This window comes from Saccostrea cucullata, unplaced genomic scaffold, assembly GCF_032062105.1.
Source record: "Saccostrea cucullata isolate Sc308-1 unplaced genomic scaffold, CSIRO_AGI_Scuc_v1 ctg923, whole genome shotgun sequence".
NCBI lineage: Eukaryota > Metazoa > Mollusca > Bivalvia > Ostreida > Ostreidae > Saccostrea > Saccostrea cuccullata.
The window spans coordinates 482,360-616,104 of NW_026936399.1; the positions used below are offsets into that span (position 1 = coordinate 482,360).

Below are 133,745 nucleotides of genomic sequence, written 5' to 3' on the forward strand. Positions count from 1 at the left end.
GCTTGCTCCAGATTGGGAACCTGACCCAAGTGATTAAGTTAAAATCTTTGGTGAAAGTCCATTCCCAAGTAACTATTAGCTTTAATATGATGACTAAACTTGCTTGGTTAATTATGCATCTAAGGATGGACATGCACTCATTACTAGACTTTCTCGAGACACTGGATTTGATTAACACTATTTTGAATGTTCAACAAGAATTTTAAGCGCAGTTACGATGAGGCTGTCCGAAGGCTTAAATTGCCTTAAAAATAGCGGTATACATTTTATTTTGAGCTAGATTTTAATTTCAATATGATAGATTTAGACAAGTCTGATGATGACCAAAACTTGCATGGATGATATATCTAAGGATGCACACTTCTGGACTTGCTTCGGAAGCTGAATCTGACCTACATTTTTCAGATGAGTGAACAGGTGAATGTTTTTGGTACAGTTCTCATTTCCAAGTAACTATGAGCCCTATGATGACCAAACTTGCATGGATGATACATCTAAGAATGCACTCTTTAGATGCTCAGATCTGACCTACATTTTCCGGATGAGTGAATAGGTTAATGTTTTGGTTCATGTCCCATTTCCAAGTAACTTTAATGAGCCCTATGATGACCAATCTTGCACTAAGGTTGCGCACTGATAGACTTAAATTGCTTTGGATGCTGGATCCACCATACATTTTCTAGATAATGGACCAGGTAAAAGTTATGGGTGCAACTTTAACATCAAGAAATTATCGGGCCTATATTAACCAAATTTGCATAAATGATACTTCAAGGGATGAACAATATCTCAACTCACTTCAGATGCTTGAATTGAATTACATTTTCTTGATGGGTGCCTAGTTTTAAGTTTTTAGATAGGTCTATTTCCAAGCAACTGCAAGCCCTATAAATTGCATAAATTTTGCATTTTGCAAACTTCTAGAATATTAGTTAATTTAGGTCTTAAATGCCTTAATTGCTTAAAGACAATTAACTTTCGTAGAGGTGAACTCTGTAATCCCTGATTACCTATGTTTTCATCTCTTTCCCAATTCTCTATCAAAGTGTCGTCTTTGTTCATTTGCTTGTTTGCCTTTTTTGTCCCCCGCTTGAAAAGTGGGGATATTAATTTGGGTTTGTCTGTTTGTCTGTCCGTCCGTCCGTCTTTCTGTCTGTCTGTTTGTTTCCACACGATATCTCGAACACCCTTTGAGCTTTTGCAATGAAATTTAGCATAGCAACTCCCTATGGACTAAAGAAGAACCCTATTGATTTTGAGGTCAAAAGGTCAAAGGTCAAGGTCATAAATAAGCAAATTCTGTCTGTTATAACACTTTCGTTTCCACACGATATCTCTAGAACCATTTGAGCTATTGCAATGAAATTTTACATAACAACTCCCTGTGGCCTAAGGAAGACCCCTATTGATTTTGAGGTCAAAAGGTCAAAGTTCAAGGTCATAAATTTATACATTCTGTCTGTGTGTAACACTATCATTTCCAGGCGATATTTCAAGAAGATTTTGAGCTTATGCAATGTAATTTTATACCAAAACTCCCTAGGACCTCTGTCACCCCTCTCAAAGTCCCCCGCCCCATTTGTTTTATTAGTATTTATAGTATTACATGTTGCTATTTTTAGCACAGGGGCATGAGGAGAGTTATTGCGTATAAAACAGGTTCCCGGCGGACTTTATGTTCTTATTACATCTATTAGAACTGTTTAATAAAGGCTAAATAAATCAAACACCATGGATTGTGTAAAATTTTGACAATACCGAACACGAATTTATACATGTATGTGACTTCACTTCTGCATATTATACTTAAAACCATTTAAAGCGATTCCGTGGTCTAGTGGTATGTTTCTCGCTTCCAGTGTGAGAGGTCCCGAGTTCAAGTCCTGGACGGACCCCCCTGTTTTTTAGCTCACCTGAGCCGAAGGCTCAAGTGAGCTTTTCTGATCACATCTTGTCCGTCGTCCGTCCGTCTGTCTGTCTAGCTGTCCGTCTGTCTGTCCATCTGTAAACTTTTCACATTTTCGACTTCTTCTCAAGAACCACTGGGCCAATTTTGACCAAACTTGGTACAAAGCATCCTTGGGTGAAGGGAAATTTAAATTGTTAAAATGAAGGGACATATCCCCTCGCAAGGGGAGATAATCAAGAAAAGGCAAAAATAGGGTTGGGTCATTAAAACATCTTCTTCTCAAGAACCACTGGGCCAGTAAAGCTGAATCTTATGTGGAAGCATCTTGGGGTAGTGTAGATTCTAAATTGTTCAAATCATGACCCTCGGGGGAAGGGCGGGGCCACAATAGGGGAATCAAAGTTTTAGATAGAAATATATAGGAAAAATCTTTGAAAATCTTCTTCTCAAGAACCACTGGGCCAGAAAAGCTGAAACTTATGTGGAAGCATCCTGGTATAGTGTAGATTCTAAATTGTTCACATCATGCGGGGCCATTATAGGGAATCAAAGTTTTACATAGAAATATATAGGAAAAATCTTTGAAAATCTTCTTCTCAGGAACCACTGGGCCAAAAAAGCTGAAACATATGTGCCCATGGAAGGATCATGGGGTAGTGTAGATTTCAAAATGTCTAAATTATGATCAGTGGGGTAGGGTGGGGATGCATTAAGTATAACAAGGGGGAAATCTGGTAAAGAACAGAATGGTCAATGCTTCTCAGGTGAGCGATGTGGCCCATGGGCCTCTTGTTTTTTTTTAGAAATACTTTTTTTTACTAAATAATAGTATTCAGCACGGGAAATGAAAATTTACAAGGTCTGGCTTGTACAAACTCATAAAATCATCATTACAGTGTGATAAATATTCCATGTAAAAGGAATCTTCTATACACATAATTAAGAATAAGCAATCAAATCTTTATATCCATATTGACATATTTTATTTGCTTCAGTATACATGTATACATTTAATAATTCTACAAATTCAGTCAGGGAGATCCGATCCCCCCCCCCCCTCCCCGAACTGCGCATGGTTTACTTTTTCCCTAAACGGGGGACACAATTCTCTGAATTAGCTTGTTTCACCTTATTCCTTCTTCCCAATTTCTCAGGACTTCATTATGAAGTTGGAGTAATGACTTGGAGAAGAAAAGGCATATTGGATTTAAACAGCATGCCAACAACGCTGGAATGCATTTCTTTGTTCTCTCTTTGGGGAGACTTCACCGTTGGAGATGGAGTAATAAGGACTTGGAGGAGGCTGGGCATCTTGGATTGGAACAGCATGGCAACGACGCTGGAATAGAGGTATCTCTAAGTCTTTAAGGAAAAGCAGAGGTGAGTTGGTTTCATTATCATTTTTGCACTCTTACTAATTAGTACTAACATTTCCCTCCCCTTCCCCTCTCAACACATTTTTTGTAGTAGTTCTTTCCATTTGTTTTTTGTTCTGTTGTTTTTTCTTTGTCTAATCTTCTCTGTTCTCTCTTTGCCTGGATGTCATCGTTGGAGATGGTGCACTTGGACGCTGCTGGCTCTTCATCGTTGGAGGAGGCTGGGCATATTGGATTGGAACAGCATGCCAACAACGCTGGAACAGAGGTATTGCTTAGTTGTTAAGGAGAAGCAGAGGTGAGTTGGTTTCATTATCATTTTTGCACTCTTACTAATTAGTACTAACATTTCCCTCCCCTTCCCCTCTCAACACATTTTTTGTAGTAGTTCTTTCCATTTGTTTTTTTGTTCTGTTGTTTTTTCTTTGTCTAATCTTCTCTGTTCTCTCTTTGCCGGGATGTCATCGTTGGAGATGGTGCACATGGAGGCTGCTGGCTCTTCATCGTTGGAGGAGGCTGGGCATATTGGATTGGAACAGCATGCCAACAACGCTGGAATGGAGGTATTACTTAGTTGTTAAGGAAAAGCAGAGGTGAGTTGGTTTCATTATCATTTTTGCACTCTTACTAATTAGTACTAACATTTCCCTCCCCTCCCCCACTCTCAACACATTTTTTGTAGTAGTTCTTTCCTTTTGTTTTTTGTTCCGTTGTTTTTTCTTTGTCTAATCTTCTCTGTTTTTTGCTCTGTTGTTTTTTCTTTGTCTAATCTTCTCTGTTCTCTCTTTGCCGGGATGTCATCGTTGGAGATGGTGCATTTGGACGCTGCTGGCTCTTCATCGTTGGAGGAAGCTGGGCATATTGGATTGGAACAGCATGCCAACAACGCTGGAACAGAGGTATTGCTTAGTTGTTAAGGAAAAGCAGAGGTGAGTTGGTTTCATTATCATTTTTGCACTCTTACTAATTAATAGAGATTGTTCTATCTGACGTATCCGTATCCGTATACGTATCCGTATCCGTATCGAGGTATGAGAGGCATCTCGATCCCGATGTCTAAACCATCTGGTTACATTTCCATCGTTTCAAGTTTGGTTTTTAACCTTATTCACTAAGAAATAATATGTAGTGTGATTTTTTTTAATAAAAACATATAAGTTGCTGTACACGTCTTATGCATCATGTCTTTTTGGGTGGAGGGGGTATAAAAGTTTAAAAATAAAATTAGAAAAACAGGTATGATTTTTTTTTGATTTAAATGTGTAGAAAATATTTATAGATCGACCTCTCTCTCTCTCTCTCTCTCTCTCTCTCTCTCTCTCTCTCTCTCTCTCTCTCTCTCTCTCTCTCTCTCTCTCTCTCTCTCAATTTAAGGGTATTCATTCTTCATTCTTGAAATAACATTTACAAGAACACGACATATCTCTCTTTTCTCAAACTTGTAAATTTTAAATACATGTAGTTGTACATTAACTGGGAAAGATTTAATCAAAGTGCAAAACAAATGTATATGGGGGATTCACTGAAAATGTCCATCCTCATTTCCTTTTTTATCATCTTCTATGCCATTCATTATCACGTATTTGATGGTCATAGTTCTCCAGAAAAATTTTGGATATCTGGTAATTCGGGGACAGTTTGAATACACTCCCTAAACTGTAGGTCGATAACCGTATCATGGGCGTCGGAAGAAAATAGGAAGGGGAGCTAGTTGAAAGGGGGTGCTAAACCAACAAAAAAAGATAAACCCCAATTTTAATTGCCTATATATAATGTCTATCTTTGCAAGAAAGAGGGGGAGGGCTAAGACGCCTCTACCCCCCCCCCTCCTCCCGGTTCCGACGCCTATGCGTATCCAGGGTTTCAAGGAGCTTGAGAAATGACTATGTACAAGATCTGAAAGTGTTGCGTTTAAACGCTGTATATTTTAGACTTGATTGATTAAACACTTGTCGATAAAGGGGGAGGAAAATAAATGTTAGGTTATGATGTATCTTCCTCTCTTAAACTATTCTTTTTGCATATTAACTTCTTTTCATGAAAGTTACATGATGGAGTTTTTAGTAAACAAAGCAAGCTCTGAAAAACTCACCCTTAAATGCTATTGTGTGTGTCGGGGGGGGCTTATCGCCCCCCCCCCCTCCACCCCCCACTTTATTTGCAAAGATGGACATAATATATATTGAAGCGTAGGATAAGCCCCTTACCCACTCTCAACAGGCATGTTGTATTGCAGTTAACTTAGGCGTCGGAACCGGGGGCTAGGGTGCGTAGACATTTAGACATTGAACATCGCTTAGGTTAAGCCCCCTCCCCCCCCCCCCCCCCCCCCCACACTTTCCACTAACACGTTTTAGTTTAGGTTAAATAAATGTGTAAAGTGGTGTTGTTTGGAAAAAAATTGCGAGTGAAACTAACACCCCCCCGCCCCCCCCCCCCCCCCCCCCCCCCCCGAAATAGGATTTTCGTGTTTAGACGGACATTTCCTTTTTTGCCTGTCATTTTTTTTTTGTTTTTTTTGTTTTTCTTTTTGAAGGAATAAAAAATTTTTCTTAAATATACCCCCCCCCCCAATTACAAATTACAATTTGCTTCGAACCCCCACCCCCCCACACACACTCACACACAATAGTATTTAAGGATTTTGGACAATGAACAAAAAAAATCCTTTTTTCTGCTTTTTCAGGGCAGAATTTTTCTCTCTTTCAATTAGCCCCACTCCCTACTTTCAATTTCCTTCCGACGCCAATGTGAGGGGAGGTGAAAAGGAGGGAGTTGAACTGGCTATTCAAAGCATATACTCAGAACTTGTAACGGTCCTGACGCGAATTATGAAATCAATTTGAAACTCTCTCTAAAACGGAAACATAGTTTTATTGATCGCGTTGATGATAAGGTATTTTGTATTTCAGTTTGTGTGTGTGTGTGTGTGGGAGGGGGGGGGGGGAAGGTATCTATTATGTTATCAGTTACGTGTAATGGTATAGTGAAAATACAGAATGAATAAATAAAATATCCTGATATTATGAGAGAGGAAAAGGAGAAAGGGGATTTTTTAACAAAAATTTGGAAACAAAATGAAATTAATTTTAAACTTGGTTTCATTTTCTTTTTTTTTTTAATCAATATTTTTCTTCGAAATGATAGAGGTTTACAGCAGTTTAGTATTTTTATAGAAAAAAAATTACCATTTGTTATTTTTCAATGCAAGACTGTGGCTTATTTAAGTTACCACAAACAGAGATGGAATTGTATTAAATGGTTTAAACATCGGGATCGAGATGCCTTTCATATCTCGATACGGATACGGATACGTATACGGATACGGATACGTCAGATAGAACAATCTCTAGTACTAACATTTCCCTCCCCTCCCCCACTCTCAACACATTTTTTATAGTAGTTCTTTCCTTTTGTTTTTTGTTCTGTTGTTTTTTCTTTGTCTTATCTTCTCTGTTTTTTGCTCTGTTGTTTTTTCTTTGTCTAATCTTCTCTGTTCTCTCTTTGCCGGGATGTCATCGTTGGAGATGGTGCATTTGGACGCTGCTGGCTCTTCATCGTTGGAGGAAGCTGGGCATATTGGATTGGAACAGCATGCCAACAACGCTGGAACAGAGGTATTGCTTAGTTGTTAAGGAAAAGCAGAGGTGAGTTGGTTTCATTTTCATTTTTGCACTCTTACTAATTAGTACTAACATTTCCCTCACCTTCCCCTCTCAACACATTTTTTGTAGTAGTTCTTTCCTTTTGTTTTTTGTTTTTTCTTTGTCTAATCTTCTCTGTTTTTTGCTCTGTTGTTTTTTCTTTGTCTAATCTTCTCTGTTCTCTCTTTGTCGGGATGTCATCGTTGGAGATGGTGCATTTGGACGCTGCTGGCTCTTCATCGTTGGAGAAGGCTGGGCATATTGGATTGGAACAGCATGCCAACAACGCTGGAACAGAGGTATTGCTTAGTTGTTAAGGAAAAGCAGAGGTGAGTTGGTTTCATTATCATTTTTGCACTCTTACTAATTAGTACTAACATTTCCCTCCCCTTCCCCTCTCAACACATTTTTTGTAGTAGTTTTTTCCTTTTGTTTTTTGTTCTGTTGTTTTTTCTTTGTCTAATCTTCTCTGTTTTTTGCTCTGTTGTTTTTTCTTTGTCTAATCTTCTCTGTTCTCTCTTTGTCGGGATGTCATCGTTGGAGATGGTGCAGATGGAGTCTGCTAGCTCTTCATCGTTGGAGGAGGCTGGGCATATTGGATTGGAACAGCATGCCAACAACGCTGGAACAGAGGTATTGCTTAGTTGTTAAGGAGAAGCAGAGGTGAGTTGGTTTCATTATCATTTTTGCACTCTTACTAATTAGTACTAACATTTCCCTCCCCTTCCCCTCTCAACACATTTTTTGTAGTAGTTCTTTCCTTTTGTTTTTTGTTCTGTTGTTTTTTCTTTGTCTAATCTTGTCTGTTCTCTCTTTGCCGGGATGTCATCGTTGGAGTTGGTGCACCTGGACGCTGCTGGCTCTTCATCGTTGGAGGAGGCTGGGCATATTGGATTGGAACAGCATGCCAACGACGCTGGAACAGAGGTATTGCTTAGTTGTTAAGGAAAAGCAGAGGTGAGTTGGTTTCATTATCATTTTTGCACTCTTACTAATTAGTACTAACATTTCCCTCCCCTTCCCCTCTCAACACATTTTTTGTAGTAGTTCTTTCCTTTTGTTTTTTGTTCTGTTGTTTTTTCTTTGTCTAATCTTCTCTGTTCTCTCTTTGTCGGGATGTCATCGTTGGAGGTAGTGCACATGGAGGCTCCTGGCTCTTCATCGTTGGAGGAGGCTGGGCATATTGGATTGGAACAGCATGCCAACAACGCTGGAACAGAGGTATTGCTTAGTTGTTGTGTAAAAGCAGAGGTGAGTTGGTTTCATTATCATTTTTGCACTCTTACTAATTAGTACTAACATTTCCCTCCCCTCCCCACTCTCAACACATTTTTTGTAGTAGTTCTTTCCTTTTGTTTTTTGTTCTGTTGTTTTTTCTTTGTCTAATCTTCTCTGTTCTCTCTTTGCCGGGATGTCATCGTTGGAGATAGTGCACATGGACGCTGCTGGCTCTTCATCGTTGGAGGAGGCTGGGCAATTTGGATTGGAACAGCATGCCAACAACGCTGGAACGGAGGTTTTTTTGTATTTCTTTGATGTTAGGTCTCTTTGTTATTTTGGCTCTTACTTTTTGGTTTATATTTTGTTTCCTTTGTTTGTTGTTATTTGTTCATTAGGTTTTTATTATAATTGTTATTTGTTTATTGAGTTGTTATTACAGTTTTTTGTTTGTGAGGGTTGTAAAAGTTAATTTTCATGTTTTATTTGTTAATTGTTACATTATGTTTTTAATGTTTTTATTAGTTGACATTGTTATGAGTTTCAGTTATTTGTTATTGAGGCAGTCATGAGTTTTACCTGTTAGGAGCTTAAGTTATTTGCTGTTGTTGTGATTTTTTATTATTTGTTATTGTTATGAGTGTTTGTTAGTTGTTATTGTTATGAGCTTTAATTAGTTGTTATGAGTTGAGTTATTTGTTATAGTGATGTGTTTTAGTTATTTGCTTTAGTTGAGATTTTTAATTATTTGTTATAATAGTTATGAATTTTTGTTAATTATTGTTGTTGTGATTTTTATTTGTTATTGCATTTATTATTCCTAAGAATATGTCTAATGTTCATTGTTGCATTGTGCATTAGCATCAACAACATTAGACATGTTGGATAATGAGGAAACAGTGTGTTTCACCCAAAGCACCTGTGTTAATGAGGGCCTTATTACAGTAAAACTCATTTATAACGAAGTCACTGGGACTAATGACATTACTTCGCTATATCCATAATTTGTTATAGCGGTGTAATGATTTTAGTAAAATTTATATAGCTAGGGATTCAAGATAATTTCACTATATCTGTGAATTCACAATATCTGTGTTTGTACCAAACGAGTTTTACTCAGTATCTATTATTTCAGCTCTATTTTAAAATTTTGTTAGTATTTTATAGTTGGACAATTCACTAAAGAAGAAGAGAAATAAGCCAAATTCTAAACCATCATCGATAAGGTAAGATAGAAAATACTGAATTGATAATAATTGAAAAATACAGTAAAACTTGGTTAAAACGAAGTCACGTGGACCTATAAAATTACTTCACTATATCCATAATTCGTTATATCCGTATAAGGAATTCGTTAAATTTATTAAGCCCTGAGATCCAAGATAATTTCGCTATAATCGTGAATTGGCAATATCCTTGTTCGTACTAAACAAGTTTTGCTGTATATAGAAAAATAAAATGAAGTATTATTGTTAGTTTACAGATTTATTTTGTTCCATTTCAAATCAATAATATATACAGTAGGGATGTCAACGAATATTTGAGTACTCGACTATCGTTCGATCATTATAACCCACTATCGACTAAAATTTCTTTAGTCGGTTATTCGTTAAAAATGTGTTTCATCAAAGTAATATTAAATTCAAGGCAATCAACTTAGATTTGCCCATTTCATTAATTTAAAGATCAATATTTTCGTATGTAAAATTAAGGCTATGGTTAAACTGTTCAAAGGAAATCATTGACCCAACTGGACATGGTGGAAACAGCAGCTGCACCCAACTGGACTTGGTGGATACAGAAGATGGACCCAACAGGACATGGTGGATACAACTGGAGGAGACTTGCCTGATGATGTTGACCTTCCAAACAAGACATATCAGAGGAGATAACTGACACTGATCAGGTACATATATATGAGATAATCATGATTAAAGATCATCTAATTAACCATGTCAAGTTTACTAGCTGACTTTTTATTTTTAGCCTGGCCTATTTTAAGCTCTACTGGTCAGAGACAATAAGAAAGCTTGTGATAGTAAACAAGGACATGACGTGGTGGAAACAGCTGGAGGAGGCAGGGCCAATGGATGCTAATCTTCCAAGATGTGGAAACAGCAGATGTTCTCAACAAGATACGTGTAACAGCAGATGCACCTAAGCGGACACTGATAGAAACAACTGGATGCATGATGCATAGCCAGTACATGCTGATCTACAAAGATGTGGAAACAGCAAATGCACCCAACAGTACATGGTGAAAACAGTAGATGCACCCAAAAGGACCTGATAGAGACAACTGGAGGATGAATTAAGCCAAAGGGTGCTGATCTGACATTTATCAGGTATGTGACATTATCATAATCCAAGATCACTTTATTAACAAAGTCAAACTAACTAGCTGGCTAAAATTTTAGTTGGTCTTATATTTTAAAGTCAGCAATAGCTGAATTTTGTTATGGTGTTTAGCAAGATAAACCAACTCTTTACACCAATATTGAATTTTTGCTTAATAATTTAAAGCTTATGTCAAACCGCTGTTAAGACAACATTACAATTGTTAAAAAATGTTAAATGAGGATTTTCCTTAAAAACTTCAATGATATATATTTTCTCCATTTATTTTCTTCTGACTCTTACTGCAGCTGCAGCCAACTTGCAGAACTTTGTGGAAACAACTGGAATAGACAAGCTTGATGAACCTCTTTTAAGATGGGAAAACAGCAAAATACCTCAAAAAGGACTAAGTGAAATAAATCTGGAGGAGGCAAGGCCATTATGAATCTTGAGGCAAACTTGATGGACTATGATTTTCCAGTATGTGAAAACACCAGCTACACCCAAAAGGAATTGGTGGAAACAATAAACACAGACAAGCCTGATGGACAATGATCTTCAAAATGTGGAAACAGCATATGTCCCCAACAAGACTTGGTGGAAACACTTCTGGAAGATAATGCCTGATGGATGTTGACTTTTCCACCCAGACATACCACAGTGGATAGCTGACACTGATCAGGTATATGACATTATCATATTCGAAATCATCTTATTGTTTATAATAAACAAGGTCAAGTTAACTAGTAGACCAAATTTTTAGTCCAGGACTCTTTTTTTTTTTTGTAGTCGGCAATATATATATATACAGCGAAACTCATTTAGTATGAACACGGTTATTGCGAATTTATGGATATAGCGAAGTCATGTTGGATCCTAAGCTATATAAATGTAATGATTTTCTTGTATGGTTATAACAAATTACAGATATAAAGAAGTAATTTCCCCGGTCCCAGTGACTTTGTTATAACCAAGTTTTACTGTAGCTGGCTTTTGTAATGATGTTCAGCCAAATATGCTGACTTTTAATTCATACAATATTAAAATTTTCCCTAGAAATTTATATATAATGTATACTCTAAACCACCGCTGACACATTTTTCTCAAACTCTTGTTCAAACGAAGTAAAATTAAGTGTAGATTTTTATAAACAAACATTGGTTAAATATAATTATATTTTCTCCCATCTTCTTCTGATTTTTGACTCAAAATTTCTAGGGATGTCAACGAATAGTCGACTATTCGACTATCAGTAGTATGGACTGACTATCGAATAAGGAATCAACATGCGAATATTAAATAAATACAAGAAAAGGAGGCGATAATGAAATTCTCATCTCAAAATTGAAAAAGCGTCCTTCCTCAAATTATGTAGTGTACAACCTCAGACAAATAAGAGCTGAAACACAGTCACAGTACATGCATGTATATAAATAATTTTCCACATTGTACATATGGAAAAACAGTAATTACATACCACGATAATTATTTCTCAAACACTAGCTGACCTTTTTTGTTATAGTAGTAAATTATGCAATGCTATACTGGACTATGAAAATTATTTAAATGACTTGTACCAATTATATTTATAACATCTAGGAATTTCAAATAATAACACACAACATTTGCATAGCCCTGGAGTTTTTAAACTTTTAAAACAATATTACCAGAGGTGTGGATAGTGTGTGTTTACAGTAATTACTTCCCCTCTTTCAATTTATTTCCATTTTCCAATTTATTTTAATTCATAATTCAAAAGTTTTAAATATATTTTACTTTGAGAATTTAGAGACATCTTTGTGGGCATTTTCAATTACTCCTGCCTGATTTTCATAACCTGAGGATTGGATTACCTTAAATTTTTTATTCAAACCTGACAATTACCTCTTGCCTTGTTCATTTACAGAAAATCAAAGAAACTTTTAGAAGGAACATCCTTGAGATCATATGTGTGGATGAAGAAGCAGGACTTAATTAATGCAGGATTAATCCACATCTTCAAAGCACTGATGTAAATGCATACTAGTAACAATGTTTTTTTCAAAGACTATTTATCTGCAGCTTTCGATGCGATTGATCACAATATTCTTATCAATCGCCTAGAATTTTCGTTTGGCATAACCGGTGCGGCCTTGTCATGGATACGATCATACCTAAGCGCTCGACACCAACGCATTGCTATAGGTTCATCTGAGTCTAGAGACTTTCATCTACGATTTGGTGTTCCCCAGGGATCGGTCCTTGGACCACAGCTTTACAGCCTGTTTACTAAACCAATTTGTGATATATGCCAAAAACACAACATGAGTTTCCAGTGTTATGCAGATGATACTCAGCTGTATATGGCAATAACACCTACTAGCAACTGGATAGACGTAGCATCTCATTTGCAAATTTGCCTTTCCGATATAAGTTTTTGGATGCGCTCTAACTTTCAAAATTTAAATCAAGAAAAAACAGAGCTTATCATCTTTGCCCCAAAACACAGAATTCATCATTTTAATGAAGTTAGCATCAATTTTGAAAGAAATAAAATTAAAGTCTCATCATGTGTGAAAAATTTAGGTGTTTTCTTTGATTCTGTGCTGAACATGGATCACCAAATTCGAAACATTGCCAAGTCATGTTACCATCAACTGCAAAATTTTGGACGCATTCGACCTTTTATATCAGAGAGTGCTTGTAAGACCTTGGTATGCTCACTTGTAACCTCTCGTCTAGATAAAGGCAATGCCTTCCTATATGGTATATGCACCAGTTCCTTAACAAAACTTCAATGGATTCAAAATACGGTCGCCAGGATAATGAAACATGACCATATAACACCTGTGTTAGTCAACCTACATTGGCTCCCCGTAGAACATCGAATCCAGTACAAGCTGCTTCTACAGACTTTTAAAGCTTTAAACGGAACATCGCCACTATATATACAAGAACTGGTTCAGGTTTATACGCCTAGTAAATCTCTATGTCCAGAGAACTCCATGTTCCTTGTTCCGTCGCGCATGCGGACTAAATCATACGGCGACAGGCGATTCGACGTGGCTAGTGCAACATTGTGGAACAGTCTTCCTCAAAACTTGAGATTGGAAAGAAATTTTTAAAAATTATGAAAAACTTGTTTATTTACTACTGAATACCCAGATTATTCTTAAGAAGCTACTTTAATTGTTTTTTAATTTTAATTTTAGATTATCTTATAACATGGGACATTACAGCAATTTACCTGTATAAATATTTCTTGTCTTTTTAAAAGTTTATTTATGTATATTCTTATGGCTTTAATTTGTAGTCTTTTTAAAAGTTTATTATGTATATTCTTGTGGCTTTGACATGTACTTTTAGTCCTATAGTGCTTGTAATTTTTATGTTTTTTATGCTTATATAATTATCTATGCTTATATTTTAATGTACAGCACTTTAGAGTAATTTTATATTATATTGAGCGCTTTATAAATTGTGTATAATAATAATAATAATACTATTTTAAAAATATAATTTTTTGTAAAGGGTGTCCGAATTATGTCAGGGTATGGGGTCGCCCATTCGGACACGTGGGTTCTCTACGGGTACTCCGTCTTCCTCCCACACTGACCCCCCGCTTTTCTCTTTTTTCTTGACTTAGCTATCCACCTTGTTTAGATGAAGTAGTTGAAGGCTAGTTGTAAGTAGGCTTTATCGATACCCTGGGGCATTACTGGCTGGAACTTAAGTTCCTTCGCCGCCACGGTTGCCAGGCTGGCCCGGGGAGGAGAAGCTGAAAGGGACTAGTTGGAGGCTGCTTTGTCTTTAATTATCTTTTTATTGTTATGCCAATGAGATGATAGTTCATTATTGTAATTGTCTAGATGAAGTTAAATATGTTGCAGATGTAATGATTGTTAAATATGACATAAGTATTCATAGAATGTGTAAATTCTGTCAGCTGTTGTAGAAAGAATAATTTGTATACATAGTCACCTTTTTGTTATTAGCTTATAGTGAAATTGAATGCTCTAGAAACTGATGTGACTAAATATGAAGTGAAAGAAATGAATATAAAATTGTAAAATTGCATTTGAAAACATAAAATAGTGAATTCCCTCTAAAAATGTTAAATTGTGATTTGTTATTGTTAAATCAATGATTTAAAATGTTAAATTGTGATTTTTTTTAAATGTAATTTTGAATTGTTGATGTGAAATTGTGAATTGTAGTGTGGTATTTTGAATTGGAAATGTGAAATTATTATAATCTCATTGGCAAGTTTTGTGCCAAAAAAAATATAACGAAACAAACAAAAAAAAGAAACAAAAAAGAAACAAAAAAAAAAAAAAAAAAAAAAAAAAAAAAAAAAAAAAAAATAAGAAAAAAAAAAAAAAAAAAAAAAAAAAAGAAAAAAAAAACAAAACAAAAAAAAAAAAAATTAAAAAAAAGGCACAAAAAATTTAAAAAAGCAGAAGGAAAAAAGAAGTTTTGGTGTGTAACTGTATTATGGAGTGCTTAAAAAAAAAAAACTTTTTAAAAATCATTGTAAAAAAAAAAAAAAAAACAAAACAAAAACAAAAAAACGAAAAAATGTGAGAGAGAAAAAAAAACTGAAAAAAGGCACAAAACTTTTAATGCTGCCTGCCTGATTTAACATGTTTGCATGTTTTTTCAGGCAGAAGGTTCCAAGCCCTTAAAAGCAGAGGAGAAGTTTTGGCGTGTACATTACTGACTGTATTATGGAGTGCTAATTTAATGAACACTCAACTGATCAAACTTTTTAAAATTCATTGTAAAATATCAGTTCATCCGGTATGTAAAATGCATCAATTATCTCATCAAATAATTTCTAGCAATGGTATCTTCAATAATCTTGCAGTGTTTTGCTGAAATGAATGCAAAATCGTTATTTTCATATACTTATGAATTTGTTGCTCTCTTCAAATGAATATTAATATTTTTAAGTTGATGCCTAAAAACTGAAAAAACTTTAATTTTCATATTCAAACTGGTTTTAGTTGTTCTTTTCCACAGTAATTTTGAAAAACTTTTTGTTGATGAGTGAAAATGTTAGTTTGCATGTTTCATTTCCAATTAACTATGAGCCCTATAATGAGCAAACTTGCATTTGGAGTTCATGCACACTAATGGACTTTCTGTACATTTTAGATATACTGTCTATTACCAAAAAAATGCAAAAAAAACTTGCACAAATGTTCACCTCAAATTTACTGCTGGATTTTAATAACATTTTCATGAAGGGAAATAATTATGTAAAGTAAATAATAGGAGTGACTTTTTAGAAAGATTTTTCACAGAAATTTCTATTTTTAGTAACTATGACAACACCTTTTCTCAAAATCAAAATTGTAAATAGACATGTCTTAGTATAGTGTACTTGTGTATCTAGTGTTGTTAAAATTGGACCAAAACTGTAGTAGGACTGTAATGTTTTGAAAAATTCTTTACAAAAAAAAAGACATTGTCAGACAGATTGACATACAGACGGAAGGTGATCATGAATACCAGACACCTTGCTATTTTCATAAGCTCTTCTGGTCCCTAGCCAGTAGAGCTTTAAATTCATTCAGACATCAATTTAATTTAATTTTTAATGCATCTTTTTTTCTTTTTTTAAACAAGAAATCGCCATATTTAGAAGTTCCATAGATTTATATATTAATTGAATGATGAAACTTTGATGTGTTTATGCAATTTTGTGTTGCCATGGCAACAAAAAGTTGGGGAAAAATAGAATGAAGTATTTGTAAGTATAAAAATTTGTTTACTTTAACAAAATTGATTAACAGTTTGTAGAAATATATCTGATTAAGTTAAATTAATTGGTATTGCATCAGAATTTTTCCAAGCAACTCAGGCTGGGAATATTTGATTGGGGTAAACATGTCAGCACATATTGTTCTTGACTTATTTCTTTTCTTATATAAATATATTTTATTATATAAAAAAATAAATCTAAATTTCTTTCTTTTAAGCCATTAGTTTATTTTTCATCAAAACAACATTTTCCCTGAAAATTTTAAGTTACCTGGTTAAAAAAAAACTGAAGAATCATTGTTTTTGTTTTTTTCTTTTTTGTAAATTTTGTTTCCATGCAACAAAAATTTGAGTTAAAAAAAAAATTATTATTTCAAAAACACAACATTTGCTATATGCATGCCAAATTTCAAACAAATTGGTCATCAAAATTTTAAGATATTTGCATTTAAGTAAACCGATGTGATAATTTTGTTGATGTTCCAAAACAACTCAGTACTAAGGTTACAGCTCACCTAAAACAAGTCAGCACACAAAGGGTTAAGATTATAGGGCCATAAAACTTAGATGAGCTCACTTTTGATCTCAGTCTCACTGTTCCACTATACAATGTATATTCCTTTGGAAAAAGTGAGACTGGCCCCCAGGCCAGAAGTCAAGTTTGAGGACTCTGCTTAACAGAAATCAAAAAATGCATGTTTAACAAAACATTTGGCAATATTATGGAGTTTTAAGGGTTTTTACTGTTCATCTTATAAAGTAATGCAGCAATATTTCAAAAAATAAAATCTTTCGTTTCATTTACATATCATATGCATAAATGATAGTCCTAATGGACCGAAAGTCCAAGGGTTACTACAAGCTAAGCTAGAGAAAATTCGACCTAATCATCTGAAAAAACAGACATTTAAAAATGGCAAAGAATAATTTCTTTGCTCAGATCTCGATATTGAATAACCTACTGTATTGTAGAAATTAACCTGCAGTTGTTGTTTAGTGCAGCCTTGCACGTTGTGTAATTGAATGGCCGGGAGAGGGGAGTTTTAACAGTCATACTCAGCTAGGTTACTTAGTTAAGTTAAAAGATAAATATGTAACAATTTTTTCAAATCTCTGATGTTCGGAAAAGTGAGTTTAGCCTTACTGTATTCTTTTTTGAAAATTATTAGATAAAAAATTCAAAAATTTGTAGATTACTGCTTGTTGCCTTTCTTTTGCATTTCAGTAATTACATGTTTCATAATTTAATAGTAAACTTACATGATTGTTTATGTTACTAAAGCATTTCCCCATAAAATATAAACTACCAAATTTGGGACTCATTTGATTTACACATCCTTGCACTTTCAGAGAGTGCCATAAAGTTTATCCCTACCACTGAAGAAAAGTAGAAATTTTGTTTTTTATTAAAAAAATATTAAAAACTATAAAATAATCCAAAAAAATTCAGGGATGTGGCATCAGTGTTTTACAAACACTTCTTGTTTCATTTTGCTTATAGCATTAAATGAACATTAGACAACAGACATAATTAATTAAATGTCCATCTCTACAGTGATGTAGTTTTAGATTTTCCGGGATATCTGAATTCCATGTAAAACATTCATCCCCCTCATTATTTGGCCAACCTACGTACTCCAAGCAATGATTTGAATAAATTTGAATCTGCAGTACCATACAGGGATAATATAATCTATCACTGCTTTGGTGTTCTTGAGAAAATTGATTTTTCATAAGATGTGTTATGCCCGTCAAAACTACATTATTACAGAAGGAGGATGTACATTTCATGGGCGTCGGAAGCAAATTTAAAGTGGGAGGGGGGCTAATCGAAAGTGGGGGTCCTAAACCAACAAAAAAAGGTAAATCCCAATTTTAATGCCTATATAATGTCTATTTTTGCAAAAAAGGGGGGTAAGCCCCCCTAGCCCAGTTATTTGAAGGAGGGGTCATAAGTATTTTACAAACATCTCTTGTTTTATATAATATTCATTGTCCTATTTTTTTTTCATTTTATTCACAGATTCCTGTCTTATTTAAATAAAAAAAAATGATTCAGAAGTGAAGTTGCACATCACAGCATGGTTTATGCCTTAAAGATCATGCACATGAGGGTGCGGCCTACATGAAGTAATATGGTCACAGTCCTGATATTTGGTTTGTGAACAGATGAAGGACCTTTTGACATTTCTGGAGTCAACACCTTTCTAGTTCCTCCATAATTGCAGCTGGAGAAGAGATAAACGATCTTTGCTTCGAGGTATGGAAATAATTCATGTTGTACTAGTATATTATTGAGACAAACGTTACAAATTTTAAAAAGCTCTATATTTTTATGGTATAAACCCATTAAAAAGGGTGAGAGGGTTCAGACTTCTTGCGAATATGGACAGGGTAAAGTGATTGTCATGGTTCTGGTGTATAAGAGTGGCACTCTATTGAAAATTTAGTATAAAAAGTATAAATTATGTTTTGACCAATATACTTCGAGACCTTAGGATGTATCTCAGCTGACAAGGATGATGATCCCAAACTTTGCAGTGTCCAATGTATAAAATTGCATCAAAATCAATTTGTAAATAAATACCTGAAAAATTCAGAAACTAGGTAATGATATGCTTTCTTAGACTCCAAGGTACACCAACTTACAAGACCTTGACCCAGCACTCGAGGTCGCTGAGCAGTGAGGGATCTTTTACTGCAGAGTCTGGGATGCCAATGCCTGCTCTGACACAGGGCTTGGGGTTTTAAGGTATCATTCAAAGAACCTGCAACTTTCAATTCACAGTGCCTAGTGCTTAGCAAAGGAACACTTGCTATCTATTTTTATCAATTTTGATCAGTTGCTTCTGCAGAGTCTGGGATGCCAATGCCTGCTCTGACACAGGACTTGGGGTTTTAAGGTATCATTCAAAGAACCTGCAACTTTCAATTCACAGTGCCTAGTGCTTAGCAAAGGAACACTTGCTATCTATTTTTATCAACTTCGATCAGTTGCTTCCAGGGATTAAACCCAGGACCTTCTGATCAGGGAGCAATCCCTTTATCAACTGAGTTACTGTAATGGTACAACTTACAAGGCTGATAGGTTGTAAACTTCAACATGTGAAATGATGAGCTGAATGCTATAGAACAAGGTTATTCATAAAATTCACAAAATTGTTCATGGTGACCAAACTTTTAGTTGACACACTTCAAGGCCCAAAGACGCATCAACTGACAAGTTTTGAAGATCATGGCATCATAATGTCCAAGATATGCATTAAAATTAATCTAAAGGTTAAAACCTGCAAAATTTAAACAAGAGGCCCATGGGCCACATCGCTCACCTGAATTGCTTTAACCATGCTGTTCTTTACCAGATTTCCCCCTTGTAATACCTATTGTGACCCCACCCTGCCCCACGGGTCAATGACCATCAAATTTGGACAATTTATAAAATTTACTCTTCTCCATGATGCTTTCACATAAGTTTCAGCTTTTCCGGCCCAGTAGTTCCTGAGAAGCAGATTTTTAAAGTTTTTTCCGTATACATTTCCATGTAAAACTTGGATTCCAAATTATGGCCCTGCCCTATGGCTGGGGGTAATGAATTGAAGAATTTAGATTCTACACTCCCCAAGGATGCTTTCACATAAGTTTTAGTCTTTCTGGCCCAGAGCTTTATGAGAAGAAGGTTTTTTAAGTTTTTTCCAATATATTTCTATGTGAAATTTTGATTCCTTATTGTAGCCCCACCCAACACCCGGGGGTCATGATTTGAACAATTTAGAATCTACACTACCCCAGGATACTCCTGGACATAAGCAGTCAAACTGTTGGCATGAATGTAATGACCATTGAGTCCTCCACCAAAATTGTGAAATTCATGGTCCCAGGGTCGGGGTTTTAGTGCTAGGACGGGGCTCTATTGATTACAAGTGAAAATGCATTAATTCTTTGAAAATCTTCTTCTCTGCACCTGGGTATTAAATAAACTAACTAAGTATATGGTTCTGATGAAGAAGAATGCCTATTCCAAAATTGTGAATTTTATGGCCTAAGGGTTAGCGGTAAATTCTGATGTTAGGGCAGGGCTCTATTGATTATACGGAGAAAATTTATTAATTCTTTGAAAATCTTCTTCTCTGCTCCTGAGTATTATACAAACTAAGTAATATATAGTTCTAATGAGGAAGAATGCCTCTTCTAAAATTGTGAATTTTATGGCCCCAGGGTCAGGGGTTCTGGTGCTAGGGTGGGGTTCTATTGATTATATAATGAAAATACATTAAATCTTTGAAAATTTTCTTCTCGGCTCCTGGGTATTTAGCAGATGAACTACCGGTACCTATATAGCTATGATGAGCAAGGGCCAATTCTTCCTGAATTGTGAATTTCGAGGCCCCTGGGTCAGGGGTACCATAGAGGGGGGGGGGCTCTATTTATATACTGAAAATGAATTAATTGTTTGACATCTGCTCCTTGGTATTAATCAAACATTTTTGATAAGGAAGGGTGCCTTTTCCAAAATTGTGAATGTGTGGACCATGGGTAAGGTGTTTGTGGCAGTGGCACTATACTGATTATTGCTGAATTTTACCGATTAGTTGAAATGCATTTTTTTGTTCCCCTACTCTGTCTATGGGTATTAACTAACCAAACTAAACATGCTAAATGTATGGTTATGATTAGCAATGGTGCCTCTTTCAAAATTGTGAATGCCATGATGTCTAATTTAAAACATGAACCAAATTCAATCGTTGGAAAGTTGTTGCGTTATGCTCAGGTGACCTATAAGGCCCATGGGCCTCTTGTTTTTTTTTTCTTCCAAACAGATGACTATTTTTGTGTTTATAAATAATCATTACAATATATTTTATAATATTTCGTCAGATTTAAGACTAACACACTACTAGGAAGGGGGAGGGTGTCCCTCTCTTTGCACCACTCAATGAGTTTGTATACATTATTAATCAGATGATTTTATAGAACCAAACACATCCCAGAAGGTATGTTCAAAGCATATTTTGTTGAGATACATATAGTTTATTCTATGCATTCTCATTAAACAAAGTGAAGTTAAGAAAAAAGGCTTCCGTGCCTTTGGCCCAACAATCACACAGAAACAGAACATGTGAAAAATCTAGTCATCATGCATGTAGCAATGTTTTTGAAAGGGACACACAGAAAAATAATTGGCACTTTTATCTGAAAACCCTGGGGAAGGGTGTGGTATGGTCATTACTTTTTCACAAGACAATTCAATCCATAGTGATGGGTTTTGAATTACAGTAAAACATGTTCGAGAAAAAGCGGGAAGGGGGAGTCCCCTCCGATACTATGTGCCCAGTCTTTACGCTTCTTTATAAAACTAAAAAAAAAAACTTTCGGGTTCTATTCCCTCTGCACCTTTCGGTGCGCCGATTTGGGAATCCATACCCCCCTCTACCAGAATGTACAGAGTTATTAAATGTATATACTGAAGCACATGGAGACTTTGATTTTTTGACCCCCCCCCCCCCCACACACACACACACACACTAACAATTAAACCACAACCACCAACACAAGATATGGTTGTTTTTTTGGCTTGTCGAAGAATTTTTGGTCTGGAATATTTTGATTGGGGTGCACCTCGCATCCTTTGGGAATAATTCCCGAGATCTGGGCCTGCCCTCCATATACATGTATGCAAAGAGCATGAAGAGCGAAGCTTTGTGTGTTTAGATCCCCGTTCTTTTCTGTATTAAACTTAAATCTTATTTGTAAACAGCTTAAGAGTCTGTTTGAAGGCAAAATATGCATGCATATTACAAAACTCAGTTGGTTAAGGATCTCTTTAGCTTTGAGCGAAATGACATTCCACCCTTATAGCACCCTCTTTTGTCTTAATATGCAACCTTGCATAATTTACAAATCACGAAAGTACATTTCATAAGTTGACAAATCGCAAATCTACAAATTACACATGATCATTGACATAACTTGAATTTACATTTTTACATTCTCAAGTTATGTTGGATAATTCACAATTAACAAATTATGAAAATTAAGTTTTACAATTTACAAATTCAGGTTTACATGTGTACATTTTAAGAATTACAGAGTTGGAATTTTAAACCCGTTGGCTTTCCATTCAGTTCAAGGATAATTGCGCACTTCAGCAAAAAAGTTTGTGATCTTTTGCAGATAAATGATTATACTTTTAGCAGCAACAAAACATAAACCAAAGCACTCTCTTTCAAAAGATCTACAGCTTTGTAAAGTGATGTTCTTTTTTTTATAAAAATTTCGAAATATTCATCACAATTTTGCTTTTGTATAAGGCAAAATAAGTTTATTCTGTGAAACAAAATGGTTACTTAATACCCATATGCAGCGTAAGGGAACCAAAAAAAATATTTTTCAACTATATCAGTCATAATCAGCAATAATCATAGCTGCAGATCTGTAGCTCGCTGATCTGAAAAAAATGGGATGGATGACAAGAGAGGTATAGTGTCATCCACTGAAAAAAAGTGTATATTTATTGCACACATACAGCCCTACATTATTGTTTATTTATTTCTTCTGCCATACACTAGTACTTTGTCCATCCTTTTGTCTGTCTGTCTGTCTCTGTGAATATCATAATGTGTGTCAATTTCCCTCTTTCTCTCTCTCTCTTTCTCTCTCTCTCTCTCAAAAGATAACATATTAATGGGTAAATCATATTTTTTTTAATTTTTAAAACACAGCAAAATATGAATATATTTAACATTCAAAATATATTTCAATGCTATTTCATGAAATCCTTAAAATCAATAAATATACAAAGATTTGATCTTTTCCGGTAATAATTAAAAAATATACAGCTTTGTTATTTTGATAAAATATGCTCCACGGAGCAAACACCTTTTGCGAATGTTTAATTTACATAGATTTTTTAATGAAATTAAAAAATCAACAGTTGTAGCGCAAAAAGAATAATGAAATTTTACCTTTGACTTTCTAACATTCAAAATATATTTCAAAGTCATCCTTAAAATCTATGTATCTGGATATCTTTAAAACTGAGATGTTTGCAATGTTCAATCATGTCATTGTCAAAATATTTTGTTCCACAGACCAAAATAAAAGTTCCTGAGTTAATGTCAGAGGGTGACACATTTTTGGTGAGAAAAGCCAAATCCATTCTACCCTCACAGACTTTGTCTCCATACCTGTAGGACCTCCCATTTCCTGTTTCCTAAAAATAATAAAAACAGCTTGGAACACTACGCAGCATATTATTTATCAAAGATCTGGGTGATAAAGAGTGTGTCTTTGTAAACAGAATGCAAATGGTAATTTTGATATGCTGCAAGAGTGAATGAAATGTAGAGACAGACAAATGCAATATTAAGTTTTCTGATCAAGTACATGTAATATAAAAACATGCATGTCACTAGAAACTTGCTTTTGTAAGGCAAGGGTAGGAAGTTTTTCTTGTTCATAATTACATAATCATGTGTATTGTGTTAGGTTACTAGAATTTTCTGAGAAGCACTGACTTTTACAGTTGATGGTTTACTTTGACATTTAAACCTAGCTGTGTTATATAAGGAGGTACAGAATTGATATAATCAAGGAGAAAATTTAAATGTTGGTTAGAGTCATGATATTAGGGGGTAGTAGGGACACTAATATTATATAGCAACACAAAAGATGATTGGAGGTAGAATAACATGACCTCAATTATCTTACTCAAGAGATAGCATCTCCCTTTTATTCTCATTTTCTAAAGGAATCGAATAAAATTCCACAAAAAAAACTTGACAGAATTTGATCAATGTGGGAAGGGACGGGTTGATGGTAAAATCTTGCCATTTTTTCCCTTGACAATTTGAAATGACCCATTAGTATCAATTTATGAGGCTAAAATATATTAACAATATAAAGGAGCTTCTGCAGAATTTCCTGGTGTAAAGTAAACCATCAATTGTAAAAGTCATCACTTCTTGCAAAACTCCATTATCCTGCTATCCTATTACACTAAAAAATGTTAAAGCAGAAAAATTTGTATACTGGTATTTTATTTATCCTTCAAGTATCAAAAAAATAGAAATTAGTAACTAAAATTTAATTTCAGTGAATATTTTTTTTGTGAGGAAATTCAATAAAATGTATAATGTTACAACAGATGAACCCTCTCTAAAATCTGGTTAAATGCCTTTCAAAATAGGTCTTATGACAATGTACATGTAACAAGATCTGAGTTCATGCTTCAATAAATAATTCAAGATTTTTTTTTTTTTTACATTTTAAAACTACTGGTGCAAGAATTTTAACAGAGTGTGTTATCATGGAAATATGTTTCACATTCATTGAAACAATCTCCAAGAGTTTGTTTGCATTTGTATGCACTGATCTGCAAGCATTTTTGTTGCCAGTTTGATCAAAGCAGGATCAAAAGTTAATAATCATATGAAGAAATCTGACAATCTAACTTTTTTCTCATTTTTCTCTTCAAACAAAATACAGGGTAAAAATAACAAAATGCTTGACAATGTGGTTAAAGAATTGGATTATATTATAAACAACAGTTCAACCTACCTGACTTAATATGTAGGTGACTGAAAAATTCCAGAATGATGACCATTCATTTAGTTCAGACTTCATAAGAATTTCCTCATATGATTTACAAGCATAATAGAGCTGAATCAGTGTATCATCTTCTTCATTTCCCAGAATGCATTGGATAACTTGACTCATGGGAGCAATGCCTGTTCCAGCAGCTAAAAGAAGCAACTTCCTGTACTGCAAAATGAGATCAAAATGAAAAGTGTTTGAGAAACATGTAATGCACCATCTCTCCCATGTGGTAAAATTTAAATACGGAACAGCTTTAAATTAAGAATGAATGTAATAATTGTAAAAGCACTTGCTCATCCTTTAGTCAGATGCAGATTTTTAAGTTTAATCTCTACAAGACCTTGATATCATTTAGGGTAATATAATCAAGAGATGCTTGATCTTTGAGCTTGTAACTTTGAAATCAATAGGGAACATTTACTATTAAGATTGAGCCAGTGTGCTTAGTTTGATGTGTTTACATGTATTATATGTGTTTTTTCTTTCTCTCCCATATCATTTTCTGATTATGTATATCATATACTTGTACCTCTGACCTGAAGTTATATGCTGTAAATATTTTTCATTGTCCTCAAGTACCATGTATTTTATGGTTTTGGGTGAATAAATGAACTTGAACTTGATGTCTTTCAAGCAAAGGGTTTGTTTGATGGTTGTGAAGCAAAGAATTCTCAAGATATTGAGTGGTCAATATGTTCCTGTGCTCATTTTGACATTTAACCCCTGACCTTGCGAACCTCATAAGTAATAGGGGTCAGCTAGTCTTGAAATATATCCAGAGTGCTAAGTTTGTTTTTTGTCAAGCAAAGGATTATCAAGATATTGAATGATCCATATACTGTAGAAGTACTTTTTTCCGCGTTTATTAATTTACGCTATGTACGCGGTCAAAAATTTTCTGCGGAAATTTGTCCAAGCGTACTTAATACAAATGTAAGGCATATAGTGACAGTCTGGAAAATCCGCGTAATTTTCTACCTGTGGATTAAACAGAAATTGAGATTCCGCAGAATTATGACCCCGTGGAAAAAAGTACGTTTACAGTATTCTATTTCCAATTTGATCTTCACTCTTTGAACCATGCCAACTCAAAATAGGTGCACACTGCACATACTATGGCAAAAACTTTTATAGGTATATGTCATCTCTTAGTCAGCAAACACTCAAAATTCCAAAATTGTTTGACTATCTTGGGAATCATTACCTTGTTAGGAGAATACTGCAGATTTCCAAATGGCCCTCTAACCTCAATACCCGTACCGACACTCCATTGTCTGACACACTGACTCATTTTTCCATGGTCATAAATCTGATTTAGAATAACAATACTTCTATAATCAAAGGTTAGAAATAATTATCCATGTACTTACTGAAAGCATCTGATAAACACGGTTATTTTGTGTCTCTCATTTTCAATCAACTTTCAAAAAATAATTGAATTTCAACAATGTTTCTTTAATGTTTCATGCATTGATTTAGAAATGAGCTTTGGCTAATATGGGCCCATTTCAACTTTTTTTATGTCTAGCATCCATATATTTATTATATAAAATGTTACCTTGATGAGGAGATCAAAATGTCCCAAGCAACAGACATCAGTTATAGGGGTATACTGTCGACTAACTGCTGAACCATTGTTTGTATCCCTAGAATAGAAACATCAGGAATCAGATAAATACTGGTAATATCAAGAATTGTTTTTAATACCAGGTAATGACAAATTAACGGGGTAATAATTGATACAGAACAAATTATATTTTTGTTTCCTTAATGAATCAACTTGTATATAACAGATATACATGTATTACCAACAGATTTTTTTTCAGAGATGAAAGAGAAAATGTTTACCTAACAATGATATGCTGTCCTACTTTGAGTCCCAAGGATGAAAATTCTGACAACTTCAGTCGATAGCGAAAACAATTGTTTGTTTCTTGTCTGATTTCTGTGATACAGAACTTCCTATACTCAGAATCAGACAGCAAATGATCATCAGACTGAAATGTATAAAAACCACATTAACTTTACACTGATTGTTTCCAATACTAAACAAAGTTCTCTTTATATAAGTGCTTAAAAAAATTTTTGTTTGCGAATTGCCACACAAACTTATTGTCTTCTTCATGAATTAAAATTGTAGAATTTACATGCATTACCAGATTTTCTTCATTTCTCTGTTTTTCTTTTATTTTTCTGCATTCTTTTCTCCATATTTTTAAATCCTGTTCGTAGATATCAAACACACATGGCACACATCCTGACCCACAACAGTCTGTGTCCTCAGGCTTTAGAGGGGGACAAGGCAATGGGACGATGGATTCTTCACTTGGACTGTTATCAGAATTTGTTGAATCACATTTATGTTCATCAGCTGGCTCAATATTTTTATCACTTTTATTAATATATACTGCATTCATAATAGTGACACTGTTTTTTTCAAGTCTTGAGTTTTCCATGCAGCAATGCTAACTGTATTAACATAATTAAAAAAGGTATATTTGGGAGGGGAGGGGTCACAACAAGTTTATGTACCTGTGTATCTATCTTCAGATAATGGAAAAATAATGCATGAAAAAAGAATCAATTATATACAGTCTAGACGAACTCCAAAAACGGCGTGAACTCCAAAAAAGAAGTCTTTGGCTCCGTCATGCATTGCGGCAAAATGCTTCCGATGTAAACAAACGATGGATTGTCGTTCGTTTCTCCACAAATACGACTGAATAATGGCTGTATTTAGTAAACTGTGACTGGATTTCAATTTTTGTTGAATAAATAATTTTACCCATTAAATTATTAAGTGGTTATTGACTTATTTATCGCTCTGTATTCTTGCATAATAGTGATTTGGGATAAACGTACGACACCGGGATTCAATAAAGTCGGTAAGAATTAATTTTCTAACTTAATTTATTGTCCCCTTGATTTAAATTTTATGCCATTCCTACTATAAAGATGCTTAAATTTTACTTCTAAGACACTTATATATCGTATTTTTTTAAATGAAAAACCGCACAATTTTGGCGGCGGAGCAGAGATATTAACAGGTTCGATTTGAGAAGACTTTTTAACCGTAATTTTAAAAGAATGATTTTTTTTAAGTTCTTAAACTCATAGATTATAATTCTAAAAATGTTTTCATGATTATATCTATTCATATGTGAAAACATTAGGTACATAGCAATGGTGATAACTAACGCTCTCAATATTCAGATGTCATACAGGATTATATGACGAAATAATATTACAAATAGGTAAAAAATTCAGTCAATTTTTAACAGTTACAACATATATATTACATTGTTTAATTTTACATATTTTTCCCTTTTATTATATATTTAATTCCCAAACGTTTATTTTTCTATGTATTTGATCTAACTTGAAACGTGAACTTTCTTCAAAAAAGCCTCGGAGGAAATGTGGAAACTGAATGGATTCTCATGTAACTGTCACCTGATCGACTCTTATTTATGATTAAAATCATCAATTAATTACTTTTTTAATTATTGGTAAGATGTATTTACAATGCAGTTGCTCATTGGTGATCTAAACAGGCTGAAATTCATTCGTACACGATAGACATGAAAAACAGAGGAAATTCGAACTGAAAATTCGCCAGCGTTCCTTACTTACAAAATAAACTTCTAAAATCAGTAAAAGTAGTTCTAAAATGACTGACTTAGTCACTACAAACAAATTATCAGCCACAGAGATGTTTTCATAAGATTACGACTGTTTAATTTGTATTTTGTATCCTACTTGTACGATGTCTGGCTGAACCTCGAAGTTGGTCAACTTTGACTTGAAATTAAAAACTAATTTGCACATGAAATCAAAATTCTAACAAATACGTTCTCTAAAACCATTTATTATTAATCATTTCTGAGAACTTACATTATTGTAAGGTAATCCAATTTTTTGCAAAAACACTTTTTATAAGAGCCCACTTTTCACGATTTTTCACCGTTTTTTATATAACTGCGCATGCGTTGGACTCGTTTTTTGGAGTCTTTTCTGGACTGAAATTCTCACTTCCGTTAACGCCGTTTTTGGAGTTCGTCTAGACTGATATAAGTAACAACAACTGTCCCTGTCTCCCTGACTTTCAGCTATTTCTGTGATGAGTTCTGATCAACTTTCTGGGGCTTTGTCATGCTCATTGGCATGTCCATCATTAAGCATGTCCACCAAGAATGCCCCTCCCTCACAGTACATTTGTTTGACTGGGTCGGTTTGGGTTTTCCTTGCTCTTCACTTTCAGTTTTGTTGATATTGTTTGGCTCATCTTCTTCATCACGTTTCCTTTTACAAGATGAATTCACAGAACTATTCATTGTCACATAACTCTAAATGAAATAAAGTCTTATTTGGAATATATATTTTAAAAAAGTTAAGTTAGGGAATCAAATCAATATGGTCCGCCCGATGAGTAGTCAACAGTTCAACAAAATGCAGCAAGACAGGTCAGCAGGTGCAGTCAGACTACTTCCAAACGGAGCAACATATCAATTGGAATCTTTCACAGTAACACTTGAACTTTCTACTTTTCTTCTCAGCACTGTCAGTAAAGGCTTAAATAAATCAGAGGCATAAATATGTCCCTGTAATCCCTGTCAACTCGACAACTGTCAAGGATATTATCCCTACTCAAAACGAGAAATCAAGATGGCACGATAAATGCTAAAACTTCATGATATTCTTTCCGAAATGTCTGCACAGCTTGAGGTTTTTTTTATGGTAATCAAAAATGTCTTTATATTTAATAATTTGCAAACAGATTAACATTTAAATATTTTTGAGTTCATATGTATATTAAAGAGAAAATAATCAACCAAAAAGCATTTTCATCTTTCTTTAATTCCCGGAAATTGTACTAAAAAAATAGTATCTCCCAAATTGTAAACAAGCGTGGAGTGTGGGGTACTCAAATTTACTGCCTTTATTGTTAATTGCCATGGTCTGTCCAGTTTCCCATCCCTTCTAGTCAAGCGAAATACACGTTAAAAGGTATCCAGGCAACATCATTCATCTTTTGTTTTAACAGTGTAAAACGGCACATTAGATTCGCTGCAGTGCAGAGAAAATTCGAATTCACGTTAGGGATAATGATAGGGTTTTATCAGGATTTTAGAATCTAAAATAGGCCTATTTGTGACAGATTCGTTGTTTGTGTAGTCTAAGATCAAACAAGTTGTGTTTGTGAAACTGATAGCAGCTTATGGCAAGGGTTGAGCCTTCTCAAATGATATTTCAAACACAAAGGTCAAGATCAAAAAGTCAAAATTGTTAGTATAAAAAGGAGTGTCTTGTCAAAAGAAATAAACCTATTCCTATGAAATATGGAAGTCCAGGTTCTAACTGATCCAAAGTGATGGACAAAGTAAAAGTTTTTTTAAAAAGTAGGTCAAACTCTAAGGTCAAGGTCAAAAGGTGAAAAATATTTATACCCATTGAATGGTCTTGTCACAGTAAATACACATGTCAAGTATGAAAGCCCTAGCCCAAATTGTTGCCAGGTTATGGTCAATGGTAAAGTTTAGTAAATTTATGTAAAAGTGGGTCAAACTCCAAATTCAAGGTCATGAGGTCAAATTTGGTTGTACCCCAAAAAAGGTCGTGTCACAAGGAATACACGTCTGAAATATGAAAGCCATAGCCCTGCCCACTCAAGAGATATGGACAAGTTTTAAGTTTTTTCAGACAAACAGACAGATGGACAGACAGGACAAAAACTACTCTGTACAGGGAAATTTTCACCCCTTTCCCCCTACCCTCATTAGGGTGAATTTAAAATGGGAAGAATTCATAGTATACAATACAGTTTCATACCATAACTATGACTGGGCGAATTTAAAATAAGGCAAAATTGTTTGCAAGTGTGAAAGGGGGAACATAAGATGGTGCGAAAATAACCCTGTATACAGTATTTATATCCCCAAATCTTCAATTATGAGGGCATTGAAAAAAGGAAACATAGCAATCAGAAGCTGGAAAATCTCTCATCAGAATTAAATTTGGAGAAGTTAATCTTTGTCATATTGATAAATATATTCCAGTGAAGTTTAACTGTGTTGTTTTTTGTGGTATGAAGAATCCAACATATACTGTTCTCAAAGGAAATGTAAAAGTTTGACACGAATCTTAATACTATTAAGATGTCACAAAAAGAAGAAAAAAAATCTCACTGAATTTCTTTCAGATGAAGCTACTAACAACAAATATAGAACAATGGAGGACCCTAAATAAGCTGTTGTCTTCAAGGAGAAGAATGTTGATTAAACATTTTCTACACAACAAACCAAAATATTTGTCAAAGATGTTCCAGAAATTTACTGATCTCCCAAAGCAAGGGGAGATAACTTCAATAAGTCACAGAGTAAGTATTAGTGTGCAATACTTATACATGTATTTGTTCAATATTGAATAATTTCTTACATAGTATTTCTAGCTAAATACCATGGATATGTCATTATGTTTTGAAAGTACCAACAACTTATTCTTTTAGTATATTACCCTTGATATCTAGAATTTTTGGACATCTTGTATTTTTTCTTGATACAGGCAAGTTCAAAATGATGAGGCTTGACTGTATTTTGTTTTTGATATGCATACAGTATTAGAAATTTGTTGTCTGAAATATGAAACCACTACTTTTGCTTTATTTTCAAATTATGCATTGATCATCATAATCATCAGAAAAAAATATAAATTGTTGCAGCATAAATAAAATTTTGGTTTTATATATAGCCACTGATTTGCTACATGATGTGGGGGGGTGTTAAAAAACTTATTTTAATCAGATTCCTCATATTTCAGCTCTTTTTAGCCAATGGTATCTACCATCCTAGCTCACAAGGTGTATTCACCCTCATGCCTCAAGGTCTGAGAGCTCTACAGAAGTTAATCAAGATCATAGACCAAGAAATGGAAGCCATTGGAGCAGAGAAAATTCAGATGCCATCTTTGGTACCAAAACGCCTTTGGAAAACTACTGGTATGTATTTTGATTTTGTTAATTTTACAGTCTAGCTGAAATTCAATGTTCTGAATTAGCTAATCTCAATACAATAGTCAATTGTATCCAATTTTTACATAGAAATATATAGGAAAAATCTTGAAAAATCTTCTTCTCAAGAACCAGTGGGCCAGTGAAGCTGAAAATTATATGGAAGCATCTTGGGGTAGTGAAGAATCTTAATTGTGAAAATCATGACCCCCGATATTGTAGATGCCACAGTAGATATAAGAAAAGGGGAAATCTGGTAAAGAACTGCATCACAAAAGGTACTCAGGTGAGAGATGTGGCCCATGGGCCTCTTGTTGCATTTAATTATGTATTCTTTTTTCTTGATAGGGAGATGGGATGCAATGGGAGCAGAATTATTCAGATTGGAGGATAGACACAGAAAAGGATATTGCCTTGGTCCTGTAAGAGAAAATCTTGAATGATATGTATGAGAGGCTATGTTTACACTGTGCCTCATACATGATTACATGTCAATGCAAAAAACAAAATTTTATGGAGATTTTTTTCCTTTCTTTTGTTAAACGTTTTGAAAAAAAAAACATTTTAATCTTTAAACTTCTTTTTGATCGTGAAATAATGAAAGATAACTCTGCATGGTATATTAATATATTTTTCATTATTTTTAAAACCTTAAGTAACTTCAACAATTTTGATTATTTTTTTTTCTATTCTTCAAATTAAATGATTATTATCATGTGCTTGGGAAAACTATGATTTTGTGAAAAAAAATATTTCTGAATTTTGTCTGACTTTAATGATTTGTTTTTTCAATGCAGACACATGAAGAGATTGTAACAGAGCTGATAGCCAGTCAGCTGAATTTCCAGCATAGGTTTCCTACCAAGCTTTATCAAGTAAGAATAACAACATATAATGTACTGCATTCAATAGATCGTCAGTGTGTATTGAACAAAAGTAGTTTAGGTACTAGTGAGGAAATGTTTTGATACCTGTTGTCTTTGGTGGATAGGAGTGAATTAAGAATTGGATTTGTTCTGAATTTTTAAGTATATGGTAACTAACCTTTCATTCTTGCTACTTCATACTAACAAAAGGAGAACTTTAACACAAATTATAATTGAAATCATTTTCATATTTCATAGATAACAAAGAAATTTAGAGATGAACCAAAGCCTTACCATGGGTTTTTAAGAAGTAGGGAATTTGAAATGAAAGGTATCCCATTTCCTGTAAATTATTTGTGTATCTGTTTGTGCATGTTATTTGGGAGACAGAGGGGGTATGAAAATTTTTACTCATACATGATTAGAATTACATGTCTTTATAGTATCATTCCCTCCCTTTTTTCAAAGTGTTTTATTTGTAGATCTGTATACTTTTCACACCTCAGAAGAGGATGCTAAAAATACCTACCAGGAGGTGGTTCAGGCTTATGAGAAAATTCTACAGAGACTTCAGTTAGAGTTTGTCAAAGGTATAGTGAGAAGTCCTTAACGTTCATCCATACACTCTCCTGGTCAGTTTGAGTCTGTGTAATTTTAGATTTCCCATGGCAATGTGGTTTTGCAAAGACTTCAGAAGATTTTGTGCATGTCTGTTGAAAATTAAGCAAAGATTTTTCTTATAGGAATATATTGTAGCATATTAGATGTTATAAAAATATTTGTATTGAATATGGAAAGTTTTAAAACAAAATTATATCAATTGATTTAAAAATAATTACATGTATTTTTAATTCCCAAATACTAACAAAATGCATTATTATTTTTTAATGATGATTCATCAGCGAATACAACCTTGTATTATAATTTCTGCAGTTTTATAAAAGCAGGTCGGCTGATAAAGGAGCACAGTTTGTGCCCATAGAAATTGTTGGAAGACCTTGTTTCCCAAAAAACAATTTTTAAGATAAAATTGTTAGTGTTTTCTTTGTAAACACTGTTAATGTTTTCTATGTAAACATTGTCAGTGTTTTCTATTTAGACATTGGTATTTTCTCTCTTTGTTACAGCTGAGGCAGCCACTGGCTTAATTGGAGGGTCTCAGTCCCATGAGTTTCACCTAAAATGCCCAGCTGTTGGTGAGGATCTAGTATACACATGTACCAGGCAGGTAGTTTCGAAGTTTGAAAAAAATTGTGATATTAAATATGGGTTATTTCCTCAATTGCTCAATTTGTTTGTTCCTATTTAATTCAGTTGATGGATTTCTTATCCAGCAACTGTTTTTGAGTATCCCCCCTTAGACTGAGAAAAAAAACAAAACAAAGCATAATAAAGAGATAAAAGAGACATTGTCTTATTCTTTCATCCTTGTACATATGTTAAAAAAATGCAATGCAGTTATTAAACACAAAAACATTGTATGTCAAATACAAGGAGCATGGGGATACAGTGTGTGCCCAACTACAGTTTGAATTGTAGTTATAACAGGGTTCTTTATCCTCTCTGTTGGAGAGTTTGAGATATTTCTCCAAGATGTTGGCTGTGAAAATTGTGTTCTTACGTGATGAATCTTTATAATATAAACAGTATCAAATTGTTGTCTGGTTTCTTTCAGGTGTGGGTACAGTGGTAATAAAGAAGTTTTAGGTATGTTTGTGTTCAGTTACATGTATTGCTGTATATTTAGAATAGCATTTATCAATTTATTTTTATTTGTAAATGTGATCACCATATACCTAGGCTTATTCTTAAGGTTCTGTAAAGGAGTAAAAGTCATTCTGTCGTACCAGTGAGAGTTACCTCTCTTATCAGAGGGTTGATGAACCTTAAAGAATTTTAATATCATATATATTATGGAATAGTTCAATACTTATATCTGTACAATTTAAGCCTTTTTCGTTTTTTTTTTAAAGAAAAAGAAGATGAATGTCCATCTTGTAAATCCAATAGACTGGAATCATATAATGCCATAGAGGTAATAGACTAATCTCACACACCTGCTCAACCTAATATGTAACTTTATATTTACATTTCCAATGTCTTTAACCCGGTGATATTTTCGCCCTTTCACACTTGCAAACAATTTTGTCCCGTTTTAAATTCACCCAGTTACATTTTTGTTAAAGAAATTATACTGTATTATGTGAATTCGCCCATTTTAAATTCGCCGAAATGAGGAAAAGGCGAAAGGGGTGAAAATGAAACGGGGGCGAAAATTTCCCTGTATACAGTTGCTGATGTACTGTAGATCACTAAATTACGCGAAGATAAAGTTCTCACTAATAAAAAGTGATCTACAGTACTTTATTTCTACATGAATGTACTGGTTTATCAATAGGAGCGGTTAAAGAAAATCATGTGCAGGGTGGGGCAAATAGCTAGACAGAAGCAGGACTTGCAGGCTTGTAGCACTTGGATTGGCAGAATCAAGAGCATATAAATATAAGGATTAACTGTCAGATTTTTTTGATTTCATGAAGATGATCAATTGATTGGATTGTGTGATAATTTTGGCATTTATGCAAATTATAGGCAAGCCAATCGATTGATCACATCATGAAATCGAAAAATAAGACAGTTGTTTCTTACATATAATATATATTTTCATATTTAGGTTGGCCATGCATTCCTCTTGGGTCAAAAATACTCAAAACCTTTGGAGGCCATGTACAGAACAGAAGATCAGAAAATGGAGTGAGTTTCCTTAATACATTTTAAAGTTCTCTAATAAATTTTGGAGCAATCTCTTCATGCAAACAATGTTAAGATTGATATGCATACAACCCCACAAACTCCAGAATAAAATCTTACCTATTTTCAGGGTGCTTGAGATGGGTTGCTATGGTTTGGGTGTGTCTCGGCTCTTACAGGCTTCGGTTGAAGTACAGAGTGATGGGAAACACATCAAATGGCCAAGACTGATAGCACCGTATCAGATTGTGATTATACCACAAAAGGTAAAGTCTTCTCTTACTTTAAGAAGATTTTCTTGGGTTGGGGGGCATTTAGCCATGTTTTTAAAATTGCTTTTTGAAAATTAATTGACCAATTTCATATGAAATACTACATGATGAATAAAAATGCATTATATACGTTTGTTACAATTTTTATGAATATGAATTCTAGGGAAGATATGTAGATTACAAATTCAAGTGAACATTATTTTGCTTTATGCATATATTCATATTTACAGCATTAGTATAATATCAAAAATTCTGTAAAGTGCCATCTTATATAATTTGTTAATATTTTTAATGATCTGAAACGAAAATTAAAAGACAAAATTTGGATGTTTTTGTGTAATTTGTTATTTTTAAGTATGCACCGGGGCACATTTAATTTGAATTCAATTAAGTTTGTTAGAAAAATTACAGAAATGTATGCATGTTTAATTTTTACAGCAATGTAGTTTTTTTATGCAGAACTGAAAGCATGCAAGCTACCTTAGGCTTCAGATCAAAGGCAAACTTGTACTTTAGGATAATTTTATTGATGCTGAATTTCAGAAAGGAGCATTAGATGATGAATTCAGAAGGATAACAGATCTACTGTACGAACAGTTACAGTGTATACCATCAATAGCAGGGGAGGTAATTATTGATGATCGGTTGTCAATAACAATTGGAAGAAGAATCGTGGATGCCAAGTGTCAGGGGTTTCCTTATGCAGTTGTCATTGGAAACAAGGTAAACATATCTACCAGATTATTGTAGATTTCATATTCTTAATTATTAATTAGCTCTTTCATAGCTAGGACCAAAGTTTTTAGGTACTTTTATATTGTCATTAATTCATATATTCTCTAAACTGCAAAAAAGCTTGTAGCATTAATTAAATGTGTGCATTGATTGATTTTACAGGCTATGGAGAGAGAAGATGGCCTGGAAGTGATAGACATTTATTCTGATAAGGAAACATTAACAAATTTAACAATAAATCAGGTGGTTGATTATTTAGGTAAAAAAATAAAATCTATCTAAAATGATGCAAGTTTTATTTTCTTTTTATGCAGGTACGATACACTGTTGGGCGGGGCATGAAATCTGTTGTTTTGAACATATTTTATTGACAATATGTCAAAGGGATTGGACACAAGTTCCAAAAACTTAAATAGTCCTCTCTAGATAGTTTTAGAGAGAGAGAGATGAGAGAGAGTGGATGTGTGTTTGTGTGGAGGGGGGGGGGGGGGGGATGTTAAAGTACAAGAGTACATGGCATTATAACTTGTGTATCAATGAAGAAAGTATTGATCAGAGTTTCAGATACAGACATTTCCTTAGGATAATTTACCAGTGATGCAGATAACTTTCTTTGAATATCTATCAATACTTCTCAGGGAAACCTGATCAAATGGAATTGATTCCGAACCAACATTGTGATACAGTGGTAGGAAAAAAATGTAGCTCTGTAAAAATCTATGATTTTAGTAACAGTGCAATTATAAACCAATTCTTACAACCATGTGAAACATTGTTAAAGTGTTTCAGGAATGGATTTTCAGGTTTTACAGAAATGAGTTATTAATAATTACCAATAATGTTGTTGCGTGTCCAATGACATGTGCGTCATTTCGATCTTTAATGTCGATGCACTCAATGGCTGTATATGGAGTGGCGTCTGGCTTCAATATTTGTAATTATTGGGAATTCATGAATAAGTGTTCAAAGAATATGTGTTGTGCATCACAAAAATATATATATATTGCTGTCTAGAGATGTTTCTAAAAATGTGTTATTTTCAAAATAGTTTTCATCAGAAACTGATTTTTAAATAATTTAAGTTGAAGATTACATATTTTTGATCTTATACAAAATGAATAAAACATGTTTCCGTATTCAGTCTTGAAATTTCACGCTTTTTAAACGCTTTTATGTATGATAGTCAAACGAAAGGCAATGTTTATAAATTATAAATTTTGGTATCTTTGAATCATAATTTCCCTTTCATTTTCTAATAAGCCACCCCTTCGTTTCCAAATGAAAAATTTGTCGTTATTGGGTAATTTTTTTTTACATGGAAGATCTCTTCATATTAGAAATGCAAAGAAGTAGAATAAATTTGAAGAATTTCTCTTTTTTTTAAATAAATTAGCCACTCAAGGATTGTAGTTCGATGAGAGTGTAAATTGACATATTCTGTAATTTTACCAAGTTGTAATGGAAGAAGTCACAAGGAACACCCACCCCTTTATCATATTTAATTGTTATTAATGATTAAAAATTCGATCAACAGAACCAGTAAATAAACTGCACAAGCTAGATATTATAAACTTTAAATGGCAAAGAAAAAAAACGATCATGAAAATTCGCGATATTAAATTAAAGCTTAACTTTGAACGCTGTTTCACTGGTAACACCCCTCTCCTTCTTCCTAAGAGATAGAGAGAGAGAGACAGAGAATGAGTTGGAATGGAATGTTCTATAAAAATCAAGTACAAAGAATTGTTATTCTTACATGTAGTTTTTCGCCATTTACAAGAATGAAAAAAAGGCATGAATTTATTGGGGTATGGGAGGTGCGTGGTATCAAAAATCGTGTTTTGCATATTGTTCGTGTCGCATCTGTTATTAACCATCATCTTTAGTAGCTACAAAATGTTTAATGATGTACAAGATAATTTCTAAGTTCACAAATACTATACTAATGTGGAGAATGGAAAAGACGGTTAATATGTCTCTCTCTCTCTCCTTTTTTTCTTCCTGGTTGGCTTATATCGGGATGCATATTCTCCCCCTTCTCTAGTAAAAATCGAAATGTGTTTGTATCTTTGGTCCATTTACCTGCGAGAAGAACCTATTACATTCTTATTAATTATTGATTCGTGTGATCAACTTATCCTGATCGGCATTCTGATACGGAGAGTCTCCGAGGGGATAATTAGGTTGATTGATTCGTTAATATAATCATGAATGAACTAGTTTAATGAGGCACGATTGTCCTTATACCGTTGTATAACATTAAGAATTGCACCTTAACAAATTAACGGGCGTTTTAATAATCACCGTTTAAAACAAAAGACAGATTTTTAATTCCTTATCTGGTGTTTCGCGAGAAGCGGGCAACGACTGGTCATAAATATATTCACGGATGAGGTTGAATCCAATCAAAAACATCACACGAAGGTAGTCATAACGACCCAAAACAAAAGCATGTAAACAAGCAGGAAAAGCGGATCGAGAGCATTAAAATCCTATTTGGCGCATTTCTGCATTCGGGCAAAAGTCAGGATTGCGACCGGCGGAGACATAATCACCTTACATCGCAAAAACCCCAGGACCTAGACCGAGCACAGAGCAGCAAGATGGGTTGTAACAACAGCAAAAGCGCAACAGCAACCAAAGGCCCATCAGAGGGCAACGAGCAACAGGAGCAAGCCCCCGCAACACAGACAGGTAGGGGATGCTCATTTTTTTTGTGAATTTTCATTTTAATTTTAAAATGTAAAATTTCAGTAGAAGTGAAAGTTTTGTATATTACAATAGAATAGAACAGACATGTAGATTAGCTAGCGATAATTGTTACAAGTTTCACAATAATTACGAAAATTCTCGAAGATGTGTATATGTAGAAGCTTAGTCATTTTAATGTATTAATTATCGGAAATCTTTTTAAAGCTCCGCCGTTATAAGGACATTGTGCCGTTGTTCTGAGATGTCAACTTTTAATAATAGGAAGGTCCCCCGTCTCGTTAAGGCATCTTAATCGCGTGTGGCGATAACATTCTACCCCAATTCGAGGAAGTAGATAATAAAATGAAACAGGACCAACACAGATCGAAACCTGTTATTTTTTGTTCGATCGCTATAATTACGCAGTTCCCTCATTAAAACATATATTTTAAATCAATGTTTTTTGCTACATGGTATTTATCGACCTAAATAAGTCAATGGGGGTATTCTTCACAAACAGATGCTTGTGGCAAATTTTAAGATTTTATTACAGTAATATTAAAAAAAAAAACAAGTATGAAATTTATGACTATCCTGTATACTGTTATAAGTAGAGTTAGCCGAATAAATACAAACGCAAGACTTACATGTTTATGTTATCTTGGAAAATTTTAATCGATTATCTTTTTAAGTCAGGGTTTTATAAACATCTTTTTTTATTAGTTAGTTTTTTAGTCAAAGAGTATAAGATACATGTTTATGCTCGAAGTTAAAAGCTATCGCAATTATTCAGTCTAGCATGTGATATATAGGAAGTCAACCAGAAAATCACGTTAGGAGATTTTTGAGAGCACATATCAATTATTTATCAGAATGATTTCACTTTTTGGAATAAGGTTGGATATTTTCGTAAAAGTGGATTTAACAACGGAGAATGGAAACGCAGGGTGCCTGTTAATTTGTCTGTTTGTCGTATTAATTAGAATTTTAATATGTAATTTTATTTCTTCAGTCCTACAATGACGGGTCTCATCCTGTTTTGTTTGAACTGCAAAATAAGTACATGTATACTAAGAAGCTAATTAGAGTCTTTGAATACGGCGAATTTACGATCACGAACGGAGTTGAACAAAGGAAAATTAATTAGCGAACAAATTGTATATCATGCCAACATTACTAGTAATATACATGACTGATAACTGGTTTTAAAGAAATTGGTACAAGGCCGTACTACACGAGAAAAAGAGGATCTCGAAGCCCCCACCCCCTTCCCCATTAATCGAACTTTTCATTTAATTCACAGAAAATGCCAAACATTTGGTTCAATTGTATGCCCTAAAATTTTAATTGCCCTTTTACATTAAAAAAAAAAAAGAGTGCATAGAACGAAATAATATCCCAAAAGTTTTGATTTTTTTTCTGGAATAATTCTCTGAAATAATTTCTCTCGCTTGCTCCCCCCCCCCCCTTGTTTTCATGAATGATCCTCAGAAACATTTCTTAAGTGCAAACAGGGACAGGCCTCGCCACAGATTTTTATCGGCCTTGAGACTGTACAATGTAACGAGGAGGGGGAAGGTTAAGTCTAATCCGTCTATACTAATAAAAATTAACCGCACTGCAAAAGGCTTGGCAGATTTGTAAAAATTATTTACAGTGAACTTAGCCTCTAAAGTTCAATTCAGACAATAACCCTAATCTTGCTAGCATGCGTGCACGCTGAGCTTAAAAACGCCACACAATCCTGTTCATGTGTTGATGGTGCAGCCTAAAGCTGATTACGATTCGTGAAGGTGCATTTAATTATTGTATAAGTTCTATTAAAGGACCTTTGTAACCAAAGTGAACTTTGACAGATAGTATTTAGAAATACAATTTCTGATTGTGTATTTGAAATATGCAAATAATAAACGACAATGCATGTTTACAAGATTATATACATTGTAGAGTTCACTTGTATGATAAGCAATATAATAGAATCATGTATTAAAAAGTTAATTTTAAATCGGTAGCCAGATAAAATTTATAGTGTTTTTTATATCCCAAAAGCACTTGTATATACCGGGGGGGGGGGGGGGGGGGGGGGGGGGGGTAGACATGTAATATATATATATCTTTTATTGTGACACAGAGAGGCTATACTTTACTTTACCCGGCATCTGTACTGTCCGTCTGTCACATCATATAATCTCAAACCTGATAGGGATTTGCACATAAAATATTGCTTGCCACTATGGCTTTTGTTAATTACCATGGTAACCAGCTTTTGGATCCTTGGCCATGACCTTTGACCTACTTTTCAAAATAAGCCATAGTGTCGATCAGTGAAAATTGCGGGGGGAAATTGGAAATTATGATTCAAAATTTAGATATATCATAGCGTAGTTCCATCGTTGGTGTCATTAATATTAAGTCCTCTTGGAAACTTGCAAGTACACATGTAATATGTTTGTCAAAAATCATGTCTATTATAGAATCTGCGCCAGCACAGAACACAGATCCCCCCGCCGCCGAGTCTGAACAGACGGAACAAGCAGCAGAATAGTGATAGGTGAGTAGTGTTCAGAAACTTACGGAATAATGAAAAATTTAATATATCTTTTTGAAAAAAATAGCACGAAACATATTAGAGTGCTTATCTTACATGTATATCATTCATAGGCAAAAGGCAAAATTTCGTTTAACAATTAAAGTAATGCTATTGTATCAATGCCTTGATTCTTAGTGACTTTAAAGGTTAATGGAGTTGCAAATTAGCTAAATTGATTTTTTTTCTCTTTTACTTTCTTTTCAGGGATATATTTAAAGCTAGGTCATTTTCAATTATGTATCACTGGATCAGTAAAATGGATTATATTGGCAAAACAGCTTTCTCTTAAAAACTCATTTCTTACTATTCAAAAAAGTTAATACAAGGAACTTTCAAACCAGTGAAAAAAGCACACACACACAAAAGAGCCCATTCAAGGGAGATAATCCGTCCTGGACTTTTTTTCTTTTATTTCTTTTTTTACCCTGTGATGTATCTGTCTTCACAACATAGTGTGGATGAATTTATTGGAAGTCTGACTTATTCCAATTTTACTGTGATGAATGAAAGGTGAGAAAGAATGAAAGAGCTACAAGCAGAAAATGGAATGTTGGTGCACTTTTTTGATATAAATGTATTACTGTGATCTATACCAGTATTATTATACTATGAAGTACACTGCTTTTGGGATATTACTATGAAGGAGTCTGTGTAATGTATAGACATGTTTGTGTTGTCACAATGAAATTCTGTCTTTATTTAAATTTGTTAAAATTGAATTAAATGATTGTCAGTGTAATAAAAAAGTGTTAATTTCATCAACTGGCTATTATATAGTTATCAGTTAATAAATTATTATATACACTTTCAATTCTTGATTTTTTTCCCCCTGTTTACATGAATTGCATATCAAAACTCTATAATTATATAATCTTTCCTGATTTGAATACTTTTGGAGATTTATGCACTGTATTTCAAGCCAACACCATAAAAAAAAATTCTGATGAAATAAGAGATCCATGGATGCCTGTTTAACATCGCATACCGTATAAGTGAACATTTTAGCAACACGCAAATAGTGATTAGTCAAAAAAATTGGTACATGTATTTTATTTTTAACTATAGATGTAATTTTAGCGATTTTAAAACCTCACTAAAGAAGCCATTGCAAATAAGGCGCAACTAATTTTAAGGGATATTCAATTTTAGCAATCTTGACAACCTTGCTAATAATGCCAAAATTAAATCCTTTCTAAAAATTCAGCTTACTTGTGCTATGAATAATGATTACAATATTATATTGTTTCTTGAATTCAAGATGAATCTTTTTTCAGTATGAACATTTTAGAATATTTTTTGAATTTTGGGGGAGAAATGTCTTGGGGAAAAGTAACATTTTCATTTTGGAAAAAAGGTAATCATCCTTCATGCTTTGAATGGCCCCAGTGATAGACAACTAAAAGCCTTGGGAATATCAAGTGTCACTCGACACACAAAATATATCAAGTGTATACATGTACACATATAGTTTCTGTTTGCTTCCTGAGAAATGGGTCTGATATTGCTTCTGAACACTATTAACATAAGACATTTCAAAATGATATAGATATCCAGGTGAATCTCAGAACAATGAACAATACACATATACATTTTAAGGATTTATCAGTTTTATGTTTAAACTGGGAGCTATTGTAAATACCATTGGAAGATAAACCTGTATGAACTGAACCACTTCAAATACAGAAGTCAAGAAGGGCACCTAGCTATCTATAAATCCTCCACAGAGGCACAAAGATGATTTCAGGACAGTTTATAGCCCTCAGAAAGTAATCTGCTCTCATCCCTATGTGTGTAATGGTATTGTACAGGTATAGCTTGATGGGGTCATTATACTTTGATAATTTCTGCCTAATACCTCTGTTTAAGTGATTGTGATTTCAATATTCCATTTAGTTATGAATTGCTAACTGCCAGAACCTATACCAATAAAATGACAGAATAACTTAATATACAGTGACATATATATTTCCAGATGATTTTATTTTATTATGAAAAATAAATTTTTTGTCTAAATCTTTATATAAAATGAAGATAGATATACAGCACTCAATACTGCTTTTAGAATAGAAATTAAAACTGCTGCAGAATTCAAACTTGAGTCAGTATAAAACACACACACAGATTTCTCAATAATCATAATGAGGTGATGAAAGAACTTTTAAAAACTAAAGTTTTGCACTTTCAAAAACTTCATTTTCGGCCTCTAGTCATTGGGTATCCACCAGTTTTCCAACAATGGCTATTGCTTCAATTTCTACTTTAGCACCCTGTAACAGAGAAGAACTATTATAAATGTACAAAATTAATCCACTGCAAGATAATATATAATCATTATATTAATGAAAATGCTAATCACTTAATACAATGCATTAACTTAATGGCTATCAATCAGAAAATGAAAATTTGATACTTGGTTAAATTACTATAATAACCATCATTCCTATCAATATGCATAACAGAGTTATTTCCCCTGAGGAACTCTTCTTTCCCATATCCAATAAGAGGAAGAGTCAGTGTACTCATTGATATGTAAATGTTGTTGCCTTCATGCTGAACTCTGTCATATATTCTATACAAGTGATTAATTATTGATAGTTTTGGCTATTCCAAGGCTTTACAGCTTCACGGTCTATCAAAAACTGTATTCTTAGCAACATATATCAACATGTATATACAGTAGCAAGAGAGTCTGTCATATTGAATGCAGTGTTTATTATTATAAAATATTGAGAAAAGTCCTTTAAAGGCATGTGCAATTACATATCAGATACAAACCAGAAGTCTTTTGTAGCTCTACTGGTTTTTTATCAAAAACCATTGCACTATTTTATGTTCTTTGTGTAGTCTACTTGTGTGCCAACTTAGTTTGAAATCACTAAAACTGTAGAATTTAGAGTTTGAAAGGAATTTCACAGAAAATTTTATTTTTAGTAACCATGGTAACACCTTTCATCAAAATCAAAAACCGATGCACTATTTATTGTATCTTAGTGTAGTCTACTTGTATGCCAAGTTATATTGAAATCAGACAAAACTGTATAAGGAGTAGCGTTTTAAAGGAATTTCACAGAAAATTCTATTTTTAGTAACCATGGCAACACCGTTCATCGAAATCAAAAACCGATGCACTATTCTATGTATCTTAGTGTAGTCTACTTGTGTGCCAAGTTATATTGAAATCAGACCAAAACTGTAGAAGGAGTAGCGTTTTTAAGGAATTTCACAGAAAATTCTATTTTTAGTAACCATGGCAACGCCATTCATCGAAATCAAAAACCGATACTATTCTATGTATCTTAGTGTAGTCTACTTGTGTGCCAAGTTATATTGAAATCAGACCAAAACTGTAGAAGGAGTAGCGTTTTTAAGGAATTTCACAGAAAATTCTATTTTTAGTAACCATGGCAACATATCGAAATCAAAAACCGATGTAGATTCTATGTATCTTAGTGTAGTCTACTTGAGTTATATTGAAATCAGACTAAAATTGTAGGAGGATTAGCGTTATAAAAATTGTTTACAGACAAAAGTCCTTAAAAGACATGTGCAATTACATACTATCGCATAAGCTCTTCTGGTCTCTGACAGTAAAAAAATATAATTCTTTTATTACAGTGAACAACATGCATTTGGGATGGAGGGGGGTATTTTAATACAGTTCCAAATGCAATTTATTGATTTCTTTGTAATATTCTAAAAAATCATGTACCGGGTATTTAATTCTATGCTTTTTATCTGCCCTAGCTTAACTCTGCAAGCATGACCTATTTGTACATTTTTTTGGTTCTATGCAATGAACTTTAAAATGGAAAAAGTGTAATGAAAAAGTTGCCATATTAAATCCTTTTGGATTTTATTGGATATGTCTATTATTAAAATAAAATATTATTACACATAGGTACATGTATATGTAATTAAAAAATATAATTATCAGGTACATGTATTTTATATCACTAAAATAAGCCTAAGACATTGTTTTAAATGTGGAAGAAAAAAATACAATGAAACAAACAAAATGCATCAGCATAAGGACTTTTATGTATAAACTGGATCATCTAATATTAATGAGATTATGCAATTTTACTTTCAATTTTACACAATTATCCCACCTTTGGTAATGCTGCTACTTGATATGCTGCCCGGGCTGGGAAACTCTTTTGAAAAACTAGAAAGTAAAATGGACACTATTATTTATCATAACTTTAAAATGGAAAAAAGGGCCCAAGGGCCACAAATCTCACCTGAGTTACTTTGGCCCTGCTGTTCTTTACCAGACTATCTCCCGTGTAATACCTGTTGTGACCTAATCTTACTCTTAAGTGTGATGATATTCACAATTTATATATTTCAATGTTAAAATTCCATATTGTGGCCCCGCCCAACCCTCAGGGTCACAATTTTAACAATTTATTAAAATCTACACTACCCTGGAATGTTTCCAGAGTAGTATTCACTATTCTGGCCCACTGTTTCTTAAGAAGATTTTTTCATTATAATTTCAATGTCAAATTTGGATTTCCTACAAAAAAAAGTGGTTCCACCCATCTCCCAGGGGTCATGATTTTGAAAATGTAGAAGTATACACTATCTCAGGATGCTTCCAAATATGTTTTAGCTTTTCTTGCTTAGTGGTTCTTGAGAAGAAGTTTTTTTTAATGATCTCACCTTATTTTGGTATTTTCTTGATTATCTCCCCTTGTACTTGGCCCTTCATTTTAATTATTTAACTTCCTCTTCATCCAAGGATGCTTTATACCATCTTGCAAATGTAAAAAAATTACAGGTGGACAGACAGACAGATGGACAATGGGTGGTAAGAAAAGCTCACTTGAGCTTTCAGCTCAGGTGAGCTTAAAAAGGGGCTCATTGGCCAAAATGCTCACCTGAGTCACTTATTAAAATATACTTGCACTATATAAACAAAAAAATTTTCCCAAAACTTGGTAAATGCTCGTCCATTAAAGCTAATAATCAAAATCAATGAGAAGGAGAAAATTAACTTATAAATTCAGATTCAAATTATTCATAAATACAAGCATGCAACAAAATAATCCATATTCAATGGGAGTTTCTGTAACCTTTTATTTAGTATTAGACAGTAACTTTTCCGTGCATAGTGATATAAAATATGACAGAGGAGTCCTTGTCGCATTCCCACTGGTTATTACGTGTTTTACTCTTCACAAAAGTTAGCTTACTTCTGTGAGATTACTGAATAATTAAAAATCTGGTAAAGATACCATTTTCATGACATAATTTATGATTTATGTATAATTTTCTTGATGACATTAAAAAAAATAGAACCAGAAGTCTCTGTCGAGACTGTAGCTCTACTGGTTTGTACTTATCAAAAACCATTGCACTATTTTATGTATCTTGGTGTAGTCTACTTGTGTGCCAACTTATTTTGAAATCAAGCTAAAACTGTAGACGGAGTAGCGTTTTAAAGGAATTTCAAAGAAAATTCTATTTTTAGTAACTATGGTAACACCGTTCATCGAAACCAAAACCTGATGCACTATTCTATGTATCTTAGTGTAGTCTACTTGTGTGCCAAGTTATATTGAAATCCGACCAAAACTGTAGAAGGAGTAGCGTTTTAAAGGAATTTCACAGAAAATTCTATTTTTAGTAACCATGGCAACACCGTTCATTGAAATCAAAAACCGATGCACTATTCTATGTATCTTAGTATAGTCTACTTTTGTGACAAGTTATATTGAAATCAGACCAAAATTGAGGAAGGAGTAGCGTTTTAAAGGAATTTCACAGAGAATTCTATTTTTAGTAACCATGGCAACACCGTTCATCTAAATTAAAAACCGATGCACTATTCTATGTATCTTAGTGTAGTCTACTTGTGTGCCAATTAATATTGAAATCAGACCAAAACTGTAGAAGGAGTAGTGTTTTAAAGGAATTTCACAGAGAATTCTATTTTTAGTAACCATGGCAACATTGTTCACCAAAATCAAAAACCGATGCACTAATCTATGTATCTTAGTGTAGTCTACTTGTGTGCCAAGTTATATTGAAATCAGACCAAAATTGTAGAAGGAGTAGCGTTTTAAAGGAATTTCACAGAAAATTCTATTTTTAGTAACCATGGCAACACCGTTCATCGAAATCAAAAACCGATGCACTATTCTATGTATCTTAGTGTAGTCTACTTGTGTGCCAAGTAATATTGAAATCAGACTAAAATTGTAGGAGGAGTAGCGTTTTTAAAAATTGTTTACAGACAGACGGACAGACATTAAAAACAGAAGACAGATATATTTTCTCTATCACATAAGCTCTTCTGGTCTCTGACCAGTAGAGCTAAAAACGAATACATTTTCTCTCTGAAGCCCTTTTGATGGCATGCTTTGACTGAATGATTTTTTAATAAATAATGTAGGTCATAAGGATAGGCATGTTAACGGAGTATCAAATGTTGGCCTCAATACACAGATAAAGGTCATGAAAATGAAAGTTGATGCCAAGCAATCTATGTGTTTAAATGCTTCAAAAACTTATACATGTACATGTACTTACATTTGGAATAAACTTCATTAACAGCTCCAAAGTTATTGATGTCATCTAATAACACAGTGGCTTTGACAACTGTTAAATAACGAGGCAATGCAGCATGAACATTTTTATTATTGTCAAAGAAAATATCATGTATAGCACTTAAAATCAAATCATGCATGAAACTGTTTTTTACAAAACTGCATGGGTACGTTTTATACCTATTTTACCACATTTACTAAGTTTTAAACTACATATACTGTTCTTCCATTAGATTATTAGAAAACTGACTACATGTACTGTGGTAGTCAGCACGATCTAAACCTGCAAGTTTACTGCTCGATCACTGGTCTATTTAAAAATTAGAAACATGTCCACAGGACCTGAATGCCCCAACAGCAATGATCTGTCTACATCATTAGAACTAGAATTCAATAAGTGTGAACCTAAATAAAATCGAAGCATAATGCATTTCATATAAGATCTGTGATTAACTGCATGCAAACATTTGATTTTGTACAGGCATGCAGCAATTCATACAGAGAGAGTTGCAATAATCAATTTTAAGTGACAAAGATTATATGCTCATGATCTTAGACAAGATAAACTCAACAGAGTTATCTTACTTTTAAAAAAATATGCTACCTACATATATCTTTGAGACAGCATACTGTAAATGTGTTAAATTTAGGGTGTACAATATTTGGTGGAAATTGACTTTTGAACATGTTAGCATAGATTTGAATTAGCGCAATTCTTAATGTTCTCAATTATGTATATGTGCAAGACATTTAGCGATGCACTTGAATTAGCAGAAATTTCTTTCCCCCAAAAGTGCTAAAAAGAATACATAGCCAAATGAAATATGTTTACAGTAATTTAAGTAGGTATTAACCATTAATAAATATTAAATTTGAAAAGAACTACTGAGTTGATGTAAAAGAATCTCTTACCATTATTCATATTGGTACCTGCCTCTTCAAGAATCGCCTGCATATTCTTTAAGGCCTGTCAATGATTAAAACACAAAGTATTTATATTTCTGATTTAAAGAAACTTGGTATAAAATATTTACATGCATGCAAAATCTACCAGTAACTAGTATATAATTTGGAATTGATTCCTCTCTTCAACATATTTTGCACAAATGTTGTTCAGAAAAGATACAAAAATACAGTTTTCTTGATAAGTAAGAATTGGTAGTAAACAAAATATACATGTATACATTTACACAGTATATGTTTATTTCTTGGTGTTCCTTGCTTTTATGGCTTGAATTACTGTATATTTTCAAAAATGCATCTTTTTTTTTTTTTACCAAGCAATGGTTCTGAATGCCTTTGAAAAATACTTAAAGCAGCAGGTCGTATTTTTTTTTTGTGGATAATTTTTGAGAGTTATCCATTGTCATGAACATTACTTAAATAGTTTAAATTTATAATCACTCCACAATGATTAAGACCACAGTGGTACTGACTATACTGACCTGTTCTGTCTCGGGCACCACACCTCCTGGCACGATGTTCCCAGACAGATTCATTCCTATCTGTCCAGACACATACAGTGTGTGCTCAACCAGAACTGCCTGGCTGTAAACAACATGTAACTCAATTAATAATAATCATCAAATAGCAACAAATATTTTGCTATTTTTAGGGATTTTTAAAGATCAATCTAAAACTACTGCTAGGATATTCATATTTTAAGATTCTTCATATCAATTTAATAAAGACTTAATCTTAATCGGCGTTTCACATCAATATTTGGTGTTTTTGAATGAGAAGCTCAGGCCCACATCACTCACTTGAGCACTGTGGCTAGGAAAAAAAAAGCAAAATCAGTTCAGTATTGAAAAGCTTAATGGAATGCAAAAGTGGTCCAGACTAGGAGAGGGGGTATAATTTGAAGAAAATTGAATCAATGCTAACTAAGGATTCTTATCAATAAATATTTTTTGATTAAATGTGACTTTTCCCTACAAGTTTGAACTTTCATTGTGGTCCAACCCTACCCTTAGGAATCATGATTTGAACAAATATGAATCTATACCACCTGAGGATGCTTCGATATAAATATGATCAATCATACATATGCTGTTTTTGAGATTATGATCAATCATATATTTTATGTTCTTAAGAAGAAGATTTCTGAACATTTTTCCTTTATTATACAGTAAAACTCGTTTGGTACAAACACGGATATTGCAAATTCACAGATATGATAGCGAAGTTATCTTGATCCCCTGCTATATAAATTTTAAGCAAATTCCTGAAATGGATTTAACGATCGAATTACAGATATGATGAAGTAATTTCGTAGGTCCCAGTGACTTTGCTGTAACTGCGAGTTTTACTGTATTCTTATGTTAAATTTGGATTGTTCATTATGGCCCCAACCTTTCTCCCAGGGATGTCATATGATGATAATGATAATCATAATTAAATAGCAATGATAAAAATATTTTGCCATAAATTATATATGATAAAAACAAACTTGAGATATATTTTTCAACATTTGTTTAAAAATGATTCCTCATATTTAAAGGTAAAGTTCCATCTTTCCTGGCCCAGTGATTCTTGAGAAGAAGTTTTTTCTTACATATTTCTCTGCAAAACTTAGATCCGTCATTGTGGCCCCAACCTAGTTTTCAAAGGAAGAAATTTCTTGATTTTCCGCAAAGTAAATAATTTGTATGTTAAAGACTTGCAGACCGAGTCTACATGGTCATGAAAATTTAGTGTTTGATCTATATGAACCCCAAGTATCAACATTATTGTTCAATGAACTGAGAAATTTGATTTCCTTTGTTTAGTACCCATCAGCATACAGAACCTGAGGTCATAATTCCAAATGAGTTTCATCTTTACTGGACCACTCACTGTGCTTCTTGAAAAGAATTTTGAAAGATGTCATTAATTTTCACTAATTCATAATTATCCATTCCAAAGTTCGATGGGGAAATAGTAGGGACTGTGACTATTTTTTTTTTTTTATAAATAGTAAAATAAAGCTATGTAGGTAAATGACCAGTTGTTGTGGACTCATAAGGTAAAATGTAAACCTATAGGGTTTGAGACAATTATTTTAATCAAGAAAATAAAATAAGCTTATTAAAATGTACTCATGATAGAGTGCACTGACCTATAATCCAATTGGGATGTGAAAGTGTAATACCTTTCCGTAAAAGTAAACAAACCCGTTAATCGGATTAAGGACACTGTAATCAACCAGGATGTTTATCTATCTTCGGACATCAATACAGGAAGAGTAACGGAACATTGCAAAAACTTACTTTAATATTATATTAACTTTTGCGCAATACCAGGACACTGAACTGAAGCTTATGTTTATATTATAATTTATTTTATAAAGTTCTAGAATTTTGACCAAATTTACTGTATAACTTGTTTACTTGAATCTGATTTGTTTGTTTCATATATATATGTAGATGAGTATTATGTATTGTACATTATAAAATGACAGTCTAACTTTACTAAGCACTCACTCTCTCACTCTCATCTGGGCCACACTTCTCAGAGTGGGGCTCTTTGGAGCAACATTCTAGGAGGGATCGAGAGACACTATACGATCACGGGCCATTTAATGATCGATATTCTTTGTTCTTAACCACTATACGATCATCATTTGTATTCTCTAATAATTTCACTACTGTTAAAAAACTCTTAGAAAAGACTTTTTCCTTGTCATTGGTTCACACAGAGAGCAGTTCGAAGGTTAAATACCATATAATCCCTATTAACCGCCCCGGGCGCTTAGAAAATTGCAAAAAGGGGGCGGTTATTTTGGTATTCTCTTTATAATATTTAATGCCACATTTTAACTTCAAAAAATCTTTTGAAAAAAAAAATAAATAAAAGGAACAACTAGAATAATGTCTAAGTTTACTTAAAGTGAATATAATCCACACAAATTATGCTAAATTATTCATTTTCCATTGAGAAATTGATAATAGACAAGTTTCTGTTTCACTTTCTTCAATTTTTGATACGATTCTAGTTGATTTTAATCACTGTACATAGGGCCTTTATTTCCTGAAAATTGAAAAAGACCTCAGGGGGCGGTTATAGGGGCTGGGGCGGTTAATAGGGATTATACCAGTCCAATCCACACTTTTCAAAAGTTATGTTCCTTGGCCGCCATCTCAGGGGATAAACCCATACAATCCACACAGTAGCCTTTGTAGTTCTCAGGTTTTTAACTTCGTCATTTGACTTTTAAAAAGCTCTGCCTTTTGTGTACTGATTGCCCCAAGATGGGGCTACCCACACATTGAAAGAAAAAAATTAAACACTATGGTTTTATCACAGTGCGCCCAAATATTTGGTAGCATAAAGAGGAGAAATGACGTTTCTTTCCCTTTTGATCTTTTTATTGACCCCGCAAAGGGAAACATTAACTTTTGCAAAGTGTGGATTGGACTAGGGCTATCAGTGTCACTATCAGATTGTTATATAGAAATCAGGAGGAAAAAAAATAATGATAATCACCTGTATGGTCCTATAGCAGATGGAGCTTTTGCTGTCTGGATTACTCGCCGTACTAAGCCTGCCATTTTTAGTACACGTACTTTTAAGCGCACCTTGGATCGTACCGACGACCAAAAAGAAAAAGTGAAAATGAAAGTAAGTTATAAAAGTAAAGTAGATAGATTCCGGTTTCCTGGATGGAAGTACGTCTCTTAGAAACAGGCTTATATTAGGTTTTTAAATTTTTTTGTATAGCAGAGAGTTATGCTGTTATCCCCAGTGAGCATTTATAGCTAGACACCTTGATAAAATATATGTAAATATTATCCGGAAAAATAAATTTGACGCGTTTCTTTTCTATGATTTATTATTTTCAAGATGTCTGCGCCCATGGAAAGAACCACCTTGCAGCCTATGTTGAAAGATTTTGCCTAAAATTATCCATAACATATGACTGAAATGGAGCAGATTGGCAGAAAAAGGAAATTTGATGGAAAAGCAGACTTTGCTAAGAAACAGAGAATCCAAGAAACAGTCCTGTCCGAAGCACCACAAGGTACACTTTAGTATCGTCTCGTATCCTATTTTCGACCGTATTGTATTTTCGACCTATTTTTCCCAATCTGCTTCCCGTGCAGATACCGCACGGTAGAACATTATTTTCGGTTGTTACACTTGGAAAAATACCTTTCAAGCACACCTTTAGTAAAAATACCCAAAATAATTAATTCAACGGAATTCCCTCCATGGTTTTAGTCCGATGTCAGGATTTTTAGTCTTTTTACTAATGCACATTTTATCTGTTGATTAATCAAAGCCGCAATCGATTAATTACAAAGATTTTTTGATGACATTTTTCCGAAAGAAAATTAAGATCTCTGTCAAAGAGAAGCATGCATATTGAAATGAATGGGTGGATCAAACATATTTTTTTTCTCCCTTAGATATAGGCACTTTCTTACAGGTTTTTACTGAAAAATGCATTGTAATTTCATTGATTTTTTTTGGAAATGCACAGCTCCTGACAGATGAGTTCAACCAACGAATAAATGTATTTGCAACCGAAATATGCAATTTGTTCAATGTTTTTTTGAAAGACAGACAATCGTATTTTTATTGTTTGGAATATCCAACGGATATTTAAAGCCAATACTGTTTGGTCGTTGATACTATATTTAGGTCGAAAACACAAGACGCTAATATTTTTGTAGGTAAAAATGAACCCTCCCAATATTATGGCATATAAATAAAATAAACACAAAACTGCAATTTGGGTTATATAATTTTATTTATAGACACATATGCTAACATTTTAAGTCCATAGTTTTTAAGCCTCTATAAAGTTTGCAATAAATTAATAAATTACATCTAAATAGGTCGAAAATACAATACGCTAGGATAGTTCTACCACAGGGGCTTGTGTAGAGAAAATAAATCAGTTAAAAAAATTAGTACATCGGAGAAAAAAACAGTGGTCAGCTACTCTTATTGGAGTAAGTACTTAATTCATTCCAAGGAAGGGAGTGCATGATTTTGACTCGTAGCAGAAATTTATTGGTGCCATGAAAAAATACAGTAAAACATGGTTATGATAAACATGCATGCTTAATTGCTTATAACGAATTGACACTTACAGTGATTTTCATTCCTCATCTGCCCCTGGCACTTTGTTATCAAAGTGTGTTTTACTGTATCAAATTTATTTTTAAATTTAATTTCAGCCATCAATGTAGTTGAATATGCAAAGTGTAGGGCTGCAGAGTTACAGCTCCTAGATGCTGCCACCAAACAGAGAAAGGTTTCCCAAGCAGTGAATGGATTGATGTCCATTTCCATGCGACGGAGAGCAATGAGTCACAACATTAAAAGGTTGCCCCACAGAGTGAGGGAGGTAACAAATGTCTTGATTCTCTTTTTATATTGGTTATAAAATACTTTTAAAATTAGATCCATGCTATAAAAAGCCTTTGTTACATGGTTGTCCCAAAGAACCAAGGGCTGGGAATTTTTTCTGCCCATGATGATGTAATTCCTTTTTTTATTCTGGTATTCCTTTCAACCCCTGTTTGGGGAGGAATGCCAGTCCCCCTCCTACTGTCCCCTGGCTGTATTTTCAATATTTATGTACAACCCCGATTGGTATTATATTTGGAGTAATTAGGATACTGTACAGCAGGAAATTAACTCGCGGAGTTAATATTTGCTATATTCGCAGAAAAAGAAATTCCGCGAATTCAACATACAGTGAATAATTCTTGAAAAGATTTATAAGGATAAACTGAAATTTTATTATCATCTGTGATTAGATGTAGACTGTCATTATAATTATGAGAGTGTATACAAACACGTAGTTGTTGGTATTTTGTAAAGCTTATTAATTGTTAAATTAATTTCTATAGCTGACAATTATGGTAGTTATGCCATCTAGTAGACGTGCAATGTAATTATTTAATTAAACAAACTTGTATAATTTCACCCGTGTGTATCACTCAGTCATTACCTTTAATCAACATGATCAAGGCACTTGCGAAGTAAACAGGGTAAAGACAATTAATTTATTTCAATTATATGATTAAAAGTTCAACAATTTGACTACTAGGATCAGTCCGGTGTTTCGTTCTTATTTAATCGGGCTCAAAATTGACACAATATATAGATTTGCCTTTCCTGTCTGATATGCGCGATATACATGAACAGACTTTCGTAAAATAGAAACTGAAAATAAAGGATCACACAATATATGCCTAAAGAAAAATGCTTGCAAGTACTGTTAAAAAAATGTATGGTTTTTTCCTTTCCGCGAATTCAAACGACCGCGATTTGCTGAAAATTGAACAAATCGCGATCTTTTCCGACCGCGATTTTAACCTGCTATACAGTATCGACTTCAACAGATGGTAGCTCTAATGCTTATGGATAAGACAGGCAGTTATATTTTCGTTTATGCAAACCATAAAATTAATGAAATATAATTTTCACTTCTCCTCAATGGGCAAGTTATCAATAGTTCTTCTGAATTATAACTTATTTTTGTAATAGATCTAGTATTATAGATGATAGGGCACAAATGCTGTGTAGGAGTGATTGCAAGTACTATTCGGTTTTCCTCCAGTGTTCACTGAAAATCTGTGCAAGTAAAATGTGATTTTGTAGATGGTGACAATAAAGGCTAATAAACACAAAAAACCAAGTAGAAGACACAGAAGACGGCCTAATAACCTGTTGCAGGAGTACGTCCGACGCCAGAAAACCAAAGTTTGGCTTGAAACTCACATCTGGCATGCAAAACGATTCAAGATGATAGAAAAATGGGGTTACAGGATTCCTTATCAACCTACGGATAAGAGTTCTCGGGCATCTTACAGGGCAACTCAGCATCACTGTCAAATGATAGTAAGCATGGATTCAATTTCTATGAGTATATTATTAACTGATCCCAGAAACTTAAACATAGGCTACATAGCTTTCTGATTACTTGTGTGTTAATATTTGCAGTGATTTTTAGCTCACCTCAACTAAGTTGGGACCGCGTGTCGGCGTCAGCGTCCCATAGTCCAGTCAAAATAGCAAAAAAATTGTAAAACCCTAAACTAATTGCAACAGAATTTTCTTTAGTATTTTATGCGAGTTCAACATGTAGGCAGTGTGATATGAAAAATCGGAAAAATTCCATCGAGGCAATTTTTTGAAATTTAGGTGGGAATTATCTAATATTTTGTTTGAAAAAAGAGGAAAAAAAGAAAGTAAATAGGTGGAAAATTACACATGATTTTTTAATTGGCGAGCAGTGTTTGTATTAATATTAAAAAAAACAAATATACAGGAATAAAATTCAGAAGATATAATTATTATTGTAATGAATTAATGCGTCATGTTCAATAATATACCTTGCTTTAACAGAGGGAATTCGAATTACATAAATTTTTTTCAGATGCCTGATAAAAAGTGGTTATATGACTGTTCTTTGGTCCTTATAACCATAAACATTAAATGGGAAATAGACATTCATGAAATATTTTTCAATATTTTCTGTGATCAATGTATATCATGGGCTAATTTAAGTAAAAAATCAGAGGAAATTCGGATCATATGTTTTTTTCTAACCAAACTAAGTAAATTTCTACTCAAAGTTAGTTTAACATAGCAACTTTATAAAAGTTTATGAAAGTTCATACAGTATGAAATTACTTGCTTATTTTGCGTATCAACATTAAGAATAAAAGTGAAATTTCTTAAAGAAACAGAGAAAATTCGAATCGTCTATCGTTTGTCTCTCCCGAAGTGGACAACCATTTGATTCTGAAGAGGGATAGATTTTAGAAATAATTAATCTGTCCTCGAAAGAGTTGAAAATAAATAATATGACCTCGACTGGACAGGAAAAAAATAATCTGCCACTAACCCCCCCCCTTCCCCCTCTGAAGAATAAGAGAACTTACTATAAGAGTACTATTTGTCGACTTGGATTTAAATATTAAACATTGGAAATAAATATTATCCTTCGCTGAAATCAAAATAAAGAATTTGACTCAAAAGAATTTGCCAGCCCTCCCCCCCTTTAATCACTTGCAACTCGTCCCCTTATTGCTTCTGAAGGCTATATGCTGAGGTGTATTTCGTTTCCCTCTTAGTTTCCTCTGCAACATGTTCGCGTCAAAGTTATGACCTGACGTAATAATCTCTCTTGCATGGTTGTCATCATAATATTCAATTAAAATAACATTCATCGCTTTTATACAATATACCCCAGAATTTTGCAATGCACTGACTCTACATAATCGTGTTTGATGATGGTTGTTGCATTTTAATTCAATTAAAAACCAATTAAGTACTACATATCAATGGCAGGAATATATGCAAAGACGACATGGACCGACATTGTTTTGATTTGGTTGACATTCGTTTTAACCTAGGAAATCAACGGGGTTCATTGGCGTCGAAACCGGGGGGAGGGGGTCTTTTTTATTTTGCAAAAATAGACATTATATAGGCATTGAGAATTGGGATTAACCCTTTTTATGAGTTTAGACCCCCCCCCCCACTTTCGATTAGCACTCCTCCCCCTACTTTCAATTTGCTTCCAACGCCCATGGGGTTACAAAGTAATCAAACCGGAGTTGCACGCCTTTCACATATTTTTGGCGTGAATGGGTTATATTTTGGCTATTAATAAATATAAATTATAAATTATAATAAATGTAAATAATAAGATAACTTGTTTCGAACAAGGTCTGGGTTAAATATTTGGGGGATGAGGTTCTGTCTAGAGTCCAAAAGTAGCTATATATGAGCATGTCTTTATCATCATACAAAAGAAAGGAGCGCATAAGAATTAATAAATTTACAGACATGTGATTTATTTTTCAACGAGAAAATAAAGCGGTCCAGCTTTGTTTTGTATCACTGAGTATTAGTGTTTTATAAATGGTCTTTGGTTTCATTTTTTCTTATGATTAAACCAAATTCCATGTGATAATTTTCAATATGGCATATTTTAAAATATGTTAATTGCGTGATTTTATGCCGAGACAAGAATATATTGCACTAGAATATATGCAACGAAAATATATGTGAGAAAAATTCAGGTTTAAATGCAGCAGTAACGGTACGTTTGGGACTACATCTACTTCAGCTTTAATTTCTAATGATAAATCTGGATAGATCTAAGTTATGAACTGTTTTGATTAAATCAACTAAATCTCAGAGATAAGAACAGTTATGTATTATTTAACAAAATATATATATATATTATATCCTTTGATTTTAGCATAAAAAATACCTGACACTGTAGTGCTTCCCACTTACTAGATCTAAAGAGTTTCTTCAAGAAAATAATATAAACCTTTAACTTTTTTTTATTTTAAATCAAAAATACAATGTATAATTACTTAAATTTATCAAAGTACATGAAATTCATTGCAATCCTCGAATCCATCATTCTCGGTATTACATGTACGATTCATTGCAATCTTCAATTCCATATTTCTCGGTATTACGATTTCTAAAATATTTCTCTGTGCATAGTGACACCAATTCAGTTTCCCATGTTATTTCCGTTAAAAATGTTGATTAGAATCCCAAAATATCGAGATATAACAGTTTGAATAGGGAGGTGAGGGATGGAAGACTACCGAAGTTTGTAGAACTTGTATTCATTAATTCCGTTGACATAAATTGTTAATAATAATAAATAAATGATATCTTCATAACAAACAGCGGAGACGTTGGTTAATCATTTCATAAATTTAAAATAAGCCACGGTTGTCTATTTGTGTTAAATCATAGGAGAATCAATGGGACTTTACCCTCTGACAGTGACATCAGTGATACAGTGTATTATAGAAAATATAACGCACTGGGAAGAAATTTTGACTGAGATGGCGTTCCATATAGATTTAACTGCAACAACGAATTTACGCTATGAACTAATCAATAAAAGGTCTAGCTCTTGTGGAAAGTATGAAATCAACAACTTTTAAAACTAGTGCACTTAATTTTAACTTTTTTCCTATGGCTGTCTAATTTAAAAAAAAAATAAAATATAGGCCTGTATTATTAAACTGTATAGCCTCTTCATGTTGAAAGTGTCAAAAAGTATAAAATAATATTCTGGCTTATTTTCCTTTTCAATTATTGGTAATATTATGAAGGAAACTTATAAAAAAGTTACTTTTCAAAAATTTTTGGTAAATAATTCTTATCTATGACGTACTTTAGTAGAAAATGACGTCAACAGCGAGTAGTATGGTGCGTCTTACCAGAAACAAAATGAAAGTCATGTTTCCATATTTTTAAAGTCGATTTGTATGAAAACCACTCGTCCGATTTTTTTCCGATTTTTTATGGAGTTACATTATGCTATTGGAAGAAACACTACCATAAGAAAAATTCTGTTGCAATTAGTTTGAGGTCAAATTTATAATGACTGGACTACCAGGTTAAGGTTAATTTTTTTGGGAGCAGTTTTCATTTTAAGTACTTCTACGTCCTACATTGATTAGACATGCATGGAAGATGCTTCTAGTGTGTTTCATTGTACCCGTCAAAGTTTCAGATGCTGCAATTTCAGCAAAGGAATGACCAGGTTAATGTTTTTGGAGCAGGTTAACATTTTTGGTGCAGTTTTTGGTGTAGGTCTCATTTCCAAGGAACTATAAGCCCTATGTTGACTAAACTTGCATGGATGATACATCTAAGATGCACACTACCAGGCTTGCTTCAGATGCTGAATCTGACCAACTGTGGCTACATTTTCTGGTTGAGTGAACAGGTTAAAGTTTTTGGTGCAGGTTTCATTTCCAATATACTATGAGCTCAAAAATGACCAAACTTGCATTCATTTCCAAGTAACTATGAGCTCTTTAATGACTAAACTTGCATGGATGATACATTTAAGGTAGGATTCTTCTCTGGTTTCTGACTAGATGAAACATTAAAAGTATATTTGCTTATATGTCTTATATATTGAGGTGTAAGGAATTTAAAAGACCATATTTTTCTTTCCTCACCACAATTGTACAACTTTAAATAGAAATGGTAAACTGCATTTGAAAACTAGCAAGGACTATATTTTTGGTGGAATGGTGGCGTATGAAAATATCTTCTTTTCTGCCTCTCAAAATTATAATTGAACAATGAATTTAGTTATAATTTTTACACAATCGAAGACTTGGAGAAATTTTCAAATGTAAGTTAAATTAATAATGAGGGACTAAACTTTCAAAATATATCAAATAAATATGATTTTTCAAACAAACTAGAACTTTATTAGCTTTTAAACGCTTCCTATCAAAGTGCAGATATGAGCCAAAAATCCATAAAAAGTATTTTTTCTCTCCTAGTGAACGATCAAAACTTTTTGTTTTTGTATCATTTTGTGCATTTATAAGACTACTTTATTATATGTGAAAATAAGAAAAAGTTGAATATAGGAAGCATATGAAAATAACTAATATATCCTAAAAAATTAAGAAAAACAGAGAAAATTCGGATTAGCCAAAATCCAGTTAAGTTAAATTATTTATGTAAATTTGGTAATATCATGCTATAGACCCGATATAGTAATATGTTTTTATGCAAAAAGAACAATCATTAAACTTTTGAATTAGAAGTAATTATCACATGATTGGCAACAGTTATTTTTTATGCTTAATGTCAAGGAAAAAGATAATGACCTTGACCTAGCCTCTAATATAAAACGGTCAAACTTAATTTCACTGATACTATCCCTTACTGATATTGTCTTCTTGATTCTGTGAAAATTTCATTAATTTTTAAATATTAGAAATATGAGAAGAATCCTACCTTAGGTTAGTTTTTGGTGCAGGTTTCATTTCTATGTAACTATTAGCCCTATGTTGGGCAAACTCACATGGATGATACATCTTAGGATGCACACTTATGGACTTGCTCTGGATGCTGAACTCGACATAAATTTTCCAGATAATGGACCAGGTAAAAGTTATGGATGCAGGTCTATTACCAAGAAACTATAAGGCTTATATAAACCAAACTTGCCCAAATGATGCATCAAGGGATGAAAACTTCCAAGCTTGCTTCAGATGCTGGATTTTAATCACATTTTCATGATGAAGAACTAGTTTGAAGTTTTTATGAAGGTCTATTCCAAAGTATAAGATCAAAATTGCATAAATTTTGCAATTTTGAATGTACACTTTTTGTTGGGTAATTGTGTGACTTTGTCTTACTTAAAGACAACATTCGTTGAGTTGAGCTCTGTAATCTCTGACTACTGTACCTATGGGTTTTTTTTTGGGGGGGGGGGGGGAGATAGTAGTAGACTTGAATTTTTTGCACTAGATACAAATTCAGTAATTTTCCTGACAGATATTGCAATTTATATAAATAAAAACTCTTTTTTTTATCATTTTGACATAAAGCATCTTGAGTTAATGCCTGTGGGGAGAGATTATGTATTGATTTTGAATTTTTCAGGATGTTTCCTACATGTGCTGCATAGAAGTTCAAGGAAATGAAGAAGATATCATCAGTGGTGTTTCTCGTCTGTGTAATTCACAAACAGGTAAAAAGTTCATCAAAGTCATAATGAACAAGAATAACTTGATCTTTCTTTACATACATGTGTTTTTTGTCCCAAGTTTTCATATTTAAAATGTTCAAACAAATTACGTTTTGATTTTGAACTAAACAAGATTATTTAATAAATATGTGTACCTTTTCATGGTTTTGAAGTGCAGTGTGCATTGTCTAGTAACTACCGGGTATGTCTGCATAATTTTCAGGACTAACCATTGGAGCCAAGATGTACTTGGAAGGAACCAGAGAGGGTAGCTGTGTATTGTACAAACAAGATCAGTATCCTCTGGGAGCCATTTGTCCTGTTACATTTCTTTGGAGACCCAGGACTGAATCGCACTCTCTTCGTCAGCTATGGATTTGGTGTCATCCTGCTTCCTATAATGAACTGTGGCAGGAATTAGAGGCTAGCTTTTCCCATACAGAAGGTTGTGCAGCTCAGGACATTTCCGAAGAAGTCTGCAGCTGTCCAGTTGATGAAGTGGGAAAAGGGAAAACTGTGTCTGAAATCTGGGATAAAGCTCCTGTCAACAATAATTCTGAAGAACAAGAGATTCATAGTGAAAAAAAGGATGAGGAAGAAATAAAGAAAATTGACAATGATTGTAAGGCATTTAGTGAAAAGAAGGGAAAAGGGAAGCAACAAAAAAGGAAGAAGGAGACAACTCAGAAACCAACTGAGGAGCAAGTCATAAAAGTAGTAAACAGAAAATCTCAGATCGGGAAGATTTTGATGACTTCTTTAAAAGACAGACTTGTGAGGCATCGCTTCATTGGACCAGAGTCTCAGAAAGTTCTGGAACAAACTCTTTGCATAGCAGATATCATGTCCAACAAAAGTGAACCAGCTCACTGGTGGAAACAGTACTTCCAGGACCAGGAACACTCCTTGGGCTTTAACCAGCAGAGGGAATTCTGGGAAGGAGTCTGTCAGTGTCGGTCTGCTGCAGAGTTGTCTCCCCATTGTGTTATTGGTCTGACTGTTAGGGATCCTAGAGTCATCAGAGCAAAGAAACGGAATGATTCCGCAAGTAAAGGTAAAATATAGAAAAAAATATATACAGTGGAGCCTTATTTATCCGGATGCTTTGGTTCCCAGTCAATTTGTCCGGATATGTGAAGCATCCAGATATCTGAATTACCAGTTAAACAAGACAAAATAGAGAGGTTAAGCATTTGACCGTGTACGTCTACTTGTACGTGTAAACCTAGAAGTGATTTTACGCGTATGCATAACTAATGTCATTTTCTGTTTAACAAATTAAACGTGTACGGTACGTGTAAAACGTCATTTCAACAAGGCACAACAATCTACAAGTAGACGTACACAGTCTTCTGCTCAACCTCTCTAATAACGTTTAAAAAATTCCGTTCCGATGAATAGTCATCCGGATATCTGGCGTCCGGATATCTGAAGGTCCACTGTACCGGGGTAGTGAAATATTTCTCAAAATATCACGTGTTCTGAAATCTATTCCTATACTATTATGATATTTAGTCTCTTTTAATGAACTTAGTTGTTTATTTTGTCTATTCTGGAATGTCATCTACCATGTAATTTGGCATACTATGAAAGATATGAAAACAGTGGTGTCTGGATAAGACAGGCTTTACTGTATATCTATCTCCTCTATCTCTTTTTTTGTTTCAAAAGAATACAATGTTCAAAGAGGGGAATGTACCAATCTGAAGAGATAATTATGGAAGCTATTTGAATTTTCAATTAAATAAAGTAATAAAGGTCTTTATTGCACCTCAATTTTTAGAAACTTCAGAGGCCATGATGTCTGATGATACAGGAGCCATTACACTGAAGATCAGCCAGGATGTCTCCTCTTCACCCCTGTGGAAGGAAGAAATCCGGAAGACAGTGACTTCAACAAAAAAGTCAGACTTTGAAATCAATCAACTGAAGTCTGAACATGTTGTGCCAGGTTTGTACAGAATGCAGTTATTAAGTGAAAAATTGCTGTCTATAGACTGCAGATGTTAGGAAACATTCTATATAAATACACAAATGAAATGTTAGCTGCAAGAATATGATAAAACTTGCTTATAAAAGTTGGTTTACAGTATTTTCTTTTGTTGTTAAAGCAAGTATTTTAATTATTAGCTGGACTTCCATAGGAATTTCCTCAAAGTTTGCTGCAGGTCTAGTCAAGTTACTCAAATATGTAAACCAACTTTTATTCATGTGCAAGAAATTTTCCTGAGTTTCAAGTCCATTTTTTTAACTTGCAAATATTCCTTGCCCCAAAACCTATTTCTTAGTTATATACATGTACTTGTTTAGAATGTTTTTGTCAGTCATGAAACTTTAATAGCCATTTCATATACCGGTAGATTTTAAACAGATGAATTGCAAATAAAAATTGTTGTAAATAATAATTGCTGTACAGTATTAAGGATATTAGGTCTTTTGAAAATAGACACATGAGAGTGACATGATACATACAGTAGGTAACATGTTTTAATGGTAAACTTTTTCAGGGACAGAGTTAATACTAGGGGATGAGGAAAGTAGGATTCCAGTGCTGCTCATTCAGAACCAAGGAGTCGATCCCAAAGACAGGAATCACAGTCACTATGGGAGTGGATGGGATCTCATCCTTCCTGCAGGGTGGAGCATGGCATTCTGGGTAGCCAGTGTCTATCATGGGGCAAGAGCAGGAGGTTTGCGTGAATTACAGTGCCTGGCTAATGAACAGCAGAGTGAACACTTTCCAGAAGATTTCCCAGATACACAAGCAGGGCAAGCAGAGGAAAACAGGATAAAGAGTGAAAAAGAGGCTGAGCATAGCAGACGACCTCCAGCCAAAAGACCAAATTTCAGAAAGTTAGGTATGGATCACCCATTCAGTTGGGCATGGAAACAACTGGTTGATGAGAAAGATGATAGCCAAGACTTTTATGTGTTAAGGGGAAGAGATGATCTCAGAACTTTGAGAAAAGTATTAAATATTGCTTCTGGAAAGAACAAGAAATGTTTGCAAAGTCACATTGATGATGCATTGCATGCCTCCTTCCAAGATGTCATTAGTAGACACAAACAATCTTTGGTTTACATCAAAATAGCAATGAATTCCAAAGGCAGCCCTGAAGAAATGGGAACAATCTCCATACCAACACAGGAAGATGTCAACAGATTGAAAGCCGACAGGTTTTATGTTGGACCAGTAAAATTGCAACAAAAAGACCCACAGCAAGAAGAAAAGAAAGAGAAAAAAAGAAAAATAAAACTATTTAAGAAAGGCATCTTGAATCTACCACCCAAAAAGACACCCGAGATAAAAACAGAAAACTCAGAGAGTGTGGATAATGGTGATAGGGAGGTTATTGGGTATGTTAAGCATGGTGGATTTTCACTAAGCAGCGGGCAGGGTGCTGGGAAGGGATTCTGTTCTGTGCTAGGATTAGAAAAACTTCATCAATCTCTACCTGATCAAAAGAATCTTGTTTTAATTAGAAATCCCAGAACACTGCAGTACAGATTTGCTCGGATATCCATATAACGGATATGCAGTTTTTAGTTGTGATAACATGAGATACCACCAAGATTGTGTTCATTGTTATCAAAATCTGTTGTGAATTATGTTTGTTCATGAATTAAAATCATCATTATCAGAATCTTGTAGGTTTTATACTCTATATATAAATGCACAGAAAATCTATTATATGTCCTTCCTTTCTTTATATTACACTTTTCCAAACCAGTGATCCTTAAGAAGTGCAGGGATAAGAATTGACAGGCACTGCTTCCTGTAGAGTCATTGTAATTTCAGAGGGATCAATGTTTGCGGGTAGGCAAAATTTTGTTTGTTCATGGGGACATTATAATTGAATAATAATGCTGACAAAGTAACTGTTGATAGGGATACCTGTACATACCTAGATGCATAATGAACACAAGTTTAGTTCAACTTTAACCTGCACTAACACTCATCCAGAATTAGACCAGAAAATGGGGTTAGATCTAGCATCTGAAGTATGTCTGGTAGCTTTCATTCCTTACAGAAAGCATCCTTGCAAGTTTAATTTCAGTAAGGCTTACTGTTACTTTAGAATGTGCTCCAAAACATTAATTTGGTGACTCATCTGCAAAATGTAGGTCATATCTAGTATTGGACACAACTCCCTTGATGCATCAAATGCTCTTGTTCTTTGTTTATAAAGACTTCTGTAGATAGCATTTTAATACATTAACATACCAGTGGCACAATCTTTCCATAATGGAATTCCATTTAATGCATAAATATTCAACAAAACAATACTTAAAAGCAGAATATTTTTTTTATTTTTTTTTAATTTCATTCTTTCAAAACAATGTGATAATATAATGTAGATACGTATGTATGTATTCCTATCTAGTCAGAATTATTTCATTTTCCTTCATCAGATCTTTATGATTCTGGTAGATTTTTTTTCAAACTAATTAATGTTAATATTTTTACACACATATAACATGACAGAGAGAAAAACCAGTAAATGCATATGGACAGAATAAGTTATATGTTTAAAACTTCAAAGATATGTCTGGGTATCAGTGGGGAAAAAACTTAAAAGTGTGGTAGGTATTTCTGGAATGCTACTTCTAATTTAATACCAGGAGAACCTGATAGAAAAAAGACAGTCAATCCTTGTTATCTCGAACCTGATGGGACCGAGGAAAAACTTTGAGATATTGAGGGTAAAATTCTTGTTATAGAATAAGTGATTGGGACTTACAAATCACTGACACATCCATGTCATTCAAAATATCAGTTTGAGATACCGAAGTTCAACTGTATATCCTCTACAAGTTTTTTTTTAAAGATTTGTTGGTTAAAAATACCAAGTGTAGCTATGTGGGCTGTGGATATTGGTGTGTGTAGCTTAGTGGTTAGATAACTTGACTAGTGATTCGGGGGTTCCATTTCCAGTCCAACCATTTTCTTCATTCATTCCTTCTTACCTATTACATTTAGTGCCACTGTCGGGGCCTTGGTCAAGTCATATGTAATTTAATAAATCTCATCAAGGCCAATATGTTTTATAATGTCTCTGAGGTCAAAGACTGTTTTAATGGAAGAAGGAATGTAGAAAATTGGGTTATGTGGACCAGGAATATTGGCCTGAGTTTGCTCAGTTTAAGAGCACCTGACTAGTGATACTGGGGCACAGTGTTTGAATTTCAGTCTTATCATTTTTTTCCCCAATCATTCCTGCTATGAAATCTACTATACATGAACATGCTGAAACTTCCATGTTTGCAGTGCAATTTTTAACAAAGGAAAAATGAATCTTTAACTTCACATTCAACAAAAGAAAATGCCTAATTTTTTTTAAAAAGAAAACAAAAAGAAGTTTCTATAATGAGCAAAAAAAAAGTCTCACAATTTAGTCGTAAATGATATGGTATTGAGATCTGACAAATATATTGTTTTAGTATTGTTCATCTCTAACCACATCTCTTAAGACATTATTTAATACAGCATATTTATTCTTCATTGTTCTGACACAGCAGAAAAATATTTCTAAAATAAACACATACTGGCACATACATATAGAACCATACATTTTATCAAGAAAGGTTTCTCATATATGTAGTTTTAAATACAGCTGTCTCCACAAGATTTTGATATTTTGCTTCAACAATTTTAGATATTCAACCCATTATAGTTCAAGTATACAAATAAATATATAAATATGATAAATTTCTTTATCATTTTCGACTGATATCTTTGCTATATTCAGGTAATAAACTCTGATTACAATGAATATGTATACCTATTGTTTACTAAAATAGTTTTCCAACAAAATCAATTTTAAATTATTTAAACCCAGATTTATTGTAACTTTTGTATTAAATATTATATTAGTAATGTAAAATGATTAAAAAATCATACAATTTAAAATGGACAAAAATAATTAGATTTATTAATTACAATGATTTTTATTAAAACAATTCAGAGTCTAGCTTAAAGACCCAATTTTTTTACCGTACGGTTACCTGAGGAGGGGGAGTGGTCGAAGTAACATTGATGTTATTTACCTGGAGACCTCCAATACCCAAGATGTCAAAAATCTGTGTATACGTAGCAGTACACAGGAAGTCTGTGTTTGGTAATCAGGGTCATCATTACGTGTTTTGTGTCTGGTTTTGAGTGAAACTATGTAAAATAATTATTTTAATATGAAAATTATTCGTAAACTTATTGCATTTATCGTAATCATGGTAATGTTTTGAAGGAAAAAAAATAATAAGATACACGTATATCGTTTTAGAAAATGTTTTCCTTACATAAAAGAAAAAATCACGAGTAAAAACTACAAATCAATAATTTTTATCTTTTTTAATCTTCAATAAAAGAAATCACTTGATTAAAAAAGTCTGAATATTGAAATAAAAAAAATTATTAATCCACCTATCCGTCGTGCATATGAACATGCATTTACCGCGATCGGAATGTTTTTTTTTTCCCCTGGCCAACAATGTTGTCCAAAATATTCCATATTTTTTATTCTCCGTGTGTTAACAAAATTTTATTGTTAGAAAGATTTCTTTTTTCAGAATCGATCACTATTAACTATCTTCACATTTTCATTACGTATATAATTATACAGACACTATAGGAAATTCGAGCATTAATTCTGACATCAATTTCTGTACAACATCGTGCGGATTGTAGCCATAGTACAAAATAAAACATCTTTTAAAAACTATGCTATGCCGTTTATTAGTGCTGAATATTTTTCTTATATCCCATTTCTTAAAAAATAATTTAAATCGTCGGACTTCCAATTACGGCAATTAGAGCCTGTTTCTGTGGATGCAGTCTTTTTTTCTACAGGTAACGTGGACGATATAACACTTACAAGTAACAAACAGCAGTGAAGCTAGAAAAGAAATAATTTATATATATAATGTAACTGTTTTAATAATCTACTTTCAATTATTTTTTAAAATAAAATTCAAACATATTGGAGTTTTCTAACCCGCGTGTATACTATGCGGGTAAATGAAAGAGTTTGACGCGTGACCAGGTCATTGTTTTCAAAACATGCAAACTCAGATTATCAGGTAGCACAGGTACCTCACCTGTCAATCAAATCAGAAGCTATTGTTTTTTCTGTGATTGACAGGCGGTAAATTATTGATCTTGAATCAGGTAGATTTTGGGGGCGTTAACATAAAATTGGGTGTTTAAATGAAAATGCTACTTTCGAATACATGGTGAATGCTTACAGTCACATTCATTTATAACAGATGGCTATAGTAGGACCATTGTTATAAAATAAATTAACCTCCTAAATCTAGAACTATGAATAATAAACAATACACAGTATTAACAAGTTGCTGACAAGTCAATACAAATTAACTGTTCCCAATGACTCTTTTTACCACTCAAAAAATTAAATCTCTGTTTTCATATTTAATATATCTTTAGCAGATAGATTTTTGTTCAAACTTTCCTTTTACAGAGAAATGTTTACATAATGAAAAATATAATTCTACACAAAAGTAGGAAAAAGTTCTGCATGCATAATTATGACTGGATAATTACTTTAAAATACAAAAAAAAAAACATATATCAAAAATCTGCATGCTGACATCAGCCATGAATATCAGTAGGTGTCACTTGTGCACTACATGTATGTCTGTTTGTCTGCCAGTTATTGCACTCTATGATCTGTAGCACTTGAGGTATTACTATCAGTGCAAAGCCTGTCAACTTCTAGAACTATTAATATGTCACTTATGTTACATTTACAAGTCTCTTATCAACCAACCAATAAAATTTGACTAGTGGAGATCAGGATAGAACTGATTCTAGGAATTTCTTTGCATCTGCCAATTCCTGAAAAATAATAAAAGGGATTATGTACAATGTTTTGAATTCATATCAAGCCAAAGGGAAGCAATTTCAGTAAATTTTAAGGCATCTTCTATAGCCAAGGGTTTCCGATCCAAAATATACTCTACGTCATTGTAGAGAAGATTTCGGATCAGAAATCCTTGGCTAGCAGAGATGATTTGAAGGAAAAGAAGGGGGACATCCAAACTTATTTAGTTCTGATGGAGACTACCAAGCAAAAATTCCTTGACAAGCAAAATTGTACTTATTGAGGGGCACATTCATTAAGTTGCATTGTTTTCTACAGCACATATATAATACACATTATTTTAGATCCTAGCAAAATTATTGGAAGGGGAAGGTTAAAAAGTTTTGACACCATTTATATAGATTTATCTAGCAATGGACAGAAATGGCCATTAATGCACATATTCCTTTGCTATTACTTTTTATGATTTTTTTTAACATCAGTATTAATTTTCATCCTGTTCTTACCTCTGGACAAGATGTGTGAGCCATGGGATATCTGTGAAAGGAATATTTGTCACACATGGAGGCCAGGACCTTGGATGTGATTTCTCCCCACTGGAAAGGAACTAGAGGATCCTCCGTACCGTGAGCCTGGAATATGGCCATCTCTTTTATGTTATTGGACTTCTTGATCTGTAAAGAATGAAATATTTACACAAACATGGGACTAGGGACAATAGACAGTTATCATTAGGCGTGAATTTAGCAAGAGTTACTTCCCTTAAGCCTCCATATCGGAGGTCCAATGTATGAATTTTCTCTTTGAACAATTAATTTTAAATTTGCATGGCAGAAATATAATGGGGAAAAATCTTTAAAATACTAAAATAATGAATTTAAGGAAGCTTGTGTTTACATAAATTTCTAAGGAAAATTGTGAATTCTTCACCCATTCGTCCAGTTTGACAAGTTTAAAATTGTCTGAACAAAGAAGGATTTGGCCCGCAGGCTTGTTTCTATTTCTTTCAGGCAAAAAATTACAGTCTGAAAATATCTTCTTGTCAAGGTATTTTTCATCTCAAAATTAATTTTCAAAACATCAGTGAAACATCGTCGGAAACCCACGGGTAATCTCGTCTTTACTTATCACCCGTGGGTAAACTCGCCGAAAAATCGTCGTATGTAATTAAATATGCATGGGTCATTTGATTCGCGATGCAAAACAACGAATCACAGTTCACGTTACGTACGCATGTTCGGCATTGCCAAAAACATGAAAAACTCATTCTGTAGTTAACACAGCTGATAAATCCACTCATCGGTGCATTTTGCAGTTAAAAGAGGTACTCCTTCATAATATCTGATGGATATTAAAGTCAGTGACCTGTACGAATTGACTTTCATTGTTTTAAATCAAACTTCGCACATTTTAACAAGCGTCAAAATATTTACCATAAATAGAAAAGTCATAAATGTATTTTTCAAAATTGAAGAGTTCCAACTTTCTGATTGGTTGACTAAAAACAACAAATTAGCATATTTTACGGCGATATTTCAGCTAGTTTGCCAACGGGTGATAAGTAAAGACGAGTTCACCCGTGGGTTTCCGACGATGCAGTGAAACAGAGATAATTCATTCTTGTTAAGTACATCTATCAATCTGATTAAAATCAGATCCTTGTTAAATTCAGAAATTCTGATGGTCGCTTTGTTCAGAATTTCTCTTTGTAACAAAGATATGTTTTCAATCAGATTGGCACATCTATGATATGGGTCAAAATATCAAATGTTTACGAAAGTAGAGATGTTTATTTTGAAAAGGAGTAACGTAACACTTGAATGATTGCTACATGTAGTAAAGAACTGCTCAATGGATAAATGCAAAACATAAAGTGATGTCTGTTAAATACAATGTGCAACAGCCAATGTCTACAAATCTTCTAAAAAGTCCTTGGGAAGCACATTTCTGAAGTAGGCACAGCTGATAACAAATGTTACCTGATCTAACTTTCTGTGCATAGGCAGCCATGTGCTAAAGGCCAGAATTCCAGCTAGTTTTTTGTTGGTGGTCAGTGCTTGGTGTAGAGCTACAGCCCCTCCCTGGGAGAAACCACCAATCACAATCCGCTCCGCTGGAATACCCGCTTTTTCTTCTTCTTCTATTAATTTCCTTACTGCGTGAATGAACAGTGGTGAAAAAAATCACATTCACTCAGATATTATAATTACTAGTATATGTAAATGTACAGAGCTACTTTAACCATCTAAATCTTTATATGTAATTATGCACACTGGTAATAACTTCAGCAGTACCTATGTAAAACTGATGGTCCTAATGCTTATTAGAAAATATTATTATACCTCTACTGATTTTTCACTATATAAAAGTAAATCGATATATTTTGCTGATTTCCTGAAAATCACTGTGAATAAACCGATTCCCTGCAAAACAGACTGATTCCCTGCTAAAAAGTACGTTTTTTTTATGAACTGATACACACTGGAACACTTAGCATTTTCTTTAACTTACGACAAACTTAGAAATGCGAATAAACTCATGAATATTTATTAATAAATCGAAATGCATCGCGAGTCAACTGGTCCCATATCAATCAAAAAGAACCAGTACGAAACTCAAGATACGTAATGTTACTTTCAATTTTACTAAGTAAAAATGACAATTGATTTATTGATAAAAAATACATGTTTGTATTCTGTTTTGTTGTTACTTTTTAAATATTCCTGTTGGAATTAAACATTGTTACAGAATACAGTATTGAATATAATAACTTTTTCAAATGTCTTGTTTGTATCGGTATAATAAAACAAATCATTCCAGATACGTTTATTCCGAAATGATTACTACATGGCTATTGTTAAGAATTATTTACCATAATCTCTAAATCATTCCAGATACGTTTATTCCTTACTACATGGCTATTTTAAGGCTATCTTTGACAAATTCATGAATTAGTACAGTAAAAGATTCTCCAAATAAATGGCTACACTTACAAATTTCTGAGGAGGCTTTTATTCCTTCCTCGTCTTCTGGACTGTCTGGACCCAAACCAATTATATCAAACCTACAATGACATATATGCTGACATATTCACCTTAGTGAAAGGTCGTATTCACCTATAGTATTCAATCATGTTCACCTTAGTGAAAGGTAATATTCACCTTTAGTGTAACTTAATATTCACATAAAGTGTATGATCCTATTTATCCTATTTATCTAATATGTATATATAGGGCCATATTCACCTACCGTGTTTTAGGGTCATATTCACCTATAGTGTAAGGTTATATTCACCTATAGTGTAAGGTAATATTAACCTATAGTGAGGGTTTTTTATACTGAGCCAGTAAAAAAAGAGGTCTCGCTTCACAAGGATACATGTAGTTCTCAAAGTTCATAAAATGAACTGAAAAACAATTTTACCATGAACATTTTTTGATTTCTTATGTCACAGATTTTAAAACATTCATGATATAACAAATTCTTTGCAAATAGTTCTTTATTTCATTCTTTATTTCAAAGATGTTTATTAGTTCTACTTACTATCCTTGTACAGTGAAACCTGTCTAATCCGATATACACTGGGAGATGATTTTTTTGTGAGAAAAGACAGGGTGTTGGATTGTGCAGTGTAGAGAAACATGGAAAATAGTAAAATGGGAAAGAAATTTAATGTCAGAATTCACAGTGTGATGGATTGCACTGGTGTTGGTTTAGACAGTTTTCAATGTACATATATAATCAGAGGTTTAATATGAATATTCTTACCATGATGGCATTTTCATTCCAGCATTTAATGTGACTGAATTAATTGGTCTGTAATGAAAAGAATTACATATTTTACATGTTCAATTAACATACCAATCAAAAGGGTAAACACTTCAAACTTACATTACTTCAAGTTTGTAGTTTATAAGGGTCCATATAATCCCACCTACATTTGTATACCATTTACCAGGTAACTCAATTTCAGTTTCCATGACATACAGTACATGTATTAACTCATTTTTAAATATGAAATGGATATCAGTAAAAAAAAAATTAGCCTATCATCATGATCAATATGAGGAAATCATGAAAAATAAATTAATCATTGGGAAATTTATAATCAATCACCTGTTTTCCCATGGCTTATAAATTTTAATTTTCTATGTGACATACTTATTTTTGCATCAAAATCAATACTTACGCATTTGGACACACACATTTTATATGCTGTAGTTTCATGCTTCTGAAGCAGTCTGCCCACCCATGACTGGAAAAAAAACAATGAAATTTCAAAATAAGTAATTTTTGATTGATTGATTAGATCTACAACTGATAATTGCACAGTATGATTGAATATAATTAGCTATCATTGTTACGTGAAATATACACAGTACATGTAAATACTATAAACATGATAAACATTCATATTAAGGATTCATACAAATAATTAAAAAAAGGATTTTCTTTCACAGTAATTATAAAACATACTATGAATTTATCATACATAATGACTAATATCTAGAATGAATCACAATTATTCATCCCTGATTAAAACTGTTTAGAAGTGTATGAAAAAACAAATTTTATTCAGATTGATCATCTGCACATCTGTTACATGTAAAATTGTCTGTTGTCAATTCAGCAGGTGTATGGAACATAAAAACACAGGGACAGATGTGAAAGATATGTCCTTATTAACTTTTGAAAAATGTTCATCATCTACATGTATATTTCCGGATAAGATTTATATTATGTCGATTGATCATTTCTAGCTAAGCCTCTTACAAACCAGTGGTTATTTGTAGTCAGTCATCTTGGATAAGGAGGAGGTTGCCAGTTTCCTCATCTCATTACACTAAAACTCACTATTTTAATAGAGTTCATCAGATTAAGTTTCTTTATAAATATCTTATTACTTCCAAAATAACCTGCAAACCTAACCACTGAGGCTATACTACTTATCGAAAAATTGAAAGAGTGCTTGAACTTAAAATGTCATTTGAATCACCTAAGAGTTATAATATTATGCCATTTTGATCAACTTTAACTTTGATGAAATATGTTACAGAAAACTGAGTCTCAAATTGTCCATTGTGCATCATTAATTTACATTTTAAGAAATTCAAATGTTATATTTGTGGATTAAGAATTTAAGATATGGATTTGTTCTTTCCATGGCCCTATTTCACCTGTTCCTACATGTGTTTTAGAGCTTTTTGGTTCATTTGTATCATATTGTAGAGAAAGGAATTTATGACCTGATCACATGCTGTGCCCATTAACAATGGGAACTTATAGCTGTATTCATTGTAGTGTATTTGTATTAAACTAGTGAGAGAACTATCTGAAAAGCTTCTGTGAAATGTTATTAGACAGTGTGGTTAGAGCAATAAGGCTACCAGAATTAAATCGATATTGTGTAATTACAATATTTATCACAAGCTATATCATGTATATAGACATTTCAGTGGCCATCAAAACCAGAGAATAATGGCAATTCCTTGTCTCATATTCTATCTTCCTCAGTAATTGCCACTTCCCCCGGACTTCTTATTACAAAGAATCCATCGCACAAAGAATGAAAAATGAAACTTTATGGTACCTGCAACTCTCATTGTAGCAGGGCTCTAATCTCTTTGTGAACTTTAAAAAGGTCATCACGAAATTTACATTGATCGAGAATAATTAAGTTACAAAAACTGCTCTCATTTCCTGACTGAATTGGATAAACATCTAAGGATCTTCAAGTTAGTCTTTTAATTTATAAAAGTAGGAAAGGATCTTCTTTATAATATATTGACTTTATATAGAGTTTCATTAAATATTTCATTTTTTTTATATGTATATGTTACATGTGTATATTTTTGCAATGGGTTTAATTTCTAAAGCATAGCTATAGATTCTGTCCTTTCATCATGTTGTTCTTGAACTACTACTGATTCCTTAACATGTGCAAGGAAAAATTTATCAACGAGTAAAATCAGCTTTTAAATAGACAATTATATCTTACCCGGTATCTCCAAGGCCATGCAGGAATATTAACTGAAAATACATAAACATTAATCAAAAATAAGTCTATAAACAAGACACTAAGAAAACAAATACAGTGTATATGTCTTTTAGGATACTTAAAACAAACAAAATTTTGATGCAAGGATTGATCAATATATTTTTAAAAATATGAAAAATTAAAAATATGTCAATAGGACATGAATGCCCTGCCAAGGGTTCATTTGTAATGATTGAAACATTAAAAAAAAAAAATTTTTTTTGCAAGAAGTTTGACAAAAATATTTTGAATAGTTTCTTCAAACTGACTTCTTTATGCACTATAAATAGTAGGGCTGGGCAAAAATATAAATATTTCAATATATTGCAATACAAGGACAAAAAATATCGTATTGCAATACGATTCTGTAATATCGATATATTGGCAATATGATCAGATTAAGGAATTTTATCATTAAATATAAAAATTGACTTATGAAAGGTTTGTTATTAAGCCAAACAGTAAGACAGAAGCTGTTTTGTGGGAGTATTTCAGAGCATAACTGAAATGAAATCAACAAGATTTTTTTCTGTGTTGGTTACTTATCATAGTTATTTACATTCTGCATGTAAATGAAGGTAAATATAGTAGGAAATTGCCATTTTCATTACATTTAAAATACCGGTATTGCAATACATATCGCAATACAGTTAAAAATATCGCAATATATCGCAATACGAAATCTCGGGCCAATACCCAGCCCTAATAAATAGTAAAGACAAAACATTTATCGAGATTATGTCAAGAAGTAAAAAAATATAGACAGTTGGTAAATTCTTATCAAATAATATATCACTGCATAAGCTTACAAAAAATTATCTAGAGCATAGGTTCCTTGAATCCGAGATAAATACAAATATGAGAAAATTTAAGTCAGGGTCAATGAAAAGGTCAAGGACAAAACGTTGATGATGTTGAATTGTTCTTCTCAATAAGTGTCAGCATATGAAGTTTGACAAAAATTTCTTGACCCTTGTTTTTGAGACTTAGTTAAGCACATATTTGAGAAATGTGGGTCAAGATAAAAGACAAGGTCTAGGATGTTGATGCCACTGAATAGCTCTCATCAATATGCATAAATTTACATTCTTTGAATAAAATGTAATTAATGGTTTCTTTGAAATTTAACTAAACACATATTAGATGTCAAGGTTAAAGAAAACGACACGGTCAAAAAATGGTGGAGTGGTTGAATAGCTCTCATTGATATGTATAAGCATATGCTAGCTAGGTCATATTATATTTTATTCAAAATCGATTGGCCCCAACCTAATTAATGTGTCCTCTGCGGGGAGTTTTGCATCAAGTCATTAATGATGTTCCCTGCATTTGTGTTAGCCTGATAAAGGTTGTACACCTTTATTTATAGAATATGACGCAGACAGGGATACCTGGTGGAAACCTTTCGCACCTTTTCAAAGGAACCAGGAATTGCTTTGTAAAATATAGTACTCGTATCAATTTGGCGGTGAAGAGGCAGCATTTCCTGTTGCTCATTGCTCTACGAGCAATGAGTAAATTGTATCTCCCATAACTTAACAATAGATATGTCATTAAAAGCAGAGTTCCAATACTTTGTCATTTATTAAGTCTAAGAACTGAGTAGACTAATTATAAATAAAATGAAATAAATGAAAATGTATCACAAGCCTGTGCACTGACAAAAAATCAAAGACACACTGATTAAGTAAAATCATAAAAAGAGATCTAAACGGTTAACCACCCTTCAATACACATGACCTGTTTCAAGTGTCACACGGGGGACTAGTTACTTATACACTGAGAGCATGGAGAGAGCCTATACATAATGGATCTGTAAGCCTGGGGACATTTAATACTGCTACCGATTGTCATTGAATAACCGTGACAAGAAAACTGAACTTACGGTGGCGGTATGTCTCGCCTGAGCAGCTACAGTGACCGGGGGTGGCATGTCTTGTGATGCACTATTTCCCATACACTGCCCAGATATTTACGTTAGATAAATAGACGGTAAAATCCCTCTTTCACCGGATGTGGAATATGTAAATAATGTGCGCATGCACAAATATTTAAGATTATAAACATGAAAAACGATGTGGAAAAATTTAGTGATAAACTGTGCCTATCTGTGTGTATGATGTGCAAAATTGTTTCATGATAGTTTTATTACATATAAAAATGATCAAAAGTTAAAATATACATATTTGTTTTTTACGGACTTTGAAATAATATATTTTTGCGTTTTGACAATTTCTATGCTTGATTCTTTTTTTTAAATCTACCTTGCTAAGGTTCAGTGGCTGGAAGAATGAGATAATGGAAATCCATGATAATTTGGAGCCTTCAAAGAATGTATCTGGTGATTCTCTTTCCTCAACAAGATATACACAGGTTTGTTCATTTTAAAGAACAAAATATTTAAGCGCATTAAAGCTTAATTTTAATAATAACTCGCGTGTTTTGATGCAATCTCATTCTGTACAGATGTAAACCAAAGGCACTTTTGAGTCATGTAAGACTGAAATAAATAGCATACTTTATAGCTGAACAGTTTTAAAATATCATAGCTAAGCAATTCATTATGAGGTAACAATTCTTAACATTGTTGGACAGAAAAGTATAGTCTCTGTTAGAATATAAACCTTGTGAATTTACTCTCACTGTCTGACTATTTTAATTGTAACAGGATGGACAGTAATTTTAAAATGACATTCATCACAAAGGAAAGTAAAATTGTGAATTTTGCAACATTGTTTAAGTTTCTGTTTTTTTATTATTTTTTTTCCCCCACAAGATCAGGGATGTATATACTAAAGGTTTAGGCAACTGTCACAAGTCTTGTAATATATATCGTAAGTTGCGAGATTTTGTAAGTCAGTTTTATATTAAATCATACCTTATGCTATCAAATATTTCAGATTAAAACCTTAATTTATCTATCAAAAAATTAGTCTAGATTTATAATGAGCACTGTTTAAGTGTTTTAATATACACCTTTTCTCAGTAATAATTTAGCTGCAGAACTGTAGTTCTCTGCTTGTGAAAATTCGGACAGATAAAGCAGAGAGCTACAGATCCAAGTGTTGTACAAACCTTCGATTTATGCCGACGATTTTTTATCACTTACTTCAGGTATTTTTTCTTGTATTTTATACTTTCCTCAGCTTTAAAAAAAAAGGGTATATAATAATTAAACATACATTTAACTTCAATAGACCAATCCACACTTTACAAAAGTTGTTTCCCTTGGCGGGGTCAACCAAAAGGTGAAAAGAGAAAGAAACAACATTTCTCCTCTTTATGCTGCCAAACATTTGGGTGGGCTGTGATGAATATACTGTGTTTAAACTGTTTTCTTTGGATGTGTGGGTAGCCCCAACATGGGGCAATCAGTATACACTATGCAACAATTTTTCCCTGTCAAATGACAAAGTTACAAAACTGAAAACTACAAAGGGTACTGTGAGGATTCTATGGATTTATCCCCTAAGATGGCGGCCAAGGGACATAACTTTTGAAAAGTGTGGATTCAACTCTTCCTGATAATTTACTTACCTTTCAACGCTAACAAATGGCTATTTGTGGTTACGGACGTTGAAATGGAACTCTTTTAAACCAACATTACAAAACTATTTCCAGGACTGTTTCAGACCGTTAAAAGGTAAATAAAGTATCAAAATCAAGAGTTAAATTTATGATTAATTATAGGATACCATTCTAAAAGCCAGAAAAAGCTTAAACTACACTACACCTAAAGTAGCGACAAAAAATCGTAGGTTTTTATAACGCTTGGATCTGTAGCTCTCTGAATTTTCTCAAGCAGAGAGCTACAGTTCTGCAGCTAAGTAATAAGTTAGTTTATTTCAAAATCAGCACATGTCCCTGATCAGCCATATTTTGGGAAAATTTGTTGATTTTGGTGTTTGTTTGAATTATATCTAAATTATAACATGTTGACAGTGCAACTGTTGGGGCAAGCACAGATGCTTTTTCAGTTTTAATCAAGATCAGGCTCGTCAAACAGCATGTGACATTTGGTGTGTCTAGCTCTTTTCCCCCTAATGCATTACATCCTTTACCCCCTGATGCCACCATTTGACGCTATGCCCCATTTCCCTGATGCCACCATTTGACGCATACACACAACAAGCCTAAATTTTGTGATTTCCCCTGTCTCTAAATAAATTCAGCTCTAAATGATAGCCAATCATGTGTATTACACATAGGTAATGAAAACAGCTTGGTGTGAATTCATTGAGATTTACCTGTGTGAAAACTGCACCCCGTCTGTTTAGAAATTGGGCCTTGTCACAAGCAAAATTCAGCCTTAATATTGCATTTTATATCTCTGGATTGTATTAGCATTCACAATGTTTTTACATCAGTTCTTAAGTTGAATTTAATAGAAATAAAATTTTACAATGAAAATTAGAGGAAGAACAAAGACAAGAACAACAATCGTATTTATGCATTTTATGGTACTAAATAATCTACTTTCAGCATTTTTTTTTCCTCTAGGGCATTGATTTAGATAAAAACATGTATTAATTTATTTTCCTCAAGACTTTTGAAGTGGATAAATATATAAAATATTTATAAACATGCCCTTGAACATGATTGTGAAGTTTATTTCATTTTTACCTATCATTATTAATCTATCAAAAAATTAAACAAAAATGTGAGCCTTTTAATTGGTTTGGTATTATATTTTAGGTTTACTGGTATATTTTATAGAAAATTTCTCTCATAGAAAGGATAATAAAAAGATGAGTTGTAAAAAATTCATTTTACCTGGTTTCACCTATATATTGTTAATTGTAGATTTATCTGATTAATTATTCTTAGAAAATTATATGACAATACTAAAGTTCAATTAATTCCTCAAACATTGATACATAATATGTGCCACTTTGATGATGTTTAGGTACTTAATTACCATGTTCTAAATGTAATGGTCAGTCATTTCAAGCCAGTCAAAATGGCTTCAGGGGGCAGCCAGATAAACACTCTAGGGAAATCACAAGTGCGTCAAATGGTGGCAACAGGGGGAAAAGAGCTAGACTGAGATGTCATATGACATAGTGTGTAAGTTGCGTTACCATAGTTCAGAGCTCGCAGAGTGAGCAGTGCTTCATGCTGCTTGCTGCGCTTGCTATTATTATAATGTATGCATTAAAATTTATTAAATATACATTAAAACATGCAAAGAGAACGCATTACATTCATCAGAAAACAGGCATACATGCCAACTTTTGAAAATTCCCATGGGGGATTTTGCGCGTGTCGACAATTTTCAAAGCTTTAAATTCGCGACATTTTGTCGTGAACCTGAATCTAATTGTGTTTTCACTGATATCTATATCATTATTTATTATACATAATACATGTTCCTCATTTGAACATTTTTCTTCTGATTTCTTTCATATCATTCAATGCACCTACCAACATAAGTCTGAATCTGATTCAGCAACCAAAACAATGTATAGTTTCAACAATTTAATAACAAATTTAAGAAAAATACAGTGGCACATGAAACATGAAAACAAATTGCATTGTTAAAATCTGGTTAAAAATAGCTACTATTATAATTCAAGCAAATAAAATGTTACAAACTAAAAGAACATCATGTACATGTAGTTATTACTAGTACCTTGTACAGTTTCAACAATTTAAAAATTATAAATAATATATATTATAAATTATAAAACATTATATTAACAAATTAACAAATCATGATTTAATATTGAAACGTACACAAAAACCTGCTGTACGAGATGTACGTATATGATAGGCTTGCCAAGCAGATTTTAAAATGAAATTCTGGGATCAAAATCATTACATATTTCTCTTCTGTTACCTTTTAATAAAGCAAAAATACATTGTATTTGAAAATTTCCAACATCCATGATTTTTTAAAAATAATTGAAGTTTGCCATTTTTATGCCTACAATTCTTTTTTTAGAGGCAAAATGTCACCTTCATTTTCACACCTTTCCATAACTGAGAAAAAAATTTTTTTGGTACAAAACTCAAGTCAAATGATAAAATAACAAGATGCAATGTGAATTTTTCAACAAAAAACTTTTATTTCTTAATTAACAAATTAAAATGTTGACAGTGCATTTACTTGGTTGTTTTGCTCAGTGTCTGAAAATAAAAATATTTTTTTGTATTTAGATGCTATTATAAGTTAATTAATACACAGGAAAACTCAGCAAGACTTTAAAAAATTGTTACCTTCAAAAATTAACAGGGAACAGTATTAATGTTGTCTGTAGAACCATGCGGGTTCCATGAAAAATCTTTTCCAAGTACCTACTAGCATGTCTGAAATAAAGCACAGGACATGAAAATTAGCTAATGCTTCTAAATAAACCTTTAAAATAACTTAAATGATTTAATGACTTTAATGAGTTTAAAAAATTAATCATTATAATTATATATACATACATACATACATTATATATATATCATATGAATACATGTATATCAGTTCTGCTTTAGTGAAATTAAAATGGTTAATTGCTCTTTGTTTAAGTGATGAAGTGTAAATGCAGTTATTATTTAACACCTTAAAACACCTACCATTAATCACGCATGTGTGTTACGTTTTGGGTATGAATTTAACATATGACTATAAATGCAGTATAACATGATTTCGAATTTTCTCTGTTGTCATTTTTGCAAAACCATGTAATATTCATTAAAGCCACTCTATACTATTACAGTTTTAATAGCATGAAAAACAAGTTCATTGTCAATTTAAACAGATAAGAAATATTTTGGAAGTTAATAAAGGCTGAAATGATTGCGAAAGTGATGCTTGCAATAGCCGCCATTGCTGAACGAAAAAGGCCATTTTTAAATTTTCGTTAAAATGTAGTCATTGTCTTGCATGTACTATCTGTTTTTTATTATAACTACAACAAGAAGCATAAATGCAAATTATAAGCATGGGTGCCTTATTTGTAATTATGAGAGTTTAAACACACTCACCGTTCACATTTTCGGTTTTTTTCGTTGTAACATGTGCTTTACGGTCTTTCCAGCTAAAGGCATGTGGAGGAAATTTCTTAAAATAGTTCCGTAGTTATTCGGAACAAGCATTCATTTAGAAATGTAAAAGACAACCACCCTCGATGTCAAAATGTGCATGATGACACATAAAAATCAGCATTACGTCCCTTTGCGTTAGCAAGCCTATATATGATCAAAAATGTTATGATCCCAATATTACACACAGATAGGCACATGAAATTTATTTTCAAGGATGGCTAACTCAATATTGCTCTAATGACAACGTAAAACATGCTTATGGACAACTGGTGAACACAAATTGTTAATTGGTTATTCGTCCTCCCGCATGAGAATTTGGATGCAATTCTGCTGTCAGGGAACATCGTTTTACAAAGCTTGGTAAAGCACCACAAGAAACGGGAGGTTATGCTGTGCCACAAAATTGGCAAACAAAACCTCGGCACGTATCACATCTACAATATTGAACAAAGAATTTAGATTTTTTTTTTAAATATAAAATTAATTCAAAGTTAATGCATGTAAATTGTTCATTATCACAGAGATAATATATCTGTCAACTTACCCTCATCTTGGTCGAGTTTTGAACTGGTGAAGAAGTTTCTGGCAGACGGTGTCGAATTTTCTTCAAAGTATTTTGGTGCAGGGCTGTGTTCAATGCTTTGTCACTTATTATTCACCATGGTCAACCCTGAAGTCTCTGTGCACACTCTGCAGTATGCATGAGCCTGTCCTTGTTTTGACTTCGCCAACCATCCGGATGATTTTTCTCCCATTTTTACAGGGATTTTTGATCTACTCTTTTATTTTGTGATTTTGAATCGATATGCGAGATTCCCATAATCTCCACCAGAAAAATAGCATTAATTGTTATCAAAACATGGTACATGCTCATAATTGACGGAGTAATTCACAGTACACACATGTATCCTGATAGGTAAATTACACGGTGTGTCACGAACCGGGAAATTTCATTGGTTGATAATCAAAGTCACTGTGACCGATTTAATTTCGGAAAATCGGAAATTTTTAAAAAAAATGGTCAAATCGGGAAGTAATTTTGCTTTCACGATTTTAAATTTCATAATCCTAAAAAATGTAAAAGGTTTTTAGTTGAATATCTACATGTGGTTTAAAAAGTCTTGTGTGTGACGTTTTGGATTAATAAATAATATGGCGTAAAATCCTGTTAGTGGGTTTTTTATCAGTACCAACTTTCAATATACCATTGGTGCAATAATTGGTACCAACTGTAACAAATGTTAATGATATTGGCATAAAAATGTAACAATTTTACCAATGTTACCAATGGGAGTCCAATGGAAACGTTGGTAATACTGAATTACAGATTTCTTTGTCTTCTAAGTCATTGGCACATTCCAGAATCGCAAGAAAATCATAGCAGATCATCAGAAAGAAACCACATCAGAATCACATTAGTTGCCTTTATGGAGTTTTATATAATCCATTTAATGGATCATGTAATCATACTTCAAAACCATAAATTTAATTGTTTGATATGATTTTTATGTGATTTTGGCATGGTTTGTTAATAAGGCTTAGAGGAAAAAGTTTATATCATTGTGAATCCTTATAGTCTTTTAGCTTGTGTTAATTAAGCTGTGACGTCATTTACCAACATAACCACACTGTAGACTGTCTCAGAAAAATATATCTTGGCAAAAAACATTGGTACCAGTGGCAAACCAATGTAATTAAAACAAATTGCAACTTTTGTTACCAACGGTATGATTAAAACTGAGATGTATGATTCATTGTGTACAGTAATATAAAGAAAATTAATTATACATGTGACGTACTTTTTTCATTGAAAAAAAAAATTACATTTCAATTTTTATATATTTGCAACAAATTACATTTATATTGAGTATCTCAAACTTAGAATTTTATACATCTAAAGAATAATTGATTTTTGCCATAATAAATAAATTGCTAGATTTCATCCGAACTTTTTTATTAGACTGTAGCATTTCCATTTTTTATTTTTTATTTTTTAAAATATGCCAATCGGTGTAAACAATTTAAAGCATAGTAAAGGTGGATATCTCTTACTTCACATCATCACTAACACAGCCTTGTTTAAAATATATATGCATGTATTACAGCAATTAATCCTGTCAAAATCATGTCGACTGTAAGTCTCTTAGAGATGTATGTACAATATTTTAAGCATGATAAGAAATGGAAATTAGATCATTGAAATCTGTGTCAATCTGTTAATCAAGAAAAAACAGAAATAAAAAAATTGATTTTCTTGCACCCTAACCAATTTATGATTATCGAAAAAAACATTTTTTTGTACATGTAGTCACTTGTAGTCATGTAAGTAGTATGAGTATTTACACAAATTATCATGCAAATTATAAGCATGTCAGAACCTGTATTTGTAATACTTCATTGTTTTTTAACAATATTTCTGCTAGCCATTGGCACCTACATTTCTTTGAAAAACCCAGCGGGTATTCGTATGTATGAATACAGAGATATGCACATGAAATTTATTTTCAAACTATCAAACTACTCATAGTACTACAGTAAAACATGCTTATACTAGTGAACACAAAGTTAATTATTGGAAAATAATGCATTGATTTTTTTTTCTAATATAGAAGTACAGTCACATGAAAAATGCCGAGAAGACCACACAAGTCCATTACACCAAGGATCCACTGTGGTGGATCGGGATTCTGCTGATGGTGGTGGGGGAGATTGGGAATTTCTCAGCATATGGATTTTCACCCGCATCACTCGTAGCTCCCTTAGGAACAACAACAGTTGTGGGTTTGTAGCGATGCCTTGTTTTTTGCATCGTCAGAAACCCACCTGAGTACGTTTCATTCCTCTCTCCATCGTGATGGAGAGAGGAACGAAGCATAATCAGCTGTGGGTTTCTGACGATGTGTTTTTTGTGTCTCTCAACATTTTTATTCTGAATCAGTAAGAGCAGTATATTGTACATGTGCTACACTTTGCTGTCAATTGTTCAGGTTTAAAGCTTCTACAGAATATTGAAGACGTTAAGTATTGTTAAGTCATTCTGTATTTCTTTGCAGCTAATATGTTCTTGGCAGCCTTGTTTTTAAAAGAGAAAATAAAAGCTGAGCATTTGTTTGGTAGGTGTTTTGTGAAGTATATTGTTTAATCTGCAACGTTATAATTTTTTAACATATGCCAAAGCAATTATTCAGGCTTGTAGCATATTATGAATGAAGGTTTCTTGGCTGTTCAATAAAAGGTTACATTTTAGTTTGTTTAAATCTACTTGTAGGCAAGGAATATTTTACCATTTGTGTAGGGATGGCTGATCTCATAACATCTTTTTGTATTTAAAAATAAATCAATTTTGAAGAAACAAAGAAACACAGAAACATCACATTGTTATTTGTAGTGTCATAGTAACATGATAAATACTGTATGTATATAAATATATACATTTAATTTATGAAATACGTACATAAATTGACATCTTCAAAATTTAACACAATCACTGCATATTGAATGATTGCCATAATCATTTATTAGTGTTTCACACATCAGTCTGCTCCATGCATTGTATTAACAGTAATCTTGAATTAGCACTTTGTTTTTCATGACAAAGCCACTAATAAAAAAATAAAGCTTGCTTTTTAAAGTACACATACAGTATGAGGTTTTCTGTGTGATAGCTTTTAGAGTCGTATACATGTAACACTTTATGCTTTCATCACTTTCATCATAGGGTCTGCTTTAGCTGTTATTGGAGCTTTCCTGCTGATTGCCTTCTCAGCTAAAGTAAGATATTTTGCTTCCATAAAAAATAGCTGTAATATGTGTAGTTTGGAATTTGGAGGTGCAAAGCTTGTCAGCTGATAAGAAACTGATAATAGTCAAGTGCCTAATATTTATAAAGTTCTGTGGGCCTTATTTTGATAGTTGCACTAATAAGTAATACCGGTAAATTGAGAAAAAAGCAATAACAAATGCAATTCATTTCTTCCTTTTCTTCTCTGTGTGTATGATCATTTGTTAATAATGATTATGAATTCATTTTTTCCAGAATGAGAAAGTTTTAAATGGAGATGAAATAAACGAAGCTCTCACTCAGCTGTCTTTTATCATATACATAGTAAGTATTTCTAGCTCACCTGAGCTTAAAGCTCTAATGAGTTTTTCTGATCACAATCTGTTTGTCATCTGTGTTTCTATCCATCTATAAACTGTTCACATTTTTTATTTAAAAAAAAAAGAACTCTGGGCCAATTTTAACCAAACTTGACATAAACATCCTTGGATGAAGGGGATTTAAGTTTGTTCAAATAAATGACTATATCCTCTTTCAAGGGAAGATAGTTAATCGTAGTTTAAAAATTTTTAGTAAAAATTTGGTGATGTCTTATAAAAATCTTCTTCACTGGACCAGAAAGGTTGAAACATACATAAAACCATGTCTTCTTCTTAATGACATACTTGTGGCTATAAGCACTATATTTCCAAAGATATTAGTAACTAATATGGTATGAAAACAGAGTATATTTAAAATATATGTTATTCTTTTTCAGTGTGTTGAACTCGTAATTCTAGGAATATTGTTCTTCCTTCTCTACTTCAAGGAAATGAAGAAAGTGATCATTTATTTACTCATTTCTTCAATTGTTGGTAAGCCTATCAATTTGCCAGTACATGTAGTATAAAGCACAACGATATAAATTTTCAAGGTAGCTGTCTTAATATATCTATTTTATTTATATGTCTCTATATAGTCTATATAGTATATAACAACTATACATACATGTTTTGTTGATTTTTAAGTAAAGGTTTTCCAGCTCAGAATCTTGGGATATATACTCAGCTTTTTTTTATTTGTTTCAGCCTCATTCACTGTTATAGCAGCAAAAGCAGTGTCCAGTATGTTACAGATAACCTTTGATGGCTTTTCTCAGATGTCCTACCCCATTCTCTATATAATGCTGATTGTCATGGTTGTCACTGCTATTACACAGGTTAAGTAAGTGTGTGCTGATAATAGAAGGGGGTATTAGTCTGTAATGCATCATCTTTCATGTAGGAATAAAAAGGGACATTTTTTGTGTCAAATAAAATTCTTACTAAAAATGAAATGAAATTGAGAACTGTAAAAAAAAAAAAAGATGTGTTTGAATTGTCAAAAAATTTCATTTTTCCATGCACAGGTTTCTAAATGAAGCAATGAAAGCCTTTGATTCCACAGTGGTAGTGCCTACAAATTTTGTCTTCTTTACAATAAGTGCAATAGTAGCTGGTAAGAATTCAATAAAATATAACTTATAAACTTTATTTTTTATCCAAACTACACAAAGTACTATAAACCAACTATTTTTCGCAACATCTTTTATTTGCGATTCTTTGATTTAGAAGCCAAACTTATTACTATTGTGATGAAGACAGCATTCTACATAAATAGCTGAATAATTGGTAGCTGCAGATCTGTAGCTCTCCGAAAAAAAATATATTGATACACCGGAGAGCTACAGTGCCACCCATTGAAAAACCTGTATATTTATTGCGCACAAAAAAGTGCGCTCGGTTCTCGATTTATTTCTCCATGTTTTTAAAAATGTAATCTCAAAATATTACTAACCGTGTGTTCCTAACATATTCTTTCGCTGTTTCCACAACCAAACTTTTCTCATAATTGTTGTTAATAGTCCTCCTGACCCTGATATTGTAATCATCGAACAGTTCGCTTATTTATACTGCCATTTTGGTTTCAAAGATAATTCGGTCCAATATGCTTCGTTCGGATGTCAACTACAAGAGTACTTGATAGAAGATAAAGGAATTTTTTGAAATCTTTCCTTATTTGCAATTGAGGTAAGAATTTGGAAGAATTAATTAAGAACCGAGCGCACTTTTTTGTGCGCAATAAATATACAGTTTTTTCAATGGGTGGCACTGTAGCTCTCCGGTCTATCAATATATATTTTTTCGGAGAGGTACAGGTCTGCAGCTAAATAATTGGATAACAATTAGAAATATTCACAAGTAAAAGAAGCTGCGGAGGCCACAGATATTTCTTCCTTGTGAATGAAAGTTGGTTTACAGTAAGCAAAATCAACTTTTAGCTCATCTGAGTCCACAGATGAAGTGATCTGTTCATATTAAAAATTTTATGGGCCCAGCATAAAATTCTTGAGCCCTACAGGAATCACATTGTCAGTCTGTTCCTCTGTCTGTCGACCTGTCTGTCAACACTTTCGTTCCTATACACTTATAAAAATTACATTTGCTTTAAGGTCAGACGAGACGTTCCTCAAGATCCGTTTTGTATATCTTCGTAATGTATGAAAAATATTCAAAATTTTAATAACATTCTGATTTCTAAACTAGTTTGTAAACGTTTTTAAAAAATCCAAACACTTAAACATTTGAAATTGGAAAATTATTTTTCATCCCCAAAGGATTACCGTAAATCTGGAAATTTTTGCTGTAGATAAATTTTTATCAAATTTGCGAGTTCATTGCATTCGCAAAAATATTTTTCTTAAAAATAAATTACCAATAAGAAAATGTAAACAAAGCAGTGGTAAATCGCAAAATTTTGAAACGTAAAAATTAATCAACACCATTTTGACCCGAATTCGCAAATCAACGTAAAAATTTCCAGATTTACGGTATATAAGAAAAAACTACCCCTGGTATCTTGCAGAAATGCCTGGTAAGGTACCTCAATTTTTTGTGAGTAAACATGTTTAACTAGCAATACTTCAATGACAAACTCTTAGAAAAATTTATCTGTTATTAAGGAATGTCTCATCTGTCCTTAAAGGGAATCATGTACTAAGTTGAGATTGTACTTCCTAAGTATTTTTATGTGCTTGTTCCTCTGAGTAATTTTGCATTATACAAAAATAGTTTAAAATTTATGAAATGATAATAGATTGCTTAGTCTCTTTTTGTTCATGGGACTTTATTTCGAGGTATTAAACATGACTACATTTATTGTTGATTTTTCGCAGACATTTCATTTATAGAAAAAACAACCTTGTTTTTACAGGGATAGCTTTCTACAAGGAATTCTGGGGAATGAATGCCCTGGAGGTATTCATGTTTCTTATAGGGTAAGCATTAAATTAGCATTTTATACCGTATAAGAAGAATTTTTGGAGGGGTTTTAATTTTGGCATTATTAGTGAGGGTGCCAAGATTGCTAAAAATGAATATCGCTAAAAATTAATTGTGTTTTATTTGTAATGGCTTCTTTAATGAGCTTTTTAAAATCACTTAAACTACATATTGCTAAAAATAAAATACCAATTTTTAAGGACAAATTGCTAAATTTGCGTCTCGCTAAAATTTTCAGTTATATGGTAGTTATGCATATAATATGAAACACACACACACAAGCATGATGGATCTCTTATAATAATGAAAATCTTAAAAGTTAAATCATGCAATGATTTTATTTAACACATGTATAATTAAATACCAGGAAATATATTTATATATATTTATCAGGTGCTTTTTATCATTCGTTGGTGTTTATTTCATCACGCTGGGGAAGATGTCTGCTGCCAATAATTCAGATGAAGTCTGTGAGCCTTCCTCCTCCACAGAATACGTCCAACAGATTTCTCCAGGCATCTTTCCTTGTAAGTTTCAGTTTATCAAGCTTTCCTTGTAAGTTTCAGTTTATCAAGCAGAATAGAAAAAGGTTTTATAATTGACTTCTTCAATTTTTTAATTGTTTTAAACAAATTAAGAAAAGAAAGGAAAAAAAAATGTTCAATTTTGACAAGAAAACTAATAAAATTTTTAAAACTTTACCTTTTTAATAAAATTTTGTAAATTTTTCCTCCACACAGATGAATTGATGTTGTAAGATTGAGAGAGGAAAAAAAATCCTGTTATGACTTATCATTGTCATTTTCATTGCAGCATGGCTTTTGGCAACAGTAAATGTGGGTGAAGTTCAACCCAAAGGGGAAGTAACTCATTTATCTGACTCCGATAGGGCACCTTTCTTTCAATCCAAGACAGGCACAGACAGTTTTACATCACAAGACACCATCAGCAGTTCCACAAGCTCACCTGTTCACCCAGGAGGTGGTGCACAGGCTAATTATGGGGCCACAGGGCAATGAGGTGTACAGGCTAACTATGGGGCCACAGGGCAATGAATTCCAGCTATAGCAAACCAAAAGTCCATATGTGTATTTGAATCTCGCATTTTATTTAATGCGCTGAGTATTATCTTGTCAGCATGTATTGTTGATTTGTTAACATTAATGTTTTTAGCTCACCTCAACGAAGTTGGGGGGAGCTTATGTGATACCCTCGGCGTCGGCGTCGGCGTCGGTGTCGGCGTCGGTGTCGGCGTCGGCGTCCCGGGTTAAGGTTAAGTTTTTTGGAGCAGTTTTCTTTTTAAGTACTTCTATGTCCTATATTGATTAGACATGCATGGAAGATGTTTCTAATGTGTTTCATTGTACCAGTCAAAGGTTCAGATGCTGCAATTTCAGCAAAGGAATGACCTGGTTAATGTTTTTGGTGCAAGTTAACATTTTTGGTGCAGTTTTTGATGTAGGTCTCATTTCCGAGTAACTATAAGCCCTATGTTGACCAAACTTACATGGATGGTACATCTTAGGATGCATACTACCAGACTTGCTTCGGATGCAGAATCTGACCTACATTTTCCGGTTGAGTGAACAGGTTAAAGTTTTTGGTGCAGGTTTCTTTTCAAAGATACTATGAGCCCTATAATGACCAAACTTGCATGGATGGTACATCTTAGGATGCATTCTACTAGACTTACTTCGGATGCTGAATCTGACCTACATTTTCTGGTTGAGTGAACAGGTTAAAGTTTTTGGTGCAGGTTTCATTTCCAAGTTTCTATGAGACATATAATGACCAAACTTGCATGGATGGTACATCTTAGGGATGCATACTACCAGTCTTGCTTCGGATTCTGAATCTGACCTACATTTTCCGGTTGAGTGAACAGGTTAAAGTTTTTGGTGCAGGTTTCATTTCCAAGTTACTATGAGACATATAATGACCAAACTTGCATCGATGGTACATCTTAGGGATGCATACTACCAGTCTTGCTTCGGATTCTGAATCTGACCTACATTTTCCGGTTGAGTGAACAGGTTAAAGTTTTTGGTGCAGGTACACACCATTTCCAAGTTACTATGAGACATATAATGACCAAACTTGCATCGATGGTACATCTTAGGATGCATATTACAAGACTTGCTTCGGATGCTGAATCTGACCTACATTTTCCGGTTGAGTGAACAGGTTAAAATTTTTGGTGCAGGTTTCATTTCCAAGGTACTATGAACCCTATAATGACTAAAGTTGCCTGGATGGTACATCTTAGGATGCATACTACCAGACTTGCTTCGGATGCTGAATCTGACCTACATTTTGTGGACGAGTAAACAGGTTAAAATTTATGGTGCAGGATTCATTTAGTAACTTTGAGCCCTATAATGATCAAACTTGCATGGATGGTACATCTAAGGGTGCATTCTACTAGGCTGGCTTCAGAAGCTGAATCTGACCTACATTTTCTGGATTAGTGAAAAGGTTAGTTTTTTATACAGGTTTCATTTCCAAGTAACTTTGAGCTCTATGTTGAACAAACTTGCATGGATGATACATCTTAGGATGCACACTAATGGACTTGCTTCAGATGCTGAATTCGACATACATTTTCCAGATAATAGACCTTGTAAAAGTTATGGGTGCAGGTCTATCACCAAGAAACTATACCAAAGTTGCACAAATGATGCATCAAGGGATGAAAACTCTCAATCTTGCTTCAGATGCTGGATTTTAATTACATTTTCATGATGAAGAACTAGTTTTAAGTTTTTATATAGGTCTATTCCAAGGTATCAAAATTGCATAAATTTTGCATTTTTGGATGTACACTTTTTGTTGGTTAATTGTGTGACTTAATTTGCCTTACTTAAAGACAACATTCGTTGAGGTGAGCTCTGTAATCTCTGATTACCTATGTTTTATGTCAGCTGATTGCTAGTATTGTAATTAAACGCACCTGTATACATGAATATTTTTTTAAATTAAGTTGTCTGTTTGTATTGTGATAGACAGTATTGCTTGTATCATACACATCTAATCCATACAGGTACATGTGCATTTATTTGAAGGTTTGAAGATTTATATGTTCACAAAACAAAAGACCTCTTTTTTCTGTTCTCCTATCCCCCTTTCCATTACTGAATGACATGAGTATGTCCCATTTTAAGATCCATGTATGGAGTAATTAAGCAATTCAGTAAGGTTTATTTACCTAATGTTGTGTACATTGTATTGAAATATTTTATGTTAATATAAGGGGATATTATATTGTCAGATTTATATATATATTAATTCAAGTATTATGAAGTATGTAGGCATATCTGTAGTTTAGATTGATTGCTTTTGAGGGAAATGAACTTGGACTTGATTTTCAAACTGACATTCATTTTGCATGACATGTATTGCAGTATTATTCCAACTACATGTACACAAATATGCGTCCCATTTATGTATAATGTACCAGTTATGTAGATATTTTTTGAATCTGTGTAATATTTATTTCCTCTGAACCTAAATATTAGAATTTATTTGTTTCTAAAAAAAACAGTTATTGTTGCAACTTTATCCTGTATTTGTATATGGGACAATCTTTTTATAATTATATAATGTGGTACCATCCTTCCAATTTTTTATTAGGTTACCATACACACACATAGGTGTCCATAACAAAATGACCGTGAGATTATTTTTATAAGAGTTTTTTATTCAGAAGGTAATGCCAGCTTAGTAAAATGAATTCCGATATTGTACATATAATACAAAATATTGATTTTCAATTGTACAATTTTAAAGCTCAGACTGAAAAAAAAGTTGAAGACATTAGTTTTATATTTTGTGTACAAAATTACTCAAGAAGTGTAAAAACATTAATTAATGGATTATTCAATAACGATAATTTCTGAATTGTCATTTTATTGTCACTATTTATATGATTAAATGAATTTTGAATCATTTTGAGATCCTTTGAGGCATACATTGAATTTAAATCATAGTTTGTTGTACATATATAATCAAAGTACTTTTGTACTTAATTTAATTAAGTGCATAGTAATCCTAGTAAAGGTTGTACTTAGTTATCTCAAACATGGATATCTTGAATATTATGAATATGCTGAAGACACTTGAAAGTCCCAACAATTCTTACTTTATGCATTGTAATCTTATTGAATCTCTTTTTAGCTCACCTCGACAAAGTCTAGTTAAGCTCATGCTATACCTCAACGTCAGTGTTAGTGTCTGCATCCCGGTTAAAGTTTTAGGAACAGGTCCATTCCCAAGTAACTAAAAGCCTTACCCAGACCAAACTTGCATGGATGATGCATCTAGGGATGGACACTACCAAACATGCTTCGGATGCTGGATCTGACCTACAATGTACATTTTCCAGATGAGTGACCAGGTTAAAATTTTTGGAGCAGGTCCATTCCCCATTGAGCTTTAAGACCTATTTAAATAGAACTTGCTTGAACATTGTTGTCAGGATAAATACTAACTCTTAAGAAAATATGATGTGAGATTTGCATTACTTTAACTGATAATATTTGTCTAGGTTAGCTTCGTAATCTTTGATTACCTATGTTTTCAATCCCAATAAGTTCTCAATGTTAGTTTAACTACATGTTTTTTTTTTTGTTTTTTTTTTAACCAAATGTGTAATGTAAATTCATAGTTAGTTGCTAAATAAGTAAGCAATAACTTGAAGTTCAGAACTATGAAGATGTTACTGCATGCAGCATATACCATCTACTGTGTTCATATGCTATGGGTGCATCTAATATTATAAAAACATCTTTTCCTTTTTTTCCTCTGCATTATAAATATTTATTATATAAGTGAGCTAACAAATATATACAAGAACATGTATATATTAGAAATATATATGTGCATTTTGTTTTTTATTTATTTTATTACTGTTCAACTCTGCCTTTCAGAAATTGTTTTTGTTAATATCATATTTGTTTATTCATTATTTTTTTTAAAATATTTGACTCAGGTGAATTATTTGTGACATTCCATTTATCTACAAAAAAACAATTATTGATGTTGTGTTTTTGTTTTTTGTTTTTTTTGTTTTTTTTAAAGAATTTTGGTTTTTAATTTAGAAGTTTGTTGGAATGTTAATTTGTTGGTAGAGGATAGTTTCCAAAATCCATGGACGTAGGTCCAATAGAAACAATTAGGATTCCAAAGTAGGTATTTTGTGCAAATTTAAATCAGATCACTATTAAAGTTTTGGTTATGAAGGGAAAAAAAACATTTTAGTTATTTCATGTAGATACATTCATTCATACAGGTGCTTGGACATGTAATTTTGTTGAAAACTAATTGATTATATAGCAAGTATTTTAAACTTCTTTGGAAAGACTTTTTGCATAATTTTTTTGTTGGAGCATTTCCGTCCATTTTGCATATTTTTTTTTCATACAAGTGGGTAATATGTATTCAGCAATTTTTGTTTTTGTTTATCAAATATTCTAACTCTGGGCATTTTATGTAAAATGCATTCATATGTATCTTCTTATATCTTATACAATACAGTGGTATGAATAAAATTAACTTGTCTGCATATGTATGTTTTATTTTGAAATAAATATTGAAGAAGTGTAACAGACAGAGATGAATGCATGAACCTCTGCTTGGATTTGAACATGGGGCCACTGGCTTGCCAGTCTTGTGCCACTGATTAAGCTAAAATGTGAAGCTACCAGCCAAATATAGTAGGATGCCATGTATCTTTAACTAATGCAGAAACATAAGCAATAGCTAATAGTGATTAGCCCTTTCTTAACCTTCTGAAATCACTTTGTTCAAAAAATAGTTTTTACTTAGCCCACCCTCAGAACATCGGGGGTCCCAACTCCACTAAAGGTTGTGGAACCCTTGACGAACATCATTTGATTTTTATGTCAGCCACTCTGATTGGAAAGCATGATGAACCAATTTGGGCTTAGAAATTTGACAAAAAATGTTCATCCCTTTGAACACAGAACCAATATGTTGTCATATACTAGATAAAATACTCTGTCGTTAAATAATAAATGTCCCGACGACACTGTGAGGACATGTTCCATAGACACAGAGTATTCTAACTAGCCATATACCATGGTGAATAAAGCTACAATATAAAGTGAAAATTGGAGGATCAAACTGTCAACGCAACCAGATTGAATAATTCTCTAGAAAAAGTCTTTTTAAGTAAATTCAAGTATAATGAACCGACTTGATAGTTTAATAACGGTACAGCACGATACGTTTTGTTTGTTGACAGGTCCGACATCTTTTTGTCATGTGACTTAACGGTTTAATGCCAATCAAATAACAGTAAAACGGTCACGTGGTCAGCAACCACCTAGTTTACAACATGTCTGAAACTGAATCAGAGCTGGCTTTGTCCATCTATAATCCACAGAACATGCACGTGTGGACAAAGGATGTTAACTGAAGTGCATCAGTAGGTGTATGTTTCATTTATGAACACGATCGTAGATGTTTAAGTTCATTAATTTGGAAATTTGCGTACTTCCTAAATAAATTATCATTTTATCCTTTCTCTTTGTTGAGTTTTAAAAGCACAAGGTTATAAACCATGCGTCGAATATTGAAGTGTTTGTTTCAGCCGTGCATCGGTAAAATAAAGTTTTGAACTTGTTAAAGAATATTCATGCATGGCATATGGTTCTCTTATATTATTATTGACAAAGTACGTATACAAGTACTTAACATTTACAGTTCATTTAACCAAATTTATAGATCAATCAGTTATTTCAAAATCAGAACTTATTCAATGACAACACTGTTGGTCTGTGTTATCAAGCTAAACCAGACTAAACCAACTTAGATTTTAGGCTAGGTTGATCCAGTGTGTCATGTATTTTTTTTATAAAGGTTCTATCATGTTATCTTGTGTTGATAAAACAGGTACATAAAGAAGGATAATGAGTGAGTTCCGAGTGGGAGGGCTTTTGTTTACCTCCAAATTTGACTCTGGTAACTTGGCTCGAGTTGAAAAAGTCTCCAAAGATGAAGATGAGGAAGGTATATTTGTCTACAGAATTCAATCTATGAGATTGAGATTTGTATATAAATTTTTGTACATAATTAAGCAACTATTGATGATGACAAAATATATTGATTTTCAATCTAAAAACATTCTACTGTATTTATCTTTAGATAATGTCAAGTATTATGGGGAGCCCAAGGCAGATTATGAGTTTAATGTGTGGACACACCCAGACTGTCACGGCACAGAGTTTGAGAATGGAAATAGGTGAGTATTAGGGTCTCAAGGGTCAAATGACAATATGCTGGTTTCGATGGTAGATATCGGACAGCTTAGCTCAGTGTTTAGAGCACCTGACTGGTGTGAGATGGAGGGATCCCCAGCTTTTTTTTCACTCCAGTCATATTTTTTCTCCTTTCTTTTATTAAACATGCAGTAAAACTTGCTTACAGTTGAATCATGGCAGCTGAGTGTCCATGTGTCGTATATATGTGATTATTTATATGAATTCTAGCTCAGAACAACTTTCTTTTTATGTTGCAATGTTAATTTATCATAAAAGATAACTCAGATCCTAATGTAAGCAAGCAGTAAATTTCTTAACATTCCAAAATAATATGTACATTAATTAATTTGAAAACAAGTTCTGATTTATCTTTTCCAGGTCCTGGTTTTATTTTGGCATCAGGGGTTGGTCTCCAAACCGCTTAATCAAAATCAACATCATGAATCTCAATAGACAAGGAAAACTTTACAGTCAGGGCCATTGTCCATTTACAAGAACTGTTCCAGGCAAGCCAAGATGGGAGAGGATAAGAGACAGACCATCGTATGAGGTTGTTACATTGAATGTTACTGGCTAACTTTAGTAATCTTTATGTATGTAGTAGGAGAAACTGGATTTCATCTGATATTTGTTATGTTGATATTAGCTAGTAACCAGTAATCTGTATTTGAAGTAATTGTTTATTATAAATCTTTTTTACTGTGCCTGGAATTTCAGTAGTACAGATCTGCTTCTATCTTATATAATCAAACCTTTTTAATTAATCTGGACATTTTCCCTAGAAAAGTCTAAATTTTTCAAATAGATAATTGGTAGATAAACATGTTACAAATGTTTACACCCCCCACCCACCCCTTGGAGGTTCCCCGCAATGAATTAAAAATGTCTGGAAGGTAGAAATCATATTATAAAATTTTGTTTCCAAAAAATTTGTTTGGATTAATTGCATCCAAATGAATGAGCTCCACGGTAATTACCCGATAGGTCACAAACCTGCAAAGAATGATGAAGATATTGTTAACAGTCTTTGATACATTATTTAGAATGCCGATGGACAGTTTATCTTGACCTTTACATATCGTTTCCTGGATGTGAAGGCAGCCATCACTTACTTTGCCTTTTGTTACCCATGGTCCTATATGGAACAGCAAGAGAGGCTGAATGAGTATGACAAAAAATTCTCTCTCTGCAAGGAACTTAGTCCTTCCAGGTAAATATAGCAGAGTTATCACTAGAAATGTGTACATCTATTCCTAAATTACATTTTACTCACATATATATTTAAAGGCTGTTCAAAGACACTGTCAGATATTCATTTACACAGCAGAAGAAAATTTTAATTTACTGTAAATCACTTAATATTCAAGAGAACTTTATTTTTCGCGTAATTACGCGAGACAGTGTGCTCACGAAAATTTCATTCTCGCGTATAATAGTATTCCTTAGGATAATATAGAGCAAGAACCACAATTCATGAAAATTTTGTCTCGCTTATCAAGAGACAATGACTATCTTGTGAAAATAAGGTGTCACGAAAATTTAGTGATCTACAGTATTTGCGTGCCATACTGGTAAACAGTTATGAAAAACATGTGACAATGATCTACAATAAGCCGTGCTTGATTTTCATATTGATTACTTTTTTGACATCCATAAGGTGGCAAAGTTGATATATTGGGGACAGACGGTTTTGGTCACCTGTGGCCGTATAGCTCAGTTGGTAGAGCACCTGACTGAAGATTCAGGGTGCCTGCACTGGAATCCTCTAATGCGTCACATTTTCTCCTCTTTCATTACATATATTATTATACCTCTACTGATTTTTCACTATATAAAAGTAAATCGATATATTTTGCTGATTTCCTGAAAATCACCGTAAATAAACCGATTCCCTGCAAAACAGACTGATTCCCTGCAAAAAAGGTACGTTTTTTTTGGATGAACTGATACACACCTATTCGGAACGCTTGACATTTTCTTTCAACTTACGACAAACTTAAAAATGTTGCGATTTCAATAAACTCATGAATATTCATTAGTGAATGGAAATGCATCTTGGGCTGTTAATTGGGTGTTTACATAGATTACACAACTGGTCCCATATCAATCACAAAAAGAACCAGTTTACTGGAAGCGAACAACAACAGAAATGGCGTGCTCAATTTTGCGTAATGTTACTTTCGATTTTACTAGGTAAAAACTCGGACAATGAACTGATTTATTGATAAAATGAATTCCTTTCATGACTGTATTCTGTTTTTGTCGTTCTCTCTCTCTCTCTCTCTCTTCTCTCTCTCTTTTTTATAACATTGTTACTGAATACAGTATTGAATATAATTGTTTTCAAATGTCTTGTTTGTATCGGTATAATAAAACAGTTAAAGTATATCATTTCAAAGAAGGGTAAGGGAGTCAAAGAACAAGATTCCAGTTCCCCTCAACGAAAAGCCTATTTTTCCCTCGGCGCAAGCGCCTCGGGAAATAGTTATAACCTTGCTCTTGGGGAACTGGAATTTTCTGGCTATAATGATAACTGCCATACATTGGTACGTTTAAAAATATACTTTAACTGTATATTAACATCCTGCTAAACCAAAGTCAAAGCAATGTTTCATTAAGCAAATATTTGTTTTATCTGTTACAGTCCAAAGGACAGTATCTACTACCACAGAGAACTGCTGTGTTACTCAATAGACAAGTTACGCATTGATCTGGTGACCGTTAGTTCTTGTCATGGAATCAGTTCAGAAAGCGAGCCTCGTTTTGATCACAATCTGTTTCCAGAGAAAGACGTTCCCAGGTGTAAAAAGTTCAGGGGAAAAAGAGTAAGCATACAATACTTCTCTCTATAGAACAGTAAAATGAAGAAAGTATGATTGAATCAGTTTGTTACAGAATACTTCCTAAAGCTGTTCATACATTTGAATAGTATATATTAGCAGTTATCATAAATGTAGTTATTTGACAATTTATCATTAAAAAATGAAGGAATGGAACTTTTAAAAAAGAAATATAAGTTTGAAAGCATTAATCAAAAGGATATGTCTGTTAATGCATCTGTTTGTTTTAAAAAGTATTAATATTATGTCTAAAGAAATTATTGTAATTTAAGTACTTCATCTTTTCAGGTGTTCTTCCTAAGTAGTCGAGTTCACCCTGGAGAAACTCCGGCCAGTTTTGTATTTAACGGATTCTTAGAATTCATCTTAAAAGAAAATGATCCACGTGCCAAAGCTTTAAGAAGACAATATGTATTCAAATTTATCCCTATTCTGAACCCCGATGGGGTTCAAAGGGGACACTATAGAACAGATCAGAGAGGTGTGAATCTGAATAGGTTGTACTTAGATCCCAGTGTAGACCTTCATCCATCTATCTACGGTGCTAAAAGTATGTTAGTCTATCATCATGTGAAAAACAGGGTAGTACGAGAAAACGACAATGTGAACATCCGTATTAACTTTCCAGGTCACATTCTGACCTCTAGTCCAGATGTCCCAACCCCCCGAAAAGAAGTGGTGCATCATGACGCGGGGGACCTCAACAATCACAGCAAGGGGGCTGTCAATGGTGCTTATTCTGCTGGGAGGGACAAAGTTGTTCACAACGGACATGGGGATCCATTTTCGTTACCCCCTAAGGAAAACTCTTGGGTCAGTCAGACCAGTTCTCATGATGGGGGTCTAATGCCTCCTTCTGGGAGGTTGAAAATCGAGCCGTTGAATCTCGGGGATTTGGACAGAATGGACACCACATTAAGTGAATCTCGTAAACTGATGGGCAATGACAGTATTCACATGTCGTCTTCCTGTAGCAGTGTTCTCAGCAATGTGACTCTGAAAAACGAGAGGAAGACAGTTGACAGTGAACTCCGTCTGCGTCTATCAGAACTGAACATGTCTGACGATTGTCGTGGGAAAATGACAGGACTCAGCATGATGACGTCACTGAGTGTGGGACTTAACGACTCGGACATTGAGGATCTGTATAACAATGAACACCTGGGTAACGAGGGCTCGGAAGATGAGGGTGACTTTGTGCCCTCCTTTGGTAACAATGCCCCCCATCTCTCTGACCCCTCCCTACATCAGATACCTCCCTCAGACAGTGGAATAGCTTTCTATGTGGATCTACACGGGCATGCCTCTAAAAGAGGGTGCTTTATATATGGGAATTATTTTGAAGATGAAGATACTCAGGTGAGCAAATTATTCATCTGCATATCTTTTAAAGTGTCTTCAATTCAAGAAAATCAGAACTAGATTTGAATTACTGTAAATGTATTATATTTAGCGTGTACAATATTTGGGGGAAATTGACTTTTGAATAAAGACAATTCTATGAAATAGTTAATAGAAATATAATCTTCAAATTTTCTACAAAAAAAAATTTCTGCTGCAGGTAGATAATATGCTCTTTCCAAAGCTGATCTCTATGAACACTGCACATTTTGACTTCACTGGGTGTAATTTCTCTGAGAGAAACATGTATGCTAAGGATAAGCGAGATGGAATGTCCAAGGAAGGCAGTGGTCGAGTGGCTATCCACAAAGCATTAGGAATCATCCACAGGTATAATAATTCACAATTCTAATCAAAGCAGTTTGTTTGAATTACAATGCCTATTGCTATTTGAAAATACTAGAAATATTACATTAACTCTCTTTAAAGCTTTTGAAAAGATATACCAAAGAAATGTTGAAGATAAAATTGTTAGTTTCAATCCTTTTTCTTGACTGTAAGATGTCAAAATAATTAGAAATAATATCTGATTGATGGTTTTTTTCCTGTCCTTTTTTTTACCAGTAAGTCTAATTTTCCTTCACCATATACCAGTATATACAGGGTATCTGTAAATGTACTACAATGTTCTTTATTATAGCTACACCTTGGAATGTAACTACAACACGGGGAGAATGGTTAATCCCGTCCCCCCAGCCCAGGGTGATGATGGCAAGGCCACACCTCCCCCTGTTGCTGGATTCCCACCTAAATACACACAAGCTCACTATGAAGAAGTAAGTTTCAGTTGATGTTAAAAAATTTCTTTTTCTTTGTAGAATGCAATGCAGCTAGACATAAAATTTACATTATTTAAATTTTTGTTATACAATCTGTATGTTTTTCTTATCATTATAATGGTTTAATATATAAAATAGTATAATGTTTTTAAAACATAAACATGGCTGCTTCTTGAAGTTTAGTTTGAGGTTAAGTAGAATTTAATATGTGTAATTGTTCATTGAAAGAAAACCAGGCAACAATACTTGTATCATTTAAATATTTAACTAACAAGAAGAAATTTTCAACTTGAAGGTTGGTAGAGCCCTTGCCATTGCTGCAATAGATTGGAATGAGAGTAACCCCTGGTCTCGGATTGGTATGTCTGAACACAACCATCTTAATGGGGTCAAGGAGAGTGTTAGACGTTACATCAGGAGCATGAGGGGTGGGCCCAGGATCCCACGAAATCCCTCAAAAACTTACCTCAGAAACAAGTAAGTATCGGTAACTGTTTCCATATACCTATCATCACTGGTCAAAGCAAGGAAACTAGTTTCATTGATATCCTTGCTCAAGAAAACTGCTTGTACTTGTACATATTAATTTTATTGCAAAATAAGGTCTCTGTTTTCATATACCTTGTAAAAAGTTTTTATCCAGATGTAAGATGGTAAAAACCAATTTTAATTCTTATTTATTTTTAATTTTATATACATTTACAAGACATTTTCAAAATTTTATTTTGCAGTAGTGTCACCAGTAACAACAGTAATAAATCAAATGTTAACCAAAACAATCGATTACCATTTTCTCGGAACAACTCCAATGATACCAGTGGCATAAGTAATAACGGACCTGGCTCTAGATTTAACAGTGGGGCCAATAATAATAATGGGCCCAACTCCCGATACAACACCGGTTCTACTAATAATGGGCCCTCCTCCAGATTTAACAGCAGTACAAGTAATGGGGGATCAGCTTCCAGGTTTAACAAGAGGGACTCCTCCGCTAACAACCCCCCAAAGAGAGAGCTGGGACCTGTCAGGGAAGGTATGTGGGGAATATATTTGGTATTTAGGATACTGTTAATCAGCTTTTATTTATGAAAATTTTCTTTCTCTTGTAATTCAAGTATTTCTAAAGATCATGCAAAGTAATACCATAACCACAATTTTGTCTCATGAATAAAGAGTCAATGACTATCGATGATAGCTTATTTAGTATGTATTCTAAGAGAAAGAGCTTATAGCTGGTTGAATTTAATCACAGTATGTGGAATTGTACACATACTATAAAAACTGTTAAAATTGCCATATCTGCAACAATTACTGCACAAAATTTAAGTACCAAATACATTGTGTATTGACATTTTTCAAGCGGTCCTGCACTTTTAAATTCAATTCTAATTCGATTTACAGCAGCAAGACCTAATCTAAATACTCAACCACAACAGCAAAGGAAACGGCCCACACCGACAAATTACATGCCGATACAGACGTCAAGATCCACCAGTAACCAGCCGGTAACCTTAGCGATGACCACTGCAGACGTTCATTCACAGAGACAGTACTCAGCTGACAATGCCACAAAGATATTGGACGAAGAAACACTAAACCCACTCAAACATGTCAATCTTGTAAGCCATTTATTATAATGTAGAAGGACTTTATCATCCTTATATATTTGAACTATGATATCTTAAACATTGATATTTTGTCAGAATGAGTTTGGAATTCATTCCTTTTCCTTTTATTTCATCAATTTCAAGATGAGAAGGTATGGCTGTACTAACATCTAGTTATCATCTTGAAACTTACCTCAATATCTTCATATACTGGATCCATTTCCTATACCGTATAAGTGGAAATTTTAGCGAGAATCAAAATAAGCGATTTGTCCTTTAAAATTGGTAATTTATTTTTAGCGAGATGTTATTTTAGCGATTTTAAAATGTATATTGAAGAAGCTATTACAAATAAAACACAATTAATTTTAGATTTTTGTGAACCTCGCTAATAATGCCAAAATTAAATCCTCGCTAAAATTTCTACTTATACAGTATGAACCTCTGAATCGCCAAAATCACAACTCATACATGAATTAGATAGTTTCTGTTCATCATTTTAGCAATATTATGACAAAAGGAAACACCTACTTTTCTATTAATTGACATATATATTTATATTTTTTCCAGCTTGCCATAGCAAAGAAACCTGGGCCCCCTAGTCGAATACCCTTACCCACAGGTCAGCAGTTCATGCAGCTGAGCTCCCCAACAGTTGAGCTATCTCCCCCACGAGTGCCAAATCGCAGCGGTAGATACACCCAGAGAACACCCCAGCCCTACCCTGTCAGGAAAGCTAGTGCTGAGATCATCTCTTTGAACAATGACTCCCCCCTCGGTTCTCATGGGACAGGTTTGACTAGTGTGACCCCTGGGGATCTTCCTCCTACCACCCCAGGCAGTAACCACCCTCCTGCCATCCCCACCCCTCCCACAGAAATGAATGGACTGGACAATCCAAAGTAATTGATTTTCATTGAAAATGTTCATTTACTTAAATGTGAGAACATTACATATTTTTAATTCATGCAAATAATATTAAGTAAATTTCATTCACTCTTGTTTTCAAAAACATGACTAAGCATATATAATGAAATGCTTGTTTTACTGTAGTTCAATCCACATAGGAATTACCATTTCATTTCTAATGTTATTTTTGACATTTTACACTTCACAGCAGTGAAAGTGCAAAGCGTCGGCGGCGGTACATGTACATGAAGAGAAGAATGGTGAACCAGAGTCCCAAACTAGGAAGCGCCTCCAATAAAGGTCAGCCCAAGACAGGAGACACAAATAGTGAGACAGAGCGTGCTAAGAATAGACGTAGAAGGCGTAAATCCCTGCGAAAAGTTAACCAATCTCCGTCTTCAGATGAGACGGGGCAAGGTAACTCAGCTTCTGAGGGCCAGGGCACCAAACACCCTCCTCCATCACCCAGTCTCACCCTTTAAAAATATTTTCAATTTTTCGGGGTGAATCTAGAAATTATTTACCACATTGGTGTGTTTCATACTTCTTCCTGCACAATAACTGTATTATGCGGTTGTTTTGAGACTCGTTAATATTTTTTTCTAATATCCTGTCGATTTCATAAGAGTGTGCTCACTTTCTAGATCCACCTTTTTTTCCCCCAATTTCTCAAAAATTGTGATGTAGTTTTCTCACGGGTTGATGGATGTGGTGTTCTGCATGATAAAAAAAATCACTCATGATTGCATGTTCTGTTTTTGCTATCACAGTTAATCTTACTTTCTATCATTACTTGCAGTACTTCTGTCCAGGGGTGAAAAACAGCTCAATATATATCGCACAGGGTCAAAGGTTATTTTCTTTAAAATATATGTACCAAAAAAATCAGGCTTAATATAATATATGAATACATGTAGTTTGGGAACATATTGTTTTTACTCTGTTTCTTATTATTATTATTTTTTTTCTTAAACACTCAGAAACTGTTCACCCAAATAAAACCTTTTTAGGGTTAATAGGTGTGAAGTGTAGGTGTGCGGAACGAAGGTCATTTTGCGCGTGCGCCTGCACGTGCACGCGTGAAATGAGTGAATTGACTGATATACTTAATATAGCTATAACTTTTACATTTTTTGATGAAATGATTTGAAACTCATTACATAATGATATATTAATAGTGTTAATAATATGACACTGTCAAATTGAACTCACGCGCATGCACGTGCGCCCTTATTTGTGAAACAAAAATCTCAAAATCTCTTTTGTTTTCCGACGAAATGCTTTGAAATTTTTAAAATTGCCATGAATTAGGATATCCTACAATATGGAAAAATTTCATGAAATGCATGCACGTGCGCTGCAATCTGATTGGCTGAAACTTTAAATGGCTATATCTCCCCAATGCTTTGAAATTTAAAACATGAGGACATCCTGCAATTTGATATATAAAAAATTTTGTGCACGTGTGTTGCAATCTTTTCTGAAACTTTAAATGGCTATATCTCCTTTGATTTTTGATGAAATGCTTTGAAATTTAAAACATAGTCATGCATTAGGATATTCTACAATATGATTTAGAAAAAGTTGAAATGTGGATACTGTCTGATTGGCTGAAACTTTAAATGGCTATATCCCCTTTGATTTTTGATGAAATGCTTTGAAATTTAAAACAAAGTCATGCATTAGGATATTCTACAATATGATTTAGAACAAAATTCTTGAAATCACGTGGATGCACGTCTGCTGCAATCTGATTGGCTGAAACTTGAAATGGCTATAATTCCTTTGGTTTTCAACCAAACATGATGATTGCATAATGATATAAGGGCTTATAAGGTATGGTCATCATGCACGTGCACATTTTGTGAAATTAAAAATACACTTGAATGAGTGATTTTTAATACCACTAAATGCTTTAATAAAAAGTATATTTAAATATATAGAAAGTGTAGACAAGATTATATGATCATTATGCACGTGCATTCACATGGGCACGCGTGAAATGTTAAAATTTGAATATAATTGGTATCCTTTTGGGAAAACGTTGTTAAAGACAAAAATGTACAGATTTTTTAATAAGGCAGGGAATATGGCAAAACATATTTGTTGCATAAAGGCAGAAACTATTAGTTTTAGGTTGTCCACCACCAGTTAAAAAAATCCGTGTGCTTCTACCTATAGCAAGGTATAAGCTGACAGCTCCTTATGTGTGGATAGTTTCAGCCCCAAAGCTAAATACCTAGACATTATAGAAATGTAGATGCAGTGAAAAAAATTAATGGCAGAGTTTTCCATTTTTGATTGGCAAGGAAAGGTAGTTTGGGTGTGCTAGTTTGTATGATTTTAAAAATGGTGTATGTAAGATATATCACCCAAAGAAATCATTTGAAGCATGTATTATGAAGCTTATAAAGTCCTATATTTTGTAGTATATGCTCAATTTCAAAGGTATAGCAACATAATGAAAATCCTTTCAACAATTTATTTTCTTTACATTTCAATTAAAAAAGATATATGTACAAAGGCTGATTTGTTCATTTAAAAGGTATAGAAAATAATGTATGCACAAAATAGGAGCATTTTTGTGGTAAATTTGTCTGTCTTGTGCCTTTAAACCAAAGAAATAAATTTTTGTTTTAAGGGTACACAATACACTAATATCCAATTATGGTCACTTTAATGGTAACAAAATATCTTCTGTCCTAAATGATCTTTATTTTATATTACAGTGGTTTTAAGTGTAACTTCAGGCAAGTTGTTTTGACAAATTAATAATGCTGGCAGTAATTAATTTATCTCAGATGCTGTGAATTGTTTTTGTGGCCTAAGAATATATATTTTTTTCCTTGCTTCAGACTGTGACTGATTTCTTGCATATTTCTGATCAAGGGTTTCAATCATCCATACTTTATGCAGGATGTGTACTCATTACAAAAACAGTTTAACCAAGATTTGATTTTTGAGTTCTTAATAATGTCTTATGGTGTTTTTCAAAGCATATACATGTACTCTGTATTTTATATTCATACATCCTTCCCATTAATTGATACAGAAGGAATTAAAAGGTATTCTTACTGTAAAATTCTACTACAGGCAAATGATACTAGAAATATGTTACATTTAATTTAGAAACTGAAGAAGATTGAACCTTCTGTTCATCTACAAACCTATATTACATATATATAAGAATAACATCTAAAAATGCTGCCCTGAGAATTATTTAATGCCAATTTTAAAATGATAATGGAGAGTAAAATCAATAATTGTGCCTGATCATGTCACAAAAGTTGTTGTTTAATGCAGGTAAATTATAAAGCATCATATCGATGGATTATAGTGACGCAGGAAGTCAGATTTTGGCGTACTGTAAAATTGGCTGTTTGAATTTCCTTTTCTCTGAAATAAAAAAAAAAATTCAAAAAAGACTTTCAACACCCACAATAACCATTTTTGCTGCTTGTATGGTCTTGCTGTGTATAAAACATATCGATCTTCATGCTTAAAAAAAAAATGTAAAGTACAAAATATACTTGTAGATGATGTAAAATTCTCATTTTTTTTCTCCTTTGTTAAAAAAAAACAAAAATCTTTTGATATAGAATACAAGTTATCAACAAAAAGTGAAAATCAATCTTGTAGTTTTCACTGGTGTTACCGTAGTAACCTGTGTTTTTGTGTTGTCACAGTTAATTTTGGCACAAGTTCTACGGGTGGTGGAAAACATGGTATCGAGGGCAGTTCTCTCGGACTGTCGCCAAGGTAACGGCAAGTAGTGTCACAAAGCTAACAGCCGTGCAGACACAAGGATGAGATATTATACAGATTCATTTCACTCCATGTCATATTAATGAAGCACAAACAGTCTCATCAAGCTAAAACTGCATTAGACTTTCTGGCAAACCAAAACCATGCACTATCATATATATTTGGATTACAGAAATATTCCATTTATTTTATTAGGCCTAGTGTTATTATCATATAATTTTTGAAATATTTTTTTATGCCTAAATTACATCTGATTTGAAAAACTTGTCATAATCAGAATCAATGAGTCAATTAGGTATATCAATATTTTGTTGAAATAATCAAGCACATGAAGTGGTCAAACATGAATAAATCCCTGTTTAAAAAAGGGGGAAAACCCTTACATTTCAATGTATGCTCTTATTTGTTCATTATCACTGAAGTCAGTAAAAATACATGAATATTCTTACATTTCAACTGCCTTTTACATGCAGAGAGTTTGCTGAAAAACATAATAGTTATATTCATTTGTTTGATACATGTACATGTATTGACATTATTTTATTAACTGTCTTTTTTTTCCATATGCATACCTTTGTAATAGGGCTGGGTATTGGCCTGAGATTTCGTATTGCGATATATTGCGATATTTTTAACTGTATTGCGATATGTATTGCAATATTTTCAATGTAATAAAAATGGCATTTTCTTACTATATTTACTTTAATTTACATGCAGAATGTACATAACTATGATAAGTAACCAACACAGAAAAAAAATCTTGTTGAATTCATTTAAGTTATGCTCTGAAATGTTCCCACAAACAACTTTTGACTTACTGTTTGGTTTAATTACAAACTTTTATAAATCCATTTTTATATTTAATGACAAAATTCCTTACTCTAAGCATATTGCCAATATACCGATATTACAAAATCGTATTGCGATACGATATTTTTTGTCATTGTATTGCAATATATTGAAATATCGATATTATTGCCCAGCCCTACTTTGTAATATGAACTAGTAATTAGTTGCTCCTCAATTTACACATATCTCATCCTTGCACTTGCTTAATTGATCTGTTTTGATTTGAGTTCAATTTTTTTTTCGAAAAGTTTTTCAAGTTCAGTTGTCAATTTTTCATGACCAGTATTCTGTTATAAACTCTAGGGTTCTTGCAATAAGTAGGGTAGGTAAAACTAATGCCTGTTGCTCTGACATATGATGGTGGGCTTAAGTAACTTTGCTTTTAATTTGCAGAAATATTTTACATGTATACTCTAAACTTATGCAATTCATAAATTAAGCCAGTGTCAGTTGGTTGTCTTCATGTAGTCATGTCAAATAAGGCATATTCTAAAAAAAAAATTAAAGTAGTTTTTCCTCAACATTAAAAGTTCTTTCCACAATAAGAACAGAGATGGGAGATCAGATTGTTATATGTTTGTCTTTTGTTCAGCAGGATTTTTGTCAGTTTCATTAACAATGGTCTGAAATATTTTTGAATTTAATTACCATAGAAATAAATGCCAATTATTTATCCTTTGCAAAATAATTCATTAAATGTTCACCTTATTAACATTAACTATGTGTGTTTATCACATGTTTGTGTACCTCTTTATCCCAAGAAATCAATACATCATCCATAGAATAAATTTCATGGCACAAATAAGCCAACAGAAAGCGAAAAGGGTATATAAAAGGTATAATTAAATGAGGTCAAAACATTTGATAAAAAGAAAATCCCATGGTTTTTGATTGGATATGATTGTTATCCAACTTGTTTGTTTTCTATCTTGTCAGCTTGGCAAAGGCTCAAGGATAGAAAGTGCAGAATTTTTGGGCATAAAAATCTTATCCAATCTCAAAATATGGGAAATCATATGTATACGTAGATAATTTTAAGATTTGTTATGCCTCAGTTTTTATACTACATTATGAGTGAATTTGTAGCATATATATTTTGCTTAGTATTACCATTTGCTTGCAAGTTAATTTATTTTGCAGAGAAATTAAAAAAAACACTAAAAATGGCAATAAGCTAAAGAAAAAAAGCATGCTCATGAAATATTTGACATTATAAACACTAAAAATGGCAATAACTTATAAGCTAAAGAAAAAAAGCATGCTCATGAAATATTTGACATTATCTTTTTCAGTGTTTGTACATTAATCGGGAAAAAGTGCACAATATATCAAAATATGAGCAATATATTTGAAATCATGTTTTTTTCTTATAAAAAAAAATTTTTTCAAGTTAAATCGTACATTTTTTGATAGCTATATTTAATTTGGTGATTGAATGTTTCAGACTCAACAACCCCAGTTTTTACGACTACCCAGACACTCGTCTCCCCCTCAGACAGTTATCGACTCCAATCAGAAAACAGCTTAACTCCGCGCCAGTAAGTATATAAGCATCAATACTAACTTATATCACTTCATTGGTAACTTCTAAGAGAAATTATCATATTATTGATCATATTGTATTAACCATAATCATATTAAATGGAATTCATTCATGTATAATTTGAGTATGTCAACAGCATTCAGCATTTGCTGTCTTTGTCCCGTGAGCGTCATTATATCACAGCTTGTAATTAAGAATCAGACAAAAAAGTTTTCAAAGTGGCCCCACTGGAAATTCTAGAGGTGGGATCGTGGGCCTAGGAGGAGTAAGCATCTCCTGGTACCTGTCACACAATAATTGTGAATCTCTTATTTGCTAGCTATACTTTCTGTAATACTTTCATGTCTTTGATATTATTTCAGGATTCCTCTACTGTGATGTACCTGGATATCCAAAGAAAGACCACCTCATCCAAGTCTCAGCGAGATCATAGGTTCTCCCCGAGTAAACTCACTGTCTTCTGGATTGATGATTGAGACCAGAGAGCAATTGCTGAACTGAAACAAAAAGAAAAGAGCTAATTGACAATTGACACAAGTTTCAGAGAGAAAAAATACTAGAAAACTGTGAATACTCAATGTGCAACTCGAAACAAGTGATGATCAACATGTATATTGTACATTTAATTCTTTCTGACTGGTTTCAAACTGTTGACTGTATATTGTACATGTTGTATACTACTTACATATTTTAAATGAAAATTCTGGATGGTTTTTTTAAAGTTCAATTTTATAAACTTCATTTTTAAACTCCTTTACTCCCCAAATGAAAAAAAATCTATATACAGTGGACCCTCATTTATCCGGACGCTTTGGTTCCCAGTCAATTTGTCCGGATATGTGAAGCGTCCGGATACCTGAATCAGCAGTTAAACAAGACAAAATAACATTTAAAAATTCTGTTCCGAAGAAATATCGTCCGGATACTGAAGCATCCGGATATCTGGCGTCCGGATATCTGAAGGTCCACTGTATGTCATTTTGACAGCAAAAACATAAGGTTTTGTGGATATTTTTAGGCTATCTAGGTCACTCAGGTAATCTATTTTTGATATTGTAAGGTTATCATGCAGAGACCCTGATATGATCTATACTTACCCTTTTAATTTTTATCAAATAGCAAAATTTCTTTGTTCAGTTTTTATCTGAATTTTCTGATATTTTATGAAAAGCATTGAATTGACATGACAAAATAAATGTTAACATTGAACTTATTCTTTTGTACTATTGAAGAAAATAACCTTAGACCTGATAGTCTTTGACAAATTCATATGTTGAACTTTGTAACTTTTTGATGAAAAATTTTCACTTTAATTGTTATCTGTGGTATAAGAGGTTGAATTTCATTTATTCATAAGGAGATGATGTCAACCTCTTTAAAATATGCATTCATTTCTGAAACAAATCATTTGGCATTTTAAGTACTGGCATTTTAACCGTTCATTATTCTATTTAACAACCGAACCTAAATACATGTAGTAAATTAAAGTCGTCGCGAATAAAAAAAATTTTACATGTAGTTACAAAAAAATGAAAAGCATCGAAATGTGTACAATGTATTTCGTCTATAAAGAAAATTCTACATTTATTAATGATAGTAGGTTACAAGTAGCAAATGTGAATTCCATTTTGTTTTGTTAGATTAGCTGATAAAAAAGCTGAAATTTTAACAGTATATACATGATAATTTTAGTTGCATATCAATTTTTTTTGTCTGCTAGTTTTTGATACATTTCTGTTGCTGCCATATATATTAATGTATTCATATCTAGTCCCAAGAAAGTCTTAAGTTGCCAGTTGTTAGTACATGTAATACTGATAAAGATTTCTGTGTGTCCATTTTCATACATGTATATACAAATGCCATGAACAGGGTTTTTTTTTACTTTTAAATTATGCAAACTTACCGTGACTGTGTAGATCACAAAATGGCACTAATTTAATCTTAAATCCGAATGGCATTAAGTTAATGTATAATCCATATGGTGGTAAATTAATGTAAAGTCCATATATTGACTGTGCGACATGTACAGAAAACTTAATTTTGAATTTTTTTTAATGTCATTGAGCTCAAAAGTTTAACTGGTACCATAAATGTTTGGTTTTTTTTATTAAAACTGCTTTAAGATACAAATATAAATGTTTATCTTCATGTAGCAACTTTTCTGAATACAATTACTACTTTAATATTTTATATTTTTATTTATTTATTGTACAATTCATATACTTTAAAAGATCTGTGATACAGAAAATCATATCCATAAAACATTTTTTAAAATTGTTTTTAATCTTCCATGTTGTACTATTAATTGTTCTTGTCCGATTTTCATTTTATAGATTTGTAGTACTTTTGTATTTCTGTTTAAAGGTTCATAATGTTAATCAAACAATATATGTTGAACTTTTTCTTTTTTCATTTACAAGTGTAACTTAGAGATGTAATCAGATTTCCAGGAGTTATTTCTATGGCTTCGTCTGATTTTCATCGTTCTAGCAGGCCTAATATTAACAGTGCTCTATATTAGTGCAGGTGTACTGAACAAATTCTAGAAGGAAATGTCAATATTATTATGTGTTATTTGGCATTTATGCAAATTTGCTGTGAACTCTTCTTCCTAATCCAAATGTGATAAAGTATATTCAAATGTTTTGATCTGATATTTCAGACAATAAATACAAAATTCTACACTCAGACTGTATTGTATTTTAATGAAAGACAAAGTTTTCAAAAAACCTTATGTTTACCATCCTTTATAAATGCTCAGAACAATATAAGGTTACCTTACCCAAAGGTTCATGAGCTCTGAAAACAATGGAGGTGAGCTCAGGTGCCATAGAGAAGCAAGCATACCCTTTGAAAGTCCTTCATCTTAATGGAAAATACAAAGAAATCTAATATGAACAATTCAGCATGATAGCAAAATGTTTTTGTGAAACACTGATGTTCCTGTTTGGCAGCTTATGGAGATACCTAAGTGAAAGTCAAGATAATGAGATAACAAATTTTGGTAGCCAGAGAAAGGACTTTTCTTAATATATATTAATTAATATATATACTACTGTAAGCCAAAGCACCAGCCATTCAAAATACAGCATTAAGCATTCAAAAACATGTCAAAAATAATTTTTTTTAAAATGGGACACACTCAAAGATCAAGGCCAAATGGCCAAAATTAATTTTACGCAGGTGAAGGTCTTGTCACAAGATATACACATCTGAAATCTGAAAAGCCCTAGCACAAACTATTTAAAAAAAAATTCTAAGCAATAGGCTACCCAGGGAACAGTGGAAAGGTCTTCTCAAAAGAAATATACATGTACATGTAAAATTAAACAAGAGGCCCACAGGCCTTGCAGGTCACCTGAGTATCATGTAACTACTTTCCAACAATTGAATTTGATTTGTGTTTTAAACCAGAGGCCATTAAATTCACAATTTTGAAAGAGGCACCATTGCTTATCATAACTATACACTTAGCATGCTTACTTCGGTTACTTAATACCCAGAGGTAGATCAGAGTAACAAAGAGAAAATGCATTTCCACGTATTTATCAGTTGTGCATCCAATCTCATAGGAGACACTGGCCCTGGGGCCACATCTTCAAAATTTTGGAAATTCTGTAGTGTCGTCAGAAGAAACTCCGATACATGTCTTTTTAACGCCTCATATATTTCAAGCAGTAAATGCTAGCTTTATGCTACAAGTCTCCAATATATATTGATAAATACCGAAACAAAATTAAACAAAATCGACGGAAATATCATTTAATAACAAGTAAATTAAAATGTTAACACGTCTTAAATATACCAGTATAAAGAAATTTTATTCCAGGATACTTTTTAAAAATTCCAATTCTACCCATTTGAAAATGATTTGACCATCGAAAGCTCGCAACATTCTACACGATGTCGCATTGATCTGCTCAAAGCATGAAAGTGAATAGATTTGAGTCACGTGTTCAATGCTTTGTTATTCATCAGGTAAAAGGCGGGCTGAAATTTGTAAACAATGTACCTTTACTATATAGAGACAAGTACCCGTGATTTTGCACCTTTTTGGAAAATAACATGTGAGCACACGACTGTTTCAATTTCTTTCATGAATTAAAATGACAAGTTTAACTCTTTACATTGACCCTATTTACTACAACTTGAAACATCTATGCGCTCATATAAAAAAAAAAGGGGGCTTTCAAAATGGGGGTGTGGCCTAAAGTCTATGGGAAATCGATGTAAACAACGTACCCCTGCTATGTTAATCAGATAAATAGTACCCAGTTACAGTGCAAGTAAGTGAAAATCGAAAATGAAATTAATAAACTACAATGTTTGATGAAAAGATTGAGACAAAAATATGTAGAAAATCTAATGTGAACGTTTAAACGATTCATTCTTTGTTTAAATCATGACCCCCGGGGGTAGGGCCGGGCCACAATGGCCGACCAAAGTTTTACATTGACATATATAGGAAAATTCTTTTAAAATCCTCTTCTCAAGAATAGCAAAGCCATGATTGGTCATGGGACTACTTTTGGATTTAAACTTTTCGTTAATAAACCAATTTCTACTTTTTCCTATCCACAGTGCTGAGGTGAGCGATGTGGCCCATGGGACTCTTGTGATCAAAGTTTATAATTGGTCGTACTATAAGCATGGGCAATATATTTTACTTGGCTAACGACAGAGGGATATTTTAAAATATAAGTCCCCGAAAAGCAAAAACTATACATATGATCGCAGAAAATTATTTGTTGCGGAAAAGCAGAATTTTTAATGGAAAATCAATGCCATTTTGAGATAAGTAGAACTGTGACGGTAGTGTTTTAAAACGAAGTATCAAAGAAAAGATTTAATTCTATCACTTATATTTGTCGCAAAAAATGCATTTTGCTCGCCTTGATCGCCCATCTTACATAGCCTTTTTTTTCCAGACATTCTCTATATTCCGTCTGAACCCATTTTAAATTCAACTCATTTCGACGCGTATACGAAACAGAGCGGAATATAAGTTAACGTATTCATCCCTGGGTATTTTAATTTAAAAATTATAATTTTTCTACTAACACTATAGGCACGTAGCATCAGAGGGTACGTGGAAGGGGACAGAGGGATCTGGCCCCTCCGTATTATTTCCAAATATAACTTTTTATCATTGAAAATGCTCTTTGAAAGCTAGGCTGTTCCTCCTCTTTTTCTTTCTTGCAATACTAGTAGTAAAAATTTGGTACTGAAAGGTAAAGTCGATTTTTTCTCTCTGACTGCCCCCTTTCAAAAACGATACTACGTCCTTGCACTAATTACTTGCTCAATGAAATACATGTCTCAAATTAGCAATCTTTGAAATGCATCCATCGCTCTTTCGATCATTCTTGCTCATTTTAAACCCCCGCATGAAAAGTTGGAGGGTATACTGTAGTCGGTATGTCCATTCGTCCGTCTGTCTGTTACGAATTGGGGTACACTTCTCTTATCCTCAACTCCTCTTATACCACTAAGCGAACTTTGATGAAACTTTCACAGAATCTTTATTACATATTGTGCACCTCCTATTTTACTTTATGATCCGATACATATTTTGGGTTTCCTGGCCACAGCAAATCATGGACTTTGCCATAATAACCATATGTGAGGCGGGGGAATCATTTAGTGAGTTCATTGTTCAGAGAGCCTCGGGGATTTTTTCCTCTTATTTTCTTTTATTCATTCCTTCATTTTCTATTACTTGTTAATTTCATTTTATATTATATTACATTTATTACTGTTTTGTCATACGATGCGATGAATTAACCACCCTTGAAGTATTCTAATTTAATTAATTAATCGGACACGGATTTTTGTTGCACTCCATCATCCTTAAAGGTGGCTAAATCATCGTATTGACCAAAAAACCCCAACAATATTATCATATTAAATCAAACCATATCTTTCTTGATATTTGATAACGCCCTAGCCAAAAGCAATTAAAAAATAAAGAGTGAAAATAAATCTAAAATATAATAATCTGAAATATCGTACTCTATCATATAGATGAAACATTGATGATATCATTTGGGGTTTTTCTTTCTTTCTTTTTTATGAAGTAACTAGTCAAGCAGTTCAATATTGCGAAAGAGATAGTGCAGACATATTGAACTGGGGGGGGGGGGGTTCATTGAAAGGGGACGGACTAAACCAACAAAAAATGTAAGCCCCAATTTTCAATGCCTATGTTATACATATATTCGCAAAAAAGTGTGTTTGTGTGTTGGGGGGGGGGAGGGCTAAGCCAGAATAGCCCCCTCCCCTCTCCGGTTCCGACGCCTATGATTAAGATAGTTTCAGGCACGTAGCATCGTTTTTGAAAGTGGGGGACCAGCCAGACAATTTTTATTACTTACCTGGAAAACTTGACAAGCAAAAAAAAAAACATTGCCCAAACTCGATATCCTATTCCGGGGGGAGGGGGGGGGGGGTAGAGGCCACCTTTTTTCTGGTGCCGATTTCTTTTAGTACCTTTTTGCATACAATACTGCATTTCCCTTATATTACAGTGGCGTAGCATCGTTTTTGAAAGTGGGGGGGCCAGTCGGAGAAAAATTTGTTTTACTTACCTGCAAAAAAGTTGACAAGCGGAAAAAAAAAAAAAAAAGGGAAAAATTGAAAGTTGCCCAAAGTTGAAAATCCTATTTCGTGTGGTGGGGGGGGGGGGGGGTGTGAGGGGAATAGAAGCTAACTTTTTTTCAGTGTCAACTACTTTCAGTACCAATTCTAATACTTCATTTTCGGTACATCACTAAAACTGGGGGGGCCAACCAGGTTTTCAATTAACATTTCCTATAGTATAGGTAAGGTTGGGAAAAAAAGTGGGGGGGGCCAGGCCCCCCCCCCTGGCCCCCCCTGTTGCTACGCCCCTGTATTACTTTACCGTAGTATTAACTGGGGGGGGGGGGGGCTGTACTTCAATGAACATTTTCAGCAAAAGTTATGTTGGGAAAAAAGTGGGGAAAGGGGAGCCCTCCCCCTGTTGCTACGTGCCAGAGTTTCTAAAATTGTCAATGTAAATTGAATAAATAAAACTAATACTTCAGAAAATGTCGTATCATATGTGCTAAAAATAAAATGTGATTCAAACTTTATAAAGAAATTATAAGTAAGGTTGATCTCTTTTGAATGCGAGAGAGCATAACTCACAGTTAGGTCAATTCACTTTGATATCTATAAATAGAACATATCGATTGACGAACCTTGCTTTTCATTGGGCGCACTTTGGTCGTTTGATCTTCAGTCACGTGTTCATTTTGGTGGGAATTTTTTTGTTGTCCTTTCGTTTGAAAAGTCGCCTTGCGGAATGTGCGTGTGAGATGTTTCTGTTGAATCATTTGTCTTGTTCTAAAGTTGACATGGATTTGTAAATTCTTACACTGGGTGAGTTGTCTTGAAATGAATGCATTTTGTTCCATTTTGTAGTGCAAGTTTGATATTTTTTTTTTGCTTCCAATTAAACTTATCAGTACTGTGAACACAAGACAGTTGGGCAAATGTTCAGTGATCTTCGCTTGTTTATCAGATGTACGTCCTGGACGATGTGGTGTAATGGGAAATGCCCAGTAGACGGTATCTCTTCATTCGAGCGCCGATCCTCTAGACGGCTAGAGAAATTTGTCTCTGCAGTCCTCAGCAGGTAAGTTCACGTGACAGTTACAAAGTGAACAAAATCGACACTGTTTTAGTAGTTCTTGGTAGTTACTTAGAGTATGAAGATGAGGCCCATCGGAAATCCTGGGGGCATATTTTTTATTTTCAGTTGGGTACTGTCAACCATCAAAAAATCTTTAACAAGCATACAAAAAAGTCTCGAGCATTTTAATTTTTATGCAAATAGTGTTCATTTTCAAATAAACAATTTACAAATGAATCAAATTATATTATGATCATATAAACAAATTTAATGTTACAACAAGAGAGGGTTATCTGAGTTGTGTTTTATAATATTTTGATTTTTTTTTTTTGGTCAACAATTTAAAATACTAACTCATATATTTTTATTGGATAACAAATTTAATTGTAATGGCATTGTACCACAGGCACTGTTTGTCTGAGAAAATTTTTTACCCATACTATAATAATAACATACTATTGGTTAAAATAAAATAAAAATGCATTGTACTTATGCATATAAGAAATTATAAACATGTGTGCATAAAACCACTTATCTCAGTTTCAATCATGTAAATACTTAACATTTGATCTCCAAAGTTATAGGAGCAAGTCCATTCCCAAGTAACTATAAGCCCTACCTGAACCAAACTTGCATGGATAATGCACCTAGGGATGTACACTACCAGACTTGCTTCGGATGCTGGGTCTGACCTACATTTTCTAGATGAGTGACCAGGTTAAAGTTTTTGGAGTAGGTTAAAGGTTTTGGAGCAGGTCCATTCCCAAGGAACTATAAGCCCTACCTGAACCAAACTTGCATGGATAATGCACCTAGGGATGTACACTACCAGACTTGCTTCGGATGCTGGATCTGACCTACATTTTCCAGATGAGTGACCAGGTTAGTTTTTGGAGCAGGTCCATTCCACAGGAACTATAAGCCCTATTTGGATCAAACTTGCATGGATGATGCATCTAGGGATGGACACTACCAGACTTGCTTCGGATGCTGGATCTGACCTACATTTTCATTCCCAAGTAACTAAAAGCCCTAGCTAAACCAAACTTGCATGGATGATGTATCTAGGGATGGACACTACCAGACTTGCTTTGGATGCTGGATCTGACCTACATTTTCATTCCCAAGATAAGCCCTAGCTAAACCAAACTTGCATGGATGATGCATCTAAGGATGGACACTATCAGACATGCTTCGGATGCTGGAACTGACCTATATTTTCCGTAAAAGAGACAAGGTTAAAGTTTTGGGAACAGATCAATTCGAATGAACTTGAAGTCCTTGATATCTGCAGTATTTACAGTTATGAATATTTGTTTACACGATACATGTTTTTCATGCTACATGCGTAGAAATGTGTATATGCCATGTAAGGGGTTAAACACAACTTGCAAGAATATTGTTGTTGGGATGAATACTTAATATTAAGAAAATATGATGTGAGATTTGCATTAGTTAAAGTGACAACATTCGTCGAGGTGATCTTCATAATCTTTGATTACCTATGTTTTAGTCATAACCAAATAGTAAAGGTACAACTTTTTTATTTTATTTGTGATTTTGTGCACTTGTAAGAACTTGAAGTGTGATTTTTTTTTAGCTCACCTCAACGAAGTTTGGGGGAGCTTAATTATGTGATACCCCAGCCCCGGCATCCGTGTCCCAGTTCAAGGTTTTTGGAGCTCTTTTCTTTGCAAGTAGTTCTATGCCCTATATTGATCATACATGAATGGAACATGCTTCTAGTGTGTTTTATTGTACCAAATGAGGTTTCAGATATGCTGTAATTTCAGCAAAGGAATGACCAGGTTAATGTTTTTGGAGCAGGTTAACTTTTTTGGTGCAGTTTTTGGTGAAATTTTAAGTCTTATTTCCAAGTAACTATAACCCGGTGTTAATGATGCTATATTCACCAAACTTGAATGGATGATACACCCAAGGATGCATACAACCAGACTTGCTTAGGTTGTGACAGGGATATACATGTACTATATTTTTCAGATGAGTGAAACAGGTAAATATTTTTAAATTATCAGCTTCTTAATTTCCTAGTAACCTAAAAGCTGTTTATGATGACCAAACTTGCATGTTTAATACATCAAAACAAGGATGCACCTGCGCTTCAACAGACTTGCTTTGGATGCTGGATCTGACCTATATTTTCTGGATGAATGAACAGCTTAATGTTTTTGGTGCAGTTCTCATTTCCAAGTAACTGTGAGCCGTATGATGACCAAACTTGCATGAATGATAGATCTAGATGCATACAACAGACTACTACTTTCTTCGGATGTTGGATCTGACCTACATTTTCCATATGAGTGAACAGGTTAATGTTTTTAGTGCAATTCTCATTTTTAAGTATAACTATGAACCCTATGATGGCCATGCAGACTTGTCGAATTTCTTTAATCGCTCTCAGACATTTGATCCGTTAAAGTTGAATGTTCTTTCGGACCAGTCAATATTTTGTCAGACCAGATACATGTACCTTATTTTGATGGTGAGAAAGACATGTGAATAACAGCACCAAATGCCCTATATAAATTTCAGTAGCCTTCAGTCTAACATGTTTACTTTCTAGGGATAGAGAGTCTTTAACAGTAGACATAATGACATGAACTCAGACTTTGCCAACTACGCCGGAATGTATTTCTTTGTTCTCTCTTTGCAGAGACTTCATCGTTGGAGATGGTGTTACAAGGACTTGGAGGAGGCTGGGCATATTGGATTGGAACAGCATGCCAACAACGCTGGAGTGGAGGTATTGCTAAGTCGTTAAGGAAAAGCAGAGGTGAGTTGGTTTCATTTTCTTTTGTGCACTCTTACTAATTAGTACTAACATTTGCCTCCCCTCCCTCACTCTAAACACATATTTAGAAGTAATAGTTTTTTCCTTTTCTTTTTGTTCTGTTGTTTTTTCTTTGTCTAATCTTCTCTGTTCTCTCTTTGCCGGGATATCATCGTTGGAAATGTGCAGTTGGAGGCGGCCGGCTCTTCATCGTTGGAGGACTTGGAGGAGGCTGGGCATATTGGAACAGCATGCCAACAACGCTGGAGTAGAGGTATTGCTTAGTTGTTAAGGAAAAGCAAAGGTGAGTTGGTTTCATTATCATTTGTGCACTCTTACTAATTAGTACTAACATTTCCCTTCCCTCCCCCACTCTCAACACATATTTTGTAGTAGTTCTTTCTTTCTGTTTTTTTGATCTGTTGTTTTTTCTTTGTCTAATCTTCTCTGTTCTCTCTTTGCCGGGATATCATCGTTGGAAATGTGCAGTTGGAGGCGGCGGGCTTTTCATCGTTGGAGGACTTGGAGGAGGCTGGGCATATTGGAACAGCATGCCAACAACGCTGGAGTAGAGGTATTGCTTAGTTGTTAAGGAAAAGCAAAGGTGAGTTGGTTTCATTATCATTTGTGCACTCTTACTAATTAGTACTAACATTTCCCTTCCCTCCCCCACTCTCAACACATATTTTGTAGTAGTTCTTTCTTTCTGTTTTTTTTGTTCTGTTGTTTTTTCTTTGTCTAATCTTGCTGTTCTCTCTTTGCCGGGGTATCATCGTTGGAAATGTGCAGTTGGAGGCGGCGGGCTTTTCATCGGTGGAGGACTTGGAGGAGGCTGGGCATATTGGAACAGCATGCCAACAACGCTGGAGTAGAGGTATTGCTTAGTTGTTAAGGAAATGCAAAGGTGAGTTGGTTTCATTATCATTTGTGCACTCTTACTAATTTGTACTAACATTTCTCTTCCCTCCCCCACTCTCAACACATATTTTGTAGTAGTTCTTTCTTTCTGTTTTTTTGTTCTGTTTTTTTTTCTTTGTCTAATCTTCTGTTCTCTCTTTGCCGGGATATCCTCATTGGACATGGTGCACTGGGATTTGGCTGGCTCTTCCTCGTTGGAGGACTTGGAGGAGGCTGGGCATATTGGAACAGCATGCCAACAACGCTGGAGTAGAGGTATTGCTTAGTTGTTAAGGAAATGCAAAGGTGAGTTGGTTTCATTATCATTTGTGCACTCTTACTAATTTGTACTAACATTTCTCTTCCCTCCCCCACTCTCAACACATATTTTGTAGTAGTTCTTTCTTTCTGTTTTTTTGTTCTGTTGTTTTTTCTTTGTCTAATCTTCTGTTCTCTCTTTGCCGGGATATCATCGTTGGAAATGATGCAGTTGGAGGCGGTTGGCTCTTCATCGTTGGAGGACTTGGAGGAGGCTGGGCATATTGGAACAGCATGCCAACAACGCTGGAGTAGAGGTATTGCTTAGTTGTTAAGGAAAAGCAAAGGTGAGTTGGTTTCATTATCATTTGTGCACTCTTACTAATTAGTACTAACATTTCCCTTCCCTCCCCCACTCTCAACATATATTTTGTAGTAGTTTTTTCTTTCTGTTTTTTTGTTCTGTTGTTTTTTCTTTGTCTAATCTTCTCTGTTCTCTCTTTGCCGGGATATCATCGTTGGAAATGATGCAGTTGGAGGCGGCCGGCTCTTCATCGTTGGAGGACTTGGAGGAGGCTGGGCATATTGGAACAGCATGCCAACAACGCTGGAGTAGAGGTATTGCTTAGTTGTTAAGGAAATGCAAAGGTGAGTTGGTTTCATTATCATTTGTGCACTCTTACTAATTAGTACTAACATTTCCCTTCCCTCCCCCACTCTCAACACATATTTTGTAGTAGTTCTTTCTTTCTGTTTTTTTGTTCTGTTGTTTTTTCTTTGTCTAATCTTCTGTTCTCTCTTTGCCGGGATATCATCGTTGGAAATGGTGCACTTGGATTTGGCGGGCTCTTCATCGCTGGAGGACTTGGAGGAGGCTGGGTATATTGGAACAGCATGCCAACAACGCTGGAGTAGAGGTATTGCTTAGTTGTTAAGGAAATGCAAAGGTGAGTTGGTTTCATTATCATTTGTGCACTCTTACTAATTAGTACTAACATTTCCCTTCCCTCCCCCACTCTCAACACATATTTTGTAGTAGTTCTTTCTTTCTGTTTTTTGTTCTGTTGTTTTTTCTTTGTCTAATCTTCGGTTCTCTCTTTGCCGGGATATCATCGTTGGAAATGTGCAGTTGGAGGCGGCGGGCTCTTCATCGTTGGAGGACTTGGAGGAGGCTGGGCATATTGGAACAGCATGCCAACAACGCTGGAGTAGAGGTATTGCTTAGTTGTTAAGGAAATGCAAAGGTGAGTTGGTTTCATTATCATTTGTGCACTCTTACTAATTTGTACTAACATTTCCCTTCCCTCCCCCACTCTCAACACATATTTTGTAGTAGTTCTTTCTTTCTGTTTTTTTGTTCTGTTGTTTTTTCTTTGTCTAATCTTCTGTTCTCTCTTTGCCGGGATATCATCGTTGGAAATGATGCAGTTGGAGGCGGCGGGCTCTTCATCGTTGGAGGACTTGGAGGAGGCTGGGCATATTGGAACAGCATGCCAACAACGCTGGAGTAGAGGTATTGCTTAGTTGTTAAGGAAAAGCAAAGGTGAGTTGGTTTCATTATCATTTGTGCACTCTTACTAATTTGTACTAACATTTCCCTTCCCTCACCCACTCTCAACACATATTTTGTAGTAGTTCTTTCTTTCTGTTTTTTTGTTCTGTTGTTTTTTCTTTGTCTAATCTTCTCTGTTCTCTCTTTGCCGGGATATCATCGTTGGAAATGTGCAGTTGGAGGCGGGCTGGCTCTTCATCGTTGGAGGATTTGGAGGAGGCTGGGCATATTGGAACAGCATGCCAACAACGCTGGACTGGAGGTTTTTTTTGTATTATTTTGATGTTAGGTCTCTTTGTTATTTTAGTTCTTACTTTTTGATTTCTATTTTGTTTCCTTTGTTAGTATATGTTGTTATTTGTTCATTAGGTTTTTATTATTGTTATTTGTTTATTGAGTTGTTGTTATAGTTTTTTTGTTTATGAGGGTTGTAAAAGTTGTTAATTTTCATGTTTTATTTGTTATTTGTTACATTATGTTTTTAAGGTATTTATTAGTTGACATTGTTATGAGTTTCAGTTATTTGTTATTGAGGCAGTCATGAATTTTACTTGTAAGGAGCTCAAGTTATTTGCTTTTGTTGTGATTTTTAAGTATTTGTTATTGTTATGAGTGTTAGTTAGTTGTTATTGTTATAAGTTTTATTTAGTTGTTATAAGTTTAGTTATTTTTTATAGTTATGAGTTTTAGTTATTTGCTTTAGTTGAGATTTTTAGTTATTTGTTATGATAGTTATGAATTTATGTTAATTATTATTGTTCTGAGTTTTATTTGTTATTGCATTTATTATTCCAAGGAATATGTCTAATGTTCATTGTTGTGTTGTGCATTAGCATCAACATTAGACATGTTGGATAATGAGGAAACAGTGTGTTTCACCCAAAACATCCGTCTTATCGAGGGCCTTAATACAGTAAAACTTGGTTTTAAAGAAGTCGCTGGAACCTATGACATTAATATTTCGCTATATGCATAATTTGTTATATTCGTGAAATGATTTCACAAAATTTTTAAAGCTAGGGATTCAAGATAACTTCACTATATCTGTGAATTCACAATATCTGTCTTTGTACCAAACAAGTTTTACTGTATCTATTATTTTAGCTCTATTTTAAAATTTTGTTAGTATTTTGTAGTTGGACAATTCACTAAAGATGAAGAGAAATAAGCCAAATTCTAAACCATCATCGATAAGGTAAGATAGAAAATATTGAATTGATAATAATTGAAAAATAATTGATAATAATTGAAAAATACAGTTAAACTCGGGTAAAACGAAGTCATCGGAACTATAAAATCACTATCCGTAATTCGTTATTTCCAAATATGGAATTTATTAAATTTATAAAGCTGGGAGATCCAAGATAACTTCACTATAACTGTGATTTGGCAACATCTGTGTTCCTACTAAATGAGTTTTGCTGTATATGGAAAACTGAAATGAAGTATTATTGTTAGACAATTAGCTTTATAATATTCCATTTCAAATCAATAATATATACAGCCAAACTTCATAGTAATCATCTTTATAACAACAGAGATCTTTCTCAGGTGGTCATTTTATTTTTTCAATGAAATATTCTATAAAACTTTATTAAATGGTCACCTTTATTACCGTAAATCTGGAAATTTTTGCTGTTGATAAATTGTTAGCAAATTTGCGAGTTCATTGCATTCGCAAAAATATTTTTCTTAAAAATAATTTAACAATAAGAAATGTAAACAAAGACGTGGTCATTCGCAAAATTTTGAAACGTAAAAATTAATCAACAGCATTTTGACCCAGGTTCGCAAAATAAAATCAACGTAAAAATTTCCAGATTTACGGTATGTGTTCATTTTAAACAAATTAAAGACCAAAAATTTAAGAAACAGAATAAAAGTTATGTAAATCTAAGAAATTAGGGAAATGAAATCTTAGTTGAAAGGGACTGACTAGGGTATTTTGGTGTAAAATGCATGCAGTGAAAAAAAGCTGTTGATATTTTTAGCAGATGCACCCTACTGTCCTTGATGGAAACAGCAGATGCACTCCACTGGCCTTGATGGAAACAGCAGATGTATCCTACTGACCATGTTGGAGACAGCAAATGGACCCAACAGGACATGATGGAAACAGTAGATGCACTCCTTGGACTTGGTGGATACAGAAGCTGGACCCAACAGGTGGATACAACTGGAGGAGACTTGCCTGATGATGTTGACCTTCCAAACAAGACATATCAAAAGAGATAATTGACACTGATCAGGTACATGTATATGAGAAAATCATGATTAAGGATCATTTAATTAACCATGTCAAATTTACTGGCTGACTTATTCTTTTTAGCCTGGCTTATTTTTAGCTCTACTGGTCAGAGACGAAAAAGTTTGCGATTGTAAACAAGGGCATGACATGTTTGAAACAGCTGGAGGAGGCAGGGCCAATGGATGCTAATCTTCCAAGATGTTGAAACAGCAGATGACTTCAACAAGACCTGTGTAACAGCAGCTGCACCCAACTGGACACTGATGGAAACAACTGGATGAAGCATAGCTAGTACTTGCTGATCTTCCAAGATGTGGAAACAGCAAATGCACCCAACAGTACATGATGAAAACAGTAGATTAACCTAAAAGAATCTGATAGAAACAACTGGAGGATGAATAGCCAAATGATGCTGATATGAAATTTATCAGGTATGTGACTTTATCATAATCTAAGATCTGCAGTTTATTAACAAAGTCAAATTAACTAGCTGGCTAAAATTTTAGCTGATCTTGTTTCTTAAAATCAGCAATACCTAACTTTTGTTATGATGTTCAGCTAGATAAACCAACTCTTTACACCAATATTGAATGTTTGCTTAATAATATAAAGCATAAACTGTTGAGACAACATAACAATTGTTCAAAAAGTTTAAGAGGATTTTCCTTAAAAAAAAACTTCAGTGATGCATTTTCTTCATTTATTTTCTTCTGACTCTTACTGCAGTTGCAGCCAACAGAACCTTGTGGAAACTGCTGGAGTGCAGACAAGCTTGATGAACCTCTTTTAAGATGGGAAAACAGCAAATACTTCTAAAAGGACTTAATGAAATAAATCTTGAGGAGGCAAGGCCATTATGAATCTTGAGGCAAACTTGATGGACAATGATTTTCCAATATGTGAAAACACCTGCGCTGCACCAAAAAGGAATTGGCGGAAAGAAGGGAAAACAGCAAATACTTCTAAAAAGACAGTGAAATAAATCTTGAGGAGGCAAGGCCATCATGAATCTTGAGGCAAACTTGATGGACAATGATTTTCCAATATGTGAAAACACCAGCTACACCCAAAAGGAATTGGTGGAAACAATTACTTGTAACACAGACAAACTTGATGGACAATGATCTCAGCAAGACCTGTGTAACAGCAGATGCACCCAACTGGACACTGATGGAAACAACTGGATGAAGCATAGCTAGTACTTGCTGATCTTCCAAAATGTGGAAACAGCAAATGCACCCAACAGTACATGATGAAAACAGTAGATTAACCTAAAAGGATCTGATCTGATAGAAACAACTGGATGATGAATAGCCAAATGATGCCGATATGAAATTTATCAGGTATGTGACATTATCATAATCTAAGATCTGCAGTTTATTAACAAAGTCAAATTAACTAGCTGGCTAAAATTTTAGCTGATCTTGTTTCTTAAAATCAGCAATACCTAACTTTTGTTATGATGTCAGCTAGACAAACCAACTCTTTACACCAATATTGAATGTTTGCTTAATAATATAAAGCATAAACTGTTGAGACAACATAACAATTGTTCAAAAAGTTGAAGAGGATTTTCCTAAAAAAAAAAAACTTCAGTGATGCATTTTCTTCATTTATTTTCTTCTGACTGTTACTGCAGTTGCAGCCAACAGAACCTTGTGAAAACTGCTGGAGTGCAGACAAGCTTGATGAACCTCTTTAAAGATGGGAAAACAGCAAATACTTCAAAAAGGACTTAGTGAAATAATTCTTGAGGAGGCAAAGCCATTATGAATCTTGAGGCAAACTTGATGGACAATGATAATCCAACATATTAAAACAATGATTTTCCAAAAATAAAAAGATCTTGAGGAGGCAAGGCCATTACGAATCTTGAGGTGATGGAAACACCTGAAAACACCTGCGCTACACCAAAAAGGAATTGGTGGAAAGAAGGGAAAACAGCAAATACTTCTAAAAAGACTTAGTGAAATAAATCTTGAGGAGGCAAGGCCATCATGAATCTTGAGGCAAACTTGATGGACAATGATTTTCCAATATGTGAAAACACCAGCTACACCCAAAAGGAATTGGTGGAATCAGTTACACGTAACACAGACAAGCTTGATGGACAATGATCTTCAAAATGTGGAAACAGCAGATGTCCCCAACAAGACTTGGTGGAAACACCTGGAGGACAATTTATACCTGATGGATGTGGACTTTTCCACCCAGACATACCATAGTGGATAACTGATACTGATCAGGTATATGACATTTTCATATTCCAAATCATCTTATTGTTTATATTAAGCAAGGTCTATTTAACTAGTAGACCAAATTTTTAGTCCAGGACTCTTTTTTGTAGTGGCTATATATATATAGCTTGATTTTGTAATGGTGTTTAGCCATATATGCTGACTCTTAATTCATACCAATAATATCCGAGAATGATACATGTGATAATTTATGTGTGAAATTCTAATTAAATTTCACATTTTTGTTGTTGTTGCATGGTACAGTGGTATTTAAGAGCATCTGCTACAGAGTAGCATAGTAAGGAGTTGATCCTACTGTTGTGGGTTCGAATCTCACTGTGGGACAAGAAGACCGGTTTTTCACTGAGATTGTATAAACAGTGATGCCATGTTGCAGTAGGTGCAAAAAAAATCCCTCACGGCTCAATAGCCTCAAAACCAAGTAAAGGTCTACATTTGTATCCCTCCCCTGAAAAATGTTGCAGTGCTATTTATGAGTGAAAATTTCTCAAGAGGGACTGTCTGCTTGTGAAAAATTTATTCTCGTGTATATTTGTATTATCAATGTTTATAAACAACAGAAACTGTAGCTAGTGAAAATTTTGTTTCACTAATTAATACCAAATAGCTAAGTCACTATACTAAGGTGTTGTGAAAATATGGTGATCTACAGTACTGTATTGATTTCTGCTTTTTTCTACCTTTAGAGCTCATGTGAGCAATGTAGCATAAAGGTTTCTTCTTAATTTTTTTTTATTCAAACCTGACAATTACCTCTTGCCTTGTTCATTTACAGAAAATCAAAGAAACTTTTAGAAGGAACATCCTTGAGATCATTTGTGTGGATGAAGAAGCAGGGATTAATTAATGCAGGATTAATCCACATCTTCAATGCACTGATGTAAATCCATTTTAGTAACAATGTTTTTTTCAAAGACTAAAAATATAAATTTTTGTAAAGGGTGTCCGAATTATGTCAGGGTGTGGGGTCGCCCATTCGGACACGTGGGTTCTCTACGGGTACTCCGTCTTCCTCCCACACTGACCCCCTGCTTTTCTTTTTCTTCTTCATTAGCTACTTATATTCATATTGTTAAGATGAAGTAGTTGAAGGTTAGTTTTAAGTAGGCTTTTACGATACCCTGGGGCATTACTGGCTGGAACTTAAGTTCCTTCACCGCCACGGTTGCCAGGCTGGCTCGGGGAGGAGAAGCTGAAAGGGACTAGTTGGAGGCTGCTTTGTCTTGAATTATCTTTTTATTATTATGCCAATGAGATAATGGTTCATTGTAATTGTTTTGATGAAGTTAAATATGTTCCAGATGTAATGATTGTTAAATATGACATAAGTATTCATAGAATGTGTAAATTCTGTCAGCTGTTGTAGAAAGAGTAATTTGTATAGTCACCTTTTTGTTATTATAGTTTATTGTGAAATTGAATCCCTCAATAAGTCAGTATACTGCTGTGACTAAATATTCAGAAAGAAATATATATAATATTGTATTTGAAAGTGTTAAATTGTGATATATTTTAATGCAATTGTGAATTGTTGATGTGTCAAATTGTGAATTTTAGTGTGGAATTTTGAATTGTAAATGTAAAATTATTTTAATCTCATTGGCAAGTTTTGTGCTGAAAAAAAAAAGAATGAAAGAAAAAAAAACAAGCAAAAAAAGAAAAAAATAAAAAAAAACAAAAAACAAAACAAAAAAGAAAAAAATGAAAAATATATATATAAGTGAAATAAAAGAGAAAAAAACAAAACAAAGCAAAAAAAAAACAAAAACAAAACAGAAACAAAAAAAAAAAAAACCAGAAAAAAATGAGATAGAAAGAAAATAACTGAAAAAAGGCACAAAACTTTTAATGCTGCCTGCTTGAATTAACAATTAATTGTTATTTAAAGCAGAAGGTTCCAAGCCCTTAAAAGCAGAGGAGAAGTTTTGGTGTTTATATAATGCATTACTGAATGTGCATGCTATGGAGTGCTATTTTAATGAACACTCAAATGATCAAAATTTTTGAAAATTATTGTAAAATATCAATTCATACGATATGTACAATGCATCAATTATCTTATCAAACAATTTCTAGCAAATGGTATCTTCAATAATCTAGCAGTGTTTTGCTGAAATGAATGCAAAATCATTATTTTCATTTGCAACTTAATTTGTTATAAAATTTTAAAAAATTGTTACTATACAAATCCATACGAAAAAAAGTCTAACATTTTTAGCTCACCTGAGCCAAAGGCTCAAGTGAGCTTTTAATTTCTGATCAAAATTTGTCCGTTGTCTGTCGTTGTCGTAAACTTTTCTCATTTTCATCTTCTTCTCAAGAACCACTGGACCAATTTCAACCAAACTTGCTACAAAGTATCCTTGGATAAAAGTTTTACATAGGAATATATAGGAAAAATCTTTAAAAACTTCCTTTCAAGAACCATTGGGACAGGAAAGATGAAACTCGTGTTAAATCATCCTCAGATAGTGTACATTCAAGTTTGTTCAAATCATGGCCCCTGGGTGTAGGGCGTGGCCACAATGGCCGATCAAAATTTTACATAGGAATTTAGAGGGAAATCTTGAAAAATATTTCTTAAGATCAATAGGGACAGGAAAGATGACGCTCAAATTTTGTCATCCTCAGGTAGTGTACCGGGGGTACATTCAAGTTTGTTCAAATCATGACCCCCGGGGATAGGGTGGGGCCACAATGACTGATCAAAGTTTTACATAGGAATATAGAGGGAAATCTTTAAAAAATTTCTTCACAAGTACTGCAAAGCCATGATTAGTGATATTTTTATGGAAGCATCTTCAGATACTGTAGATTCTTGTTTGTTCAAATCATAACCCCTTAGGGATAGGGTGGGGCCACAATAGGGGATCTAAGTTTTACAGTAAAATATTTTTTTAAAATTTTTTTTGTCTAAAGAATAGCAAAGCCATATTAGTGATATTTGTATGGAAGCATCCTCAGGTAATATAGAATTAAATTTGTTCACATCATAACCTCCAAGGGTAGGGAAGGGTCTCAATGGTGGTTCAGAGTTTTACATAGGAAAAGAAAGGGAAATATCTCAATAACATAAAAGCTATGTTAAGTCACATTGACATGTAAGCATCCTTATGTATTGAAGATTTAAATTTGTTCAAATCATGGATACCCTTTGTGGTAGGGAGGGAAATGATGGAGAGTCAAATTCAAATTATTACAAAGTAATACCAGACGAGTATATACCAAACAAATTGTTAAAGAAATCTATAAAAATCTTTTTTCTCAAGAACTTTCTTGTTCAAAGTTATATGTCACAGCCAAGTCTAGGTACTTGTAGAAATTGTAGAAATAAACACAAACACGGCTGCTGGGTTCGATGTCTTTTATATAATTATCGTTATAAATAGAAAAAGAAGAAGAGGGTGACCTGAAATATAATATAAACTGTATTTAATATCTCTTACCTCACACACACTTTTACACGAATTAATTTAAATCCTAAGAATTTAGATAATTTAGAAATTCACTTCAGTTAAATAAAATGATCAAAAAGATACTGAATAATACTTGAATACTAAGAAATAATTTAACAATTATTTCTTACCGTAATCCTAGACTTAATGCCACAATATCGTAAGATATAGAGTTGTGTTGGGGAGAGAGAACGTCTTCCCTCCCCAAAGTCTAAGGTTGGAGTGCCCGTGAATTAGTACTGGCGCGAATGCGCAGGAGACATATAGAAAAACCAGTTTGACCACTCACACACTCGGATACTCTCACTGACCACTCACCCGTATAAATGAATGAATGAATGAATGAAGAAGGCAGTGAATGAACGTAGTAAATTCCGTAGTGACGACGGAATTCACTAGTTACTATAATAAAATGATGCCTTATAATAATATATGAAAATGATATGAATGATAATTAGTAATATTAATTAATTAATTATAATTCACCCTGAGACATATGTATGCAGAATTGATATGGAAGCATTCTCAAGTAGTATAAGAATTCAATCCCCCTCCCCCTCCCCCACCCCACCCCCTCAGTAAACTTTTCAATTCTGATCTGATTTGTGCGTTTTCCAAACTGATGTGCTCAGGTGAGCGATGTGGACCTCTTGTTTTTCTTAGTCATGTATTATGACATAAATTGCGTCATTTACCTCAAATCTTGAAAATTTCTAAATTTTAATCCGTTTTTGAATATTTTTGCATAACATCCAACCTCTGATCTAAAATGTTTAACTATATAATGAAAGAACTGTTTTGGAAAACTCTGATCTATGAAACAATTTTTAGATCGCGGGGTGGGCTCATATTTTAATCAATAGTTGAAGATGCTCAAACTCATCCATTTTCATAAAAATTCAAGAACATTGAAGTTTCACATAGCCTGAGTATCAAAACTTGGGTTCTCAGAAGAATTTTTTTAAATAGGAAATGAAAGGATCTGATATGAAGTCTCCACATTATGTTGATGTTGGAAATAGGATGTAAGGTCAGTTAACTGGTATATTAAAGGGCCATTTTATGGAGGCGTCTGCCAGAAAGGTACTCCTTTGTCCAGATAACTATTGCCGTTTTCATGCTAGAAACTTTCTTTTCGCAGACTAATTGTGCATGTACATATATCAGAGATGTGCATAAAGCTTAGATTTGAGATCAAGATACCAGCTTTCAAACATGGTCATTTTTTGGTCACCTGAGCTACAGCTCATTGTCCATCCGTCTAACTTTTCACACCTTCAACTTCATTTCAATCACCATTGGGACAATGGCAATTTTAACCAAATGTGATATAAAGCATCCTTGGGTGAAGGTATTTTTAGCTCACCTGAGTCAAAGGCTCAAGTGAGCTTTTCTGATCAAAATTTATCCGTTGTCTGTCACCGTTGTTGTTGTTGGAGTCGTGAAATTTTCACATTTTCATCCTCTTCTCTAGAACTACGGGGCCAATTTCAAACAAACTTGGCGTTATTCAAGGGGATATAAGTCAGAAATTGTGAAAATTTGGTGGTATGTTTAAAAATCTTTTTCTCAAGAACCGACCACTGTGCTGGGAAAGGTGATACTTATAGAGAAGCATCCTCAGGTAGTCTAGATTTAAGTTTCTTCAAATCATGACCCCTAGGGGTAGGGCAGGGCCACAATGGTCAATCAAAGTTTTACATAGAAATATTTAGGAAATTCTTTAAATACCGGTATCTTCTTTTCAAGAATAGCAAAAGCATGAATGATCATATTTATATGGAAGCATCCTCAGGTAGTGTAGATTCAGGTTTGTTCAAATCATGACCCCCGCAATAGGGCGGAGCCACAGTGGCCAATCAAAGTATTACATAGAAATATATAG

The 133,745-nt window shown here is 33.6% G+C and overlaps 7 protein-coding genes and 3 long non-coding RNA genes across 19 annotated transcripts; 6 read left to right on the plus strand and 4 right to left on the minus strand.

The window, feature by feature from the left end:
* Positions 1 to 23,151: 23,151 nt before the first annotated feature.
* On the minus strand, positions 23,152 to 27,409 carry LOC134245505 (NADH-cytochrome b5 reductase-like). The gene is made up of 6 exons (XM_062727792.1): positions 26,981 to 27,409; positions 26,673 to 26,821; positions 26,383 to 26,470; positions 26,029 to 26,133; positions 24,786 to 24,989; positions 23,152 to 23,439 (listed from the first exon to the last, which is right to left on the minus strand). The coding sequence occupies exons 1-6, from the start codon at positions 27,278 to 27,280 to the stop codon at positions 23,233 to 23,235; spliced, it is 1,053 nt and encodes a 350-aa protein (XP_062583776.1). The 5' UTR covers positions 27,281 to 27,409; the 3' UTR covers positions 23,152 to 23,232.
* Positions 27,410 to 29,714: 2,305 nt separating this feature from the next.
* On the plus strand, positions 29,715 to 36,741 carry LOC134245480 (probable proline--tRNA ligase, mitochondrial). The gene is made up of 14 exons (XM_062727756.1): positions 29,715 to 29,831; positions 31,024 to 31,200; positions 31,641 to 31,818; positions 32,179 to 32,252; positions 32,628 to 32,705; positions 32,955 to 33,027; positions 33,179 to 33,286; positions 33,824 to 33,920; positions 34,372 to 34,403; positions 34,670 to 34,731; positions 35,371 to 35,450; positions 35,578 to 35,713; positions 36,263 to 36,442; positions 36,617 to 36,741. The coding sequence occupies exons 2-14, from the start codon at positions 31,024 to 31,026 to the stop codon at positions 36,734 to 36,736; spliced, it is 1,395 nt and encodes a 464-aa protein (XP_062583740.1). The 5' UTR covers positions 29,715 to 29,831; the 3' UTR covers positions 36,737 to 36,741.
* A 2,143-nt stretch (positions 36,742 to 38,884) lies between these two features.
* LOC134245481 (uncharacterized) lies at positions 38,885 to 42,546 on the plus strand. Its single transcript, XR_009987438.1, has 3 exons — positions 38,885 to 39,148; positions 41,620 to 41,696; positions 41,940 to 42,546. It is a non-coding gene; the product is annotated as an uncharacterized LOC134245481 (long non-coding RNA).
* A 1,188-nt stretch (positions 42,547 to 43,734) lies between these two features.
* Positions 43,735 to 52,915, minus strand: LOC134245482 (2-iminobutanoate/2-iminopropanoate deaminase-like). The gene is made up of 6 exons (XM_062727757.1): positions 52,757 to 52,915; positions 49,735 to 49,837; positions 49,202 to 49,256; positions 48,273 to 48,341; positions 45,845 to 45,900; positions 43,735 to 44,002 (listed from the first exon to the last, which is right to left on the minus strand). The coding sequence occupies exons 1-6, from the start codon at positions 52,819 to 52,821 to the stop codon at positions 43,943 to 43,945; spliced, it is 408 nt and encodes a 135-aa protein (XP_062583741.1). The 5' UTR covers positions 52,822 to 52,915; the 3' UTR covers positions 43,735 to 43,942.
* Positions 52,916 to 53,093: 178 nt separating this feature from the next.
* On the plus strand, positions 53,094 to 65,434 carry LOC134245501 (ribonucleases P/MRP protein subunit POP1-like). The gene is made up of 7 exons (XM_062727786.1): positions 53,094 to 53,291; positions 54,457 to 54,626; positions 55,889 to 56,128; positions 61,691 to 61,778; positions 61,999 to 62,829; positions 63,559 to 63,726; positions 64,283 to 65,434. Exons 1-7 carry the CDS (start codon positions 53,186 to 53,188, stop codon positions 65,302 to 65,304), a joined length of 2,625 nt encoding a protein of 874 aa, XP_062583770.1. The 5' UTR covers positions 53,094 to 53,185; the 3' UTR covers positions 65,305 to 65,434.
* A 3,547-nt stretch (positions 65,435 to 68,981) lies between these two features.
* On the minus strand, positions 68,982 to 77,683 carry LOC134245483 (acyl-protein thioesterase 2-like). Its single transcript, XM_062727758.1, has 8 exons — positions 77,539 to 77,683; positions 75,615 to 75,646; positions 73,806 to 73,871; positions 73,385 to 73,432; positions 72,610 to 72,680; positions 71,596 to 71,771; positions 70,123 to 70,290; positions 68,982 to 69,630 (listed from the first exon to the last, which is right to left on the minus strand). Exons 1-8 carry the CDS (start codon positions 77,608 to 77,610, stop codon positions 69,586 to 69,588), a joined length of 678 nt encoding a protein of 225 aa, XP_062583742.1. The 5' UTR covers positions 77,611 to 77,683; the 3' UTR covers positions 68,982 to 69,585.
* A 4,072-nt stretch (positions 77,684 to 81,755) lies between these two features.
* LOC134245484 (uncharacterized) lies at positions 81,756 to 82,694 on the minus strand. The gene is made up of 3 exons (XR_009987439.1): positions 82,628 to 82,694; positions 81,873 to 81,962; positions 81,756 to 81,782 (listed from the first exon to the last, which is right to left on the minus strand). It is a non-coding gene; the product is annotated as an uncharacterized LOC134245484 (long non-coding RNA).
* Positions 82,695 to 85,290: 2,596 nt separating this feature from the next.
* Positions 85,291 to 90,790, plus strand: LOC134245470 (NIPA-like protein 2). The gene is made up of 10 exons (XM_062727749.1): positions 85,291 to 85,472; positions 85,745 to 85,804; positions 86,410 to 86,462; positions 86,728 to 86,796; positions 87,230 to 87,326; positions 87,540 to 87,675; positions 87,860 to 87,948; positions 89,704 to 89,767; positions 90,165 to 90,298; positions 90,585 to 90,790. The coding sequence occupies exons 1-10, from the start codon at positions 85,313 to 85,315 to the stop codon at positions 90,788 to 90,790; spliced, it is 1,068 nt and encodes a 355-aa protein (XP_062583733.1). The 5' UTR covers positions 85,291 to 85,312.
* Positions 90,791 to 96,103: 5,313 nt separating this feature from the next.
* On the plus strand, positions 96,104 to 111,229 carry LOC134245497 (cytosolic carboxypeptidase-like protein 5). 8 transcript variants are annotated; one of them, XM_062727775.1, is made up of 18 exons: positions 96,104 to 96,216; positions 96,684 to 96,800; positions 96,936 to 97,032; positions 97,430 to 97,601; positions 98,095 to 98,261; positions 99,696 to 99,876; positions 100,180 to 101,250; positions 101,453 to 101,622; positions 101,933 to 102,068; positions 102,367 to 102,548; positions 102,803 to 103,104; positions 103,473 to 103,690; positions 104,249 to 104,580; positions 104,796 to 105,004; positions 108,274 to 108,346; positions 109,505 to 109,523; positions 110,646 to 110,739; positions 111,107 to 111,229. In XM_062727775.1, exons 2-17 carry the CDS (start codon positions 96,701 to 96,703, stop codon positions 110,727 to 110,729), a joined length of 3,513 nt encoding a protein of 1,170 aa, XP_062583759.1. In that variant the 5' UTR covers positions 96,104 to 96,216; positions 96,684 to 96,700; the 3' UTR covers positions 110,730 to 110,739; positions 111,107 to 111,229. The 8 variants fall into 8 exon arrangements, with proteins under 8 accessions (XP_062583759.1, XP_062583757.1, XP_062583760.1 ...); XM_062727773.1 differs by lacking the exon at positions 109,505 to 109,523; XM_062727776.1 differs by lacking the exon at positions 109,505 to 109,523 and having other exon boundaries at positions 104,796 to 104,887.
* Positions 111,230 to 123,752: 12,523 nt separating this feature from the next.
* LOC134245485 (uncharacterized) lies at positions 123,753 to 127,239 on the plus strand. Of its 3 annotated transcripts, none has more exons than XR_009987441.1 (4): positions 123,753 to 125,094; positions 125,891 to 126,148; positions 126,229 to 126,578; positions 126,874 to 127,239. It is a non-coding gene; the product is annotated as an uncharacterized LOC134245485 (long non-coding RNA). The 3 variants fall into 3 exon arrangements; XR_009987440.1 differs by having other exon boundaries at positions 126,245 to 126,578; XR_009987442.1 differs by having other exon boundaries at positions 125,894 to 126,148; positions 126,245 to 126,578.
* Positions 127,240 to 133,745: the final 6,506 nt, after the last annotated feature.

Coding starts and splice junctions, on each gene's coding strand:
- LOC134245501 (XM_062727786.1), top strand. CDS start 53,186: ATGACTGAAATGGAGCAGATTGGCAGAAAAAGGAAATTTGATGGAAAA. Junction 54,627..55,888: donor TGCCCCACAGAGTGAGGGAG/GTAACAAATGTC, acceptor GTGATTTTGTAG/ATGGTGACAATAAAGGCTAA. Junction 63,727..64,282: donor GTCTGAACATGTTGTGCCAG/GTTTGTACAGAA, acceptor AAACTTTTTCAG/GGACAGAGTTAATACTAGGG.
- LOC134245505 (XM_062727792.1), bottom strand. CDS start 27,280: ATGGAAAACTCAAGACTTGAAAAAAACAGTGTCACTATTATGAATGCA. Junction 26,822..26,980: donor AGAGAAATGAAGAAAATCTG/GTAATGCATGTA, acceptor TATACATTTCAG/TCTGATGATCATTTGCTGTC. Junction 26,134..26,382: donor ATTTTGATCTCCTCATCAAG/GTAACATTTTAT, acceptor ATTCTAAATCAG/ATTTATGACCATGGAAAAAT.
- LOC134245470 (XM_062727749.1), top strand. CDS start 85,313: ATGAAAAATGCCGAGAAGACCACACAAGTCCATTACACCAAGGATCCA. Junction 86,463..86,727: donor TGATTGCCTTCTCAGCTAAA/GTAAGATATTTT, acceptor CATTTTTTCCAG/AATGAGAAAGTTTTAAATGG. Junction 86,797..87,229: donor TGTCTTTTATCATATACATA/GTAAGTATTTCT, acceptor ATTCTTTTTCAG/TGTGTTGAACTCGTAATTCT.
- LOC134245497 (XM_062727773.1), top strand. CDS start 96,701: ATGAGTGAGTTCCGAGTGGGAGGGCTTTTGTTTACCTCCAAATTTGAC. Junction 105,005..108,273: donor TTCAGATGAGACGGGGCAAG/GTAACTCAGCTT, acceptor GTGTTGTCACAG/TTAATTTTGGCACAAGTTCT. Junction 110,740..111,106: donor AACAGCTTAACTCCGCGCCA/GTAAGTATATAA, acceptor ATATTATTTCAG/GATTCCTCTACTGTGATGTA.
- LOC134245482 (XM_062727757.1), bottom strand. CDS start 52,821: ATGGCAGGCTTAGTACGGCGAGTAATCCAGACAGCAAAAGCTCCATCT. Junction 45,901..48,272: donor TAATGAAGTTTATTCCAAAT/GTAAGTACATGT, acceptor TTTACTTTCTAG/TTTTTCAAAAGAGTTTCCCA. Junction 44,003..45,844: donor AAGTAGCAGCATTACCAAAG/GTGGGATAATTG, acceptor TCTCTGTTACAG/GGTGCTAAAGTAGAAATTGA.
- LOC134245483 (XM_062727758.1), bottom strand. CDS start 77,610: ATGGGAAATAGTGCATCACAAGACATGCCACCCCCGGTCACTGTAGCT. Junction 73,872..75,614: donor CATGGCCTTGGAGATACCGG/GTAAGATATAAT, acceptor TTTTTTTTCCAG/TCATGGGTGGGCAGACTGCT. Junction 72,681..73,384: donor GGAATGAAAATGCCATCATG/GTAAGAATATTC, acceptor ATGTCATTGTAG/GTTTGATATAATTGGTTTGG.
- LOC134245480 (XM_062727756.1), top strand. CDS start 31,024: ATGAAGCTACTAACAACAAATATAGAACAATGGAGGACCCTAAATAAG. Junction 33,287..33,823: donor TCAGTTAGAGTTTGTCAAAG/GTATAGTGAGAA, acceptor TCTTTGTTACAG/CTGAGGCAGCCACTGGCTTA. Junction 35,714..36,262: donor TTGTGATTATACCACAAAAG/GTAAAGTCTTCT, acceptor GCTGAATTTCAG/AAAGGAGCATTAGATGATGA.